At 44.1% G+C, this 104,577-nt stretch overlaps 1 protein-coding gene and 1 pseudogene across 2 annotated transcripts; both read left to right on the top strand.

The window, feature by feature from the left end:
* Positions 1 to 16,482: 16,482 nt before the first annotated feature.
* On the top strand, positions 16,483 to 98,295 carry FBXO42 (F-box protein 42). 2 transcript variants are annotated; one of them, XM_065929889.1, is made up of 10 exons: positions 16,513 to 16,784; positions 51,315 to 51,581; positions 54,106 to 54,222; positions 63,848 to 63,982; positions 88,806 to 88,959; positions 89,765 to 89,875; positions 91,673 to 91,769; positions 92,249 to 92,305; positions 92,955 to 93,071; positions 93,592 to 98,295. In XM_065929889.1, the coding sequence occupies exons 2-10, from the start codon at positions 51,332 to 51,334 to the stop codon at positions 94,705 to 94,707; spliced, it is 2,154 nt and encodes a 717-aa protein (XP_065785961.1). In that variant the 5' UTR covers positions 16,513 to 16,784; positions 51,315 to 51,331; the 3' UTR covers positions 94,708 to 98,295. The 2 variants fall into 2 exon arrangements, with proteins under 2 accessions (XP_065785962.1, XP_065785961.1); XM_065929890.1 differs by lacking the exon at positions 54,106 to 54,222 and having other exon boundaries at positions 16,483 to 16,784.
* Positions 23,845 to 25,340, top strand: LOC136164636 (adenylyl cyclase-associated protein 1 pseudogene; annotated as a pseudogene).
* Positions 98,296 to 104,577: the final 6,282 nt, after the last annotated feature.

The following is a 104,577-nucleotide window of genomic DNA, read 5'->3' as shown; positions in this document are numbered from 1 at the left end:
TTCTGAATGTTGAGCTTTAAGCCAACTTTTTCACTCTCTTCTTTCACTTTCATCAAGAGGCTCTTTAGTTCTTCTTCACTTTCTACCATAAGGGTGGTGTCATCTGCATATCTGAGGTTATTGATATATTTCCCAGCAATCTTGATTGCAGCTTGTGCTTCCTCCAGCCCAGCGTTTCTCATGATGTACTCTGCATATAAGTTAAATAAGCAGGGTGACAATATACAGCCTTGACATACTCCTTTTCCTATTTGGAACCTGTCCATATCCACTTCTAACTTGCTTCCTGACCTGTATACAGGTTTCTCAAGAGGCAGGTCAGGTGGTCTGGTATTCCCATCTCTTTCAGAATTTTCCACAGTTTATTGTGATCCATACAGTCAAAAGCTTTGGCATAGTCAATAAAGCAGAAGTAGATGTTTTTCTGGAATTTTCTTGCTTTTTTGATGATCCAGCAGATGTTGGTAATTTGATCTCTGGTTCCTCTGCCTTTTCTAAAACCAGCTTGAACATCTGGAAGTTCACAAGTCACGTATTGCTAAGCCTGGCTTGGAGAATTTTGAGCGCTACTTTACTAGTGTGTGAGATGAGTGCAATTGTGTGGTAGTTTGAGCATTATTTGGCATTGCCTTTCTTTGGGATTGGAATGAAAACTGACCTTTTCCGGTCCTGTGTCCACTGCTGAGTTTTCCAAATTTGCTGGCATATTGAGTGTAGCACTTTCACAGCATCATCTTTCAGGATTTGAAATAGCTCAACTGGAATTCCATCACCTCCACTAGCTTTGTTCATAGTGATGCTTCCTAAGGCTCACTTGACTTCACATTCCAGGATGTCTGGCTCTAGGTGAGTGTGAGTGATCACACCATCGTGATTATCTGGGTCGTGAAGATCTTTTTTGTATAGTTCTTCTGTGTATTCTTGCCATCTCTTCTTAATATCTTCTGCTTCTGTTAGGTCCTTTATTGTGCCCATCTTTGCAAGAAATGTTCCCTTGGTATCTCTAATTTTCTTGAAGAGATCTCTAGTCTTTCCCATTTTATTGTTTTCCTCTATTTTTTTTTTGCATTAATCACTGAGAAAGGCTTCTTATCTCCCCTTACTAGTCTTTGGAACTCTGCATTCAAATGGGCATATCTTTCCTTTTCTCTTTTGCTTTCCGCTTCTCTTGTTTTCGTAGCTATTTGTAAGGCCTCCTCAGATAGCCATTTTGCTTTTTTGCATATCTTTGTCTTGATTTCATGGACTCCTAAAGAATAAGGTTTGTTTATGGAGGATCTTTTGCATATCTTTTTCTTGGTTTCATGAACTCCTAAAGAATAAGGTTTGTTTTTGGAGGACTGTTAAAATTAGGAGTCATAGTTCTGTGTATTATAGGGTTAATCTTTTTACTCACCAAATTTTTTACTTATTATCTGTCTCATATATTTACAAAGGCCTCCCCCACTCACATGATAATTGCCTGAGACTTAAGAATTCAAAGCAGAACTTGTGAATGTTTACAATCAAGTGCAAAAACAATATCATTCCTCTTATAATAATCTATGCTGCTACTTAGAAGAAGCAGTTACGTAAGAAAAATATGGTCTTATTGAGTGAAGAAACTTCAAAAAAATGTAAATGAGATATGAGCTTTTAGATAAACTCTATTAAGAATAATTATGCTTTAGGAATGTTTGTCTGAAATAGTCTGTCCAAATTGAGGTAACTTGAATTTCTAAGGGTTGTGCTAAACTAAATGATTGGAGTTCGCTGAATAGCTAGCTCATTTCCAAATAAAGTAAGATTTTGAAACATTTATTATTGAATGTTAGTTTCCTCTTACAGAGAAACTAAAGAAATCTGGGACTGTTAATGAATAAAATTAAGCTGGTGCAAAAACTTGAATTTGACTTTTTTTGTTGTTAAAAGAACACAATTTCTTCAGATGTTGAACTGCATTTGACAGTAGTTTATTTACCTCTTAACTGGTCTGCTCTATATTTGCCTTGAAGTCCCGTATTGTCACTTTGGCTGAGTGAAAGCTGTTGTTTTCACAGTGATCTGTAGTCCCATCTGACTGAATGCTCTAAACCTTGCTGTTAATTGTTGACAAAGCTTCCTAAACCATTCTGATGAAGCACGTTTGGCTTCTAGTTAACTCTGAGATGCTACAGAGGGTCCCTGAAACATCCCAAAGGGAGATACTACACTATTTGGGTTCAACTTCCATGTTGAATTACATGGGAAGTATTGTCAAGTGAGCAATAAGTCTCGGGTTATATTGCATGGTAATGTTACTAATATAGATATCCTAGAAACAACTGATATATAAATTCTGATATATTCAGGTAAAATGTTGCCATAATTCTAATTACTATCTTAAAGTGTTGTCACAGTACTAACCAAGTTTCTTGTGAAAGTGCTTCCTCTTCAAGAAGATTTATAGAAAGGGCTTTTTGGTAAATACAAGTTTCTGAACAGGGTAAGAAATTAAAGGATTCTAGTGGGAAACCTGATGACTATACAAAGGTTAACAAAAGGACAGAATGAACTGGCAAATATGCTTATAACTTTTATGTTTCTGTTTGAAAAATTACTGGTTTGAATCTGTGTTTTCCAGATCTTAGGAAACCTTCCCCTCAAACTAATCATAACTTAACAGTAATTTGGTAACATGATATTTAATAAATTGAAACATTTACCTTTTCTCTCTATCTGACCCCTCCAGAGATTGGAAACTCAGTAACTTTATTAGATAAATTAGGAAGGTTATCTCACTAATAGGTACAGAAATCTCAGTTTTGGAGACCCTGAGAAAGGGAGGAATTCACTTAGATCTGTTAGGTAAAATCTGTGATAAGCCTTTGGGATGACTTTTCTAGCTCTGAAAGGTTTTATTTTAAAGTTCAGTTTGAGACTCCATAAAAGTTTCAGCAAAGCAAAAAGAACAAAAAAAGAAAGTCTATGATCAATTATATAAATAGGTCAAGTTTATTGAGACTAGACCTATTTTGTAAACAAGTCTTAATTTGGTTATATTTGGTAAAAATGAGGGTGATTTTAGGGAGAAAAGGATGTTTCAATGAATGTTAAATCCCAGTTTGTTAATGGAAGTCTGTATCTACTAAGACTCATTTCCTGAATAGATCTTCAATAATCTATCTTTGGATAAAGATCAGATGCCTCGTGACCTGCACCAAGACTGGAAAAAGGCATAATTTAAAGAACTGTCTCCAACCTGGCTGGAAGAACCTTTTATCAGCTACTCTTAACTGGCTCATGCACAGTGAAATTGAAGGAAAATTGACTCTTGGACTAACTCCCACTTCCAAAGGCCCCTACACTGGACTGGTCTATAAAGAGGACTGTGGCCTCAAACTCACCTTAAAACAATGCTCAAACAGGAAACTACACTATGCTAGGATGAGAAGAAAACGACATCAGACGTAGACAGCTTGCCCAAGATGCCAGACCTGATTCGTAGGATCATTTATAATGTTTTCTTGATTTCTTGGACCTTTGCACATCAATCAAATGTTTTCTATCATAGACATGATTCTATGCTAGTTTAAAACTCAATCCAGTTGTTGGGTTGTGGCCTAGTACTTCTGGGTTACCTTGGTGGAGTTCTCCTCTCCAGGGCTCCGATTGGATAGACCCTAGGAAGTTTATTTTAGAAGACAGTTCAGTCCTGTTCTGTCTATTTATGATATTACTAGATGGGATCCTCTCACTTGGTCGGTTAATAATACCTGCTCTGACCCTGGCCCATAGATTTAAGTGTTTTCTTAGGGTCATTTAAACTCAGTAACAAACTAAGTCTCAATCAAAAAAAAAAATGTGACCTCTTGTCTACTAAAAGGAAAATTCCCACAGTTATGGGATGGATCTATATGGTTAACTCCAGGCTATGGTTGTTTAAGTTTAAAGGCTCCTTATGTTGGGAGCAATTAAATCATACTAAGAATGATCAACTTAGTATTATAAAACTAGGCTGGTACTTTGTGAAATATGCCTATTATTACACTTGAAGAGAATGATTGATATGAAACTCAATGGATTTGTGGTAGTAATTTATAGCCTTGGCATCTAACTCAAGATTATATACATAATAAATTAGAGGTAAAGGATTTATAACAGACCCCCAGGGATGGAGGAGCCTGGTGGGCTGCTGTCTATGGGGTCGCACAGTCAGCCACGAGTGAAGCAACTTAGCAGCAGCAGCATACAAGTTGAGACAGGATGTGAGGAGACAAATGCCTGGCTGGAATGGATTAAATATTATGTGCGCACTTGAAATAAGAGCAACTGTTAGGCTCATGCAACATGTAGGCCGGAATCTCAATGGTACCATTCCCACTCGGATGGACCTCAGGTGCTATGGGCATAGAATGCATGATATTCCTCTCCCAGGACAGTGTGGCCTGGGGTGAGAAATCCTGCAGGGCCTCGACACTAATGTTCGTGCCTGTGAAGGGTCCTAGGCAAAACCCCCAAGGACTGTCAAACCCCCATGCCATGATGCAAACTATACCTCATGCCTCTCTAGGTGGGGGGAACAGTTAGCATTCTTGGGGAATGTGTCCTGGTGCAGTGAAGGCCAGTCCTTTGAGGGAATGAATAACCATTCTGCATTAACTATGGCCCGGGAAGACATCTGGTGTTGTGAAGGACCATTGCTTGAGACTCTACCGGCCAATTGGAGTGGAATTTGCACCCTAGTTCAATTGGCTGTCCGTTTCACCCTGGCATTTCGACAGACTAACCATAGAGCCAAAAGGAACACTCTTGCCCCAGGTGGGTTATTTGATCCATATATACATATATATTCTATTGGGGTCCCTAGAGGTGTTCCTAATGAATCCAAGGCTGGAAACCAAATAGCAGCAGGGTTCGAGTCAGTCTTATTCTGATCTTTTCCAGAATAATCTGGTCTTTTCCACCATTAATAAAAATGTTGATTGGATAAACTATATTTACTATAAATAACAGAGGTTTGTTAACTATACCAGAGATGCTCTAAGGGGAATAGTAAAACAGTTAGATGCTACCAGCAAAATGGCATGGGGAAGATTGCCTGGCCTTAGACATGATTCTGGGCTTCCCTTGTGGCTCAGCTGGTAAAGAATCCGTCTTCAATGCAGGAGACCTGGGTTCGATCCTTGGGTTGGGAAGATGCCCTGGAGAAGGGAAAGGGTACCCACTCTGGTATTCTGGCCTAGAGAATTCCATGGACTGTATAGTCCATGGGGTCTCAAAGAGTCAGACACGATTGAATGAGTTTCACTTTCACTTTCAGACATGATTCTGGCAGAAGAGGGAGGAGTATGTGTTATGGTAGGGTGTCAATGTTGCACTTTCATAGCCAACAACACAGCCCCTGATGGCCCAATAACAAGGGCCTTGCAAGGTCTGACCACCTTGGCTAATGAGTTGGCTGAAAACTCAGGGATAGATGACCCATTGTCTAGTTTGATGGAACAATAGTTTGGGAGATGGAGAGGCATCATGACCTCTATCTTGACTACCCTTATTATCACACTTGAAATACCCCAGTAGGGTGTTGCATCATTTCTTGTGTCAGGAGCCTAACACAAAGATTAATAGAAACAGCTCTCACCAAGCAGTCCCATGCAACCTATCATAACAGCCTTCTATTCCTGGAGGAGTCTGAACATGACAGTCATTTGATGCTAAGTTTGAAGAAAAGAATAATCGACCATCATAAAAAGGGGGTGGGAATTGGAAGAAAAATATGGTCTTTTCTACCAAAGAAGAAAGATTGAAGAAATGGGTTCATATTAATTTGTTTTAGAATAGTTAAATAGAAAGGTATATAGATAGATGTGTGTGTGTGTGTATGTATCCGGCTTGTGAATAAGATTCCTAAGATGGTGACTCGTCAGTCTCTTGTTCTCTTACCTTCCTGGTTTCTCTTCCTCATAAGAACAATTTGGCAGGCTAACTTTGTGGGCTTTACCCTGGACACGTGCAAAGAACTAAAGGGCTGGAGAAAATATTTAATATAAACCTTCCACTCAGAAGCTTACAAGTATCACGCATGACCCCCATCGACCAATAAAAACTTAGGCGATGTTCGGGGAAGATTGTGACTCTGTGGTCCTCAGCCTGTGAGGAACCAGGGGAGGGAACCTGTGTTTTAGGGATAAAAACCGAGAGCACTTCCCGCGCAGTGCGCTTGCTCCCACATCTCTGTCTGTAGTGCGCCCTTCTGCAGAAGTAAAGACTGCCTTGCGAGCCACTTTCGGTCGTCTGCCTTATTCCTGTGACACTGAGAGCATTTCCAACAGCTAGAGCGCGTGTCGCCCTGTTTCCCTTATGATTGAGGAATGTACAAAGAAAAGGGGGGGGGGGGGCGAAACAGCACATAAAACATTGACCTGTTTACCCTGGTTTGCCTCCTTCAATAGTTGTTGATTAATCAAGCCTTGAGTTATTTTACAGAGACAGCACTGCACATGTGAAAGATGGGAACCCATGTCTCCAGGACGACCCCAGGACCTAAAATCTTCAGTTTACAGGACTCATAAAATAGAAATGTTGCCACTGGAGCCTTTCACCAGCAAGAAGTTCTTCAATAAGAAAAATCCAGTTTCCGGCTGTCCAAGTAGCTTGTTTCCAATCAAATTTCTGACTTTCAAGGCTAGCCAATAAGACTGTGCCAAGTTTGAAATTCCCCAACCCCTTACATTTCACCCTGAACACTGGTTGGGGAGACAGATTTGAGCCCTGCCTCCTGTTGATTGACCTCCCAATAAAAGTCTTTCTTTTTTTAAAAGCTGGTGCCATATTATTGGCTTCTGTGTATGTCAGACAGTGAGCCTTTGCTTGGTAACAAAAGGATAAAAAATATCCAATAATGATCCATTATTTCTATCTGATAGAGTGAAAATGATTACAGTATTTCCTCCTCATAAAGCAGTATTCCAAGCATCTATTTACACTATATCCTCTCCCTTGAGGTGAAAACATTAGTTGCTTTATCAACATTAGTTGATAGAATTGCACCTGAGCTGGATGACCAGAATACTGATGTTCTCCTGAGTCTTTAATAACAGATATGTACATTAACAACACCTTAGAAACTCCCTTTATGTGTCTTCCTAAAGTGTTGCTTATCTGTTTGTTTTTGGACACTTCTAGCTTTAACATGCTGTGTGATCTTTGGAAGGTACTTAGGGTTTCTGTGCCTCAATTGCCCCAAGTTAAGAAAGGATCATAATAGCTCCTTCAAAGGTAGACTGTAAAGATTAAGTGAGTTACTGTGCTGAGAAACTTGGGAAAACGCTTAACCTACAGAAACGTTTTGAGGACTAGCTGTTATCATTATGGCGGTGTCTTGCCAGCCTTAAGTCAGTGGAGCTCACTCGTGTTCAGCTCTTTGTGATCCATGGGCTGTAGCGCATGAGGCTCTCTATCCATGGAATTCTCCAGGCAAGAATACTGGAGTGGCTTGCCATTTCCTCCTCTGGGAGATCTTCTGACCCACAGATTGAACATGTCTCCTATGTCTCCAGCATTACAGGCGGACTCTTTACCCATTGAGCCACTGGGGGAGCCCCTGCCTGCCTTAAGATTTATAATTCTCACTTCTCTAATCCTTCTTTTTTTTTTTTGCCAAAACATGAAAGCAGGAGAAAAGGCAAACAACTTGTGTTTTTATTCTCATTGACATGTTCCAGTAGGCCTCTCAGTATTAAAAACATATCATTTAGTAGTGTTGCTTTTGGCTGCTATAATCAAGTTATCTGACTTAGAATACACTTCTTAGAATAGGTTTTTTCTCATATTTTTTAGCATGCCATTTAATCTTTCTAAAGTGAGTTTCCTGTTGAGAAATGTTGCCATTTGTATGCCTAATGATTATTATAAATTGCAGTCATGAGTTAACTGTTACTAGTCTTATTTAGAAGTTAAAGTAACATGCTTACTAACTTTCTGGTTTCATGACTTCCTGTGTCTGGAATTTCAATCCTCTCTTGGTCTGTCCTCAGTCCATTATTTTTACCAAGATGTCTCTGGTGTAAGTCACTCACAGTTGGTGACTCCCAAAGTTCATTTCCAACCCTGAACTGACCTAATGTTTCCAATTCATATAGCTAGGTTTCTTATTGGCATTTCACATATATATTCCACAGCAGTACAAATACTCTACTCTAAAATACTACTAATATCATTAAAGTCTTGATCAACTTCAAAGATCAAAGATTTTGTTTTGTTCACTCTCTGGAACTATAAACACATCCTCCTGTGAACTCATTCTTTAAAAACAAAAAAGATTAATTTACTCCTTTTTGGCTATGCTGGGTCTTCATTGCTGCATGGGCTTTAGGGCTACTATATTGTTGCGATGTGTGGACTTCTCATTGCAGTGGCTTTTGTTGCAGAGCATAGGCTATAAATGTGTGGGCTCAGTAATTTCAGCTCATGGGCTCTATAGCACAGATTTCAGTTAAGTTGTGGTACACAGCCTTAGCTGCCCTGCAGCATGTGGAATCTTCCCTGATTAGGGATTGACCCATGTACCCTGCACTGGCAGCTGGATTCTTAACCACTGAGCCACAAGGGAAGCCCTGAACCATTCTTTTAAGTAAATTATTCTAACTGAGCCTTGGCAGCAACATGGTCGATGAGACCATCAATCAGGCATCACCTGAGTCTCACTTTTTGAGATGTGATTCAGTTCAGTTCAGTTCAGTTGCTCAGTCATGTCCGACTCTTTGCAACCCCATGAACTGTAGCATGCCAGGCCTCCCTGTCCATCACCAACTCCCGGAATCCACCCAAAACGATGTCCGTTGAGTCGGTGATGCCATCCAACCATCTCATCCTCTCGTCCCCTTCTCCTGCCCTCAATCTTTCCCAGCATCAGGATCTTTTCCAATGAGTCAGCTCTTTGCATCAGGCGGCCAAAGTGTTGCAGTTTCAGCTTCAACATCAGTCCTTCCAATGAATATTCAGGGTTGGTTTCCTTTAGGATGGACTGGTTGGATCTCCTTGCAGTCCAAAGGACTCTCAAGAGTCTTCTCCAACACCACAGTTCAAAAGCATCAATTCATTGGCACTCAGCTTTTTTATAGTTCAACTCTCACATCCATACATGACCACTGGAAAAACCATAGCCTTGACTAGATGGACCTTTGTTGACAAAGTAATGTCTCTGCTTTTTAATATGTTATTTAGGTTGGTCATAATTTTCCTTCCAAGGAGTAAGTGTCTTTTAATTTCATGGCTGCAATCACCATCTGCAGTGATTTTGGAGGCCAAAAAAATAAAGTCAGCCACTGTTTCCACTGTTTCCCCATCTATTTGCCATGAAGTGATGGGACCAGATACCATGATCTTAGTTTTCTGAATGTTGAGCTTCAAGCCAACATTTTCACTCTCCTCTTTCCCCTTCATCAAGAGGCTCTTTAGTACTTCTTCACTTTCTACCATAAGTTTGGTATCATCTGCATATCTGAGGTTACTGATATTTCTCCCAGCAATCTTGATTGCAGCTTGTGCTTCCTCCAACCCAGCGTTTCTCATGATGTACTCTGAGGTGTGATTAGTTTTTCCTAGTTGCAAAGTCAGCTAAGGCTTTGTAAGTTACGGCATGTTACCAGCAGAGGGAGATAGTTTCTTAAAATTGTGTTTCATTTGGCAAGGAGCTTTAACAAAGGAGTTTGTTGAGCATGCCTGACTGAATCTTCCAGGAGACCAGAAAGAAATCTTGGGGATCATTTGAGGATGCTGCAAAGGAAACAGCTTTTGTTCCACCAAATGGGTAACCAAGAGACCAGGCCTAATTAATCATGTAGGCCTGTGATCTTGGGCAAGTCCCTTCCTCATCTCTAAAATGAAGGGACGGAATCAAGTGAAGTCTAAAATTGAGGAAATGGGGGACTTCCTTGGTGGTCCATTGGTTAAAACTCCATGCTTCTGATGCAGGGGGTGTTGGTTCAATCCTTGGTGGGGGAACTAAGATCCAGCATGCTGTGTGGCATGGCCAAAAATGAATAAATTGAGGAAGTGGTGGCAGTTTCTTCCTCCAGGGGGAAAGCCCCAAAAGTTGATGCCGTAGCATAAACAGGCACAGGCAGAGACCCTAAAGCATGAGCATCTCTTTCTTATGAAATATGTTCGTTATACCATGTTTTGGGGTTAGTGATTTGCACTCAGAACTTAGGTACCTCTGATCTACGACATGAAACAATCTGGCACGTGATAGAAATATAAGAGTAAAACCCATAGTGAGAACATTTTCCATCTGATTTCCAAGCTGAGGCCATGTAGGCAGTTAAGAAATAAATGGCTACTTTTTTTTTTTTTTTAACGACCACTTCTTGTTGTTCAGTTGCTCATTCCTGTCCGACTCTTTGGGACTCCATGGACTGTAGCATGCCTGGCTTCCCTGTCCTTCACTATCTCCAGTCTGCTCAAACTCATGTTCACTGAGTCAACGATACCACCCAACCACCTCACCCTCTGTTGCTGCCTTCTCTTGCCCTCAGTCTTTTCCAGCATCAGGGTCTTTTCCAGTGAGTCGGCTCTTCACATCAGGTGGCCAAAGTATTGGAGCTTCAGCTTCAGGATCAGTCCTTCCAATGAGTATTCAGGGTTGATCTTTAGGATTGACTGGTTGGATCTCATTGCAGTCCAAGGGAATCTCAAGAGTCTTCTCCAGCACCACAGTTCAAATGCATCAATTTTTTGGTGCTCAGCTTTCTTTATATTCAACTCTCACATCCATACATGACTACTGGAAAAACCATAGCTTTGACTAGACAGATCTTTGTTGGTAAAGTGATGTCTCTGCTTTTTAATATGCTGTCTAGGTTGGTCATAGCTTTTCTTCCAAGGAGCAACCGTCTTTTAATTTCATGGCTGCTCTTTAGTTCCTCTTCACTTTCTGCTATTAGGGTGGTGTCATCTGTATAGCTGAGGTTGTTGATATTTCTCCTGGTAATTTTGATTCTGGTTTGAGCTTCATTTAGCCCGGCATTTCTCATAATGTACTCTGCATATAAGTTAAATAAGCAGGGTGACAAGATACAGCCTTGACGTACTCCTTTCCCAATTTCTCAACAGTTCCAACTGTTGCTTCCTGACCTGCATACAAGTTTCTCTGGAGGCAGGTGAGGTGGTCTGGCACTCCCATCTCTTTCAGAATATTGCAGTCTGTTGTGCTCCACACAGTCAGAAGCGTAAGCGTAGTCAGTGGGGCAGAAGTTAATGTCTTTCTGGAACCCCCTGCACTGTGCTGTGCTTGCTTACTCAGTCATGTCTGACTGTTCGCGACCCCATGGCTGCAGCCCGCCAGGCTCCTCTGTACCTGGCGATTCTCCAGGCGAGAATACTGGAGTGGGTTGCCATGCCCTCCTCCAGGGCATCTTCCCAAGCCAGGGGTCAAACTCAGGGCTCCCACATTGTAGGTAAATTATTTTTAATTTCTGAGCCACCAGGGAAGACCAAGAATACTGGAGTGGGTAGCCTATTCCTTCACCAGGGGATCTTCCCAACTCAGGAATCAAACTGAAGTCTCCTGCATTGCAGGTGGATTCTTTACCAGCTGAGCTACCAGGAAAGCCCATGAACCCCCTATCAGTATTAAAAATGTACATGTCTGTTAACCCAACAATTGCATTTTTAAGAAGATTTTCTTTATGTGGACCATTTTATAAACTCTACAGAATTTGTTACAATATTGTTTCTGTTTTATGTTTTGGTCTTTTGGTCAGGAGGTCTGTAGGATCCTGACCAGGGACAGACCTACACCCCCCTGCACTGGAAGGTGAAGTTTTAACCACTGGACTGCCCCAGTCCTTCCCCAGGGAAGTCCCCCAGCAATTGCATTTCTAGGAAATTTCCCTACAGATACATTTACTCACATGCAAATAAATGTATAAGGATATTAATTGCTGTTTGTTTATAATCACAGAAGACTGGAAACCAATTGCATATCACTAGAGGATTTGTTTAAAAATATATGGACTAGCCATGCAAAGGAATAGAATGAATTACTAACAAAACTTTGGTGGTTCTAAATAAACTGACTTTAAAAGATTTCGAAGAACTATAGTTATTAGAAAAACAACAAAGCAAGGTACAGAGCAGTGTGTATAGTTTGCTACTTTTTGTAGGTTTTTAAATTTATATGTGTATTTGTGTATGCATCTCTAGAAAGATATAAGGAACTTGTAATGGTGGTCACCTTTGTGGAGAGGCAAAGTTTACCAGGTAGCTGGGAGACTGTAGGATGGTCTTCATTTTTATTATATGTCCTTTTGTACCCTTTGAAATTTGTTTTATGTGCATATATTATTTATTCTAAGTAAATACATAAGAAATTAATTTCAGTAATTGATTGTTGTGATGGCCTCTGGATGATACTAGAGGGATCAGATCATAGCCACTCCTCTCATCCTAGCTTCTTATTTTGTCCCCTCATCTCCAGTCATGTCCCAGTTTGTCTTCACAGTGCAGAGAGATTGTTCTAAAACACCATTTCATCACGTATCCTCCCTACCCACAAATCTCCATGACCTAGGAGGTAATATCCAGTTTTTCTCCTGATATTCCAGGCCATATATTAACTGACCTTAATCGTATCTTCCTTTTGTTTGTCAGAAGCAAACTGTACAGAGTTCAGTAGCAAAGTCTTTGAAGAGAGACCACCTGGGTGCAAACACACTGTGCCCTCAGGTTGAGCCACTTAACCCCAGTGTGCTTCAGGTTCATCATCTGCAACATAAGCTCAGCAAAGACACTTACTTAGCAGTGTTTAGAAGCTGTACAACATGGCAGAGTTAGTTGCTTGTCCAACTCTTTGCAACCCATGGACTGGAGTTCACCAGGCTCCTCTGTCCATGGGATTCTCCAGGCAAGAATACTGGAGCAGGTTGCCGTTTCCTTCTCCAGGAGATCTTCCTGACCCAGGGACAGAACCCAGGTCTCCTGCATTTCAGGCAGACTCTACTGTCTGAACCTTCAGGGAAGCTAAAGTAGCAGTGTTTGGTACATAATAAAAGTATACATTATACATTGACTGTCACTGCTATAATAATAATACTTTGGGGCTTATCATCCATGATAATTTTTATTGGCCTTTTTACACAGTATTTTCTGTCTCTCCCAGTAAACTGTGGGGCCTCCGTGAGGGCAAGGACTTTGTTGTTTTATTTAAAAGTATATTACTTGACTTTTTTTTTTAAAGTACATTACTATGGCTTGCCACATAGTTCTTGTTTAGTCACTAAGCCATGTCCCAACATTTTTGTGACCCCATGGACTGTAGCCTGCTAGGCTCCTCTGGCAATGAAATTTTCCAGGCAAGAATATTGGAGTGGGTTGCCATAGGTACTCACTAATATTTGAATGCCTTGTTTTCAAATTCCCAGTTCATTTATTCATTCAGCAAATACTTAATAAGTCTCTAATGTGTGCCAGTCTCTATTTGGTGATAAAGCAGTGTACAAAAAGTCCCTGCTATCTCTGAGCTAGGAGATTCAAGGTGGAGTGGTTCTGTATTTGAACGTGTTCTATCATGATCTAGCAGTTCCAAACCCAATTGGCCATCAGAATCGCTGCGGAGCTTTACAAGAAGTCTGAGGCAGTGTCTGCAAGTGGGCCCTGTAACCTACAGATTTTTACACAGGATTTTTTATCATCATTAAAAGTGTGAATTTTAAAGATTCTTGGGTGCATGGCCCACATCTGTTAGCTCATTCAACTTTATTATCTATCTCATCTCCAGTAGCTTTTCCAGAAATACTTCACTATGAAAGGAAAGTCCATGTGTTTTCCCAATTCAAACTTGAACTTCTTCAGCATTTTTACTTTATTATTTATTCATTTATATTAAAAATTTTAATTGAAATATAGTTGATTCACAATGTTAGTTTCAGGTGTACAGCAAAGTGATTAAATTACGTGACCCAGGATCAAACCCTGGTGTCCTGCATTGGCAGGCGGATTCTTTACCATTGATCCACCATGGGCACTCCAGTTGTATGTGTGTGTGTGCGTGTGTGTGTATACGTATATATATATGCATTTTTACTTTTCTAACAAAGACATCATGAGTGGATAAATAGACTGATAAACCTTTTAGGTCTTTTCCAATGCTGTCTGAAATCAACTTATTGACCACTTCTATCTAGTCACTTGTCTGCATCTCTTGGGTCATGATTTCCATCATCTTCTTTTGGGTTTGGCAGACCTGTTGATGCTGAGCATAAGAGTTCTTCTGAACCTGATTGTTGCTTTTTTTTTTTAGTAAAGCCAAGAGAAAACAGACAAGCAAATAACCACCAGTAATCTTGATGTCAACATGAGCTTCAATCATAGTCTGCCATTTTTGACCATGGAGCATGTTTTGTCACAGGTATCATTGCCATGGAAATTAGGCAGTTTTTGCCCTGAACATCCTCAGTAATTAGCTTGAAGTTTTAAAACGGCACTTCATCATTCTGCACATCAGCAAGGCTCACTCCAAAAACAACAATCCCAGAGGCCATCAGATGGGATTTGGGTACCCAGAGTTTTTATGACTAGTGTTTTTTCCATATTTCTTATATTGAACATAGGTGATGCTTTCACATTATACCAATCTTTCTTAGGAAACAGACCAACCACTTGCTTCTTGGTTACCTTTTTGCTGTCTTTCATAAGGTGCTTGTTGCTGACCTCCAGAGAGCCAGAAGGTAGAACCTGCATTTTTAAAAGGAAGCACTTACAAGCTGGTCTAGTGTTTCTAAACTGAGCTCTACGGAGTATTTGGGGGTGTGGAATTGTTCACACATTCTATGACAATTTTTAAGCTTGAGATTCTAAAAATTTTACTTATTTGACACGTGGGGGTCTTCACTGCTGCAAAGGCTTTTCTCCAGTGGTGGGCGGGGCCTCTCATCACAGCCTCTTGCCTTCTTGCAGAGCTCCGGCTCTACAGCACTCAGGCTTCAGCGGTCGTGGCACCTGGGCTCAGTATCCGTGGCTCCCCGGCCCTAGAGTACAAGCTCAGTAGTTGCGGTGCACAGGCTTAGTTGTCTCGAGGCAGGTAGAATCTTTCTGGACCAGGGATCAAACCTGTGTCTCCTGCATTGGCAGACGTATTCTTTACCACCGAGCCAACCAGGTAGCCAAGCTTGGGATTTTTAATGATATGATTTTAATACTTATTTTTAAATATAACTACCAAGTTTCTCTTTTGCAGTGACATTTCCTAACTGAAAGGCTTTTTTCCCCCCCTAAGATTTACTTACTGGCTGTGGAGGGTCTTCCTTCCTTTGCGCAGGCTATCTCTACTTGCGGCGGACAGGGGCTATTCTTCCTTGGTGCACGGGCTTCTCTGGTGGAGCACCTGTTCTAGGGCCCACTGGCTCAGTAACTGCCATGCAGAAGCTTAGTTGCCCCCGGGGAAAGTGGGATCTTTCAGCATGAGCGATTGAACTGGTGTCCCTGCATTGCAAGGCAGATTTCTAACGATTGGACCACCATAAAACTCCCTCCATGAGGGTTTAACCAGAGGTCTTTGCATTATTCAAGTGTGTAGCACAGATCAAGTGCTTTTCAGAGTGAGCTTGACCCAAATCTGTTCAATATTGTCTTGCCTTCCCAACTTGAGAGCAGACTTGGTTCTGACCTAGCCCCGTGTCCTATGAGATGTCCCAGAATGTCCACTTTATCCCAGGGTGGTGGGCTGGCAGTTCAAAGTTGCTTCATTGTTAGCTGCCTGGGGTGAAGACTGAAGTCTTTGGGCTCTGTATCTCTGGCGTTTCCTTAGACCACATGCTGTACAGATACTTCAAGAAGGTTCGCATCTACACACCAGATTGCTCCCTTGGAAGGGTGACTTTGCTGGAACCCATCCCATGGCAATAATGATGATGGAAAGCACAAAGAGCTTGGGAACCAGTTACGCCTAAATTAAAATCCTACCTCCGCACCCCAACTACCCTGCAGTGTGGCTTTGGGAAAATGACATTCTGTGCCTCAGTTTCCTCACCTGAAAAATGGAGTCAGTGACAAGTCACACAGCAGTTGTTACACAGTTACGGGAGGCTTCGCTTGCATAACCAAGGCACTGAGTTTCTCTCCATCAGTTGACATCAAGAGCACTTGTGCCCATCGGGCCCTGAGGAGTACAAGTGAATTAATTCCTGGGCTGACACTATCACAGTCTCAAGCCGTTGGTAAACCTGCTCGGTTGTCCCAAACAGTGCAGAGGAGGGCGAGAGCGGTTCTGTGGCCGTGTGTTGGCACCGGAGGAAGGCCAGGCGCGGAAGCGCGGCGCTTCCTCGCTCCAGCCTGGCTCCCCAAGCGGCGTTCCGACCTTGGAGAACCTCCCGGGGTCTGCAAGGAGGTGCGGGGCAGTGGCGGCGCGCTGGGGCGGCGCGCGGTGGCCGCGGCGGGCTGGGGCGGCGCGCGGTGACAGGCGGCGCGCGGCGGCGGCGAGCTGAGGCGGCGCGCGGCGGCACGCACCTTCCCACCTGGCACCGCCCACAAGCCGCTCCGCGCGGGCCCGCCGCGCTGACAAGTGCGCGCGCGCGTCCTCTGCGCCGGCCCGTGGCGCATGCGCGCTCTGCGCTGTCTGCTCTCAGCCAGAGCGGCGGCGGCGGCGGCGTTTGAGTGGAGGAAGATGGCGGCTCCGGGCGGATCGGTGTCCCGCCAGCTGTGAGGAGTCCCGAGTGCGGCGGGCGCGGCCTGGGGCGCAGCGCCTCTGCTCGCGTCCTGTCCGGGGTTTCCTCACCGCCTTCGCCAGCGGAGCGTACCCGAGAACGTGGCGCGGGCTAGGCCAGGTGAGGCCTCTTCCTCTCCCGGGGCCGCGGCTGGTAGCCGGCGCCTTCTGCCCTTTATGCGCTGGGTCTGGCCCAGGCCGTGGACCCCGCGCGGGGGTCGGTGCTGGCTGGCCTGGGGTCCTCGCCGTAGTCTTCCCGGCCTCCCCGGGTGAGGCAGGGAGGGGGAGAACCCTTTTCCAGGCAGCCTCTGGGATAGGCGAACCCGGCCTCTGCCCTCTAGCAGGGCGGTTTTCGTCCCCCCTCCGGGGCCACGAAGGGTGTGTGACCGGGGTAAGGGTGGCTTTGAAGTGTCAGATCACCTTCCACCCCGCCCCCAAATCTTTAACGCCTTTCGGGAGGCGCTGGAGTCCGGTGCTGTCCAAAATTGGGGCTGCGGCGAGGAGCCAGCATCTCTGAAGCTGCAGCTGCAAAAGGAAGATTTTGGAATTGGCTTTAAAAAATGAAACACAAACAACCTTTCCTACCCTTTTAGCTTTCTGAGTGTCCCCCCAGCGAAGTAGGAACTGCGGATCTCCTTGATTAAGACAGCAGCCCACGTTGTGACTGTGGAAGGCTTCTGGCGAGAATTGTTTGTGCAGAGGGAACCGTGGAGGGTGGGAACCAATTTGCAAACGAAGAAAAAACAGTTGTAAGATCTTGATAGTCTCTGCAGAGTAACTTCGGTGCTAATGAAGCCCTCGTTCCTTTGAAACCTTTGGATTGTTAAGATTTCGACACCCAATTGCTTTTGTTTACTGATCTCTGAATTTTATTAGGAGAATAAAAGCTTTATTTCTTAATGCCATAGTCTTTGGACTTTTCTGTGGTGGGATTCCAGTTGCTCAGAACACATTACCAGTTCTCGATTGCTGGCAGGGACATTGTACCATACTTGGCCTTTTTGAGAACAACTTTTGTTGCTGTTCTTCAGATGCTAATGTGGAGACTTTGATTTTGTTTCTCTAGTAGAGAAGCCAGTTGAAGCCTTACGGTCTCTTCCTTGAGGAATGATGGCTTCAGTTGCAGTTGTGCTATGGGAAATCGTTGAGGCGATAGCCTTGGCTTCGACACACCAAATACCTTTTGTAACTTGTATTTGTTCAACTAGTGCTTAAGAAGGATGACATCATGGGTTTAAAGGGACAAGAAAATCTGAGAGGAAATAGCATCATTTAGAATTGAGCATTTAAGATTTAGTCTGTAGCTTTTACTGGGAATAGTGATGCTCTGTTTCAGACCCCTCATTTTGAGCACATGCGTGTATATAAACTGGTTTCCTTTCTATTGTATGATGTCATTTTATATCCTATAACTGTTCGCTTTTGACAAGCCTAGTATAAGTATTACTGTTATCTATATTGACCCATGGGTTTTCAGTCTGTTTCAGAAGCTTTTAATTTTTAGAAGAACAACTGTTTAATGTTAGCTAATTTGGGGATCTTTTAAAATTTTTTCTCTTAAAGCCTCTTCCGTAGGGATTTGTAGATTTTCTTAGTGCCTTTGCTAAGGACATAAACCTCAACCAGAAACTTCTCCGTTTTAGAAAGTTGGAGAGCCACTCTGCGTATCAATTTGCTAATAAAGAGCCATGAGATTAATGCAGTAACATCCTGGTGGTTTGACATTACACTTCTTGGCATACTGTGTTGCGTTGTTGTGCTAAATCATCATCAGGTATTGATGCAACTTCATGACATCCATGACATCATTCACTCTCCAGCATTTTGCCTTTTGCAGTTTCTTCTCAGAGTCACAGAAAAATAGGATCAGGAAAAATAGCTTAGGATGCTTCTCAAATGTCTGATTTCTGGAAGAGCCTTCTCCAAAACTGCCTTATATAGTTAAAACCCTCCTATAAGACTTAGAGCTGTGCAGTTGCTACATATTGTGAAAATGCTAGCACAACCTCTAGGTTTTACAAGAGTATTGAAGTCCTAAGAAGTTACTCCAAAGATGAACAAAAATACATGATTATCTTTGTGATTTCAGGTTGGTTTTAGTCAGTATGTATAAAGCCCGAAGCCATTTGTTTAAATTATGCCCTCCCCACTTCACAAGATTGTTATGTGAAACAACAGTGTTTGTGAAAATGCTTTGTAAAATAGAAGGTGAACGTAAAATTGATTATTCAGTAATCAGTTTTATGAAAATGCCTATTGTGGGCCTTCTCTGTGCTGGACAATATGGGAAGTAGGTCCTGATGATTCTAAGACAAGACAGCTTTTGGTCTCAAGTTGCTTGCAGTATGGTCTGGGAGCCAGTCTAAGAAATTAGTTAAATACATTGGGGTGTAAAAAATGCACTGAATCCAGCCAAGGGAGTGAGAAAGTCTCCTCAGAGCCAGGTGGGTTTCCCCAGCCTTTCCTGTTCTGCAGAAAAATATCCCTTTTGTGAGCAACCTGCTTTTTATAAAAACTTAGAAAAAAATTCTGTCATGAGTTCTTTTCCTCTTTTATTCATTCACTGTTATGACACTTCCCACACAGTGTGCCCCAATTATGGTTTCTGCATTCTCAAAAATCCACCAGAGTCTTGGAAGAACCTTTTTGAGAGTGAGTCATATACACAAGAGATAAACACAAACATTGCAGCTGCAATTAAAATATCTCAAATTACTAAGTGGTGACAAGTTTAGAGTGATGATGCTTTTGTTTTTGTTTTATAAACGGGCACAAGCAGTACTGTATGATTTTAATTTGATCACATTTAATCAGTGTTTACTTGTCTGTCCCTTAGAATGTTGACTTTTAGTGATTATTAATACTGTCTCGTTTCCCAATAATAAATAAAGCAAGAACGTCCTTCTCCTTTTGAGGTGAAGCCGACAGCTTAAGCCAGAACTAAACTATTTTGTAAAATATATTTATGTAGATTGAGGCTGCTTAGCATCTCTGATCTTGAACTTCTTTCTGTTCAATACAGTTTTCTCATCTTAGTGTGTGGTATTTTATAATCAATGTAGCATGCTGTTACCCACATTGCAAAAATTTTACATATGTTTGAATTGAGTGGAATCTGTAAGTGGTGCAGTATTGGACACATACCATCTGTATCTTAACTGAAAATGAATGCTTTAAGGTAGTGGTTGACAGAAAAGTGAAGGTGATGTATTCATTTTTCTAGCTTACGTGTAGAAAGATAGAAGCTACAGACAAGTCATTTAAAAATTGCCCAGTATTAAACTCGTAACACTATGGCTTATTTTAAAAATAGTTTCTTGTGACATTCTTCTAAATGTCTTGTGAAATTATGACTTAGTGGTACTTTTTTTTTATTTTTTATTTTTAGTGGTGCTCTTATAAAGCTTAATTTTGTGTTTCCTTACGCATGTATCAGAAGGCAAATTTGCTTTGAGTTCTGATTCTTCCGGTACTAAGTTTCTACTTTTTAATTTCTAAAATTTTCTCCTAGGCATTTAATTTTTTCCCAATGTTACTGTTCTGTTTTGCTTCAAAGGTGGAAGTATCTTGTACTTTTATGCTTATTTATATTCATAAATCTGATAAATGTACAGATATTATATAAAGCAATAGTTATTTGTAAAATTTTGTTATGGACAGTATCTTGGCTTAGACAGTAACATGCTTTCTTTTGTCTTCTAGTAATATTGAATACATAGATTTCAGGTAGTTCATACAATTTCTTTAAAGGCAAACAAGTTTTAATTTTAGCCACTAATATTCTCTTAGGATATTTAATATTTAGGATAATTTTATTTCAGCTGTTTTAAGGAATTCCCTAGTATGGCATACTCTCCCAAATCTGTTTCCTTTATTACTCTCATCTTAAATGTTTGCTTCATGTTACTATATAGAGAACAAGAAATTTTTCTTCCAGAATGAACCTCTTGGTGCATTGTTTGGAGAAAGGTTGATGTTAATTATAAGTTGATCAGTACAGTTTTACCAAGTGTCTCTTCTCCCATCTGCTGTCTTTTCAGATGCAGATCAAGGGAAAATGGAGTTTATCCTTCTATTTCAGTGTTTAAAGTTTTTTACTAGTACTCTTGCTTTCTCTTGCCAAAAAGCCGCAGTCTTGTCTTTCCGTGGTTGATCTAGCAGTGTCGTTTGCTGTCTGTTCTACAGGGCTGCTTTCTTACCTTTTGCTTTGAGATACGTGATGACATCCTTCCAAATAGATCCTTTGGTCTAGTCAAAATCAAGCACACTGCTCTCTTCCTTACTTTCCTGTGGGTCCTTCAGATTTTGATTTGTCTTGTCTTCCTTACCTCTCCCCACCTTTTTTCTTCCCCAGTAAATGTAGTTCTCTCTTCAAAGCGTGTTTCATAAATCATAATGGAATTTTGGAAAATAATTCCCTATAGAGATGCATCATAATATGTGGGTTAGAATTTCACATTTTGTTTAACTTAAAAGTAACTTAATGGTAATGAATCTTAAAGACGTTGCATTAGGTGAAATAAGCCACAAAAGAAGAAATACTGTATGATTACAGTTGTATGAGTTCCCCAGAATAGTCTTAATTCAAAGCGAGAGAAAGTAGAATGACAGTTGCTGGGGCAGGGGAGAAAAGGGAAAGGGGAGTTACTATTTAATTTTAGCTTGGGATCAAAGTTCTGGAGGTAGGTGGAGGTGACGGTTACCCAGCAATGTACTTGATGCTACTGAACGTATTTGAAAAGGATTAAAATGACAGTTTTTATGTAATGTATAAACACACACAGAGGAAGCTAGCTTAATGGTTTACATATGCTCTGTGGGCTGGATTGATAGTTATTTATTTCAGTATAGTAATTAAGATCATAGACTTTGGCCCCAGGGAGACCCAGGCTCGTGTCCTACCTAGTTCTGCTACTTTCCTTGGGTATGGACCGTAGGTTCTTTAACCCTCAGTTTTTTCATCTATAAAATGAGGGTAATGCCCATGTTTGGGGACAATTAAGTTTCAGAATGCAAATGAACTTCTCAGCGTATTGCCTAGCACATAGTAAACGCTCAAGTCTTAAACATTATTACTACATTGTTTTACGAAACGTTGAAACTGGAACAAGGGAACTTGTCTGCTGGCTTCCCCATCGCATCGTCCCAGTGGCGTGCCTGTCCCATGTGCAGACGTGCCTGTAGCAGGAATACATGTTCGCCCATTTCCCCTGTGCTCTTTCTGTCTTTGGAGAACTGGGCTTATTCATGTCTTCACTTGACACCACTGCCTGGATGTTTCTTAAATCCATCTAGATGTGATCTTTCTTTTATGCCTTTTAATTTTCCAGGGACTTTATACAGCATATTCTCTAACTCAGCTGCCCATGTGTTCACAACTAAGTCTGTTATTTCACCTCCTACCTCTCTGAAGATAAAAAACCTTTACTAACCAGGTTCCCGTCTCAATATTCCCATTTCTCTAGATAGAATAATTTTGTTCTAATCTGGTAAACCATAAAACTGGGGATCATTTGTTAATACTACTAAAAAAATTTTTGTGTGTGTCCTGCTTTGTAGATCTGTATTATCTTCCTCAGTATTCCTCAGATTTCCCTGCTTCTTGTTACATTTGCTGACATGACTCTAGGCCAGGCTTCCATGAGCTGAAGGCAGACTGAAGTACTGATATAGTTGTTAAATTAACTAGTCTTGTTGCCAGGGCTGTGCTGTTTATTAGATGTGTGATCTCAGTCTCCCTCATCTTCAAGAAGGGAGTTAACAATTCCTGCCTCATAAAATATTTAAATGTCTAACACATGATAAATACTCCATGACAAGTAGTTGCTGTTAATTGAGTTTTTCTTCTTGGTAGTTTCTGGAAATGATTAAGATTGAAGTGACAGTGTTATGCCAGACCAGTCTTAAAGAACTACTCTCTGAATATTTCTCCTCTGATTGGGATCCTGTGGTAACTCATTACTGCCTAGTTCTCTTATCTAAGATAAGAGGATAACACTTCCTCAGATCTCAGTGATGCTTTTTTGCGACTGTGGTGCTAAGTATGGTTATCATCTTGATTTTACACACTTTCATCAGCCTTATTGGGGAAGGAAATGGCAGCCCACTCCAGTGTTCTTGCCTGGAGAATCCCATGGACAAAGGAGCCTGGTGGGAGCCTGGTCGCAAAGAGTCGGGTACGACTGAGCAACTAACATAACACACACTCATCTGTGAAGCTCTCCATTTGAACTTCTTTGTACCTTTCCAGCCTTATTTTCCACGGCACCTATCATGCAATCTGTTAAAGCCAGAGTTGTCTCACTGCCTCTCATGTAAATCATGTTCATTTTTATAACTGAAAGATTCATTTTCCTAAGTAGAAACCTTGTTTTTTTTTTCATTTAACTACTCTGTCCAGCTCTATAGAGTAACTCCTGTGTGCTCCACCTATTTGTCCTTGCACAAATAGGTTCCGAAAAGAAAATTACTGTGCTGACTCCTACCAGATATCTTAAAGGGGACATATCATGCAGTATAATTCACATGTAATAGTTTTAGTGTCATAGGCACACTTAGTCCTTCCGTTTCAGGCATAGTCACTCAGTGTATGCATTTGATTCTTACGGCTGATGTTCTTCATGATGTTTCTGAAGCATTGCATAATCCCAAGTGTCTGTTGAGTCTTTGTTGCCTTTTTGTTCATTGGTCCATCCATTCAACAAACATTTATTGAATGCTGCTGTGTGCAAGGCATGGTTCAAGACATTAGGGTCTCTTCGATGCTGAACTTTGGCCAGTGTACGTGTTGTGTCCTCTTGATGTGCCATCTGTTTTGGGTGGTTTTCTGTCCCAGGTCCCAGGTGTACCGGGTGCTCTCTCTGTTGTCATTTTTCTAGGCAGACCTAGTTTCTTTTACAGAGAATGCCGTTAGAAGCTAAGTTCTCAGTGCTTGGAATGCTCATTGCTACTGGGTCTTCATTATTTCTAGGTTCTTTCAGTGGGCAGAGACAGAAAATAGGTTTTTTAGAAGTCAAAACTTCATGTTGATATTCCAGTTTAATTTGAACATATTACAGGGCTCTTTTCTTTAGGTTTTTTTATTCGTCTCAAACTGACCATCTTATTTTCTAGAATTGTTCATGTTTATTTGCTTTATCCTACTGTACACGTAACTTTTAAAAGTGTAGTATTCGGGTTCTTGCCGGAAGTGGAGAGCGGCTGGTCGCAGTCCCGAGGTGAGACAGAAGTCTGAGGTGGTGCGTTATGGCTGACATGCAAAATCTGGTAGAAAGATTGGAGAGAGCGGTGGGCCGCCCGGAGGCAGTCTCCCATGCATCTGACACACACTGTGGGTATGGAGACAGTGCTGCAAAAGCAGGAACAACTCCGTATGTGCAAGCTTTTGACTCACTGCTGGCCGGTCCTGTGGCAGAGTACCTCAAGATCAGTAAAGACATTGGGGGAGATGTGCAGAAACATGCGGAGATGGTCCACACAGGTCTGAAGTTAGAGCGAGCTCTCCTGGTTACAGCCTCTCAGTGCCAGCAGCCAGCAGGCAACAAACTTTCTGACTTGTTGGCACCCATCTCCGATCAGATCCAAGAAGTGGTGACCTTTCGAGAGAAGAACCGAGGCAGCAAGTTGTTCAGTCACCTGTCAGCTGTCAGCGAAAGCATCCAGGCCCTGGGTTGGCTGGCAGTGGCTCCCAGGCCTGGTCCCTATGTGAAGGAAATGAACGATGCTGCCATGTTTTATACAAAGCGAGTCCTCAAGGAGTACAAAGGTGTGGATAAGAAGCATGTGGACTGGGCCAAAGCTTACTTGAGTATATGGACAGAGCTGCAGGCTTACATTAAGGAGTTCCATACCACCGGACTGGCCTGGAGCAGAACGGGGCCTGTGGCAAAAGAACTGAGTGGCTTGCCGTCTGGACCCTCTGCTGGATCTGGTCCTCCTCCCTCCCATCCAGGCCCACCTTCCCCCCCAAGTCCCCACCAGTTCAGGCTCAGATGACTGTGCCTCACGCTCAGCACTGTTTGCGCAGATTAATCAGGGGGAGAGCATCACACATGCCCTGAAACACGTATCTGATGACATGAAGACTCACAAGAACCCTGCCTTGAAGACTCAGAGTGGTCCAATATGAAGTGGCCCCAAACCCTTCTCTGCACCTAAACCAGACCCCCCCAAACCAGTCACAAAGAAGGAGCCAGCTCTGCTTGAACTGGAGGGCAAGAAGTGGAGAGTGGAAAACCAGGAGAATGTTTCCAGTCTGGTGATAGAGGATACAGAGCTGAAACAGGTGGCTTACATATTCAAGTGTGTGAACTCAACATTGCAAATCAAGGGCAAAATTAACTCCATTACAGTAGATAACTGTAAGAAACTCCGTCTGGTGTTTGATGATGTGGGCATTGTGGAGATAATCAATAGTAAGGATGTCAAAGTTCAGGTAATGGGTAAAGTGCCAACCATTTCCATCAACAAAACAGATGGCTGCCATGTATACCTGAGCAAGAACTCCCTGGATTGTGAGATAGTCAGTGCGAAATCTTCTGAGATGAATGTCCTCATTCCTACAGAAGGCAGTGACTTCAATGAGTTCCCAGTCCCTGAGCAGTTCAAGACACTATGGAATGGGCAGAAGTTGGTCACCACAGTGACAGAAATTGCTGGATAAGCCAAGTGCCACTGGGTTCCTTGCCCTCTCTCTCACACTATGGGATAAACCTGTATCAAGATGGTTCTTTTTTAGATTTCCTCTACCTTTCTGCTCTTAAACTGCTTCTCTGCTTCGAGAAGCACAGCTACCTGCCTTCACTGAAATATACCTCAGGCTGAGATTTGGGGTGGGATAGCAGGTCAGTTGATCTTCCGCAGGAAGGTGCAGCTCTTTCATATCAGCTCAACCACACCACCAGTCCCTTCTTAAGCAACTGCAGTCCAGGACAGGTGTGCTTTAGCTTTCAGCCTTTGGGGTTATTTGACCAACAAATAGTCTTTTGGGAGAAATATAGCAGCCCCAGGAATTAACAGGTCAGAATGTTCACACAAGTTAACATTTTTCTAACAAGTGTGAAGGTAACAGAAGCTGATCCTAGTTAGTTCTTCTAATTTAAACTAATTTTCACTATTGACAAGTGAGGCAAGAGAGGGACCAAAGGCTGAAGCTTGGCCATCTAGCATTCCTAGCAGAATGGTTTACTGTAAGCATCCCTTTTCTTCTGCATTCCATCCTGCACCTGCCCAAACCTGACAGTAGGTTGTCCTGTGTTAGCTGCTGTGGTGGTGCCCTGCACCCAGGCCGGCCGAAGGAGTATTGGACCCTTTCTCTCTTGGGTCCCTGCCCAGCCCCTTCCTACAGAGATGACTTAAAAAGAGTGGGAAAAAAAGGGAAAACCGCACCATTCCCAGAAATCTGGCTTCCCTTTCTCCTTCCATTCTAGGTGCCCATCATCCATCTTCACTGCTTCCATGGCCCTGCCACACTCACAACTTTTGGCTTCTTTTTGGACACCTGAACAAAGGACTAAAATCTCCACTGCAGGCTGTTTTTAGGTCTTGTGTAAAAATCTTGCACAGCCTTGCTAATGCAAATTTCGGTTTTTCCTCTAGGACAAACACTTTACCAAAATATGCAACTTTTTTTGGTGGGAAGAGAAATTGTCCTGTGATTTCTACCCATTTCCTGAGGCCTGTGGGAATAAACCTTTATGTACTTAAAATTATACAGAAAATAGAATAAAATTAATACTAAAAAATAAAAAAAAAAAAAGTGTAGTATTCATATTGTTACTAACAAAATTACTAAGGTAAATTTAAATTTTATTTGTGATTCTTTTTATCTTTAGAATATTCTGTCAAGATCCAGTCAAGAAAATGAAAAACATACTAGATATTTCAAATAGAGGATATTTAATATAGGTTGCAAGACTTAGGGAGCGAAGTAGAGTGGGGCAGGGTAATTTAGAGATTAAGAACTCGGGTGACACTGTAGCCACAAGTGTTGGGAACAAAAGGGATAAATGGTGTTAACAAAAGTTTTGAAGAATACCGAGGGGAGGGTCACCCACTAACTCTAGCACTGCTGCTACTTTCAGACCTGAGTCCAAGAGGGGAAATTGCCAAGATATGCCACATGGCTGGTGCTTGGACCATGTCTTCCTCAGTCACTTTCAGTTCAGTTGCTGTCTCGTATCTTGACAGCAACACACCAGACTTCCCTGTCCATCACCAGCTCCCAGAGCTTGCTCAAACTCATGTCCATCGAGTCGGTGATGCCATCCAACCATCTTGTCCTCTGTTGTCCCCTTCTTCTCTTGCCTTCAATCTTTCCCAGCATCAGGGTCTTTTCCAATGAGTTAGTTCTTCCTATCAGGTGGCCAAAGTATTGGCACTTCAGCTTCAGCATCAGTCCTTCCAATGAATATTCAGGGTTGATTTCCTTTAGGATGGGCTGGTTTGATCACCTTGCAGTCCAAGTGACTCTCAAGAGTTCTCTCTCAGCACCACAGTTCAAAAGCATCAATTGTTTAGTACTCAGCCTTCTTTATGGCTCAACTCTCACATCCATACATGACTACTGGAAAAACCATAGCTTTGACTAGACAGACCTTTGTTGGCAAAGTAATGTCCTTGCTTTCTAATATGCTGTCTAGGTTTGTCATAGTTTTTCTTCCAAGGAGCAAGCATCTTTTAATTTCATGGCTGCAAGTCACCATCTGCAGTGATTGGAGCCCAAGAAAACAAAGTCTGTATGATTTGCATTGTTTCCCGATCTATTTGCCATGAAGTGATGGGAGCAAATGCCATGATCTTCATTTTTTGAATGTTGAGTTTTAAGCCAACTTTTTCACTCTCCTCTTTCACTTTCATCAAGAGGCTCTTTAGTTCACTTTCTGTGATAAGGGTGGTATCATCTGCATATCTGAGGTTGTTGATATTTCTCCCAGCAATCTTGATTCCAGCTTGTGCTTCATCCAGTCCAGCATTTCTCATGATGTACTCTGCATATAAGTTAAATAAGCAGGGTGACAGTCTACAGCCTTGACATACTCCTTTCCTTGACATAGTCCTTAATGGAACCAGTCCATTGTTCCATGTCCTGTCCTAACTGTTGCTTCTTGACCTGCATACAGGTTTCTCAGGAGGCTGGTGAGGTGGTCTGGTATTTCCATGTCTTTATGAATTTTCCAGAGTTTGTTGTGATCCACACAGTCATGGCTTTAGCATAGTCCATGAAGCGGAAGTAGATGTTTTTCTGGAATTCTCTTGCTTTTTCTGTGATCCCAGGGATGTTGACAATTTGATCTCTGGTTCCTCTGCCTTTTATAAATCCAGCTTGAACATCTCGAAGCTCTTGGCTCACATATTGTTGAAGCCTGACTTGGGAGAATTTTGAGCATTACTTTACTAGCGTGTGAGATGAGTGCAACTGTGCGGTAGTTTGAACATTCTTTGGCATTGCCTTTCTTTGGGATTGGATGAAAACTGTCCTTTTCCAGTCCTGTGGCCACTGCTGAGTTTTCCAAATTTTCTGGCATATGAGTGTAGCACTTTGACAGCCTCATCTTTTAGGATTTGAAATAGCTCAACTGGAATTTCATCACCTCCACTAGCTTTGTTCCTAGTGATGCTTCCTAAGGCCCACTTGACTTCACATTCCAGGATGTCTGGCTCTAGGTGAGTGATCACACCATTGTGATTATCTGGGTCGTGAAGATCTTTTTTTGTATAGTTCTTCTGTGTATTCTTGCCCCCTCTTCTTGATATCTTCTGCTAGGTCCATGCCGTTTCTGTCTTTTATTGTGCCCATCTTTGCATGAAATGTTCCCTTGTTATCTCTAATTTTTTTGAAGAGATCTCTAGTCTTTCCCATACTACTGTTTTCCTTTTTTTCTTTGCATTGATCACTGAGGAAGGCTTTCTTATCTTTCCTTGCTATTCTTTGCAATTCTGCATTCAGATGGATATATCTTTCTTTTTCTCCTTTGTCTTTAGCTTATCTTCTTTTCACAGCTCTTTGTAAGGCCTCCTCAGACAACCATTTTGCCTTTTTGTATTTCTTCTTCTTGGAGATGATTTTGGTCACCGCCTCCTGTGCAATATCACGAACCTCTCTGTCCATAGTCCTTTAGGCACTCTTATCAGATCTAATCCCTTGAATCTGTTTGTCACTTCCACTGTGTAATCATAAGGGTTTTGATTTAGGTCATACCTGAATGGTCTAGTGGTTTTCCCTACTTTCTTCAACTTAAGTATGAATTTTGCAATAAGGAGTTCATGATCTGAGCCATAGTCAGCTCCCAGTCTTGTTTTTGCTGACTGTATAGAGCTTCTCCATCTTTGGCTGCAGAGAGTATAATCGATCTGATTTCAGTGTCGACCATCTGGTGATGTCCATGTGTAGTGTCTTCTCTTGTGTTGCTGGAAGAGGGTGTTTGCTATGAGCAGTGTGTTCTCTTGGCAAAACTCTGTTAGCCTTTTTGTACTGCTTCATTTTGTACTCCCAAGGCCAAACTTGCCTGTTACTCCAGGTATCTCTTGACTACTTACTTTTGTATCTCTTCCTAATTTTTATTAATTTCCAGTTTATCCTTTCGGTGTTTCTTTTTGCAAAAATAAATATCTACGTTTAGTCTTTTTTTATCCTTTCTTACCCAGAGCGTTGCCATATTATGTACACTGTTCAGCAGTTCTTTTCACTTCATGTATCTTGGAGATCATGCTTGGAACAGAGGTAATGCCTAATTATTTTCCTAGCTTCATTTTGTGAATATGCCAGGTTTGTTCAACTAGTTACTTAAAAATATATATATTTATTTATTTTGGTTGTGCTGGATCTTACTTGTGCCTTGCAGAATCTCTAGTTGCTGCCTGCAGAATGGTTAGTTGTGGCATGCAAACTCGTTTTAGTTGGGGCATGTAGAATCTAGTTCCCCAGCCAGGGATCAAACCGAGGCCCCCTAAATTGGGAGTACAGAGTCTTAACCATTGGACCACCAGGGAGGTCCCAGCTAGTCACTTTTTGATGGTCATCAGTAAGTAATGCTTTACTGCTGATCTTTTAAAAATAAATTTTGGTGGGAATTCCCTGGTTGTCCAGTGATTAGAACTCAATGCTTTCACTGCTAGGGGCCTAGATTGAGTCCCTGGTCAAGGTAAAGATCCCACAGGCCACGTGGCATGGGCCAAAAGTAAAAAAGACCACCTCACTACTTAAAATAGATGTTGGTATGTGCGTATGTGTGTTAGAAGGAGCATTGAGCTGATACAGTTTCTGTTTTGCCACTAAATACATGACCTGTTTTTGGACTTCAGGTTTCCTCATATGTAAAATAAAGTTTAAATTGCTCCATAATCTCTAAAGTTGCCTGCTATAATATGTTATATTTTTCTGAAAGTTTTATGAGCCACATTTTAAACCTGTTACTCAGTAAAGTATATAAGGCATAGGAAAAGGATAAATGAGAGCATCAGGTTAAGTTTTAGAAGTACTACTGAGGGTTTTCTGGACTTGATCTGCTCAGGTGCTTGTTAAAAAAATTAAGATTCCTGGACCCATCTCTGTTTTCTGAAAGAGTCTCTAGGAACTGTACCCACTAGGTGATATATATATATTTTTTAATCATCAAGCAAGCTTGTGAAACAAGAGTTACTTCATGTGCATATGGTATTGTCCTTTAGGTTTCCTGAGGATAGGGAGTAGTCGGGACATTACTTACCCTTCATAAATTCCTTTGCTCTGACCACCACCAGAAAAAATATAAGTGGAAATCAAAATTTCCCTTCTCCTACAGCATCTTGTCAAATGTATTATGTTCTCTGCAGAATATTTTTGTGTCAGTGAGGAAGCTGGCTGTATATGCAAACTGAGAGGTTTGACAGGAATACTGTGCAGTTGTATACTGCTTTGAATTCAGCTTCCTGAAACAACTTTTCGCCATGCTTCTCCTTTACTCACATTTAGTATATTCTTTCCTAGAGACTTCAGAACATATTGGGTTCCATTTCTGGTTCCTTTTTTTGAACAGAGCTGGCTAATTGTGGGCAGATTAATTTATCTGGGCCTCATTATCCTCATCTATAAAACATAATTGATAATATGCCCCTTACAGAATTGAGGTAGGGTTAAGTGAGATAGCTGCTCTAATAGCTCAGTTGGTAAAGAATCTGCCTGCAGTGCAGGAGACCCTGGTGTGATCCCTGGGTTGGGAAGATCCTCTGGAGAAGGGAAAGGCTACTTACTCCAGTATTCTGGCCTGGAGAACAGTCCATGGGGTCGCAAAGAGTCGGACATGACTGAGTGACTTTCACTTTCAATGAGACATGGTACTTGGCACGTACTCCCAGTACCTTCTGATTCCCTTTCCTCTTAGCTGGTCTTCACATCAGCTACATTTTAATGGTTTCTTAAGTGTTGGTACTCAGAGTCCACGGACTGACAACATTGGCACCACCAGGGTTAGAGTGCAGAACGTCAAGTCCCACTCCAGGCCTGCTGAATCTCAATCTGTCGTTTGAGATCCACATGAAAATTTGAAAAGCATTGGAACCTTAGGAGATTTCCAGAGAGATTTCCTCTTTCTTTTTGTCTGAGTTCCTAATGATTTCATTCTTTGTATCTTTGGCAGTGTGGTCTTGCTGTACACTATTAGCTGAAACTATTTTAGATCAATATGTAAGCGCACATTCAGAATAAAAATCCACCTGCAGAATTATTTACATTATTATTGTTCAGTAGTATTTTTTATAGTGTGAGAAATTCAGTAGACTGCATAAAAATATGTACAATTTAAAGAATAATTATAAGCAGACGTGTGTAACCGCCGTCCAGGTAAAGTGATAGAATATTGTCAGTGCTTCAAGGTACTTCAGGGTACCCTTCTTTGATTGCAACCATTTCCTCTCTTGGAAGTAACTACTGTTTTATCTTGTCATAATTTCCTTGCTTTTCTTGATAGTTTTACCACCTATGTGTATATCTCTAAACAGTAGTTTAGTTTTGCTTGTTTGTCAGCTTTACATAAATGGAATCATGCTTTGTGTATTCTTTTGTTACATTTGCTCAATATTAGAGATGAATCCATTTATTGTATAGATTTTCTTTTTAAAGTAATAAAGCCCCCCAAAATTCTAACAAGTTTTGAATAATTTTATTTGTAGTGTTATACCTTGATTTTTTAAAAAAGAAAATGAAACCATTAATTAAAAAAGACATAGGTCTCTTAATGTTCACAGCTGTGCTGTTTACTGTAGCCAAGATATGGAAGCAACCTGTGTCCATCAGTGGATGAATGGATAAAGAAAACGTGGTTTCTGTACACACATGCACAATGGAATACTACTCAGACATAAAAAAGAATGAAATTTTGCCATTTGCAACAACATCGATGGAATTGGAGAGTTTTATGCTTAGTAAAATAAGTTAGAAAAAGACAAATACTGTGTGATATCATATGTGGAATCTGAAAAATATAATAATCTAGTGAATTTAATAAAAAAGAAACAGACTCATAGAGAAGAAGCTGGTGCTTACCTGTGGGGAGAGGGACAAGATTGAGGTAGGAAAGTAAGAAGTACAATATACCTTGTATAAAATAAATCAGTTGCAAGGATATATTTCCATGGAGTCAACAAAAGAGTTGGACCCGACTTAGTGACTAAACAACAACAAGGATATGTTGGCTAAACAACAAGGATATGTTCTAAAGCACAGATATTATAGCTAATATTTTATAATAACCATAAATAGAGCATCAGAGTGTGAAATCGCTGTGTTGTACACCTGACACATATAAAATTTCTGGTGTCCATCAGTTATGCCTCAATTAAAAAAAAACCAACCTTGCTGCCCAGTTCTCTTTGCAGAACACGCATCATACAGTGTGTTTCTTTCTCTTCTGCTTGAAGATACACAGTGAGCAGCATGTAAACCACTACAGTACTTTATTTCTAAATATTACAGAATTGCTAGTTGTGTTACATTTATTTCCGACAGGAATATTATATACTCTCCTGGGTTTCTTTTGTTTTAAAATGAGACTGTAGAATATTCTACTTTTAAATATGTTCTTTACATTTTAAAATCAGAACCAAATTGAATTTACTGAAAATTTGGGAGACATTTAGAAGAAATTACAGGATAGATGATTGTTGAAATCAATTCACATAAGTGAATTCTTTCTACAAACTACCATAGGTAACTACTTTTAACAATTTGAAATGAAACTTTCTCTGTGAATATGAAAAATTCACCTCTACATTTTAAGGCAGAAATGGCTTTTTAAATTTCCAGAGACTAGCAAGGCAAGATAACAAGGCCTTCTTAAATGAACAATGGAAAGAAATAGAGGAAAACAATAGAATGGGAAAGACTGGAGATCTCTTCAAGAAAATTGGAGATACCAAGGGAACATTTCATGCAAGGATGGGCTCAATAAAGGACAGAACGGTACAGACCTAACTAACAGAAGCAGAAGATACTAAGAAGAGGTGGCAAGAATACACAGAAGAACTGGACAAAAGAGGTCTTAATGATCTGGATAAGCTGGGGCGGGGGAAGTCAGGTGGGCCTCAGGAAGCGTTACTGTGAACAAAGCTGGTGGAGGAGACAGAGTTCCAGCTGAGCTGTTTAAAATCCTAAAAGATGATGCTGTTAAAGCGCTGCGCCCTCGACAAATGTCAGCAAATTCCAGAAACTCAGCAACGGCCACAGGACTGGAAAAGGGCAGTTTTCATTCCAGTCTCAAAGAAGGGCAGTGTCACAGAATGTTCAAACTACTGTACAGTTGCCCTCACTTCACATGCTAATAAGGTTATGCTCAAAACCCTTCAATCTAGGCTTCAGCAGTACATGAACTGAGAACTTTGAGATGTACAAGTTGGGTTTCAAAGAGGCAGAGGAACCAGAGGTCAAATTGCCAACTTTGGTTGGATCATGGAGAAAAAAACAAGAGAATTGCAGAAAAACATCTGCTTCTTTGACTATGCCAAAGCCTTTGACTGTGTGGATCACGACAAACTGTGGAAAATTCTTAAAGACATGGGAATACCCGACCACCTTCCCTGTCTTCTGAGAAACCTATATGCAGGTCAAGTAGCAGCCGTTAGAACCAGACAGGGAACAACAGACTGATTCAAAATCGGGAAAGGAGCACGTCAAGGCTGTATGTTGTCACCCTGCTTATTTAACGTATGCAGAGCACATCATGAGAAACGCTGGCCTGGATGGAGCACGAGCTGGAATCAAGATTGCAGGGAGAAATATCAACAACCTCAGACATGCAGATGATACCACTCTCATGGAAGAGCCTCTTGAGGAGGGTGAAAGAGGAGAGTGAAAAAACTGGCTTGAAACTCAACATTCAAAAAACAAAGATCTTGACACCCAGTCCCATCACTTCATGGCAAATAGAAGGGGGGAAAGTGGAAGCAATGACAGATTTTATTTTCTTGGGCTCCAAATTCACTGTGGACAGTGACTGCAGCCATAAAATTAAAAGACTTGCCCCTTGGAAGAAAAGCTATGATCAACCTAGGCAGCATATTAAAAAGCAGAAACGTCACTTTGACAACAGAGGTCCGTATAGTGAAAGCTATAGTTTTTCCAGTAGTCATGTATGGATGTGAGAGTTGGACTATAAAGAAAGCAGAGTACCGAACAATTGATGCTTTTGAACTGTGGTGTTGGAGAAGACTCTTGAGAGTCCCTTGGACTGCAGGGAGATCGAGCCAGCCCATCCTAAAGGAAATCAGTCCTGAATATTCATTGGAAGGACTGATGGTGAAGCTGAAACTCCAATACTTTGGCCACCTGATGTGAAGGGCCGACTCACTGGAAAAGACCTTAATACTAGAAAAGATTGAAGGCAGAAGGAGAAGGGGACAGCAGAGGATGAGTTGGTAAGATAGCATCACCAACTCAATGGTCATGAATTTGAGCACCTCTGGGAGTTAGTGGAGGACAGAGGGACCCTCCACAATTCTTGGGGTCATAAAGAGTCGGACGTGACTTAATGACTGAGCTACAGCAGCCATGTGTTGGGTTAGTATTGCTAGTGCATATGAACCCCCCTTTCAACAGCTGCTTGGGAGTATGTTTGTACTGTAATTTGTCTACTTGAACGGACATTTTATTTTTAACATTTGCTGTTAAAACAGTGCTCCTTAGAACACCTTTTTTGCAACTGTGCCGGGGTTTACTTCAGGCATATTTCTGAAACTAGAATGTCTGGGTCATCTGGCATGTGCTTTTAAAATGTTGACAGGTGATACTCTAAAAAAGATTTTAACAGGTATGGTTAGTTTTCCTTGACAGTCTTCAACTTGACTGGAAATTTTAAATTATTTTTATCTTAAAATTTATATGTATTCCTTTGTCATTGATTCATTCTATTCATTTACCCATTGTTTGCTACTTGCTAGTTACTGAAGGCAGTATATACATGAATTAGACAACTTGCTGAGAAAGATGTGTACCTGATTATTATATATGGTAGAAAGTGAGAAAGAAATATAAAGAAAATTTACAAAAAGATTGCTTCTAACTGGAGAGATCGGGGAATGTTTCCCGAAGTAGGTGATGCTTGGGCTACCCTCACAGGATGGATAGGTTTGCATGTAGAAAATTATATCCCAGAGAACAGCAGGGACAAAGGATCTTAGGTAGGAAGGAAGAGGCTCTGTGGAGAGTCCGTTTGGCTGAGTGGTAGAGGACTAGGCTGCAGTGGGGGGAGGCGCAGAGAGAGGGAGGTCAGACTCAGATCGTGGTGACTTTACTTATTAGAAGTTTGTCTATTTTGGGCTGCCCTGGGCCTCTGCTTGCGCTGGCTTGCTCTAGTTGCCGGGCTGGGGGCTAGTCTGTTGCGGGCTGTGGGTTCTGTGCGCTCCAGCTGGGCGGTTGTGGCACATAGACTCACTTGCTCCATGGCATCCTGTCTGCGGCATTCACAGGCAGAGTCCTCACCTTTGGAGCACCAGGGAAGTCCTGTGGTGACTTTAAAATAACGCTAGCTATGGAAGACAGTGCTTCGAAGAGTAAACAGTTACCACATGATCTACCTGTTCCACCTCTAGATGTCTATACCAGAGAATTAAGAGCAAGAATTCAGATATTTAGTTATCTATCAGTGTTCATAGTAGCGTATTCGCAGTAGCCAAATGGTGAAAACAACAAATGTCCATCAATAGGTGATTGGATTAAACAGAATTTGGTAAATACATACAATGGAAAGTTATTCAGCCTTCAAAAGGAATAAAATTCTGAACTTCCCTGTTGGCTCAGTGAATAGGAATCCATTTTCTAGTGCAGGAGACACAGGTTTGATCCGTGGCGTGGGAAGATTCCACATGCCGTAGAGCAGCTGAGCCCGTGTGCCACAACTGCTGAAACCCACACGCTCTAGGGCCCCTGAGCTGCCGCTGCTGAGCTTGAATGCCGGGAACCTGCGCTCTGCAACTGCAAGGCCTCCTCAATGAGAAGCCCGCAGCTGGAGGGAGCAGGAGCAGAGCCAGAAAGAAAGACCGTGTAAAGAAAAGGAATGAGATTCCGGCCTCACACAACGTGGATGGAGCTGGAAAATGCGGTGTTAATTAGTAAGCCAGACACAGAAGGGCGAGTGTTGCATGATTTCAGTTATGTGAGATACCTAGAGAGCAGTTCAGTTCATAGAGAAAGGAGACCAGCGGGAATAGGGTGGAATAGGGAGTTAGTATTTAATGGATGTGGAGTTTCATTTACGGTGATGAAAAAGTTCTGGAGATAGATAGTGGTGGTAATAATACAAAGTGAAGCACTTAATGCCATTGAAATCTATACCTTAAAATGATTAACATGTTTCATGTGTATTTTACTACAATAAAAATGAACACAAAAAAAGTAATGCTAAAGACCTTGAATATTAAAGAATTGTCACTGAGGAATCAAGGAGGGTTTTTGATCTATATTTGCACTGTGAAGATTAATCCTGAAGTGAAATGAAAGTCGATTGGAGAAGGAAGGAGTAAGCAATGGAAAAATCAGCTAATTCTCTTCATTGCAGTAGTTTAGTTAAGAGATGATTTTGGCTTTAGGGCAACAGCAAGGTAATTGGAAGGAAGGGATAATATGAGAGAAATCTGTTAATTAGATGTGAGAGGAAAGAGAAAAGGAAAAATAAAAGTTGACTCCTAGGTTTTGAGTCAGGTAAATGGAAGGAAGGAAGGTAAGTGGATGCCTGGGAAAATGAGTTTGGTGTCAGCTGTCTAGAAGGCAATTGAGAATAATCAAAATGTGGAGAGGTAGTTCAGGAAAATTAAGCCTAGCATTTGGAGGGATTAATTTGTCTATCCCTCTGTCCACCCAGCCACCCATCCATTCATCCATCCATCCATCTTTCTGAAGAAATATTTTATGGTATCTGCCTTATACCAGGTATAGAAGATGAACACATTTAGTCTAACCTCAAGGATCTCACAGTATCTAGTGAGTCACCCTTAGCAGTCATATTTGAAACCATGTCATTCCCTAAGGGGAAAATGTAGCACGGGCAAAGAAGGCAAAAGTGGAATTTTGTGGGTTCCCTCAACATTTAGAGTATGAGAGGGGAAAGGAACTTTGAGTTGAGGGTGAGAGCTAGTAGAGACCAGGTTCCCTCAACACTTAGAATGTGAGAGGGGAAAGGAACTTTGAGTTGAGGGTGAGAGCTAGCAGAGACCAGTGCAGCTCGTTTCAGCCGCTCGGCCGTGCCTGAGTCTGGGATCCCGAGGAGCGTGGCTTGCTGTGGTCCTCGGGAGTCTGCAGGCCAGAGCGCTGGAGTGCATTGCTGTTTCCTTCTCAGGGGATCTGCCCAACCAGGGATCTAACTTGAGTGTCCTGCATTGCAGGCAGACTGTTTACTCTCTGACCCACCAGGGAAGCCCAATTTGAAGAATCAAAATAGTGCTAAGATGAAGTTGGAAAATTTCAGAAATTTCTGTGAAATGAATGTGAAGTCTTGCTGTTTGACTTTATTTTCTCCACAGCGGTGATGACAATGTAATCTTCTTTCCTTTTCCTCCTTGCGATTTTTCATTTATTTACTTATTTATTTATTTTCATTTATTTTTATTAGTTGGAGGCTAATTACTTTACAATATTGTAGTGGTTTTTGTCATACATTGACATGAATCAGCCATGGGATTTTTCATATTTTTCGATCTATAACTGATTGAGATAGAATTCCATTAGTATGCCAGCGAGCTGTGCTTCCAGCTCTGGCTTTCTGCTGTTACCAGCAGAAGTCCCTACTTGGAACTTTAGTCCTTAGTTTCTGAGCCTTAAAGTATTGGCTGGTTATTTCTCTTCCAGCTTTTGAAGGCGCCATCCCGCTGACTTCTGGCTTTTGTGGTTTCTGACAGTCATTCCCAGTCACGGATTTTCAGCATTTTGATTGTGATGTGCTTTTTGGTCTGGTTTCATCATTGTGTATGTGTTTTATTCTACCTGGTCTGTTTAGATTCTTGGAACTCTGGGCTTGTAGTTTTCATCAAATGTGGGGAAATTTTCACCATTTTAGAGAAGAATCTTTACCCGGCTGGTTTTCTGTCTTCTTCCAGGACTCGGGTCACAAGTGTGTTAGGCTGTCTGACACTGTTGCAAATGTTAGTGAGGCGCTGCTAGATTTTTTGTCTTTTTTTCTCTGTGTGTTTCATTTTGGATAGTTTGTGTTGCTCCTGTCTTAAAATTTCACCTAATTCTTTCCTTCTCCCTTCTCTGACCCCTGACGTTTTCTTGTTATATATTTTTCATTTCTGAAAGTTTTTTGTTAATTCATTTTAAATATCTTCTCTCTTTCTATTACAGTCATGCTTTCCTTAAGTTGCTCGAGCATAACAGTGGTATGCTTCTTTCCTTCTTTCTGGCTGTGAGGGTGTTCCTGGCCGCGTGCCCCCGTCTCTGGCTGCGGCGAGCAGGGCTGCTGTCTGCGGCGCGGAGGCTTCTCTCGCGGACACGGGCTCCGGGCGCGCAGGCGTCAGTAGGGGCAGTGTGCAGCCTCAGTGGTTGTCACAACCGAGCTCAGCTGCTCCCCTGCACGTGGGATCCTCCCAGGCCAGGGGTCGAACCCATGTGCCCTGTATTGGCAGGGGGATTCTTATCCACTGCGCCACCAAGGAAGTCCTACTTCTTTTTTAAAAAGTATTTTATTATTCTTAATTTTGGTTGCACTGGGTCTTCGTTGCTGCATGCTGGCTTTCTCTAGTTGTGGTGAATGGGGTGCAAGCTTCTCACTCCAGTGACTTCTCTTGTTGCAGGATACAAGCTCTGAGGCACGTGGGCTTCAGTAGCTGTGGCTCATGGGCTTAGTTGATCCCACAGCACGTGGGATCTTCATGAACCGGGGATGGAACCGGTGTCCCTTGCATTGCATGACGATTCTTAACCAGTGGAACACCAGGGAAGCCCTAGATTTTTCTTTCTTTTTTTTAAAACGTGGACCATTTTTAAAGCTTTTATTGAATTTGTTACAGTATTGCTTTTCTTTTTTTGGGTGGGGAGGGCTGCAAGGCATGTTAGCTTCCCAGTTAGGGACAGAACCTGCACCTCCTACATTGGAAGGCGATCCTAAGCTCTGGACTGCCAGGGAAGTGCCTATACTGCTTATCGCTGATTTAAGGTCCTTGTCGTCTTCTTCCATGTGCCATTTCAGGGGTTTTCCTATTGACTGAATTTTCTCTTAGTATGGGTCTTTTCGGTGGGGTTGGGGTGGGAGTGGGGAGTTCTTTTGGCACATCTAGTCATTTTTGGTTGGGTGTTGGATAAGTGGCTTTTGTTGTCTTTCTTTAAAGAATGTTTTGGCAGACAGTTAAGTTGCCGGCTGATCAGTTTCATCTTTTTGAGGTCTGTTTTTAGGTCTTGCTAAGGTGGATCTAGAGTAGTCCTCAGTTCAGGACAGTTTAGCCCTATCCCTGCGGTGAGCTCTCTGGGGTCTCCACTGGGTATTCCAGGTGATTACCAAGAGCTGTCCAATCTGACTTGGTGGAACTTGAGTGTCTTCTGCTTGTGAACTGTGGGAACTGGTCCAGTGACAACTTCCTTGTAATTCTTTTCCTGACTTTGTGGAGTTTCACCATGCATATGTCACACACTATTAAGCAGAGATTTAGGAGGACACGAGAGATTTCTGGAGTTCTTTTTCTGTGTGGCTTCTTTCCTTTCTGGAATCCTGCCCCACGTGGTCCAGCCTCCTCATTATCCCTGAACTCTGCTCTCTGTCTCCTCAACTCAGGAAGCTGCTGGCTCTTTCAGCTCCCCCTCACTTTTATTGAGGTCCAGAAACTGCCTTCAGCAGTTAGTCTTTTTAGCCTGATGTAGAGCCATGAATCAATTAAAATGTTAGAGCAAGCATGCTTCACAGGCAGTTCTGCGTACTTCCCGTTGCATTACTCCTGAGGTGTGATTTCCGGTGGTCTCAGAGATTGAGGTCTAGGTTCAGATGGTATTGCCTGATCTCTCTGATTATAATGTTTTCCATCAGTCTTTTATATAGTAGCTTTTAGCTCTCTTTATTGATTATAAATTATTAGTGTTTACAAAATGGTGATTATCTGTCATTCCTTCTTCATCTAGGTAGAATTCCTCCCAAAGTTCTTTCCTGTATTAACTATTTGGTTATGGTTAGTATAGGAAAGGCAGGAAAAGAACTTGATTCTTTCCCTTTGTTGAGTTTTAGTAATCATGAGTTAGTCCCTTAGCAGCCTCTCCTCATGACCAGTGAATTTTCCTTGGTATCATTTGAACTTACAGATTTTAATATACTTGATACATTTAAATCCGTAACAGCTTTCCTAGGTTTTTGTGTTTTTTATGCCCAGATTGTTTTCTTTCAGGGGTGTGGGAGTGCCTTCAAGTTGGATCCTGTGCCCTTTTGATATGACTGCTTCTGTCCTCAGGGGTCTCTGCTTTGGGGCACAAGAAGATATTCCAGGCTCTTGTGCATTTCCTACCTCAACTGTAGAAGCAGCCATTCTTGAAGGAGACCTACTTCATTTTAGTGGAAAATATAATATATAGAGACCACAGTCCAGGTGGTAGGGGTATTCATTGCTACTGAGATGTCATTGTTTCTGTTCTGAATCTTTTTCAATGAACAAGGCTAGGAAATACTTTCTTTTAAGAGGGGAAAAAATGAGTTCCTACTGTTACTTTTGATTTATATTTATAATTGCAGGAATTTTATTTTATCTCTTTAATTTTATACTTGTATCTCTCTTTTTTTTTATTTTGGTTTCGGCTTTTAATGGAGTAAACATAATTATTTATTTGCTTTACACTGTACCTGTAGTATTAAAAAAAAAACCAATGGCAATATTGTTACTACAAGTAAGACTATGGAATACAGCTTTTTTTTAATTGATTTTTTTTTGTACTTAAAATATAACACACAAAAGATGTGTAGTAAGAAATATTGCTTTTTAAAGCTACTTGAACTAATTTCTATCTCTGTGGTGTTATGCCACCTATTTGCTATATAATTAGGTATGACAGGGTGTTTCAAATATTTTTTCCTTGATAATTTCTCAAGATCACTGTTTTCCATCCTGAAACTCTCTTTAATGTATTTACTTTCTTCCGGAGAAGTTTAATGTTAATGCATACCTGTTTGTCTATTTAGCTAATCTTTATGTACTCTCCATTTAACATATCTCCTTTTTGAAGTATTGATGATGGTTTGCAGTTTAAAAGAAGTAACGGAAGTTTATCACTCTTGACAAACTAGGTATTATCCTTCTTTTGTACGATACTGTTACTGTGTGGCTGGGAACTCTACTAGTGTATGTCAGTTTGATTTTAGAATTTGTAAACTGCTCTGAAGTAGTAATGTGGAACAGTTAAACTATGGGCATTTAGTTTTATAGTATGCTCTTGTGGATTTCTTTGAGAGAATGTTTAGACCCTAGTACAACACTGGAAATCAGCTATCTCTGAGCACGATTTGTTTAAAAGAATGTTTCACAGTCAGCTGTTGACCCTGGTGGCTCAGTGGTGAGGAGTCCGCCTCCCAGTGCAGGAGACGTGGGTTAGAAGCCTGGTGCAGAGAGACCCCACAGCCCTCGGAGCAGCTGAGCCCGTGCCGCACAGCTGTTGACCCTGTGCTCCGGAGCCTGAAGCCCGCAAGGCCTCGAGCCTCTGCTGCCCAAGAAAAGGAACCACTGCAGTGAGGAGCCCAGACACCTGGAGCTGAGGAGTTGCTCCTGCGTGCACAGCCAAAAATACATGTAAATAAATAAATAAGGTTATTTTTTTAAAAGTCAGCTATTTAGAACAGATCATTCAGTTGACCTTTGGCTCCAAGTACAGAATGTCACCATTGCATATTACTTTCTATCTGGAATTTCATATTATAAGCTTTTTTGAATACATTTATATTTTGTACAGTCTTTGCTTATTTTTATAAGAGTGGTACAAAGTACTGAGTTTTGACATTTCTTGTTTTTTTAAAAAAACAACAACAGACAATTGATATAGTATGCAGAATCAGTTTCCCTGAGATTATAGCAAATTTAAAGAAAGTCAAAGATAGAAATTAATTTCCTTCACTCCATCCTTTTAAATGTGGACTCTTAAATTTAAATTAGGGTGTTAAAGATTTTCAGCCATCACACTATCCATCTGAATACGATATGGTATAACATATATAGAAGGGCAGTTGGCATTGGCAATTTTCACTTATTCCTGGACGTTCTGTCTTAAGGCATATTTTCTGCCTAAAAGCAAATTCTGGCTGGGCATGCTGTATCTTGATTGGTTTTTGTGCTCTTGCCTTTGTCTGGGCTTTATTGGAAGTCCTAGCAATAAGATGTAAAATATGAGTTTTAATTAGGTAAGTTATTAATGAGAAGAGTTGTAACTTGTGAAGTGGTGAAAAGTAGTAACTATCTGTATTGTTTATCTAATGTTGGCTTAGGTCTTGGTGGGCACCTAACTCAACAAATATTTATACAACTCTCAGATAATCAAGATACTGTACAAAACGAATAGACGGCCAGAAGCATACTTGATTTTTTTTTTTTTTAATGAAGCCGAGGTTGCGCTGTTTATTTTTATTTTTTAAATTTATTTTTGGCTGCGCTGGGGCTTTATTGCTGCCCACAAGCTCTCTTTAGCTGGGGCGGGCGGGGCTCTCCTAGTTGCGGTGTGAGGTCTCCTCACTGCAGCGGCATCTCTGGTTGCCGAGCAGGGGCTCTGGGCACCCTGGCTCAGCAGCTGCAGTGCACGGGCTTAGTCGCTCTGAGGCCTGTGGGGTCTCGTTGGACCAGGGATCGGACCCATGCCCCCTGCGTTGGCAGGCAGATTCTTAACCACTTGACTATCTGGGAAGCCCCTAATAAACTTTTAAAGACCATTTTATGATTTTAAATCAAATTAAAATTAACAGCTGTATACACTGCAGGTGGGAGTGTAAATTGGAACATTCACTTTATACTTGATCTTAGCCAAAAGGCCGAGAAGCGATGGAACACTCACTTTAAAAGACAGTTTGACTTTATCTAGTAAATATGTATAACCCACACCCAGCAATTTCACACCTGAATACATACTCTAGAGAATTGTTTTTCAACCTGGGCTTGTAGCCCATTAGAATGAAGACGGTTTAGTGGCATTTGACCAACAATTTTCTTAAATGATAAATACAATAGAAAGTATCAGTGTGCTTTATGTAAGGGTATTATTTTGTGAAACTTCTTCCTAGTTCTGTATGTATATATGTGGGTGGACTGTGAGGTAAAATATATTTTCTTACTGTGGTTGCCGTCAAAATTTGAAAGCCACTCTTCTAGAGAAGTTAATATTTGTTATTTCATAACAAGTAACTGATTTCATTCAACAGAGATAAATTATGACTGATTCATACAACAAGATTTTACACTACAGTGAATTGCAGCTATGTTTAACACCTAAGCAATGTATTTTTTTTTATGTGACATCCTTATGGGGTGAAACTGTAACGAAAAGTAAGGGATTGATAAATATAATAGCATAATGACTACTTCTGGTTGAAAGAGAAGGTGTTAGTTGCTCAGCCTTGTCTGACTCTTTGCGACCCTGTGGGCTGTAGCCTGCCAGCATCCTCTGTCCTTGGAATTCTCCAGGCAAGAATACTGGAGTGGGCTGCCATTGCCTTCTGCAGGGGATCTTCCTGGCCCAGGGATCAGGACCCTGTCTCCTGCAGGGCAGGCGGACGCTTTACCATCTGAGGCGCCAGGGGAGTGGCACTCCAGGATGAGCCAGGGTAAAGGCTGAAAGGAGGAAAAGGGGAGAGTGAAGAGCCGGCTCAGAGCTCAGCACTCAGGAAACGAAGCTCACGGCCTCCGGTCCCAGCACTTCATGGCAGATAGATGGGGAAACGGTGGAAACAGTGGCAGACTTTATCTTTCTGGGCTCCAAAATCACTGCAGATGATGACTGGAGCCATGAAATTAAAAGACTCTTGCTTCTTGGAAGAAAAGCTATGACAAACCTAGACAGCATATTAAAAAGCAAAGACATTGCTTTGCCAACAAAGGTTTGTATAGTCAAAGCTATGGTTTTTCTAGTAGTCATGTGTGGATATGGGAGTTGGACCATAAAGAAGACTCAGTACTAAAGAATGGATGCTTTTGAACTGTGGTGTTAAAGAAGACTCTTGAGAGTCCCTTGGAATGCATGGAGATTCAACCACTCAATTCTAAAGGAAATCATTCCTGAATATTCATTGGAAGGACGGATGCTAAAGCTGAAACTCCAGTACTTTGGCCACCTGATGTGAAGAGCTGACTCATTAGAAAAGACCCTGATCCTTAGAAAGATTGAGGGCAGGAGGAGAAGGGGACAACAGAGGGTGAGATGGTTGGATGGCATCACTGACTCAATGGACATGAGTTTGAGCAAGCTCTGGGAGATGGTGAAGGACAGGGAGGCCTGGCGTGCTGCAGTCCATGGGGTCGCAGAGAGTCAGACATGACTGAGCGACTGAACGACAACAACAAAAGGTTGAGCAGGACATACAGAGGCCTTCTGAAGGTCCTGGTGATGTTCCATGGGCTTCCCTGGTGGCTCAGAGGTTAAAGCGTCTGCCTGCGACGTGGGAGACCCGGGTTCGATCCCTGGGTCGGGAAGATGCCCTGGAGAAGGAAATGGCAGCCCACTCCAGTACTCTTGCCTGGAGAATCCCGTGGGTGGAGGAGCCTGGTGGGCTACAGTCCACGGGGTCGCAAAGAGTCGGACATGATTGAGTGACTGCAATTGCAATTTACACAGTAATTTATTTAATTTTTTGAAAAATGTGCATCTGTGTTCTATGCAGTTTTTTAAATTGTAAATTTATGTAATGAAGTTTACCATTTTAATCATTTTTAACTATAGTTAAGTGACATTGAGTACATTCACATTGTTGTGCAGCCATCACCGTTATTCATCCCAGAATGTGTTTGTCTTCCTCTGAAACCCCATGCGCGTTAAACAATAGCTCCCGGCCTCCCCTCCCTCCTGCTCCCCGGCAGTGCCTTTCTCCTTAGCGGTATGACCTAAGTGCCCTGGGCTCCCCATAGAGTCAGAATCCTGTGTTTGGCTTGTTTCACTTAGCATAGTGTCTTCTGGCTTCTCCTTGTAGCATGTGTCAAAATACCCTTCATGTTTAAGGCTAAATAATATTCTGTTATTGTGTATATACTACATTTTATTTATCCATTATCCACTGATAGACATTTGTGGTGTTTCTACCTTTTTGCTGTTGTGAACAGTGCTGCTCTGAACATGAGTATGTTGTTGAACAATAAGATATTGTTCAGTTCTTCTGATTTTTAAAAAATTATTCCTTCTGGAAATTTCCTAGTGGTCCAGTGGCTAGGACTCAGCATTTCCGCTGCAGGGGCCAGGAGTTGGGTCCTTGGTCAGAGGATTAAGATTTTGTAAGCTGTATGGCACGGCCAAAAATGATAATAATAAAACTTTAAAAATGTGTTCTTTCCAATGAAATAGATCTGTAGTGGATGAGTGAACTAGAAAGGTGTTAGCCCTTCTTAAAACTGAAGCCATGAAGTGGTAATTGCTCTAGCCATCCTTACCCCCGGGGGAGACTTTTGTTTTCCTTATTATTTCATAGACTTTCCTCTGGATCCTGAAGAGTTTTCCAACTTAAATCATTTTGCAATGAGGTCTGGATTTGTTCCTTTTTCTTCTTTTCCTTTTTTTTTTTATTAAATGTAGCATAAAATAGCATCTTATGTTTTACGCTTTAGCTTCTGTGGAAAGTTTGAAATTGTAAGTTTTGCTGTAACATCCCTAAATAACAGTAATAATAATTAAAAAAAAAACAGTAATAAGAATTGATATGTTTCACTGCAATTTAAATAAGAAAAGTGCTACAGTTAAGCCTTGTTAAATAGACCTTAAGAATTTAGTAGGGGAAACACATGAGTAAAAAGCATTGTAAATTTACCAGCCAATGAAACAAAAGAGCAGCTAAGCTATTTCTAAAAGAAATTAGGTTGCATTCATCTTTCATGCATTCTTGCCAGTAGCCATCATTGTCTCTTTAGGAAATTTCTCTTTAGAAAATGATTTCCCAGCATACTGGGAGTTTTTTTTTTTTTTTTTGGAGTTTTAATTTAAATTAGCCTCTTAATAAATTCAGACTATATAACTTGTTTAAATTGTGGATTTTTTTCACAAATCAAATAAGTAGCAAAATGAAATGTTGCTATCATGACATAGCAGTGAAATCATAGTCCCAGAAACATTGGTCCAGTCCCCTACTGCTTTGAGGGTTTATGCATGTGTGCGTTTATAATGCTTCTGACTGCGCTGGGTCTTCGTTGCTGCATGCAGGCTTTCTCTAGTTGCGGCAAGTGGAGGGCTGCTCTGTCCTTGCGGTGCGAGGGCGTCTCTCTCACTTAGAGAGGCTCCTGTGGACCGTGGGCTCTGGGGCGCGTGGGCGTCAGTGGTCGCAGCGCATGGGCTCAGTTGTGGGGTGTGGGCTCAGCTGTGGGGTGTGGGCTCAGCTGTGGGGTGTGAGTTGCCCTGGGGGCTCAGGTGCCCTGTGGCGTGTAGACTCCCCCAGAGCAGGGATTGAACCTGTGTCCCCTGCGCTGGCAGCTGGGTCTTTCACCGCTGTACTGCTGGGGAGGTCCAGGTTTCCTTTCTTGGAAGTAAAAGCCGTTGTTCAGAGATTATGATTTTCCAGCTTGAGTTTTTAAACACCTTTTTATGAAACTGTGATGATATTAGGTGGTAGGACTTGTGTGTGTGTATGTAGTTTTTTTGTTTTTGCCTTTTGGAATTTTTTTTTTGCCTTACTTGGAAAAATAAAAATTTGTTGACCCTAGATCAGTCCAAAAAAACTTGCTGATCTGTGAAATTCAGAGGTCTGAGAACTGCTGCAATAGAAGCTTTCCCCAAATTGGCCAAGAGAATCTTGGCATGCGGTGGATTTTCCTTACTCCTCCCTTGTTGTCAGAGTGAGGGTATATAACGGCAGAAAAAATCAGAACATTTTAAATATAGTAATGATTTTTTAGGAACTGTACATTTTATCTTTTAATTTTTTTTAATTTTTTTATTTCTTTGGAAGCAGCAAGCAACTTGTAAGATTTTAATTCCCCAGCCAGGGATGGAACCCATGGCTTCTGCAGTGAAAGTGCAGAGTCTTAACCACTGGGCAACCAGGGAAGTCCTTATGCCCCGTTTTTACTCTCTAGTTTCTTTTAACCATCTGAAGTCTCTGATTTTATTAGTTTTATTTAAGTTTTTGGTAGGAAGTTTCTGTTTTTTATCACGATATCTAGAATTGAACATTTAGGTTTTGTTGTTGACTCTGAAATGAATTCCTGAGACTATGTCTGCTTACTCATTCAGCAGCTTTGTTGAGTGTGTATATGGATACAAGAAATGAATTGTTTCCTGTTGTGCCCTGGGGAAGAGGAGGAGGCAGGCAGACAGCAGTGCAGTAACCGCCAGTTTGAAGGCAGGTCTTCAGTGCTGCGGACGCGTGGAGGGAGAGGTGGCCGTGCCGTGGGCTTCGCTGCAGCCTGGTGCAGCCCCCGCTGGGCTAGTACAGTTAACTGCTGTTACAGCGTGGCTATCTGCCTCTTCTCCATTGTCTTTCATAAACAATTATTTTCAAGAGAAAATTTCTAAGCCCAGAAAACTGCACCTTTTAATGCACCTACTCTCTAACTCTCCTCCGATTCATACTGGACTCCGATGAAAGCCTTTTGTCTCACATCAGTGTTATAGTTAAATTACACAATTAGAATTGTTCTGTACTTTGTATGTTATTACTTAAAATCTAAAAATTCAAGCTCTCACAAAATGCAAATTGGGGTATTAAAGTTCCGTTACACTTTTTCAGTTTATTCTACATGAAACATTTTGCTGAGCCTAGAATATATGGAATTTTCAGAACCTAGAATATCTTCATTGATTGAAACCAGTACGTTTTCCTCGGCCATTTATATGCAGTGAAATCCGCCGGCTGCATGTGAGTACGGGCCGTGGCCCTGAGAACTGGCGCGTTTCTGCTGCTGTTCCCTGATAGTCATCAACCGCTTTCATTTAACGTCAGCCATTGCAAGAGTGATAAGAAAGTATCCTGATGGGTACTTTGGGGAAACACTTCATTTTTCTATTTCATTAAAAGGACTCTTAAATAACACAGAGAGATGAGTTAACCGGTAAAAAAAGAACCTCATTGTAGCTGATATCTGTTATTAAACTTGGAATGCTTTCTAGAAACAGCTCTCTGAATTTACTTGTCAAAATAGCTTAGTTTGCTAATAGCAACCGAAGTTATGCCAAATTTCTCTGTTTCTAGACTTTTTTTTGGTCAAAATATCGACTGTCAGGAGTTAAGGAGTTTGCAGATTAGGAACTTCTGTTAATGTACATAAGATATTACGTAGTTTGTACTTGTGATAAAATGCCCATCACGCAAAAAAATAGCTTTTGCCCTTTTGTCCTAAAAGTACTTCTGTAAGTGACAAAGAACATTGGTACAGGAAACAGTAACTTGAAAATCTTATCGCTTCTCGGCCTTTTGGCTAAGACCAAGTGTAACTTCAAAATCTTTCATCTTTCCACCTTCCCCCATTTCATTCTTTGGGATGACTAACCCTAACCCTATTCTTCAAAGGCTTGCTTCTGTGTAACTTCCTTCTCAAACTAGTTGGAAGCCATCTCTTCCTTCCCTGAGCTGCTAGAACTTCTTGTTTGGTACCACAGTCTGTCTTGTGTTGGTATGCTTTGTGTCTTTGACTCTTTTTTGTGTGTGTGTGTGTGTGTCTTTGACTCTTACTGGGTTAATCTCTTTGAGAGGAATTAGTGGCATATCTTCTTTTTGTGACTTCCGTGGGATCTAAGTCAAAGCTGTGGTTTTTCCAGTAGTCATGTATGGAAATGAGAGTTGGACTATAAAGAAAGCCGAGCACCGAAGAATCGATGCTTTTGAACTGTGGTGTTGGAGAAGACTCTTGAGGGTCCCTTGGACTGCAAGGAGATCCAACCAGTCCATCCTAAAGGAAATCAGTCCTGAATATTCATTGAAAGGACTGATGCTAAAGCTGAAACTCCAATACTTTGGCCACCTGATGCTAAGAACTGACTCTTTGGAAAAGACCCTCATGCTGGGAAAGATTGAAGGCAGGAGGAGAAGGGGACGGCAGAGGATGAGATGGTTGGATGGCATCACCGACTCGATGGACATGAGTTGAGCATGCTCCGGGAGTTGGTGATGGACAGGGAGGCCTGGGGTGCTGCAGGCCATGGGGTTGCAAAGTCAGATGCGACTGAGCGACTGAACTGAACCGAACCCTTGGTCAGTCACATTATTTGCAAGTATTTTCTTCTATTCTCTAGGTTGTCTTTTTGTTTTGTTTATGGTTTCCTTTGCTATGCAAAAGTTACTGAATTTATTTAGATCCCACTTATTTACTTTTGTTTTTATTTCCATTACTCTGGGAGATGGCTCGATAAATACCTTGCTGCGATTCATGTCAAAAAGTGGTCTGACTGTGTTTTCCTTCTGGTCTTATATTTGTCTTTGATCCATTTTGAGTTTATGTTTCTGTGTGGTGTTAAGGAGTGTTATAATTTCATTTTTGTTTTGCATATAGCTGTCCAGTTTTCCCAGCACCACTTTGCCATAGATTAATGGACCAGAGGTGCATAGGTTTATTTCTGAGCTTCCTATCCTGTTCCAATGATCTATATTTCTGTTTTTGTGCCACGTCCATGCTGTTTTGATTACTGTAGCTTTGTAGCATGGAGAGTAGTCAGGGAGCCTGATTCTTCCAGCTCTGTTTTTCTTTCTCAAGATTGCTTTGGCTATTTAGGATCTTTTATGTCTCTATACAAAATTTAAGAATTTTTGTTCTAGTTTTGTGAAAAATGCCATTGTTGACTTGATAGGGATTGCATTGATCCTGTAGATTGCCTTGGGTAGTATAGTCATTTTGATGTGTAACTGTACTCTTCAGCCTAGGAGTTAGGGCTGGAAATGGAGAGGCCTTCCTCTAGCAAGATAAGCGTGTGGAAAAGAGTTCACTCAAAGCAGAGCAGAGGTGGCTATCTAGGATCTTTTATTTAACACAGTTTGCAGTACACCCATCACAGTCCTCTGGTTCCAGGGAGTGGAGGGGATTGCTGCTGCCCTTCCTCTGCACCGCCCCCCTCCTGACCGTGAGCATTAGGCCAATCCCCTGCTTCTCAGTAGCCCCCGATTGTTCACCACCATCGGTTCATCAGCAGCCACTTGGTTAGGAGGCATTGCAGTATCGTGAGCTAGTTTGGCAGATGCATTATGTTAGGAGCAATTTCATGAGTTTTGACTCATGTTTTTCTTGCTGTGATCATTCTTTCCAGTTTTTAAGATATTGTACATAAATTGTTTTTGCCTAGTGTTCAATTTGATATAAGCATGGATATGTAGTATGTACTTTTCTGTCTTCTTTTGCTCAGGATTAAGATTTACCCATGTGTGAATCTGTGGTTCCTTCCTTCCTGCTGTTTGAATGTAGCACAGTCTATCTATTCTCTTGTCGATGGGTATTTATATTGTTTTCAGTTTTTGGCTCCTCGGATCTGTTTCGATGTTTCCTGTTTTAAATATTGCCTTGTATTTGGTATTACAGCTAGTTAAGCTTGTTATTAGAATATTTACTATCCTCTTTAAGTGAACTGTCTTGTGTAAAAGCTCAAAAAAGCACCCTATCATTTCTTATTCCCATGTCCTCAGTGTTCTTTTTACTCTTTTAGGATGCGCGGTTAGTTTTTTCTTCCGCGTTTGAGGTCTTGAATCATATTACTGGCTGAGGGAAGCTAGTTGCCGTTCCCTTTGTTATTGCCGATCATATATCCTTGAGTTAGAGGAGTTGTTGAGCTCAAGTCTTTTGGTTTTATGGTTATACCAGAACTTGGCTGACACTCTAGGTTTTCAGTGAAGAGGAAAAAAATTGCTATCAGAAACTTCTAGAGATTTATTAGATATTTGGGATGGGCTTGGTATTTGAGCTGTACCTGACAAATTAAGGTAGTTCACAGCCAGTGTGGGGAAGTGCTGAAGGACAGGTTTCAATCTGAGCACCTGAAAGAAATCGTGAACAGCTTGGCTGCGTGTGCCTGAGCTGTTTCAGAACTTCAGACAGAGTACACTGATGTGCCTCTCTCCTGCTGTAGCTGTCGCATGGAATGTCATGGCCAGCTCCTCAGACAGCGAAGATGACAGTTTCATGGCTGTGGACCAGGAGGAAACCGTGCTGGAAGGGACGATGGAGCCAGATGAGGAGCCCCGCGCGGCGCTGGAGGTTGAGGAGACTCGACATAACAGGTCCATGTCTGAGCTGCCAGAAGAAGTTTTGGAGTATATCCTCTCCTTCCTCTCCCCATACCAGGAGCACAAAACTGCGGCCCTTGTCTGCAAGCAGTGGTACCGGCTTATTAAAGGTACTGTGGGACGCGGGAGGTCTGTTTACTCATTTAAGGTTTCTTTGAATGACTTTTAATCTCTCAGTTTCATTTTCTCTTTTCTCCCTTATATTTATTGTGGTTCTAAAACTTAGACAGTTAGCTCTGGACATTTTCCTTTTCTCTTTATCATGCCTAGTTTATGAACAACTTGAATACTGCAGTTTTTAATCCAATTTGCAGTTTTAAAATGAGGATTCTTTTCCTGCATATTCTTGGAGTTGATCTGGTAAATTGTATTATTCTTGAATAGGTAGAGTAGGGATGAATATGGATTGACAGTAAGAGCAAACCTTCATGTAACTCTTATCATTGTCAGGACTATTGTAACTGCTTTACAGTCCTCATAGCAAACTGTGAATAGCTTAAAGTAGCTGTTTATGGCAGATGTGGAGTTATGAAAGCACTTACTGCTTGATTTTATCTCTAAACAGCCCAGATCCTATATATGTATTTTACTTTTTAAAATGAATTTCTCCTTTTTTTCCCCTCCATTTTCTAATCAAGATTTCAGCTTTAACTAAATGTTGAGGTTACTAGTTATACTATATTTTTTCAAATATTTTTTTATGTGGGCCATTTTTAAAGTCTTTATTGAATTGTTACAATATTGCTTCTGTTTTTGGTTTTTTGATTTTTGGCCATGAGGTATGTGGAGTCTGAGCCCCCCGACCAGGGATCAGACCTGCACCCACTATGCTGGAGAGTCAGCTCTTAACCACTGGACTGTCAGGGCAGTCCCCTGTATTTTTAATTAATAACAGTTATTTTATTTCATTCCATTTTAGGTAGAAAGGGCTTTTTTTTTTTTTAAATGAAGATGACCAAGCCAGTTGAATAATCTTTGATCAAAGCAAGGGTTGTATTGACTTTTTCTTTGCTGGTGTGAGCAAGGCAGCCAGAGATATGAGAGAGGAAAAATGTTTAGATCAGAATCAGTCTTAAAATTTTTCCTAGAACCAGAGTGGTTCTCTGGGGAGTAGGGTCCTTATCAGTTGTCCAGAGTCCAACCTTGATGGCTAATAAGGACCAGCTGTGTTGAAACTTTCCCCCAGCCCTGCGCGCATCTGCTCACAACTGGTAACATTGGTATGTACAACCTGCTTCTGTTTGCAGAATTAATGGCCTCTGCAGGAGAGACTGGCTCCCTGCACTACGGAGGTAGATGGTTTTACCTCGGAAATAGAGGAGGAAGAATCATACATGAGGGGTGGTGATCTAATCAAAGATATTTATTTATTCTTGGATCATTTCGATCTTTTTTTCGTTTTTTTAAGAGAAAAAAACCCTAGCCTCGCATTCCCAATCTTAGATCTTCTGGGAGAAGTCACTGCCAGCACAGTTTTTTCTCCCCTCCATCGTTACGTGTCTGTCTTTTATTCATTACTGCCTTATCTCAATCCACGATCTGAAAATTTGCATTACTTTACCAGTGTATAGCTGACAGTATGGTCACACATTAAAAATGGCCATGTCTTTTTCATATTCTAGTTCTTATCTGTGGGTTCAGCCAAGGGAGAATGATCATCACTGGAAAACATGTTCTCTGATCCTGCTTAAGGATCCTCAAGGTGGCATAAATTCAAGAGTGGTATTCTTTCAAAATGTAAATAATTGATTGTACACTTCATTCAAAATGCTTCTCTTTGAAATAAGATAGTAATTTCATGTCTTGGAAAAACAGATTGTTCCAGAAGTATGAAGCTCTCACTTTTTAAAAAATAGACTTCATTTTTTTTAGAGTGGTTTTAGGTTCACGGCAAAATTGCACAGGTCATAGACTTCCTATACGCCCTCTGCTCCCAGACACTCAGCCTCTCCCACTTTCAGCATCCTCACCAGGGTGGTACATTTTACAGCTGATGATCCTGCATTGATGATATTGATGTATCATTGTCACTCAAAATCTGTGGTTTACTTCAGGGGGTACATTCTGTGAGTTTGGACATGTATATAATGACATGTATCTAGCATTATAGTAAAAACTCTGATTTTTTTTTTTTAGACAGCTTTCCTTAGTTATAAATTCATCATTTCATAATCCACTGTCAGCTAATTATTATCTCCTTGTTTAATACGTAGAATATGTGGTCTAACTATAGATATTTACTGAACAGCTGTTATATTCCAGAGATTGTTTTACCGTATTTTTTTCTCGCAAAACTAAATTATCTCCCAAGCCTCTTTGTTTTGGAGTAAACAGCACCAGTTATTTTGATGTGTTTCCTCATGATGTGATGTAAGAAGAGCAGAGTTAAAGTGTGAGCAGATTGTGTCACCTTGAGGGAGTCATTTAACCTTGGTAAAATCTGAAGATTAGATCTTCCAGTTTTGAACTTACGTGATTTTGTTTTCTGTCTTTGAATGAAAAAAAACAAAGAAATTTGGAGTTCCTCAAAGAAACTTACATCTTATAAAAAGTGATGAGACAGTAGATTCAATTTTATAATTTGGTTTATGAGTGAAGAGTCCAGGCTGAGGCGTTGGTTACTTTTGTCTTTAGGTGTAGCCCACCAGTGTTACCATGGTTTCATAAAGGCTGTTCAGGAAGGGAACATCCAGTGGGAGAGTCGGACATACCCTTATCCCGGGACCCCCATCACCCAGCGGTTCTCACACAGTAAGTATTTATCATGAAAACAGGTCCCATCTTGCCAGCGGTCATGTTTCCAAAAACTATTTTTGAGGCTTGTATTTTGTCTGACATTTTTAATGAAGAGAATATAAAATGAGGATTCATATTAATTTTGCAGCCAGAATTAGGGAAGAACATGAGCCTAAATGTTTTGTAGGCACTGTGGTGTAATTTTATGTTTGCTTTTTCGTTGGATTTTTCTAGTATCTGTACTCCAAGGAGGTCAAGGTGTTGTGCTTGGGCTTTTAAACTCTTGACATCAGGTAATGGAAGAGCGAAGGAAAGGTGCTCATGAGGGTGTTTCTGTGATCCTGTTTAGGGAGTAGCCAGTTCACCAAGAACTCTTTATTTTAGCATGGTATGTGTTCAGCAAACACGGAATTTGACTGGGGTCACACACAAATTTTGAACATGAAGGATATTGATTATAAAATACAAATTTAAGTAATAAAATTATAAATAAAATGTTCTGGCAAATAGACATAATTTAGAGTTTTTGACTTATTCTAGAATTAACTCTCCATTTTAGCTGATTTTTACAGATGCCACTTTATGTATTTTTTCCCCCCGGGGACACCATGTGGGATCTTAGCTCCCTGACCAGCGATTGAACCCAGGCCCCAGCAAAGAGAGCACTGAATTCTAACCACTGGACCGCCAGGGACTTGGCAGTATCATTTCATTCCAGAGGTGGCTTCTCTACCGCTGAGCCACCAGGGGAAGCCCATTGGTGATTCATATCCATCCGTCAAAGTGAGACTGCGATGTGTTGTATTGTAGACCAGTAAAGGTGTATGTATATGAGTGGTTTTACAAAAGTTCGTTGAGAAGAGAGGGAAGCCTCTTGGAAAGTTCTCAGAATTACTGCTGTAGTTACATTACTTGCCTGTTCAGAAACCTTGAGTGTCTGTCCAGTGATAAAAGCTAAACTTAGTCATATTTAAAACCCTCTTTAAGCTGACTTATTTCTGCATTTACTACTTCATCTCCTGACTTTTCCCAAGAGCTCCCCTCTTTTTAAGCTGTCACTTTGCTGTACTCATTTCTTCCTCCCTGGAGTACTCTTGTCCACTTAGCTGAAGCCTGCTTCTTCTTGAAAGCTCGGTTCAAGTTGTAGCTCTTTGGGGAAAGCTTTTCTCAACTCTCTGGGCCACAGAAGAATTTTTCCTGATCTGAACTTATGTCTGGAATACTGATTTGGCACTTAACTCATATTGTCTTTCACTGTTAACTTTTATATTTGTGTCTCTTTTTTTAAGCTGTATTTTGAAATTTGAGGGGAAGGAGAGTTACTGGTTATCTATGTTATATAAACATTACTTGCAAAGTTACCAACTTAAAAGAAGATTTATTATCTCACAGAGTTCCTCAGGGTCAAGAATTTGAGAGTAGCTTAGCTGGCACGTTCTGACTTGGGGTCTCTTGTGAGGTTACAGTCAGCCTGTCAGTAAGGGCTCCCGTCCCCTGCGCGCTCTGCCGAGGCCTGGGGAATCTGTTTCCAAGCTCACTTAGCAGCCGTTGAGAGAAGACTCGGTTCCTTACTGCGTGGGCTCCTCCACAGAGCTGCTCATGGCTTGGCAGCTGGCTTCCCACGGAATGAATGATCCGAGAGAGAAACGGAGACGCTGAGGTGGCAGCCACGGTGTTTCTGCAGCCTCATCTCTGCTGAATGCCATCCTTTCTGCTCCACCCTGTAGGTCACATGGGGTTGTCCGAGGGTGTAAAACCGGGAAGTGAGGATCCCAGGCAGTCTCTTGGAGGTTGACCACCCCAGACGGTGCCCCATACTCTCATATCCAGAGGCGTTCAGTGAAAAACGGTGGCTCTTCATTGTCTTTGAACTGAATCTAAATAGATCAGAGGAATGAGTCGAACTGTCGGCTGTTTCCAGTGCTCTCGGGGAGCTGTTTTTACTCATGCTGTTGTAAACCCCCAGGGCAGTGGATCTCAAAAGTGCCGTTCTTGGACTTTGTGGGAGGGAGGCGTCTGTGAGACTCTTGGGGGGGTCTGCGAGGTCGGAACCGGCTTCCATCGGTTCTCCTCTGCGAGTGCGTGGTCGAGGCGTGAGCTCCCTTGTCCTGAGCCGAGCACGGGCTGTCGCAGTCTCCCCAGCACTGCTTTGGCTCCATTAGTGTGGCTGTCAGCACGGTGAAGAGACGGTGACTACTTCCTCAGCTACTGCTACTTATTATGATCATAAAAATAGTTTTGAAAGAGTCTCACATGTTTTCAGGAGTTCATAGACATATACTTTGCAGTAAAATTTAGATGAATCCTTGCTGAAAATATTTAATGAAATTACGGGAGGATCCATATTAGGTCCAGTATTTATTGTTGAAGGAGGGGTAACTTCAGTTATCTACACATGCTTGGAATGAGGAGCAGAGACAAGATTTCTAAAAACAGGACGTTTCTTAAGATTTTTTTTTCCTTTTCAAGATTTATCTGCTACTGGCTGTGGTGGGTCTTTGCTGCCGCAGGAAGGCTCGCTGTGGTGGCGGTGTACGGCTTCTCGTGGGCGGTGGCTTCTCCCGTTGCACGGAGCGGCTCTGAGTGCCACCGCTCCATAGCTGGGGCTTGAGTGGTCCAGGGTGCAGGCTGAGTGGCTGTGGTGCATGGGCTTAGTGTCTCTGAGGCAGGTGGGATCTTCCCAAACCAGGGGTCCCGCCGGTGACCCTTGCTTTGCCAGGTGGCTTCTTAAATGTTAGACTACCATGGAAGCCTGAGGATGGTGTTTTAAAACAAATAGTGTTGGAACCCTTTGTTGTTGTTGAATTGATCAGTTGTATCCAACTCTGCCACCCCATGGAATGCAGCACACCAGGCTTCCCTGTCATTCTCCATCTCCCAGAACTTGCTCAAATGGGTGATGCCGTCCAACCATCTCACCCTCTGTCGTCCCCTTCTCCTCCTGCCTTCACTCTTTCCCAGCATCAGGGTCTTTTCCAAAGAGTCTGCTCTTCACATCAGGTGGCCAAAGTATTCAACTTCAGCATCAGTCCTTCCAATGAATATGCAGGACTAATTTCCCTTAGGATTGACTGGTTTGATCTCCTTGCAGTCCAGGAGACTCTCAAGAGTCTTCTCCAGTACCACAGTTCAAAAGCATCAATCCTTCTGTGCTCAGCTTTCTTTATAGTCCAATTCTCACATCCATACATAACTACTGGAAAAACTGTAGCTTTGACTATATAGACCTTTGTTGGGAAAGTGATGTCTCTGCTTTTTAACACACTGTCTAGGTTTGTCATAGCTTTTCTTTCAAGGAACAAGCATCTTTTAATTTCATGGCTGCAGTCACCATCTACAGTGATTTGGGAGCCCAAGAAAATAAAGCCTGTTACTGCTTCAACTTTTTTCACTTCTGTTTGCCATAAAGTGATGGAACCAGATGCCATGATGTTAGTTTTCTGAATGTTGAGTTTCAAGCCAGCTTTTTTACTCTCCACTTTCACCATCATCAAGAAACTCTAGTTTCTCTTTACTTTCTGCCATTTGAGTGGTATTATATGTATATCTGAGGTTGTTGATATTTCTCCTGGCACTCTTGATTCCAGCTTGTGATTCATCCGCATTTCACATGCGGATGAATGTGAAATGAATGAATGAATGTGAATGAATGAATCCAGCCCAGCATTTCACATGATGTACTCTGCATGTAAGTTAAATAAGCAGGTTGACCATATACAGCCTTGTTGAACTCCTTTCCCAATTGTGAACGAGTCATCTGTTACATGTCTGATTCTGACTGTTGCTTCTTGACTTGCATAGAGATTTCTCAAGAGAAGTGTAAGGTAGTCTGTCTCTTAGTGTTTATTACCATCTGCATTTTACCATAATTATCTATGTAGGAGAGGCTACATGCTAAAGAAAAGCTTTTTACTTGGGAAGCAATTTCCTTGGCTCTTCTGATTGACACTTTCCTCATCTGTAAAATGTGTATATGCCCATGTTTAGGAGTTTTCCACAGTTTGTTGTGATCCACAGAGTCAAAGGCTTGTGTAGTCAATGAACCAGAAGTAGTTGTTTTTCTGGAATTCCCTTGCTTTCTCCATGATCCAACAAATGTTGGCAATTTGATCTCTGGATCATCTGCTTTTTCTAAACCCAGCTCATACTCCTAGAAGTTCTCATTTCACATACTGCTGAAGCCTAGCTTGAAGGATTTTGAGCAGAACCTACAGTTCAGTTCAGTTCAGTCGCTCAGTCGTCGCCAACTCTTTGAGAACCCATGGAGTACAGCATGCCAGGCTTCCCTGTCCATCACCAAATTCAGTAGTTCCCCCCAATCTTCTTCTCTGCTTAATTTAGTGAATGGCATTATCATTCTCTCCATTATACAGACTTGAAATCTTGGTTTCATGCTCAGTTCCTCTCCCTCCCTCAACAACAAAAGTCAGATCTTGTTGACTCTGTTCGGTCTCTGCAGTCTGTCTCATGTCTTTCCTTTTACTCCCATTACTCACACTTATGACTTAATCATTCCATCTTTCCTGTCTCTTCTTCCTCCTTTCCTCCCCCACCTCCCTCCCTCCTACATTGCAGTCAGATCACACTTGTATCTCCTGCAGGAGAAGCCTGGAGTCTTAACCACAGGATCGAGAGGGAAGTCCCCCTAAATCTTTTCTAAACACTCTTCTTACCTTTTCTCTTCATCTGAACCTGGTCTAGACACTGTTGGTAGCCATCTCTAAAACAGGGGACAGTGCCGCCTCCTGGGGCCTTTGGACGTATGCAAGGTCATGGCATACTGTCTCGACTGGAAAGTACCGCAGGCGGATAGTAGGCAAGGACCAGGGTTGCCGAATGTCCTGTAGTGAACAGGATGATCCTGCACACAACGAACTGACCTGTTCAAAATGACAGGCGCCCTGAGCCGGGAAGCACTGCAAACCTGAGACATAAAGCCAACCTTATCATTCCTCTGCCGAGAAGCCTCAGCCTGTCTGCGCTGCAGGTGGACGTCTCCACTCTGGTGGCCTTCAGGGCCCCAGCTTACCTGTTCAGCCTGACTCACGGTTGCATCCTTACACAGCCAGGCTCTACCCACACACGATTCGTGTTTGTCTGAAATTCCCGACTTCGTGGCTTTGCTTAGGTGCCCTGATTTCATTTCCCTTCCCCGCCCATTGCCTTTTAGCCCCTAGACATATTTCCCCTTGTTAAATGACAGAAAGTGTCCTGACCTCTAAAACTCATCTAGGAGACAAAGCCAAAATCTACCTCCTTTCACACTGTTCTCAAATTCCCCGGTATGGAGATTAAGCTCTTCTCTTTCTCTGCTTATACTGCCTTAATAGACTCTTCATACCTTCCTCTTAATGTTTATTACCATCTGCCTTTTATGATAATTATCTGTGTAAGAGAGAGTACATGCCAAAGAAGAGCTTCAGACTTGGGAAGCGAGTTCCTTGGCTTCTCTAATCCACACTTCCACAAAATGTGTATAACAAATCCTGTTTGTGCCACAGGTTACTAGGAAATTTAATTGAGGAAACAGTTGTAGAAATATGTTTTAACCTGCAAAATGATAGGATAATGATGGTGTCTCCTCCACAAGGTTCTTGTCTGCCTGAGAACACTCTGGTCCCATGTCTTAGACATCTTGTGCACCTCTCACAACTCCTGGCTCATAGTTGACATCAATTAATTCTGTGGAATTGTGTAACAAAGATATGAGCAATAGAGCATCTTTCTTATGTAAAAGGCGAGACAGAAAATGCAGGGGAAGTAAATGAAGCCAGTTCTCCTAGTTATTTGGTGAGTGTTTGTATGGCCAGACATGCAACTCTTGACTAAGGTAGAATGTCCCTTTCAGATTGACACAGGGGTCTGTTGAGTACCCAGAATTATGTTTTGGCGTTCAGGCTGCACATATGGTCAGGTCACTCCATACGCATGCTGACCGTGCTTCTGCAGCAGCCAGCAGGCCCAGACTGGATAAGCAGCCTGTCTCACTCCATAGTTATGTAATTACAGGCCTTATCACGTGTGTCCTGGCTTGTAGATGCTAGACACGTGACAACCTAAGCATGGGATAGATGCCTCAGGACCTTTCCCTGGAGACAAGTGAGGAAACAAGAGGGTTTAGTGACTACCAGCACCATGAAACATATGAACCTGGAAGGCCTTGAACGTTAGAGAAGTTTAGTGCAGTGGGAGAGTGTTCAGACACTGAAAACTCTGCTTACTGTGTGTGTGATTGTGAATATGTGATTTGTCTTCAAATAGGAATTATTAAATTTTAACTTGAGGCATGTGACTTTTAGTAGTTGTTCATGGAGCAGTCAAGCACATTTCAGAAAATTTGAAGAGATTTAGCTATTGGAACAATCACATTCTCAATGTTATTAATATTTTTTTTAGCAGGGTAATCATACCATACAATGAACAGTAACTTCTGCATAGTACATTCCAATGGTCTGTATGTTCTGAAAGGAAAATGTTCTGTTTGGGTGGAGAGCTTTGGTAAAAGGAAATACCTACTTGAGCCCTGGTGTTTGCTGAGATTCTTAGTTTGTTTAAAAGGCCCGTTGAGTTTGTTGGGTCCCCACCCCCACTCAGGCCAACACGTAGGCGCCTTAAATAAAAACAGACAAACACAGTTCAGTAGGATGCTTAAAATATGTGAGTGTACTATTGATGGCTGTTTTCTCATTCTCATTACATCTGAGTTCTAAACATAGCTACCTAAATTGACTCTCTTCCTCTCCAAGCTTTGTTGATAATGCCTGCTGGACGTTGAAAATACACTGTGTGAAACTTGTCATTTCAGTCCCATTAGCTTTGCATAGAGTTTGGGCTGTGCCTTCCTCTTCCACAAGCCTTTGTTTGCTCAAAGAGAGCAGGAAAATGCCATTTGCCTTATTTTAGTATAGGATTAAAATACACGTGGTGAAGATCTCACGGGGCCAGCTGCTGGCTAGGTTTTCAATCCAAATAGAGCAGAATGTTTGCTACCTCTTTGAAAAATAAAGGCACTGTGTTCTTTTACTGCATGAAGGAAGCAACTGCCAGGAGTTGGTCTTTGAGGAATAGTGGGACATAAATGAGCTCCTGACTCTTTTAGTCATGAAATCATGGATTTGTCTTATTAAACATTGTCATAATGGACCTCAGTTAGAGTTTCAGAAGACAAGGGACATGGCTAATTTCTGTTCTGGGGTTCCGGGTTATCCAGAGGAATAGAATGTTCTCTTATGCTGGGCACCGGTCAGGTCAATTTAAAATTGCCCCAATTTGTTGGAGCAGCTAGTTCAAAAAAGGTATAAGAAGACCAGGATACTTGAAGCTTAACGGCTTTAGTGGAGATTAAAGTGTGGCTACAGTAATTATCCTTTTTGTTTGTTGAATGTTATCTAACTTGATCTATTGTTATTTGCGGTACTTAACAACTCTGAAACATGAGCAATGAAATTATGTAGAATTTTCCTTTTTGGGAGGCCACACCGCACAGTTTGTGGGCAGTGAAAGCATGAAGTCCTAACCACTGAACTGCCAAGGAATTCCCAGGATTACACTCCTTAATAACCTTTCTTATTGGGATGTTAATGTAAAAACTGATTTAGATATGGATTGCAAGTTATTTTCAAGGCAAAGAAAGTCAGTGGGGAAATTCCCTGGCAGCCCTGTGGTTATGACTCTATGCTTTTACTGCAGGGGCCTGGGTTCAATCCTTAGTCAGGGAACTGAGATCCCTCAAACTGCATGGCACCATCAGAAAATAAAAAAGGAAGTAGTGGAAAGTGTGAAATCATGTTACCCTTCATATTCCATCGTAGCATGGTTGAGTTTTGGGAGTAATTAAGTATTTTGCAGATGTGAGCCTGTTGACGATTAAACAGCATTTCATTTCTTTGTATCTCTAGTTTCTTTAATTTCTTTGTTAATTTGAAAAGTCTGTAGCTTTGTTATTGTGCAGTGTTAGAGGTCAGATGTTTCGGATTTACTCCTTCCCCTGGCTGAGACTACGGGGTATAAGTGACTGAGCACATTGCTTTTATTTTCTCTTAACTCATCCAACTTTCAGATGTGGCTTCCCTAGTGTAGAGAGTCCTTAAAGGCCTATCAAGTGGGCTGTGTTTAGAAAAAATAAAAAAGGAGGGTTATTCCCAGAGCGTTTGTGTATCACAGGAGGTGGTTATAGCAGTAGCATTTCCCTTTTTCTGAGCTAGAGTCCAGAAGAGATTTTAAAACCAGTGGTGGGCTAGACTGAGCCAGACCTACCAACGGGCTGGATGAGCACCAGAGCCCTGTTGCCCCAGTGGGCCAAGCCTCCGAATTTCTTTTCCCTTTCCGCTTCCTTTTACATGATGCTTAACTGTTTCAGCCTAGTTTGACTTTGAGAGGTCTGGTTTTCCCACTGATATGCATGGAATGAATGAAAAGTTTTGCTCTGCTCTTTTCCGTAAAACCCAAGATGGTGAATGCAGAGCTGTGAGGAGCATGGCCGTCTCTCCCACAGGATAGAGGCTGCATGCGCTCCCTGGGGAGAAGCACTGGGGCGGAGCTGAGCTTCCACGTGTCTTGTCCAGGCCCTGCCTCCAGTCATCCTGGTGTTAGGGCAGCAGCCCCTCTCACAGCCATTGACTCTTGCCTTCAGGACGGTGTCCGCTGGTGAGGTGTATATCGTCACCTAGTTAAGCAGGCTTTTCTTAGAGACCTCGGTGCTTTTCGTGTACTCATTTAAAGTATGTGTTTACGTTTGGCTGTGCGGGGCTCCTCGTGGAGCAGGGCTCTGGGCGCGTGGGCTTGGTAGCTGGGGTCTCAGGCCCTGGATCTCGCAGGCTCCAGCAGCCGTGGTGCTGGGCTGTAGTTGCCTGAGGCGTGTGGAATCTTCCCGTGTCTCCTGCGTTGGCAGGCAGATTCCTATCTGCTGTGCCGCCGGGCAGGGCCGACCTTGGTGCTTTTCACGTGTCACTTCCTGCGTTGGCTTTCTGTTCAGCACCAACCAGTCAGCTTTGGTGGCTTTTGGATACACCTAGGAGCTTAATGACTTTCATGTTTTCTCTCTTGGTGGTTTGGGGACCATACTACTCTGAGATCCCCAAGCCATATTGGTTCCATATGTGTGGTTGCTTTGTGGCATTGATTAAAATTGTTTTCTGTCATTCTCTTTCATATAAAGTCTTGTTTATTGTTTTATTTCTTCACATTTCATTTGAAAGCAAAAGCAGTAAGAGGAGTGGTGGAGAGAAATGGGAGGACTGAGTCCTCTGTTAGCAGTGACTCTCTTCTTCTAGCCCGCGAGGATAATGATGCAAATTCAGATTAATTATGGAGCTGCACTGACATTTCACTCATTGAGCACTTTGAATCTAAATTCTCGTGTGCTCTTGCTAGAATTATGCTGTCTTATGTAATATCATTGTCAGCTTGCTTAGTGTGCTCAGAAATAACATTTCCGTAGCTTTTCTCTGGTCCTTAGTTTAAAGGTTAATGTAGTGTTGATGAACTGGAAGACACAAGGCTGGTTATGGAAAGCTTGGTACCTGGTAGCAGTTATGATATGTGTGAAATAATTGATCTTTGAAAGACATGGACTATAGTTAAGGTCCTAGAGTACCTTCAAAATTAGACACCAGTTGTTCATTAATTGTTTTCTTTCTAGGTGCGTGCTATTATGATGCGAATCAGTCTATGTATGTGTTTGGAGGCTGTACCCAGAGCAGTTGCAATGCTGCCTTCAATGACCTCTGGAGACTTGACCTAAATAGCAAAGAGTGGATCCGACCTTTGGCTTCAGGTAAGAGAGAAAATGGCGCTCCGTGCCCCCTTACAGGGAAACTCCCCTTGCATGGAAACTCACGACCCTCTTGGTGTTGGTCTCAAGAACAGATTACTGGGGCCCCAGGTCCTTTGTCAAATCTGCTTGTAAACGCTGAAGAGCGATATGCTTGCGTAAGGTCTTTGTGTTTTTTTGAATTATACTTTATCATTAGTGTTGGAACCCTGCCAGAATCGCTGCACTACTGTGTGAATCCGTCCGTGTGGTTTTCTCAAGTGCTCGTCCAGGTGTGATGTCTCTTTGGTATGAAGGTGAAGTAACAGTGGCACAGTCGTGAGAACTGCAGTTGACTGACAGAAGCTGTTGTCCCAGGGCTAAGATCTATGAATGTCCTTTGTTGTTGCCAGCTCAGGTATTTGGGGAGTGTATGAAACATGCCTCTGCTGGTTCCTCCTAACTACTCAAGAGTGTGGGAAGATTCCACAGTCGGTGCAGCCCGCGTCGTCCCACTGCGCCAAAATCTGGACAGAAAGCCGCCAGGTCATTTTCTCTTTTGACCTAACCTTTCTTGGGGAAGAAAAACACACACACACACACGATTGTTTCTGCACTCACAAAGCGGGGTGACTTGAAAAGGCACAGTTAGAAGCTCAGAGGGGCCCGGGTGATGGACGAATAGAGTTCCCTGAGTGTAAAGCATCCTGCTTGGTTTGTTGGCAAGCTTTTCCCAAACATTCTTCTTTTGGCCTTGCAGGGTTGCAATTCATTGTACTTATTTAGGTCTTGTTTGCTTTGATCACCAAATGGAAGGCAACATGGTATATTAGAAAGGGCATTGGACTAAGAGTGAGGCCACGTGAGTTTCATTTCCTGGCAAAAATCACCAATTCTGCATGTAACTATGACTAAGTTACTGTATCTCTCTGGGAGAAGTATGCAAGCGGATCAGAAGATTCTGTTTTTAAGTGAATTGAGAAAGCTGCTTTATGTCTCCCTTTATTTCTGTAATGACTGCTCTGAATGTCTAGGCCAGGCGCTTAAAATCTTTTTATGAGAAGAAGCTGCATTTTGCTTTCCCAAAGCTGTAAGCCCCGGTTTCTTCCCTCTGCAGTAGACAATATGGGAGGGAAGCACGTAGTGACTGTAGGCGCTCAAAGCTGGAACTGGGTTTTGAACACAGGAAATTCTTTAAAATTATTGGAAAGATGAAAAAGTATTAATCTTAAAAAATTTTTGAACATTAGGACTATTTTAGAGCCTTCAGAACTTTGTACTCTGGACCATTTCCTTTTCTAGCACTTTGTAACCCCTGTTGCACTTAACACAGCATTGATTAATACTTAGAATCATGGATTCTAAAATGCAGAGGCTTTTTTTAGCTTAAGCATCCTATTGCCATTGTCCTTATTGTCCAGGCCCCATATGATGTCCCAGTAACAAAATACCAATACTGCCTGTCTCTGTTTCGTAACCAAGCTTTATGACTTTGGGGCTTCCCTGGCAGCTCAGGTGGTAAAGAATCTGCCTGTAGTGCAGGAGACCTGGGTTCACTCCCTGGGTCGGGAGCATTCCCTGGAGAACGGACTGGCTACCCACTCCAGCATTCTTGCCTGGAGGATCCCATGGACAGAGGAGCCTGGGGGGCCACAGTCCATGGGGTTGCAAAGAGTCCAGCACGGCTTGAGAAGTGAACACTTCTGTGCCTTTGGTGATTTGGTGTGGGTGCTGCTCTTTCTTGTAGGTGTGGAGCTTGGACCTTCATAGCCTATCGGCATCTACTTTGTTTATTTTTCCTTATTTTTCTTTACAAGATAGACATGGCATTTTTGTTGTTGTTAACTACTAAGTTTAAAGACTATGCTTTGAAATCCCCAAGGTAGAAGTATCAGAGAAATACCTGTCTTTATAATGCAGATTTTATAACTGATCTGAATTTTAAAAAAAAATACAGTGTTGGACTGTTCCTTTTTATAAAACATCTTGGCTCCTGAAAGTTTAAAAGTACTTTTCTAACAGAATATCTCAAAGAATCTAGTTTCTGCATCACTCTAACCTACAATTAGAGGCTAGTTTTGGCGGGGGGGGGGGGGGGGGGGGGCGGTGAAGACTGAGCTTTTTGAAATGTCTAGTTTAAATTAAAAAACAAAACAAAACAGTAGTTTAATTAAGAGTCCTATGAGATTCTCAGCTTCCCAGGTGGCACCGTGGTAAAGAATCAGCCTGCCAGTGTAGGAGATGCAAGAGATGTGGGTTCGATCCCTGGGTTGGGAAGATCCTCTGTAGGAAAAAAATCGCAACCCACTCCAGTATTCTTGTCTGGAGAACCCCATGGACAGAGGAACCTGGCCGGCTACTGTCCATGGGGTCAGAGAGTCAGACAGAACTGAGTGTACTCACACAGAAGCATATGAGATTCTCATTTAGGCAGAAATCCCATGGGAAGATTGCCTGAGGCAACCAAACATCAGTGATGCTTTCTGAATAAAAGACAGTTGTTGGTGTGTCTTGGTGTCCCTGACTCACCCATTTGAGCACTTGGAGGTGGGTAGGTCAGATGGTTCCCGAGGGGAGGGTGCTGCCTACTGCCCTTTGGGACCAGATGCAAAGTCTTCCAGCGTCTGAGTGTCTGCAGATGAAGGGTGTCTAGAGTGATGGTTTTAGCCATGTTCAGTCTTCAAGTGTAGCTCTTTGGAAAAGAGCACCAGGCAGGCAGTGGAGCGGTGTGGGTTGGGAGCAGAGTCTGGACAAGGAACACCGCTGTCTCAGGCGTCTTTTCACCTGTGGTTGGTGATGTTGCGCATGAGACTGGAGCGTCTCAGTGTGGTTGGTGTCCTGGCGCAGGCTGCCGTAACAGAACACCGTAGTCTAGGGGGCTTCAACCCCAGAAACTTACTTCTCGCATTCTGGAGGCTAGGAGTCCGAGATCCGGGTGCTGGTGAAGGCTCTTTTCCTGGCTGTCAGAGAACCAGGCAGCTTGCTCTGTGTCCACGTAGCAGAGAGTGAGTTCTGGTATCTCTTCCTTTTTTTTTATAAACCAAATTATCTCCCAGAGCTCTCATCTTCATATGCCATCACACTGAGATTCAGAATTCAGCATATGGATTTGAGGAGGACAGAGTTCAGTCCATAGCAGTTGGAAATAATGTGTTTTGTCAACAAAACCTTGTCTTGCATTTCTTTTGAAACGACAGGAAGGGGGAGCATCTAGAGGGAGGGGTGGTGCTGAGTGCTGGAGTGGCTCTTGCAGTTGAGAGAGGCCTGTGGTGCTTCTCCGACACTCCACTGCGGTTCCGCCTCCTCCCTTTACATGAGGGTGAGTCCTGCCTTCGTGGGGCGTATACTGTAATGGGGAAGAAACGGTAAACAGTCATAAAGGAAGTGAGGAATGGGATGTAAAATAAGAAAGGGAGACAGCCTTTTCTGCTGAGACATGAAAGATACAGAGTGGAGGGAGGTGAAAGTGGCATGTATGAAGAACAGGACGTATTGGAGGAGCTGAAAGCAGCCCTTGTGGATGAAGCGTAATGAGCAAGACAGAGCTGAGGTGTAGATGGGAGCCAAGGGTATTGTGATCCTACATACATTTTAAAGAACACTGCTTGCTGCTATTTAAGAAATGGATTAAAGGAAGGCAAGAAGATGAAGCAGAGAGAACAGGTAGGAGGCTATCAGAATAGCACTGGTGAGAGCGTGTGATAGCTTGGACTAGAGTCACAGCAGTGGAGATAGAGAGAAGTGAGCGAATCTGAGCTGAATTTTTATGTTAAAATTGATGGGACTTCTTGATGGATTAGATATGGGAGGGTGAGAAGGGCAGTCAAGGCTGACTTATGTACACTTACGTAGATAGTGGGGCCATTTGCTAAAACAGAAGAAATATTTGGAAGAGTTTTTTTTTTTTTTTAATCTCTTTAAACATTTAAGTGGTGGTATTAAGTAATTCATTGTTATGGGGAGTCTAGCATTTGAAATAGAGGGTTTGACTTGCCTTAAATGATGGCATAATCCTTTTGCTCAGTTAATTCTGCTATAATTCTTCATTTTGTTCATGCAGCAAATATTTATGGATTGCTTGCTCTGTGCCCAGTATTCCTTTAGATGCTGGGGATTCATGAGTGAATAAAACAGACAAAAATCCTACTCCTAATGGAGATTAAGGAGAAGGCAATGGCACCTCACTGCAGTACTCTTGCCTGGAAAAATCCCATGGATGGAGGAGCCTGGTGGTCTGCGGTCCATGGGGTCGCTAAGAGTTGGACACGACTGAGACTTCACTTTCACTTTTCACTTTCACACATTGGAGAAGGAAATGGCAACCCACTCCAGTGTTCTTGCCTGGAGAATCCCAGGGATGGGGGAGCCTGGTGGGCTGCCGTCTATGGGATCACACAGAGTTGGACACGACTGAAGTGATTTAGCAGCAGCAGCAGCAACGGAGATTAAATTCAAATAAGGGAAAAGTGAAAGTGAAAGTTGCTCAGTCGTGTCTGACTCTTTACGACCCCCTGAACTGTGCATGGCATTTTCTAGGCCAGGATACTGGAGTGGGTGGCCTTTCCCTTCTCCAGGGGGTCTTCCCAATCCAGGGATCGAACCCAGGTCTCCCGCGTTGCAGGCGGATTCTTTACCAGCTGAGCCACAAATAAGGGAAGACATGCTTAAAATGGCAAGTACGTAAGATAGTAGAAGATGATCAATGCTCTTGAAACGAAGCCATAGCATAGTCAAGGGGATGAGGAGCAGGGGAGACTGCCCCTGGGGATCGGGGTAGAGCTCTGAGATCAGGAGAAGGTGACCGCAGAGCAACGGCTTGATGGGGACAGGGGGCGAACCATGCTTATCTCAGGAAGGAGCATTCCAAACGGGATGAGCAGGGCCAGGGCTCAGAGGTGGAGGTGTGCCCGGGACAGTCAAGGGCTGATGAGGAGTGCTCTGTGACTGCAACGGAGTGTACAAAGGAGGAGGTACTCAGAGAGATTAGTGCACACGCACGGCTTTCTGGCTGTTGCTAGAACTCTGTGGGCCTTGTCGTATTCTTTCAGGGAACTGGCTAGTCATAAGACTGTAAGAGGACAAGTATGGAAATGAGACCAGGTAAGAAATGGTAGCAATAATCTAGGCAAGAAATAATGGTGACTTGGATGAGGGTATTGGCAGAAGGATAAAAGTCGGCTGCATTGGAGAGCCCACAGTTTGGATGTGGAGTGTGAAAGAGGAGGAGTCAGGACGAGACTATCGGGAGTGTGGCGTCTTGGGAGCTACCTACGTGCACACGCTTCCTCTCCAGGAGAGGAGGAAATCATCAACCGTGTCTTACGCAGCTGAGAGGTCAAGTCATATAACGACTGAGACTTGGCTTTGAACGTAGCCAAGAGTCTTTAGTGAGAGGCAGGAACGAAAGCCTGTTCGGAGAGAATGGGAGGAGAGGAGCTGAAGACAATATGAACAGGCCATTAGTTTTTTTTAATAGTGTTGCTGTAAAAGAGAGCTGGAAAGTGGGGTGCTAAGTAGAAATTAATGTAGAATTGAGAGGATTTTTTTTAAAGATGGCAGTTATAGCATGTTTATATGCTGATGGGAATCTAGAGAGAGGAACTGATTCAGATAGAGAGGAAGAAATAATTGCGAGGACAGTGTCTTTGAATAGTGACAAAACAGAGTCTACTGTGCAGGTGGAAGGGTTGACTGTGGACAGGAGCATTGACCCGTTATCTGTGGAGCAAGGAGTCTGTGATAACAGATGCTGGTGGGTGGCTAGATGTGGGAATGGGTGGAAGTTCTCTCTTGACCGCTTTATCACTCACATAAAATAATTAAGGGTGGAAGAGAACAGAGCCGTTGGAAATCCTGGCCAGTGATTCTCAATGTACAATTATACTCATTGTAGTCTTTGCCAGGTGGTTCTAGGAAGTTGAATGTTTCACCTTCTGGTGTTGTATTAAGGTAAACTTCATTCTTAACTGGTTTTGTTTGACTCAGCCTGTGTTCAGTTCCCAAAGCAAATGAGCAGTTCTTAGGACAGATACTTCAAAAGACTAGTGTTTAAACCATTCTTTCTAAAATACCCTTTATTCATACTGAGGCTCATTTTGGCATCTGTTTAATATATGATATCATAGGAAGTGAAAGTGTTAGTCACTCAGTTGTGTTGACTCTTTGTGACTGCGTGGACTGCAAACGCGCCAGGCTCCTCTGTCCATGGAATTCTCTAGGAAAGAATCCTGGAGTGGGCTGCCATGCCCTCCTCCAGGGCATCTTCCCCACCCAAGGATCGAACCTGGGTCTCCCACATTGCAAGCAGATTCTTTACCATCTGAGCCACAAGGGAAGCTCTATGATGTCATAAAGCACAGCCTGTCAACTCTAGGCCTGGGCACAGTTGATTTTCCTATCACATTCTCCCTATAGAATCTTCTTTCCCAAGAATTCCCCACCCTACCCCTCCAGTTTCTTCCCTTTCAGCCACACATGAAATCCAAAATGCTGCCCTGTGGTTCAGACCCTTGGTTTTAGAAAAACGTATCGTGGTCTACACCTCCATCTAGTGTACACAAACTCGATGCCGGTTCTAATCTTGGACTTACTGCTCTGGAGCTGCAAGCCTTTGAAGTTAATCACGTCTGCATTCTCTGGGCCTCAATTTCCTTCCCTGTGTAAAGAGGAAAAGATAAGACCACTGTTTGTAAAACCACGCAGCAGATCACCTGGGAAACAGTAAAATTGTTGATTCCTCAGCCTCATAACAGAGTCACTCACCTAATCTCAGGGGATTGGGGACAGAGTGGTAGATCTACATTTTAAAAAGAAAACGTCCCAGTTGATTCCAAGCCTAGCTGAATTTGGAAAGCCTGGATCGCTGTGAAATCTCTTGCTTTCTTACTGGGCAAACTGTGATCTCACTTGTCATCACAGTCTGTTAGGTGGGTGTGTGCCAAGCTGGACTCCCTCACTGTTCTTAAGAATGGCCACTCCGTGCTGTCTGAGCTGCTGCTTTCTAGAAGCAGCTACCTGTGAGCCTAGTCAGTGGGAGAGGGATGGCTACCCCTCCAGTTTTCTTCCCTGGAGAATCTCACGGGCAGAGGAGCCTGGCAGGCTGGATACAGCTCACAGGGCCGCAAAGAGTCGGACGTGACTGAAGCGACTTAGCATGCACACACGCACCCTCGCCGAGAGTAGCTGACCTTCCGAGGAAATGGTTATGGAAAAGGGTTTGGAGGTGGAGTATTTGTTGCCCCAGGCTCTTCATACATCCTCTCTGACTTTCAGACCAACCCAGCTAGGTTGGCACTACTGTTATCCCCATCTTGCCGATGAGGAAACTGAAGCTCAGAGACTCAGCTAATAATTTGCCTAGGATCTCACAGTCAGTAAGTGTTGGAGCAGTGATGGAAACACAGGGTTTTTGGCTTTAAAGTCTGTGTTTTTTCATACTATAACATGCTATGAGTAGTTTTGTATTTTTCTGTAGTTTACTAGTTTCACATTATCAAGTCTGCTTTTGTTTTTTGTTTCTGTTTGATTGAGGGGTATTTGGTTTCCCGTGTTGCGTTGGTTTCTGCCGCACATCAGCGTGAGTGACAGGTATACATATACCCCTCCCTCTGGCACGTCCCTCCCACCTCCCACCCCATGCAGTTTTACTTTGTAAATGGACTTTTAAGTTTCAGAGTTCTCACACCCAGTTTTTCCTGTTAATGTCTAGTACATTTATCACAATTAGTGAACCAATACTGATATATTATTTTATTAACTAGAATCTGTACTCTATTCAGATTTCTTTAATTTTTTTAATTCTAATGTCCCTTTTCTGTTCCAGGATACATTACATTTAGTCTTTATGTCTCCTTAGATTCTTCTTGGCTGTGACAAGTTCCCCACACTTCCTTGTTTGATGATCTTGACAGTGTTGGAGCTGCTGTCAGATATTTTGAGGACTCTCATCCAGTTGTGGTTTGTCTGGTGTTTTCTCGTGGTTAGACTAGAGTTGTGGACTGGGGGGCGGAGACTGTAGTGCAGTGCCCGTTCATCATGTCCCATCGCAGGTGCCTACTGTCAACATGATTTATCACTGTCGCTGTTAACCTTATCGTTTGGCTTGAGGCAGTGTTTATTAAGCTTCTCTGGTGGCTCAGAGGTTAAAGCATCTGCCTGCAATGTGGGAGACCCAGGTTTGATCCCTGGGTCGGGAAGATCCCCTGGAGAAGGAAAGGGCAAATATTGTTAACATAATAATAACCTTTTGGCCATTATGTCTATCATCAGAGTCAGGAAAGGATGGTGAGCAGAGGGTGTGTCAGCAGAAACCTTTTCATAGCATAGAGAATTTTAAAATATCAACATGATTTGCCTTTTTAAATTTTTTAGTGGCAGGCTGGAGTTTGCTGAAGGCGGAATCAGAATCTCTGTTTTATATTATGACCTTATAAAATGATTATGATCGTATAAAATCAAGATCCTTCCAGCTATCCAGAGTCAGAAGCTCTGCGGGAAATAATTTCGTTTCTTTAGGACTGTTCCCCAAGAGAAAAAAAATCACATCTTACAAAATCACTGAGTAATCTTGCAGAACAGCTAGTTTACTTTTGAAGTCAGGGGCAGGAAAAAGAAAAATAATGGTCATATCAGATGTCTTTAGGAAGGCCAGAATATCCTTAGAAGCTGGAAAGTGCTGGAACTGTCCAGAAATAACTGCCCAGACTGTCATTGTTTCTCTTCTGTGTGATACCTTAAAAATGATACACATACGGTTCTTGCATCCATTGATGAAGCTTTCTGTTCTGTGTCTAGTTTTTCACTGCCCTTCCCTAAGCCTGTGGTAATATCACCAAGAAAGAACAGTATCTGGGGTACCTGGCACCAGGTGTAACCAAAACAGCTGGCAGAGACTCTGTTCTGGTGAAGATCACCCGACACTTCCCTTGCCTTAGGTTCCAGATGTCGGTGCTGACATTGAAATAGCTAGGTATAGAATTTTTTTAGAATAAAATATTTAAGTGTACTCACAGGCATTGGGTTCTGCTTTTTTACTTCCCTGGTGGCTCAGACGGTAAAGCATCTGCCTATAATGCGGGAGACCCGGGTTCAGTCCCTGGGTTGGGAAGATCTCCTGGAGAAGGAAATGGCAACCCACTCCAGTATTCTTGCCTGGAGAATCCCACGGACGGAGGAACCTGGTAGGCCACAGTCCATGGGGTTGCAAAGAGTTGGACACAACTGAGCGACTTCACTTTTCACTTCTGCATCTGAACACTTGATGCATTTTTTTTAAATCAACATGATGTGCAGATGTGTTCTGAGATACCCGTCTATGGAGATGGGGGAGAAGTGGATGCTTACCAACTGGCAGATATTGTAGCAAGAGGATGCTGTTTCATGCCTTTCAGATACACTTCAAACCTCTATTCTCAGTCTTAAAAACAAGTCATTGATTTCACTGTTTAAATATTTCCTTTGTGAAGAAATCCCAATTAGTTCTTCCCTGTGAATCTTTTCTTGATTACCAAAATATATTAAAGTCTGTCCTTAGTTTATGTCTTCCACGTTGGAAATTCTACATCCTTCAACTTTTTTCATTTGGTCCAATCCATGAGCCTTTTCTGTTTTCTTTAAACCCTCTAATTTCCGCTCCCCCCCACCTTATTTTAGATAGAAGTTCAGAGTGTCATTGAGAATAAGCGGTGACTTTCCTTAGGCTCCTGAGCTGTTGTGTATCGTGTGTGCTATCTAGACAAGCAGTTTTTGGTTGCTCTTGGATTCCTTGTGCAGTAAAACTTTCAGATCATCTGGTGTTTCTGTTACTGTCGGTAGCCACATAATCCCTGCCCGCCCCCTTCACCTCCCACAACAGCATTTCATGTTTTATGGCCACAGTAAATTTCATTTTGTGTGATTTATTAACATTATGTCCTGAATGAAATGTTAGAGAGCTAGTCCTATATGGGGGAACACAAAAGGTATTGTCCTTGAGTCCTTCTCACTCCTTCCCCATGAATGACCCTGTTGGTTTCCAGGGCACTCAGCAGTGCTATGTACCAACTCGTGCCCCATACACACTGGTTTGGCTGTTTATTCTCTGTGCAATCCAGGATCAGGCCAGTTTCTCAAGTTTTCCAAGTCCTAGTACCTTGAGATTTTGTAAAGAATCTACAGGGTGCTCTTCCTAGGCGGGTGAGAGCACTGTTTGGTCATTTATTAACTTAAAAATATCAACCTGAATTCTGGGAAACCATCCTTTCAAAGCTCAGAATCTACCTCTCATCTTTTCTCTGGGAGATGAACTCTTGAACTTTAATTGATTCTGCTTATCAAAGAGGTGGTGAGACAGGCTGGGGCCTGGTTCGCTTTGCTGCGGTGCGTGCACCAGGACAAACCTCTCCTCCAGCAATGAAGCACAAAGAAGCTGTGTGGGACTAACTAAAAATAACTGCATGCTCAGCTGGAGCAAACTCTGGACAAAAGCTGCAGAAAAAGCAAAAAAAAAACCCAAAAAACAAACCCGCCGCCGCTTCTGAAGAGCCAGGAGCAACATAGGAGTGGGAGCAACAGCAGGGTACTGAGCGTGCCCCCCGCTCACAGCAGCAGAAGGGCAGGCAGAACACCAAGCCCCCCCTCCGGCCAGGCCCCAGACGCCCCTACCCCCGCCCATAGAAGAAGCAGGCTCCCCGGCCCACCCTCAGCCAGTGGCAGGAGGGGAGCCTGTCGCTTGTCCCCAGCCCAGCGCTTCATCAGGGCCCCGGCCGAGTCTGGCCTGCATTTCTGGTCCCCAGTCAGCTTTTGTTGATTGAGGAAGGCCAGGACCCTGGCTGGCAGCTGTAGTTTCCCTGACACTTCTCTCTTCCTTAGTTCTCTTGGAAGTGACTATGGGCTATAGGTTTGTATGTGGCTTACTGACTTTACACTGGGTTCCTTTTTTGCATCCTCTTCCAGTTTTAGCAAGCTTTCTGAAACCCCATTGCCCAGTCCTGAAATGTCTCTTGCTACTTTATATATATATATATAATATCTAATCACTCTGTATGTATTGCAGTGTGAGTAGATAGTGAGGAATGTGTTGTCAGACACCTCACATAATGAATTCTCACTCTTTGACAGTGGATGGCTGGTGTTTCTGTTTACTGGTGAAAGTAGTGGGTGACACCAAGGGGCAGTAGTGTGATAGCTTCGACATCAGCCATTTTTTCTTTCTTAATACATTGAGACAATTTACATGTAAGAAAATGAACAGATCTTAAGTGCCCCACTCACATATACAGCCATGTGATCATCACCTAGAGCAAGATGCAAAATATTTCCATCACTTCATAAAACTCCATTGTGTCCTTTTCCTGTCAGTAACACTCCCCACAGAGGTAACCACCGTTCTGACTTCTAAGACATATTTTTTGAGATTCAGCTTGGGTTTGTTTTTTTTTTTGATTCATGCATAGGCTGCATCTATCTGTGGTTTGTTCCTTTTCATTGCTCTGAGTGTTCCATAACATGAATACAGCACCTTTTTTTTGAACCTATTCTTCTGTTGATGGCTACTTGGGATATTTCCACTTTGAATGTAGCTGGAGTCAACATTCTTATATAAGTTTATGGACATATGCACGCATTTCTTACTTAAGATCTCCTTGTCATTGTTAAGTAATATTCTAGACACAGTCAGTACCCAGAGAGTTCTCTATTCACTTAGTCCTGCTCTAAGTAGGAGGATATGATGATATAACTGAGGAGGGAAGACCACTCAGCTAGTGGTAAAGGTATATGTATTATTAGGGCCTAATGATGTGAGAGTTGGACTATAAAGAAAGTTGAGCGCAGAAAAATTGATGCTTTTGAACTGTGGTGTTGGCGGAGACTGTTGAGAGTCCCTTGGACTGCAAGGAGACCCAACCAGTCCATCCTACAGGAGATCAGTCCTGGGTGTTCATTGGGAGGATTGTTGCTGAAGCTGAAACTCCAATAATTTGGCCACCTGATGCGAAGAGCTGACTCTTTGGAAAAGACCCTGCTGCTGGGAAAGGTTGAAGGCAGGAGGAGAAGGGGACGACAGAGGATGAGATGGTTGGATGGTATCACCGACTCAATGGACATGGGTTTGGGTAGACTCTGGCAGTTGGTGACGGATAGGGAGGCCTGGCATGCTGCGGTTCATGGGGTCGCAGAGTTGAACATGACTGAGCGACTGAACTGAACTGAACATGACCCGAAGTAATGGAAGGAACATGTTGTTGGAGTGAGGGAAGTTTGTTGTCAGTACTGTAAAGAGTGCGGCTTTTATGCCGAGCAAACAGGTTTGCATCTGATCTCTTCACACTAAGGTTGCTTAGCAACTGGATGACCTTAGGTTGTTTAACATTTCACTTGCCTCACCTTTAAGGTAGACATGGTACTATCTACCTTTCATAGTTTTTGTTCATATTATACACAACACAACACACAGATGGAGTGGGGATGTACAAGCTGATTGAGCAGACACCTTTATGTATGTGTTTACAGAAGTACTAGGTAAGAAGTAGAGTGATCGGTCATAAGTTATCCTTGAGTTCCCAAAGCTTGAAAAGTGACTGCATTCATTTCTTTGTTTGTTCATTTTCATGCCTTTATTATGAGTGAAAGTGAAAGTGAAAATGAAGTTGCTCAGTCGTGTCCGACTCTTTGCGACCCCATGGACTGTAACCTACCAGGCTCCTCTGTCCATGGAATTTTCTAGGCAAGAGTACTGGAGTGGGGTGCCATTTCCTTCTCCAGGGTATCTTCCTGACCCAGGGGTTGAACCTGGGTCTCCCGCACTGCAGGCAGACGCTTTGCCATCTGAGCCACCAGGGAAGCCCATTGATGGAGTATTTGTGCTCAGTGCTGTTCTGAGCACTGCAGCTGTAGGTGTGAGCAGCAGCGAGCTGAGGTGGTCCCGGGAATGTGAACGAGAAGAGAGCCAGTGGGCTCCCTAGGAGGGGAGCGTCCTTTCTGTTTGTTTGTGAAGTTCAGATCCTGGGATTTTTCCAGAATACATGCTTTCATGAGATGGATGCACCTTCTCTTGTTGGAGAGAAGAGTGGAGGAATTTATGTAGCACAGACCTGGGTAAACTCTGGTCCTCCATGGGAGAGAAGAAATACGTTCATACCATATCTCAGTTTAGCTCTCTCCTGCCTAAGATTTTCCTGTTTTGATACCAGGCCAGAAACTATGACTAGCAGCATTGTTTTCACTTCTAAACAGAGCCACTTAAAAGGGCACACACTCCCACCATCAGAACTGCAATTAACAAGTTATCAGATTAAATTCAGATTCTGGACCTTGTCTCCTTCCCTAGAAATTGAATCAAAAGACTACTTGAAATAGAAACAAGGAACTGTTACTGGTTTTCATGTTAATTTTTAGCTGATAATTGCTGCCCTATTTATCAAGTGGTCTTTCATGTGGGTTTGTTTAGAAGTGAAAACAGTGCCAACTGGGAATTTCTTTTTATTCATGCCTATAGCATATACAGTTATGAGTGAGTAAGTGAAAGTTGCTCAGTCATGTCCAACTCTTTGCGACCCCGTGGACTGCGGAGTCCATGGAATTCTCCAGGCCAGAATACTGGAGTGGGTAGCCTTTCCCTTCTCCAGGGGATCTTTCCATCCCAGGGATAGAACCCAGGTCTCCCGCATTGCAGGCAGATTCTTTACCAGCTGAGCTACCGGGGAAGCCATAGCGTATATAGTTATACAGGATCTAAAATTTTCTCATGCCCATTACAAAAGCCCCTCTTATTTTGGATGTTCTGTAAATGACCCAATGGGTGATATTGTTAAAAATGTGCGTATAATAGCAATAATGAAAATGTGTGCCCTGAAACTTGAGATCCAGACAAGCTTTAGCTTTGTCTAATATTAGTGAGTTATTTTGATATCAATTAATAACTCTTTGACCATGCTACAATTGAAGAATAAAATAGGAAAAGCCAAAAAAAAAAAAAAAAAAAGGAGTGTGAGGGGAGCAGCCAAAGAAGCGTTTGGCCTTTCCCCCAGTGAAAGGCCTCCCAGGAAGTTGTGACTAATTGGAGCTAGGTCTTATCCCAACCCCTGAGGGATCCACAACCATTTGGCTTCCATGAATGGGTTCAGTTCCACAAGCATTTTCGTAAGAAAAGTTCCTGTCCTCTAGGCTCAATATAATAACACTTACCTTATTGGGAGACTCTAAATGATCATTTCAGCACTATACTAAATATAGCACATATTAAGACTGAGACTGGATACAGGACACCCCTCTCCATTCTCCCCTTCCTTCTCTAGGAGGCTCTTTAGCCCAGCATGAGGAGGGCTGTGTTGGCAGAGGTCCTGCGGAAAGCCACATCTGGACGAGTTCAGGTCCTCTGCATCCAGTGTCCTCGGTGACCAATTTAAATCCCTACTTTAGAAGGAATTAAGGAGCACAGTTGGCTGGAACCAAGTCTTGGAAAGCATGAGTTCAGGGGTTTTGTAGTGACTTTGCCAAAGAGTGAATTTGTATCTAAAGTTCTGTTCTTTAAAATGAGCATTATAGTTTTGTATCTTCCCTGGACATCTAAATACTAAGTAATTTCGGCATAATTATTATTGACTGCATTGAAGTTAAATTGGAAACATTTTCATCAGCTGAAGAGAAACTGATCTATCCGTTCCAAACAGAACCTGTGTGGTCCTGACTTTATACTTTGGAGACCATTCTGAATAGTTATTTGTCTTCAAGGTGTTTATAGCCTACAACAGACTTTATATTCATAAATTGTGTTCTTCTCTATTTTCCTTTTTTCTCCCCCTTCCTCAAACCATAAAACCATGAAACATACCTTTCTTGTTCTACTCACAAAGTTTTACCTATAAAATCAAACCAGTTTAGAGAAGCTGAATTATAACTCCAGTAGTTTTCCTTTAAAGAGATTCCTGCCTCCTAAGTTATAAGTACCAGCTTAGCTTCTTGTGCCTGGTAGGTTTTCTGATTCAGATGCTAGTATGATGTTCTGGGAAATGGCTCTCCAAATCATTCTTTTGACCTCTGACTCTTGCTATCAAGGTCAGTCACTTCACACACTACCATAGTGACAGCTCTGTTCACCAAAGACTTGGTCTGCTTCCCAAGACCCAACTTGGGTCTTATCAGCAAAATTCGTATCTCCCACCCCCGCTGCACACACACCAACTTAAGCTTCTCACTACCACAGAGAAGTACCCACACAAAAGAAGCCATGAGGTAGGGTTGTCGGTTAATCTGGTCTGTCTGGTCTTATTTTGCTCTCAAGGCCAGTTTTGTGTGGGAAGGATGAGTGAACTTCATTTGGAGCTGTGAATGAATGCCTTTCACTGGACCTACCCTGAGAAAGTGAGTGCCTGTGCAGAGCTGTTAATATGACATGGAGAGTGTGACCTCAACCCTCAGTCCCATTATTCGCTCTGTACACGTCCCCTCTGGCATCACTACTGTAAAATAAAACTGTTTGAAAGCATCCAGGGAACAGTTTTTGACTGACAGTTAAAAAACAGCTTAGACCATGTCCCCCTTTTTAAAAAAGAAATCATCCACCAAAGCACTCCATGAACGAAGTGGAGGTTCTTTGGCCCAGTACTTCTCTTCTGGATTCATTGGCATGTGTGAGTCTCCCATAGTAAAAGTTTTCATGCTCATAGTTTTCTTGTTTTCAAACTTTACCTCTTATAAGTACCTAACTCCTATTATTGGATCTATTTTCATAGTCATGGAGAGCTATTAGCAAGTCATTGATGTTGCGGTAAATAAGTCTAAAAGTGATTCGTCTGAAAGCAGTCAGTGGAATAATTTTTTTCCATTTCTTTTGCAGTATAGGTTCAGTAACATGTAGATGAGGATGACCAAGGAAATGTTTATATACTGAAAATGTTAAAGTAGTTCCTTTCAGCACCCCTTTAATCAAAGCACTTGTCAGGGAAAACCTACTTTGGACCCTTGTTTGTGTAGTCATAGACAGAGCACATATACAGAACAAAGTCTGGTTGGATTCAGTGTTAAGGAAAATCATCTAAACTGGGGAAAAGGGCAAAAGGAGGACCATGTGGCCTTTTAATGTCATGTTGGAGCATCGTCTAACTATAGGAGTGCCCAGATTCCAAGGGCTGATGCCTGATGATGATCTGAGATGAAGCTGGTGTAATAATAATAGAAATAAAGTGCACAGTAAATGTAATGTGTTTGAACCACCCCATACCTGACACCCCAATCCTTGGGGAAATTGTCTTTTTTTTTTTTCCACGAAACCAGTCCCTGGTGCCGAAAAAGTTGGGGACCACTGGTCTAACAGGTTCACCTGAAGATTATTTAACTCTCTGCAACATGGTTCTCAAAGTCTAGTCATCAAACATCAATATCCCCGGGGAACTTGTTGGAAATGCAGCTTCATGGACCACACCCCATACCTACTAAACAGGAAACTAAAAAGTGGATCCCAGCAAGCTGTGTTGTAAGAAGTCCTTCAGCTACTTCTGACACAACTGAAATTTGAAAACTACAGCTGTAGGCGAATGGTAGCTTTAACATTTGGAATCAAATCCCATGCCTGCAAGAGACGCTCAGAGGCTCAAACATAGCTTGTGCGCACCGGGACCCAGAGACCCCACAGAGACCGAGACAGAGCTGCGTGTGTGTGTCTCCTGAGGAGGGCCGGGTCAGCAGGGGACTTCTGCAGGGGCGGGGGCTCTGGGTGCAGCAGACCTGGGGATGGCCCAAGCCCTCGTGGAGGAGGTCGCCATTAACCCGCCATAGAGCCGCCAGAACTTACACCGGACTGGGGAACAGACTCTTGGAGGCACAAACAGAACCCTGTGCACCAGGAACTGGGCGAAGGGAGCAGTGACCCCCAGGAGACTGGCCCAGACTTCCCCTGAGTGTCCAGGGGTCTCCGGAGGAGGTGTGGGTTGGCAGTGGCCTGCTGCAGGGTCGGGGGCACTGAGTGGGGCATTGCGTGCCTGGGCCTTCTGAAGGAGGTGGCCGTCATCTTCATTACCTCCATAGTTTGGCCTCAGGTCAAATAATAGAGAGGGAACACAGCCCCACCCATCGACAGAAAATTGGATTAAAGATTTACTAAGCATGGCCCCTTGAGAGTCCCTTGGACAGCAAGGAGACCCAACCAGTCCATCCTAAAGGAGATCAGTCCTGAATATTCACTGGAAGAACTGACGCTGGAGCTGAGACTCCAATACTTTGTCTACCTGATTCGAAGAGCTGAACTCGTTGGAAAAGACGCTGATGCTGGGAAGGGTTGATCGGGAGGAGGAGGGGACGGCAGAGGATGAGATGGTTCAGTGGCATCACCGACTCAGTGGGCATGAGTTTGAGTAAGCTCCAGGAGTTCGTGATGGACAGGGAGGCCTGGCGTGCTGCAGTCCATGGGGTCGCAAAGAGTCGGACACGACTGAGCAACTAAACTGAACTGAAGCACGGCCCCGCCCATCAGAACAAGACCCAGTTTCCGCCTCAGTCAGTCTCTCCCATCAGGAAGCTTGCATAAGCCTCTTATCCTTCTCCATCAGAGGGCAGACAGACTGAAACCACAATCACAGAAAACTAACCAATCTGATCACATGGACCACAGCCTTGTCTGACTCAATGAAACTATGAGCCATGCTGTGTAGGGCCACCCAAGACGGACAGGTCATGGTGGAGAGTTCTGACAAAACGTGGTCTATTGGAGAAGGGAATGGCAAACCACCTCAGTGTTCTTGCCTTGAGAACCCCATGAACAGTATGAAAAGCCAAAAAAATAGAACACTGAAAGATGAACTCACCAGGTCGGTAGGTGCCCAATATGCTGCTGGAGATCAGTGAAGAAGTAACTCCAGAAAGAATGAAGACACAGAGCCAAAGCAAAAACAATACCAAGTTGTGGATGTGACTGGTGATGGAAGCAAGGTCTGATGCTGTAAAGAGCAATATTGCACAGGAACCTGGAATGTTAGGTCCATGAATCAGGCAAATTGGAAGTGGTCAAACAGGAGGTGGCAAGAGTGAACAGCGACATTTTAGGACTCAATGAACTAAAATGAACTGGAATGGATGAATTTAACTCAGATGACCATTTTATCTACTACTGTGGGCAAGAATCCCTCAGAAGAAAAGGAGTAGCCATCATAGTCAACAAAAAAGTCCCAAATGCAGTACTTGAATGCAATCTCAAAAATGACAGAATGATCTCTGTTCATTTCCAAGGCAAACCATTCAATATCACAGTAATCCAAGTCTGTGCCCCAGCCAGTCATGCTGAAGAAGCTGAAGTTGAACGGTTCTATGAAGACTTACAAGACATTCTAGAACTATCACCCAAAAAAGATGTCCTTTTCATCACAGGGGACTGGAATGCAAAATTAGGAAGTCAAAGAGATACCTAGAGTAACGGGCAAGTTTGGCCTTGGAGTACAGCGTGAAGCAGGGCAAAGGCTAATAGAATTTTGCCAAGAGAATGCACTGGTCATTGCAAACACTGTCTTCTAACACAAGAGAAGAATTTACAATGGACATCACCAGATGGTCAATGCAGAAATCAGATTGATTATATTCTTTGCAGCCAAAGGTGGAGAAGCTCTATACAGTCAGCAAAATCAAGACCAGGAGCTTACTGTGGCTCAGATCATGAACTCCTTATTGCCAAATTCATACTTAAATTGAAGAAAGTAGGGAAAAACACTAGACTATCCAGGTATGACCTAAATCAAATTCCTTACGATTATACAGTAGAAGTGACAAAAAGATTCAACAGACTAGATCTGATAGACAGAGTGCCTGAAGAACTATGGACAGAGGTTCACAGGAAGCAGTGATCAAGACCATCCCCAAGAAAAAGAAATGCAAAAAGGAAAAATGGCTGTCTGAGGAGGCCTTATAAATAGCCATGAAAAGAAGAGAAGCGAAAAGGAAAGATATACCCATTTGAATGCAGAGTTCCAAAGAATAGCAAGGAGAGATAAGAAAGCCTTCCTCAGTGATCAGTGCAAAGAAATAGAGGAAAACAGTAGAATGGGAAAAAGACTAGAGATCTCTTCAAAAACATTAGAGATACCAAGGGAACATTTCATGCAAAGATGGGCACAATAAAGGACAGAAATGGTATGGACCTAGCAGAAGCAGAAGATATTAAGAAGAGGTGACAAGAATACACAGAAGAACTATACAAAAAAGATCTTCACGACCCAGGTAACCTCGACAATGTGATCACTCATCTAGAGCCAGACATCCTGGAATGCAAGTGGGCCTAAGGAAGCATCACTCCGAACAAAGCTAGTAGAGGTGATGGAATTCCAGTTGAGCTATTTCAAATCCTAAAAGATGATGCTGTGAAAGTGCTGCACTCAATATGTCAGCAAGTTTAGAAAACTCAGCAGTGGCCACAAGACTGGAAAAGGGCAGTTTTCATTCCAATCCCCAACAAAGGCAATGCCGAAGAATGCTCAAACTACTGCACAATTGCATTCATCTCACACACTAGCAAAGTGATGCTCAAAATTCCCCAAGCCAGGCTTCAACATTATGTGAACTGTGAACCTCCAGATGTTCAAGCTGGATTTAGAAAAGGCGGAGGAACTAGAGATCAAATTGCCAACATCCATTGGATCATCAAAAAAGCATGAGAGTTCCAGAAAAACATCTACTTCTGCTTTATTGACTACACCAAATTCTTCGACTGTGTGGATCACAACAAACTGTGGAAAATTCTTTAAGAGATGGGAATACCAGACCACCTGACCTGCCTCCTGAGAAATCTATACGCAGGTCAAGAAGCAAGAGTTAGAACAGGACATGGAATAGCAGACTGGCTCCAGATTGGGAAAGGAGTACGTCAAGGCTGTGTATTGTCACCCTGCTTATTTAACTTATATGCAGAGTACATCATGAGAAACGCTGGGCTGGAAGAAACACAAGCTGTAATCAAGATTGCCGAGAGAAATATCAGTAATCTCAGATATGATTGATGATACCACACTTACGGCAGAAAGCAAAGAACTAAAGAGCCTCTTGATGAAAGTGAAAGAGGAGAGTGAAAAAGTTGGCTTAAAACTCAACATTCCGAAAACTAAGATCATGGCATCCAGTCCCATCACTTCATGACAAATAGATGGGAAACAGTGGAAACAGTGGCAGACTTTATTTTTGGGGGCTCCAAAATCACTGCAGATGGTGACTGCAGCCATGAAATTAAAAGACACTTGCTCCTTGGAAGGAAAGTTCTGACCAACCTAGACTGCATATTAAAAAGCAGAGACATCACTTTGACAACAAAGGTCCGTCTAGTCAAAGCTAAAGTTTTTCCAGTAGTCACATATGGATGTGAGATGAGGACTGTAAAGAAAGCTGAGCACTGAAGAATTGATGCTTTTGAACTGTGGTGTTGGAGAAGACTCTTAAGAATCCTTCGGACTACAGTGAGATCAAACCAGTCCATCCTGAAGCAAATCAGTCCTGAATTCATTGGAAGGATGATGCTGAAACTGAGACTCCAATAATTTGTCCACCTGATGCAAAGAGCTGACTCATTGGAAAAGACCCTGATGCTGGGAAAGATTGAAGGCGGGAGGAGAAGGGGATGGCAGAGGATGAGATGGCTGGATGGCATCACCGACTCAATGGGTATGAGTTTGAGTAAACCCCAGGAGTTGGTGATGGACAGGGAGGCCTGGCGTGCTCCAGTGCATGGGGCCAGAAAGAGTCAGACATGACTGAGCGACTGAACTGAACTTCAGCGTCTTAATAATAAACTAGTAATATCAAGAAATAATGGTCTTAGTATGGAGAGGTGAAATAACTGTTTAGTCATGCATAAAATGCAGACACCTGCAGTTAAACCAAAAGCTTGTTTTATGTTGTATCAAACAGTTGAGCTTCTTTTCTAGTGCTGGGTTCTACACAAGTTGAAACTATAGTTGTGGGAAAGTGGTGTAGAAACCAAACCAGAATTTGGCGTTGTTTCACTGCTTTCCCATCCTCTTTGCAAAAGTGAATGAGAGGGCCTTGTAATTCTACCACTGTCTCTCATATGTGAAAATTTCTTCTGATTTCATGGGAACCTTGGGAAACATCTGAGCCAATTAGTGATTTTAGGGAATGTTAGTTCTGTGTGTAGGGTGCCTATCTGATTGTTCGGTTTCCCACAAATTGCCTTTTTGGATTGTTTTGAAATTTGCTCCATTGATCGTATCTGCTGTGCGATTAGAGGCTTTTGGTATTTGGGTGAAGAAGTCTATGAGGATAACTGTTGCCTCTGGGAGGAATAGGCTTAAGTAGCGTTTTTGTCTAAGTTTGAGGTGGCTTATTTGCTCCTGTGGTTGTGCTCGATGAAAACCTACTTGGAGTGACACCCTTTCTTTCTCCACTTTTGTGATGCAATAATATTTAGATTGTCTAGAGGCCGGGTCAGAGAAGGCCATGCACCCCACTCCAGTAGTCTTGCCTGGAACAGAGGACAGAGCAGCCTGGTAGGACATGGACAGAGGAGCCTGGTGGCCTGCAGTCCGTGGGGTCCCTAGGAGTCGGACACGACTGAGTGACTTCACTTTCACTTTTCACTTTCATGTGTTGGAGAAGGAAATGGCATTCCACTCCAGTGTTCTTGTCTGGAGAATCCCAGGGACGGGGGGGCCTGGTGGTCTGCCGTCTGTGGGGTCGCACAGAGTCGGACACGACTGAAGCGACTTAGCCGCAGCAGCAGCAGCAGAGGCCTGGTGGCCTCATGTTTTAACGACAGGCCAAGGAGTATCCCAAAGAGTAGAAGACCTTCATCTGTAAGTTTGATGAGGAGCCTTTTCACCATGGAAGGTCTTCTGCTGTCAGACCACCCTATATTGTACAAGGTTTCCATTGACTCATTCCATCTCCAGTGTCATAAGTGTGTTTTCATGAAAATATGTTAAACAACATGATGCCATTCTAGCTACTGTATGGAATGAATTGCTTGCTCATAGATTCTTCAAAGTTTAGGACCTAATATTTTATTGAGGGCTAGTCTATATAAAAGTTATTTTCCTTGTCTAATAATATATGGTCGTGTGTTGTGTTTTGTTTTGTTTTTTAATTAAATTTGTAAATACTACTCTTTAAATTGCTTGCTTTTCTTGGGACTTTAAAGCAACAAATAAAGGTATATAATTTGAAAATAAGTTTTCTTGTTTTTCTAAGAATTCTGGTAAGGATATTATTTGCTTCTCAGAAGTCAGTTAAAGATTATTTATTCTTTAAGATAAAGAAATTGTTAAAATTCATTGACCTCTGCAGTCTCTGATCTCACCATAAATTTGATTCATTTCATTTGTGGACCTTGCATTAAGATAATTGGGAGGGGAATTGAAGACCATTGGCTTTAAACAAATTCAAAATAGGAAATAAATACATTTCTAACATGATAAAATTAGGGGCTCTTGGCAAAGTCATAATACTGAATTCTTCCAGTAATAATTTAGTGTCCAGTTTGCAACAAATCGTGTAAACGTCACGTGCACGATTGACTCACAGAGAACTTGATGCAGCACTCTCTGGCCTCTGGTCGCTGAGCTGACCGTGTAAGGGCTGTGGCGTTGAATCTGCGCCCTCCCCTCCCTCCTCCGTTTGTTCTTGTAGGGTAATCCCCCCACCCCTTTGTAAACTGAGGTGGAGAAGCACAGTTTAACTTCTTAGTATGACCCTGTATAGCTGTAAAGGTAGTCAGATGCTGAAATTAAAGCTTCCATTTGTGACATAAAGCAGACGTTGGATGAAGGGATCCTCCTATTGCTTTGGGTAAGAAGTAGAGGGAAATATTTTGGCTTTCTTAAAAGGTCATATTTGAGAAGTCATTTCAGGGTTTGATTTTACTTATCATTATGTTTTACAAACACTCTCTTTTTAATTCTGTGACTAGTTTGTCCCTCAAAGAGGTCTGTATTCTTATACTACATTTGTAATCTCTTTGAACTCAGCCTTGGTGAACATTGGTCTACGTCACCTCATAAAATATTGGTAATTTATTTCAAAAGGTATTACAGGAAATGCATAGTACAAAGAGCTAACCCCGACTAGTCTTATCATGTTAACTGTTGTTTCCAAATCGTAATTCAATATATTTACCTCCCTGGGACTTGGGATGACCTGCCTTTCATATCACGAAGCATCAGTTACTATTTTATTTCTGTTGTACTTTCTTGAGCTAAATAGTTAGTCTGCCAGGAATACTCTAACCATTTTGTAATAGTGAAGCATGTGCAATAGTTCAGTTCTGTTCTCATAACTTTGTGCCATGTAGAAAACAGTTCTATTAGTTGTCTCTGGCTAATTGGCCTGGTGTGAACTTCATATTAATTTGCTCTAGCAATGATAAAAACAGGCACTGCTGGAAATGCCTTATATGATTTAAATCATTTAATTCTCACAACCACTCTTATATGGCTATTCCTTGTTCTATTTAGGCACTGCAAATAAGCATCCTTGTATCTGTTCTGTTTTCATTTGCCCAGCTTTCTCATGAGATTAATCCCTAGAAATGGAATTTAGGATTCAAAGCATATGTCTTTAAACATGTTTAATACAAATTGCTTAAAATGCCTTAAACATTCTGTTTTTGTGTGTTTCCGTGTTTTGCTCTTTGAGGGAACCTTGGTTTGCTGCCTCACTTTTTGACCTGGGCGCGAACCTGGGCCCTCGGCAGTGAAAGCGCATGGTCGTGACCACTGGACCACCAGGAGTTCCCTCAGTTAAGTTGGGTCCCAGGGAAGACAGTCCCCATCTCCACCTTCTCAGCCTCAGAGCTGTGTAGCCGACAGCAGTAGAGCAGTCTGAGCAGGGCTTTTCAAACCGGGCCCCGGTGAGCCCTCGCTGAAGGGGCGGGCCAGGTTGTCCATGTAGATTGGAGCACCTCACCTGCGATCAGGTTAATATACTGCTGGGATTCTTTCTGCATAAAATTTCCTTTGAAGATTAGATCCTTTGGCTTTAACAACAACAAAAGTACTTTTTAGTATTCCAGTATTTACTGATGGCTGGGTGGGACAAATTGCTTTGTCTTAAGCAAACTGCAGGTGGCATAGAGTAAGGGATTGGGAAAACTAGCAGTTGTTTCAAAGAGAGAATGCTCAGGAAAGTGATGCTTCCTGGGGACATGCGCTATCCCTAAAGTTTTCCAGTATAAGCTGGATTTCTGTTGCTTTGAAATTCTATCAGAATTGCTCAGAGGTGCAGCCTGGAGGCCTTAATAGCCACTCTTGGCTGCAGTGTCCTTGGAACACTTTCACATCGAGCCTTGAAAATCTGCTTCCGTGTGTGCTAGTGAGGCCCATAGCTAGGGGCCCAGAGGTCACTTGTTGACATTTGACTGACAGGACAAAGAAGAACTGCATTCTGCCTTCTCTTTTACTGTGCGTGGTAGCGGCGGTCATGTTTGAGTTGTGTCCCGCCTCTGTGCACACCCCTCCGTGGAGCCTGTGCATGCGCTCCTCTGATCTCTGTTAAGCTTACTGAAGGGGTGGACAGGAGAGTCAGCATCGCTGAGCACCAGCTGCGTGCCCAGCACTGTGCTCGGCACTTTGAACTCCTGTTTAATGACATGCGGCAGCCTGAGGACAGATGCTCTCATCCTGAGTCGCGTGAGCACACGAAGTGACCAAGTCTGAGAGGCTAGGCAGCCCCGCGCGCGCTCTGGCTTCTCTGCTTCCGTTATAAAGGAAGTGTGAGCTGGCGACGGTTTTCTCTCAGCCCTGCACACCCCGCTGTCTCCTCTCCCTGATGCTTTGGTGTGTTGGCTCCTGTTCCGTCGCTCTGTCAGGAAGCGGTGGTCTGTAGACCGCCTGCCTGCAGCTTGTGAGGTGCTGATCCTAACCATGATGTTGTTGACTTCTCCCAGGGTCCTATCCTTCCCCCAAAGCTGGAGCGACTCTGGTTGTATACAAGGACCTGCTGGTGCTGTTTGGTGGCTGGACACGGCCAAGCCCTTACCCCCTGCACCAACCAGAGAGGTTCTTTGATGAAATACATACTTATTCACCCTCTAAAAACTGGTAAGCCACAAAGATAAGATCCTTTCTATCTGGAATAGGAAGGTTTAAAATGACTGGATTCCTTATCATTTTGTGTATGTCCAGAAATCTCTTTGATAATCTGTTGAAAGCTTTGGACTCCTCCCAGAAAAATAAAAATTTTTTTTACATATGCAGAGATTTTGCCTACAGTTTCAGAGGGTTTACAGGACCCTCCCTAGAACTTGAAGTTAAGCATGCGTATTCCAGAGAGGAAAAAAGTAGAAGACATGTATTCCTCTTCCAAGAAAAGCGAATGAGCCAGTTGAAGAGTAGAGAGCTCTTCAGCTCTGGCTGCCAGCGCCCTGGGAGTGCTGTGGATCCAGAGGACACCTCCTGCTTCCCCAGACTGACTCCCAGTTGTTGTACAAACTTGTCTTTTTAAAATGACAGTCACCTCTGTTTCCTTGTGATGGACTGCTCAGCTACTCAGCACAGGGCTCTTGGCAGCTGCTACTGATCTGAAAATCAGACCTGTAGAAAGAAACAGCAGGTGGTGCTCCCTCAGCAAGCTAGGCTGACGCAGCTCAGGAACGCGGGTGGAGTCCCTGTCATTCTTTCTCATCTCTCCGCTCTGTGTCTGAGCCTTACACTTTGGGAGGCTGAGAGTGAATAGAACGTCAGCAGATCCTTGTGCCATCCTCCATTTATGGTCTAACAGTTTCTCTACTGAAGGTGGTAGGATTGTCATTTTAGATGGATGCCTGCTTCCTGTTTTCCGTCTTAAACACAGAAGGCAGAAGCAGAGGCACTGACTTCTTTACTTCCCCCTGTCTCTCTGTATTAGGTGGAACTGCATTGTGACCACCCACGGCCCACCTCCCATGGCTGGGCATTCCTCTTGTGTGATAGACGATAAGATGATCGTCTTTGGTGGCTCCCTAGGATCCCGGCAGATGTAAGTACGTTTGGTTAGCTTGCTGTCACCCTGAAGATAAATACTCCTGGAAACGTCAACTAGGGCAGGAAAGGAAACCAGTCAGGGTCAAGATCGCTGAGCATGGTTCTGATCAATCCAGTGAGTTATCTCACCCTGGTGTTCCGTTTTTTGGTTCTGGTCACAGGCCAATAAATTGAGAAACTTGCTCCATAAAATCAGGACTACGGGCATCTTATATTCTATTAAGTGTTTCTGTGCGTGTGTCCTTTCTAAGGACACTATAGGTGCACCTCTATATAGACAACCTTTTAATCAAGCCCCTTGGCATAATTTATATATGTTTTAATAATTGCCTTGCTGGTATAAATGTTTGTATTTGAAAAAGTTATATGAGATTTTTGCCTGGAAGACTTGCTTAACCTTATAAAGTTGAATCATAATCACAGAATTTTAGCAAGGATTAATGGTTAAGCTGATATGAAATATTAGATTTGTCAACCCCATATTGGCTGGCACCAAGATGTGTTCTATGAATGTCATTACATTGAATTAAGAATTAATGTTCAACATTCCTAGATTATGTTTTTTTTTTTTTAGATTATGTTTTAAATGTTTGATATAAATTGTAAAAAGTGTGTGTTTGTTTTCAGCGTATCTTTAATTTTAAAATAAAGCTCATTTTTGAAATGTCAAAAAAAAAAAAATCAGAGCTATGTAGACTCTCAGTGTTGTGCGGTATGTGGTTTAGTTCAGTGGGATCAAGTTGTGACGGAGCCTCCAGCTTGTCTGTTTCTGCCTGCGCCCTCAGAAGGCCACCTTCCAAGAAGCAGAGACCTTTTCCTTGCTCTCCTTGGGGCCCAACGTGTGCCCCCTGGAGCTTTAGAGAAGGAGAGAGGTGGATTGGCATGAGTTGGGAGAGCGGGTAGGAGCACGAAGGCTGTGCCCAGCCTGACACCCTCTGTGAGGCTGTCTCCTCCTCCCCGCGGCCCTGCAGCTCCGGCCAGAGCAGTCTGTCTGAGGTACATCATCTGATTTGGCATTATCAGCAGGAGTGGTGGTTTTACCTGCGTTTTGAAATGGCAATTGATGAGCTGTCAGCAGTAAAACCACTCCAGACCTGACCCTCTTCTCTCTCAGAGTTCTCTGCGTCTTCTTATTTTAGAACACTCAAAAAAAAAAAAAAATAGAACACTCATGGATCAGGGTGTGTGAGCTCTGCCCTCCAGGTCAGAGGGTCAGGGCCTAAGGTACTGGGGTTCTCACTCCTGTGTCCCTATGGGTGAATAAATGCCCTTAGAGAGGGGACCATAAAAGAGAGCCCGCCGTGGAGGAGTCTGTCCTGGCCATACTGGTCCCCTGAGTGCTGGAGATGCCAATTTGTCCTTGACACAGAAGCTGCAGCTTCCATTAACCATGGTGAAATTACCTTCTGTAGCCAAAGTTGATAAATCTTTATCTCCTAGACAGTGATAGAACTGCCTTTTGAATAATTTTGCTCTCTTCCTTGTGGGGTTTGCCTTTGAAAGACTATATCACAGCTAGTAGCTATTTCCTGCTATCACCAATTAAGTAGCTCTTACTTTAGTTACTGTTTGGCTATAGACATGACTCAAATGCGGCCTTATGGGTCAATGGAAAGAGCAAAGGTCTGAAAGTCTCCTTTCCAGGGAGAGGAGGGCACGAACAATATGGTTAGGTGCTAACTGTGAGCATGGCATTGTGGGAGACCTCCTGATGAGTGTACCTCCCTTTATTTCGGCTCTCGTGGCCCCTGGGCGCGCCCGGTTCCTTCATGCTCGTGTCCTTGTCTTACAGGAGCAGCGACGTCTGGGTCCTGGACCTGGAGCAGTGGGCGTGGTCCAAGCCCAGCATCTCCGGGCCCAGTCCTCATCCCCGAGGCGGCCAGTCTCAGGTGCTCAGGAGTTAAAATAACTGTTCAGCAAACACTGTAGCATCTTTCAGTTAGGACAGGAGAGGGAGGAGGGAGGCAGGTAAGATGCCAGCACACACAAGCCAGGGAGAATTTGCATTCTCTTTCGCTGGCATTTGTTTTTCAACTTCTGATGGGTTATAATTACTTTTGTTGGCTTTTTATGGTGCCTCTCCCCAAAGCATTTACTTTGCTTTTTTATTTTTTGAGAGAACCCTGCATTTTATGTGGTTGGCACTCTTGTGTTAATAGTATTTAATCAACAAAGAATTCATTCAGGTGAATCATCAGTAATTTTTTACAAGGATCAGAGCTGACATGGTTTGAGGGACTGGGGAGCCTGTGGTGAATAGAATACTCTCATTTGGGAGCCGAGTAGGCTACTTTCATTTACCACTGAGGTATTGGAGGTTGGCTGCCTGTGTCTTTGTAGGTTTATTTTAAATTTCTTCCTCTCCCAGATCGTCATAGATGATGCAACTATTTTAATCCTTGGAGGGTGTGGCGGTCCCAATGCTGTGAGTACGGCTGGTGTGGCGTCCCAGTGCACACGCTGCTGAGCTTTCAGACCTGCTTCCCCGTCTCACCTTGTGAAACTGCAAGGCCACTTCTGTAGCGTTTTCATTTAGAAAATACCTTTTCCACTTTGGATATATAGCCTCTGCATTTTCTGGCCCTCATCTCCACTCTTTTGGGGAGAAGGGGGGAAGCTTTTCATTAGAGACATTTATCTCTTAAATGTTCATATCTATAGTCTTCCTACTCCCACCAAGTCTTCAGGCTGTAAGGTTTGCTGCTGTCATTTTTTTACAAAGAGGAGTGGCCAGAATTCACATGAAGTGTATTTAAGAATGCAGGTTCAGACATTGTGGATATGTCTTATCTACTGCCCTTTCTATCAGTGTACACACACACACACACACACACATAAAACCACAGGCAAAATTCAAAACCACGTAAAGTTGGTTCATGGGGTCCCAAGTACAGTTTCATGTGCCCAGCCAGTGGTCATACACGAATGAGTGAGTGGCCGGAGAGGTTGCTCTTCTTCCCGAGGCACTCACACACTCTGTGATGGATGGTGCAGCTTGGAGATGGCGGCCCTGCATGTGTGTGGTGTGTAGCCTGTGCCACACCTGAGCCCTGCTGTTGGCGCTTCCCTTGCAGCTGTTCAAGGATGCTTGGTTGCTGCACATGCACTCGGGCCCCTGGGCCTGGCAGCCGCTCAAGGTAGAGAATGAAGACCACGGGGCCCCAGAACTCTGGTGCCATCCAGCTTGCCGGGTGAGTGGAGAGCCGACGGGCCAGCAGAGGGAGAGGGCTTAAGCTCTAAAGCCAGATTAACTCGTCAGATTGCTAAGCAGCTTTGTATGGAAACTGAAAATACCTTGATGTCACTAAAGAGGCGGACACTGACCACAGCTCTTCAGGCATTTCTCACACACATGAGCCACTGGACGGAAAACCTGTTGGGGTCCAACCGTCCTCTGAGCCCTAGCTTTAAGCAGCTCTGTCTATGAAACTTGCCCCAGGTCCCCCACACAAATACTCGGTTCTTCCCTTTACCCCACTCTGCAGACATCGTTCAAATGATCGCACACGTCTCACTATACCAGCTTTATATGTATAACCACTTTATATGTATAGATTGTCCCATCCAGCCTGGAGGGCAGGCTGGATTCTTTTCATCTTTGTAGGGATCTCAGACACCTACAGAATGCCCGGCCCATCCCCAACGCTCATGGTAAAATGTTTGATAGTTGAATAAATGATCAGAACTGAGCACACGTCTTCTGTCTTCCAGGTCGGGCAGTGTGTGGTCGTCTTCAGCCAGGCGCCTAGTGGGCGAGCACCGCTTAGCCCCAGCTTGAACTCCCGCCCATCCCCTATCAGTGCCACCCCTCCAGCCCTGGTTCCCGAAACCCGAGAATACCGCTCGCAGTCTCCCGTGAGGAGCATGGATGAAGTGCCCTGTGTTAACGGCCGCTGGGGAACACTGAGGCCCAGAGCGCAAAGGCAGACCCCCTCAAGTTCCCGAGAAGGAAGCCTTTCCCCAGCCAGGGGCGACGGCTCGCCCATCCTGAACGGGGGGACTGTATCTCCGGGGTCGGCCACTGTAAGTGGCTCTTCTTTGGACAGCCCCGTGCAGGCTGTGTCTCCGAGCACCCCGTCTACCACCGAAGGATACGACCTGAAAATGGGGCTGTCCCTGGCCCCTCGACGAGGATCACTGCCTGATCAGAAAGATCTAAGGTTAGGATCAATAGATCTGACTTGGGACCTGAAACCTGCTTCCAGTGGCAATCATGTGGATGGCGTGGACAGCAGGACAGTGGGGGGAGGCTTGCGACACCCTCCCGAGCAGACGAACGGTGTGCACACCCCGCCGCACGTGGCTAGCGCCCTCGCGGGAGCCGTCTCCCCAGGCACGCTGCGCCGCAGCCTGGAAGCTATCAAGGCGATGTCGTCCAAAGGCCCCCCCGCCTCTGCCGCACTGAGCCCTCCGCTGGGGTCTTCTCCAGGCTCCCCGGGGAGCCAGAACCTGGGCAGCGGAGAAACAGTGCCTGTCCCCCGCCCGGGGCCTGCACAGGGGGACGGACACGCCCTGCCCCCCATCGCCCGCCGCCTGGGCCACCACCCCCCGCAGTCCCTGAATGTGGGCAAGCCCTTGTACCAGAGCATGAACTGCAAGCCCATGCAGATGTACGTGCTGGACATCAAGGACACCAAGGAGAAGGGGCGCGTCAAGTGGAAAGTATTTAATAGCAGCTCTGTGGTCGGACCTCCCGAAACCAGCCTGCATACAGTGGTACAAGGCAGGGGTGAACTCATCATATTTGGAGGACTCATGGACAAGAAACAGAATGTGAAGTACTATCCAAAAACAAACGCCTTGTACTTTGTGCGAGCAAAGAGATAATATGTTCTAAAACCTTTCCCCTTTCTGTGGCTTTTAATTTGGAATTTTCCAACGTGCAAGCATTTGGACTGAGAATTGAGAAAACAGAGGACAAAATCACTCTCATAAACCAAACCCCAGTTCCCAGCCTCACCCACTCCAGGCTGGGATCAAATCTCCATTAAGAAAAAAAAATTATATAAATCTATAAAGAAATATTATATAGTCAACTCTGTTCACAAAGAGGGAGAGAGCTCCGTCCTGGTTCATATAAAATTGTTGCTGTGTTTTAGCAGAGGCTCTGCTGCCTTTTTCTACTTTTCTGGTAACTAGACCAAGAATTTAGGGAGCAGATTAATGCCAGAACCTTCCTACAGAAACTGAAGAGCCACCTGTAACTCCTATTTGGCCTCCTCAGAGCTAGATACAGAAAGGGCATGCGTACAGTGCACGAGCAGGAGTTTCAGATTCACAGGCTTTCGGTGCTGGCGCGTAAAGTGACGTGTAGACATCTGCTCTCTGCCCGCAGAGGACCTGAGACCGCTGTTGTCTGCAGTGGTGCCCTCTGCCCAGCCCTCTTCTGCCCACTGGGACTGAGGAAAGTTACCCAGCGGGGATCTGCTCCACGTATGTGCCAGGGTCGTCGTGAAACAACGTTCATGCAGAAGCACCTGTTTGCGTGCTCCCTCCATGTCTTAGAAAACACTCTGGGGTCTGATTGTGGAATTTTCTAATAATCATGTTTCATCACAGTTTCCAAAGTCCGTATTTACTCTCTTTTTCTTTCCCTTAAAACCTGACGCTTGGAGGCCTCCTTTTCTGTTTACGGCTGCTGTTCTCCCCGCCTCCCTCCCCCACCTTCTTTTTCTTTACCATGTGAAAATTTTTTAAGCCCTAAAACCTTTCTCACTTTCTTTTACTAAGTTTGGGTGTCTAGAGAAATCTCTTAGAAATACTTCTGAAACCCCGTTTCTCAAGTCACTAGGGGACCAGCAGGGAGTTCTGAGATACCAGTATCATGAGAAGTCCCTGATGCGTCAGAAGGTACCGTGGGCTTCTTTTTGTTTCCAAAGCACCTTGGACACACCCGTCCATGTCCATAGAACGTGGAAGTTGGCCTTGGGAGAGCAGTTCCTTCTGAACGGTTTCCGCCCCTGCTTGTGGCATGCGTTCTTCTGCCTGGCTGTTGGCTGGTGCTTGGGTTCTCTGAAGCATGGCTGACCTCAGTGGCGGTTCTTTCTTTGTCTTGTTCACCTGTCGCCCAAACAAGGCTTGGGTTTTCACTTTCGTGTCATTCCCGAGGTAACATTTCGAACCAGAGCAGTGTTGGTGGGGCAGGGGGCTGGGGGCTGACACGGGAAATTATGTTACCAGTCTCTAAACCCTGGCCTGGACAAACACGCATCGGCACCACTTAAGTGTGGATCACTTTGGAGACTTCTCATCAGAAGAGCGTTATCTTGCCCGCAGGTCTTGATTTTGTTTCTCAGCCCCGCTCTCCTCGTTTTCTTGTCCGCATTTCCCGAGCCGAAGCATGCTGCAGCTGGCCCTGGGTCCTGGCACCCAGCCAGCTCTCAGCAGCCTGTCTGATAAGCCTGCTTTCTCCTGTTACATCATGTTGAACCCTTTCCCCGAGCCATTAGCTTTGACGATGTGGTCTTGGTGGGAAAGCGCCCTTGGTGCCAAGCCCAGGAAAGGGCCAGCTCGCAGGGAGGGGTACGTGCTCCCCGGCCGAGGAGCCTGCCGTGTGCCTACTTAGCGTGGTGTCCAGCTGCTCTCAGCTCAGCAGTCAGCTTTCCAGACTCTACTCTGGGCCCGTTGCCAGGCCTTCTTTGGCAAAGACCGTTAGATCGTGCAGGGGTCCTTATTCACAAGAGAAAGCTAGCCTAGAAGACTAGCAGTTTTGGCGTTACTATTGCTGGACCTTGTCTGTATATTGCGTCTGTGCATGGACAGTGCCTCAGAAGTCACTCAGAAATATAAAGTATTAGGAAGCCTGAGAGTTCTGAGTCTCAACTTGGTGATCTTTCCCTTTGTCCCGTGGCCTTCCTAAACCAGCTGTTAACCTGTCAATTGCTTCTACTGTCCCCAAGTAGGCGGACAGCAGAGCTGATGACTCTCGTAGAAAGGAGCCTGGCTCCTTGGAGCTCCGTGGCCTCCCAGGATTACCCACACCACCTGGAAGCAGACTGTCTGTTTACAGCTCCTTTAAGAAGGCTCTGCCTCTGCCGCTCCCGCGGCGTCGGTCCCGGTGACTCTTGGGCACTGTGGTCGGGTGTCCAGGGAGAGCGACGCAGCCCAGCCCAGGCGGCCGCTGCCTCGGGTACAGGGGGCTCCGGGCGACCCAGCCACCGCGGACGCTTCAGTCAGATCCAGCTGAACCACCACTCTGGTTTTGATGTGATGCCGATTTTGTCTTACAATTCACTGAGGAAACTGAATATTTTTTTAAAGCCTCAGCAGCACCTGAGCAAATATTTATCAGTATTTAAGTACTTAAGGTACCTGTTGTCTCTACTTGAAGCTTTAACCCCTTCTGTTCCTGCAAGCGTGCCTTGACCGCCCGCCCCGCCACGTTGAGTCACCGGCCGCCACGTTGACTGCGTGAGAGTTTCAGTCTCTTCTTTCCCTTCTGAACAGAGCTTCCTGTCCCCTCATTTTGCAGGCTGTGCAGCAGAGAGGGCTCTGTATTTTTGCTCATATTTCCGCCCTGCTTCTATGCTTTGGCGGTGGGTTCCAAAAACCATCCCCTCCCCACTGCACCTACCCCACTTTTTGGGGAGCACAAATTTGATGTCAGAACAAGCTTAACTTTTAGTTGTAAAGCAATCCTGGGTTTACCTTCCTCCCAGTCCTCTACAGATTGATTTGGTTTTAACATTTGAGTTTAATATCAAGAGCTGAAACCATGAACTATCCTAGGAACCATGTTGAAACTGTTTAAAAGAAGAAGAGGAAGAAGGAAGAAAAGCAACTCAAGTCTCGACTTCGCAGGACAGAAAGCCACCAATTGATGGAGAAGAAGGGGATGCTTCCCTTCCGTTTCACTTGGTCTTTCTGGGTTTCCTTCTCTTCGCTTCTTTCCTTCCCATTCAGAGCGACATTCCCGGCTGGCTGGTTGGCCGGTCTGTCCTTGTCCTTGTGGTCCTGGCACGGTGACATGCCCTGCCTCGCACTCTCTGCGGTCTCTTACCCGCGCACAAGTCAGTGGGGGGTCTGAACACACCCAGGGGCAAGGCAGCCAGACTCCAGCCCGCACCCCAGGCGGCCTCCCCCGCGAGCCCGTGCTCGCTGTCAGATGGAAGCGCCCCTTAGGCGCTGGCGCTGCCGTGCTCTCTGCTCCTCCTCTCCCCTCCCACAACCAGGGTTGCCGTCAGCACACGCGTGCTGTGCCCTGACGAAGCTGGTGCTGTCAGTGACATTTCCCATGCGACTCAGGGGTCCTGGGTGGCTTACCCTGAGATGATCACTGTAGGCACGTAACAGTGTAGGAATGAAAAGTGGATTTGATTTCATTGATATTTAAATCTCTTGTCGATTTTATTTTTTGTTAATGTTTCCCCCCGATGACTTTTTAGCAATTTAACAAATAAAACAAAATGGACCGAATTGTCTTAACTATTTCATTAGTATAAAAGAAAGCAAGCAAGCTGTGATGAAAAGCAGTTGGAGATTGGAGTTGGAAGCAAAGTAGTGGGAAAGATACTCTTCCTCCAAGAGGGTAGCCCGCCCCTGAGGACGTCATGTGATGATAGGCAACTCTCTACAGCGTGCTAGGAGTACGGGGTTTCACACGCGCAGTGCCACCCTGCAGTGGGGCCCCAGAGAGGTGACGAGCCTGGAGCGCACACCCACAGGCCAGGGCGCCATCTGCGCCATCGCTGGCCGCCGCAGCAAAGATGGGGGCCTCGGGCTCTTGAGACAGCAGGTGGGGGTTGGAGGCAGACACCCTGTGGCCCATCCTGCCATCCCCTATTTACTGCTCAACCTTGGATACCAGTTTCCTCATTTATAAATCTAGTTGTTTCTGGTTTTATAGGATCATGAGGATTAATTGGAAGTTTTATGTGAAAAGCACTAGCCCAGTGCTGGACTGGCACTTAATTGGTGGCTATTGTTTATAATTAGCCCTTGAAGAAAAGATGTGATCTTGAAGGACAGTGCTGACCACAGTGTGTAAATTGCTAGGATCACGCCCCAGACTAAGGGTTACATACGTCCGCAGCCATCTGAGTCATTTCATGACCTGTCCCCGGGAGAACATCTGAGGCTTTTTGCCTCAAGCAGAACATATCAGCTGCTGCCCTCAGTCGGGTCAGAGTGGTCTCAGCAGTTCTGTCTCCCTCTGGACCTTATTCTTGGGTCTGCCACTTGTCTCCTACATTCCTGGGCTTCTGCACCCAGCGCCATCGTTTTTTCACGCAGCTCAGGCTGAGGATCAGCTTTGTCTCAGGTTGTGAGCCTGCAGCTCTCATCCTGCCTGCCCACGTGCGTTTCCCAAGCTGCAGGATGAAACTTCTTCACGTCCAACAACATGTGGTCTGATGCCGTCTGTTCTGTTTCCTGTTCTTTGAGGTATCTGGCAAACTAGACCATGGTGTTCGGAAGGGTCTCAGGTCACTGGTTTGCTGGTGGCAAGCGGTAGAATGGTTGTTCTGGATGCTTCCACACTTGCCCTTACGGAAGGGCAGACTTGCTCCTTATGGCTATTGCTCCTTATAGCTCCTTGTTGGGCTCAACAAGGTCAGTAGGTAGAAGCTCTAGAGAAGGGTCATTGGGAAGAACTTTACACAGTTGGAGCCTGGAACCAGTGTGGCATCACTGGAGCATTGCCTGGATACTCAGACTAGGGGATGCCCTAGAGGAGGTGATGTCTGGTGGGTAGGGTGCCAGTGGTGATTGATGGTCCTGGGGAAGACCCGGCTTTCAGGGCAGCTCAGTCCCACAAGGCTTTCTGTCAGCTTCCTAACAGTCCATCCAGGCCAAGGGCCGCAGTAATGGCAGGGGAGCAGACTCCAGCTCGGGAGGGTCGGAGCCTACAGCCGGCAGCGTGAACGACCCCAGGTCAGGGACCGTGTGGGGCAGAGAGGAGGGCATGTGCCAGTCTGGGGAGAAACCCTCAGTGAGCACTCAGCTCAGCACAGAAGCGCGGCTCCCCCAGGCCCGCGGGGGTCCCAGCACAGCCCCCGCCCCTGGGTGCTGAAGGGCCAGAGGCCTGTGCCCGTCTGGGTCTGAGCCGCAGCACCCAGCCCGCGAAAGGGCGACAGCGCGCTGTCCTTCCTGCTCCGCGGGGCTCCACAGGCCGTGCAGCGGGAGGGCGGGCGCGCGGAATCCCCGACTCAGACAGGAGACAGCCTTGCACGTGTTGTCACCACCCTGCGCTAACGCCCCACGTCGCCCTCCCGGAGAACCTGAGAAAGGCCAGGCGGTGGGCATCCCCGGAAATCCTGAGGCTGGCCAGCTTGGGATGGCGCCAGAGGGGCTGTGGTGTGTCCCCCTTCCCCTCCTCCCTACAGTGTACCGTGGAGAAGGCGGTCAGCATGCCTGGGGGTTCTTTGTGAGGTGATGGTTCAGTAGTGTTTTAACGTACTTGTTATTGAAGATAATTGCTTTACAGAATTTTGCCGTTTTCTGTTGATTTCACTGTTGATGCAAGTATTCAGGCAGAGACTGATAAAGTCTATGGGAGGAGACCACGGAGCTGCTTTACGGGTCAGATCAAGAGTGAGACCACAGGATCTCTGCGCTTTTAACCCTTGAGATGTGCTCCTGTGGGCTCAGAAAGGAGTTCCCAGAGAGACTACAGATGAGGGTCGAGCCCGGACTTCGGGCCAGGGGAGCATCGGTTCAAAAGCTGTCCTGCCTCCCTGAGCCTCAGCTGGAAGGGCAGAAATGGCCGTGAAAGGGCAGAAATGACCACTGGTCTCAAAGGTTACCGGTTTAGCCGGAACCACGCGTGTGGTTCCCCAAAAGCCCAGCGGGGGGGCGCCCTGGGAAAGTCTTTGGGTCCCAGACACCATCCGACGCCTCCTAAGAAGGAAGCGGGGCACGGAGGAAACGCCCGTCTCCTTCCGAGCTCTGCCCCCGGCCGGCCCGCCTGCTCTCTGCCCCGGCCCCTGGCTGTGGAGAAGCCGGTGCTTCTCCCCGTGGGCTGGGCTCCGGGCCCGGACCCCGTCAGCACGCACAGAGCGGAGCTGCTGTTTCAGACGCCTGAGATCTGCCCACGCGCTGCAGGGATGGAAGGAGGGCGGGGCGGGCCCTAACCAGGCGGAAGCCTGGGGGAAAGAAAGCTCCTGCCCGGGGCCGGGGGCCTGGGCTGCTGCCGCTCCCCACCAGGCCAGGGAGGCCCAGCGCTGCCCCGGGGCTCACTCAGCGAGTGTCCCTGAGTGCAGGCTCACCCCTGAGGCTCTGCGCTCAGACGAGGCTGCCCTGGAGCAGCCTGCAGGTTCACAGAGCAGGGGGTGTCACTCGGCTGAGCAAAGACAAGGCCTGAGCTTCCAGGGCCAAAGGAGTGTCCACTTATGTCACCAGAATGCAAGAAGAGGGAGGACGGAGAGCCAGAGGCCTGGGGAGTCGTCCTCCTCGTCCTAACCTCACCCTGCTGCACTGAGGAGGAGGCAGACAGCCTTTCTGGGAGACCCCAGGTCGGCGGGGTCCAGGCCTGGCCTCCGGCAGTCAGGAACACAGAACGTGCAGGCCTCTGGGCCTCAGACCAGAAAGACAGACCCCTGTGTCCCAGGAAGGGTGCAGAAGGGCTATGAGGGGTCTAGCCTGTCCAGAGGAGCCGACGTTCAGGGTTGAGGACCATGCAGAGTGAGCAGAGGTCATCCTCTCGGATGCAGCAGGGATAGAAGTTCATGACCAGGACCCACGGTGGAGGAGCGCACAGCCCTGACGGGGGCCAGCGTGGGTGAGGCCGTGGCAGGCGTGCAGAGCAGAGTCCTCTCTGGGGCAGAGGACACCCCAGCATGCTTCTTTGCTGTTCAGTTAAATGCCCCCTGCCACCCCACTGAACATGAACCCCAGAGCCAGAGGAGGTGGAGGTGAAACAGCTTTGAGGAGACTTGAGTGTTTAAGCTGTAGGAATGAAGAATCACTGAATTTAACTTTACCAGGAAATCGCTGGATTATAACGTCTGCAGAGCAGACGCAGATTAAATTGGCTCAGAGGAAACAAAGCCCTGCTTCTCAAGTGCATGAATCAGCGGAGGCGGAAACTTGAATTTACTCCACCTGGAGAGGAGCAGATGATGTGCCTGGGGTCCACGAGAACCAGGACGAGAGGCGCCTGGCTAATGCTGCAGGGCGGGAAGGAAGGGGCTTCCCTCCGTGGAGGGAGGAGCCTGTGGGAAGGCGCAGAGGCCAACGTGACCGGAGGGGCCGGGGCGGAACCAGAGCACGAGCTGGAGGCCCAGAAACGGGGCCTGAACCCAGACGGGCAGCAAAGAGAGGCCATGGGAAATGGAGAAAAACCAGCCTTGTGGCTGACATCTGGAGGGGGGTGGTGGCCAGCACGTATTCCTGCGTTAAGCAAATCTATCTGTAGCCCCGTCTTGGGCTTCCCAGGCAGCGCTAGTGGTAAAGAACCCGCCGGCCAGCGCAGGAGATGCAAGAGACCTGGGCTTGACCCCTGGGTCCGAAAGACCCCCTGGAGGAGGGCACGGCAACCCACTCCAGTCTTCTTGCCCAGAGAGTCCCACGGACAGAGGAGCCTGGCGGGCTACAGTCCACGGGGTCGCAGAGTCATCACTGAAGCGACTTGGCGCTCACGCCCGCATAGTTCCCTCTGTCAGGGCAGTGCCAGGCCCTGTCCCACCCTGTGGGATTCACGTTTCAGTGGAGGGTGGGGAGAAAGAACAGACAAATATGGAAACAAGTAAGCAGGATGACGCCAAGTGAATAACACTGTGACGAGAATGAAGATGGGTTGTGAGAAAGTGTGATGGTGTTGGGCTCATCCGTGTAGCCTTGCTGAGGAGGTGACATGTCAGCTGAGACCTGAATGTAGGAAGCAACAGCCATGGGGAGGTGGCTGGAGAGCACTCCACGCAGAGAGAAGAGCGGGAAGACAGGCCTGAGGGTGGCATGACCTCAGCAAGTCCAAGGAGCAGCAGGAAGGCCCGTGTGGCTGGCGCACTGAGGCAGAGCGAGGTGCTCAGGCGGCCTTGCCGATCGGGCGCAGTGTGGACGGCAGGTCCGCGGGAGGCCGGCAGAGGGTTTAAGCCGGAGAGCGACAGGTTTTCCAGGGGAAGGACACAAGCCTTGACGCCCAGCCCGTCACGTCTCAGCCGATAAAGAACTCCTGGGCGGAATTCCCTGGTGGTCCAGTGGTTAGGACTCTCCGCCATCACTGCTGAGGGTCCAGGTAGGACCCCCGATCGGGGAACTAAGATCGCATGGTGGGCAAAAAACAATCCCCAACTCTTGGGGATGATTTGGCCAAATTCTGTGTTTAAAGGGAATCTGGGGGACTTCCTGGTCATCCCGTGGTTAAGAATCCGCTTGCCACTGGACGAGGGGACACAGGTTCGATCCCTGGTCCGGAAACTAAGATTCCACATCCTGCCGGCCACAGCCACTGAAGCCCCCGTACCTAGAACCCACACTCCAGTGAAAGAAGCTCCCGCGGCGAGAAGCCTGCACCGCAGCAGACAGCGGCCCCCCGCTCACTGAAACCAGAGAAGGCCCAGGTGCACGGCGGCTGAGACCCAGCTCAGCCAAAATAGAAACATTGAGGGGATCTGCACACTTTAAATCCACCAGCCAGAATCCTGTCTGCCCTGCTGCCCGGCTGCTCAGGCTCCACCAGAGGGCAGGGCCTGTATCGCTCCCCACTCTTGGCTCATAAATGTTTGACAAACGCACGTCCTCTACGAGTTCCTAGAATGTGCATCCTGCCTCCTAATGGTCCTTCTTCTGGGCTTGCCTTCTGCAAGCCATTCTTCATGCTGTAGCCGTAGGCAGGCAGTCAGCATATTTTTACTAAGTTTTTACTCTATTTCAGACATGTCCTAGGTAGTAGGGATTATTATGTGCTGAATTATGTCTCCCCTACCCTGGAAAAACTTCATGCGTTGAAGATCCCCAATCAGGAATCAAACCCTCACCCCCTATAGTCAAAGAGCAGAATCTTAACCCTGGATCACAGCAAAGTCCTGGAGATAAGATCTTTACTGAAGTGGTTAAAGTGAGATCATCAGAGTGGACCACAATCCAATAGGCCTGGTATCATCATAAGAAGGAGAAACGGAACTGGAGCTTACCCAGAGGGAAGGAATATGACAGGGAGAAGGTGGCCAAGCCAGAGAGTGGCCTGGAGTGCGTCCTTCCCACTCAGCCCTCCAAGAAACTGACCCTGTTAACAACTTGATCTCAGGTTTCTAAGCTCCTGAACTGAGAAAATACATTTCTGTTGTTTAAGCCACCCAGTTTGTGGTAGAACAGGGATATAACAAAGCAAAATGTCAAGGCCCCCAATCCTAGCTTACGTCCAAGGTGAGGGAGACAGACAATACATTTTAAAAATTTCAGTCTCAGGACTGTCCTGTTGGTTCAGTGGTTAAGAGACACAGGTTTGATCCCTGGTCTGGGACGCTCCCACGCACCACAAGGGCTGAAGCCCGTCCGCTAGAGCCGGGGCTCTGAGACAAGCGAAGCCTCATAAACGCATCTGGAGAGTAGCCCCCCACTCGCTGCAACGAGAGAAAGTGTGCGCAGCAGCAGAGACCCAGCACAGCCAAAAATAAATAAGTAAATAAAACTTCAGGATCAAGAAAGAATGATGTGGGAGTGAGCTGGGGTGTGCAGGCAAGCCCTTGAGTGGCAGGCAATGTCCACCCGGGACCTGGGCAAGGGCCCCCCTGAGCCAACCTCCTGAGGCCCTGGGGTGGT

Source organism: Muntiacus reevesi, chromosome 3 (assembly GCF_963930625.1).
Source record: "Muntiacus reevesi chromosome 3, mMunRee1.1, whole genome shotgun sequence".
NCBI classification, from domain to species: Eukaryota; Metazoa; Chordata; class Mammalia; order Artiodactyla; family Cervidae; genus Muntiacus; species Muntiacus reevesi.
This window is presented reverse-complemented; position numbering and strand designations above follow the sequence as displayed.

Bases quoted from the DNA above. Each gene is read 5' to 3' on its own strand.
- FBXO42 (XM_065929889.1), top strand. From the start codon at position 51,332: ATGGCCAGCTCCTCAGACAGCGAAGATGACAGTTTCATGGCTGTGGAC. The intron at 51,582-54,105 runs GTACTGTGGGAC...TTTTGTCTTTAG, and splicing joins GTGGTACCGGCTTATTAAAG to GTGTAGCCCACCAGTGTTAC. The intron at 93,072-93,591 runs GTGAGTGGAGAG...TCTGTCTTCCAG, and splicing joins GGTGCCATCCAGCTTGCCGG to GTCGGGCAGTGTGTGGTCGT.